At 40.0% G+C, this 144,179-nt stretch overlaps 2 protein-coding genes, 1 non-coding gene and 1 pseudogene across 10 annotated transcripts in view; 2 read left to right on the forward strand and 2 right to left on the reverse strand.

The window, feature by feature from the left end:
• Window positions 1-1,969, reverse strand: part of LOC103713350 (PITH domain-containing protein At3g04780) — a 19,648-nt gene extending 17,679 nt beyond the window's left edge. For 7 of the 8 annotated variants that reach the window (XR_005511780.1, XR_003386833.2, XR_005511781.1 and 4 more), the window contains exons 1-5: window positions 1,771-1,969; window positions 1,571-1,675; window positions 611-717; window positions 429-515; window positions 174-297 (exon numbers count right to left, since the gene is read on the reverse strand). Coding sequence is in view for 5 of the 8 variants with exons in the window: in XM_008800242.4 (XP_008798464.2) it covers window positions 174-297; window positions 429-515; window positions 611-649 (250 nt within the window). In the remaining 3 variants the exon portion in view is untranslated. Of the gene's footprint in view, window positions 1-173; window positions 298-428; window positions 516-610; window positions 718-1,570; window positions 1,715-1,770 lie in introns of those variants that run through there. The other variant, XM_026807060.2, reaches the window with a different exon arrangement.
• Window positions 1,970-13,501: 11,532 nt separating this feature from the next.
• LOC120110726 lies at window positions 13,502-13,599 on the forward strand (annotated as a pseudogene).
• Window positions 13,600-15,429: 1,830 nt separating this feature from the next.
• Window positions 15,430-98,229, forward strand: LOC120110688. The gene is made up of 18 exons (XM_039126279.1): window positions 15,430-15,499; window positions 20,583-21,082; window positions 21,275-21,401; window positions 21,579-22,055; window positions 22,512-22,766; window positions 23,337-23,394; window positions 23,773-24,343; window positions 29,470-29,541; window positions 30,016-30,231; window positions 30,331-30,963; window positions 31,003-31,252; window positions 31,430-31,906; window positions 32,363-32,617; window positions 33,188-33,245; window positions 33,624-34,194; window positions 97,410-97,529; window positions 97,653-97,982; window positions 98,092-98,229. The coding sequence occupies exons 1-18, from the start codon at window positions 15,430-15,432 to the stop codon at window positions 98,227-98,229; spliced, it is 5,178 nt and encodes a 1,725-aa protein (XP_038982207.1).
• LOC120110720 lies at window positions 19,817-19,923 on the reverse strand. Its single transcript, XR_005511856.1, has one exon. It is a non-coding gene; the product is annotated as a small nucleolar RNA R71 (small nucleolar RNA).
• Window positions 98,230-144,179: the final 45,950 nt, after the last annotated feature.

Below are 144,179 nucleotides of genomic sequence, written 5' to 3' on the forward strand. Positions count from 1 at the left end.
AGTAGCACAAATCTAAATTAAACAGACAAAGAAACCATGCAACAAAAACAACAACGACTGAAATCTCATCACAAGGGTCTTCTCTTCTCTTGCCCAAACATATATTTGGAATGTCTCAAACTTAAATAATATATTCCATTTTAAACCCTAAATTCACAAGAATCTAGCAGTACCTTCCTCTTCCGGCCCTTTAATAACAACTGAATGCAGCTTGATGACTTGCGTGAAAGGAATATAAATTAAAAGCTGCTCATCTGCATCGCTCTCCAGATGCAAACCAACATCATCCCTATAACCCTAAACCCAAAACAGGACAAATATTCGAAAGAAATAAGAAAAGATTCAACAAAGAGACCAAAAAAATTAATCAGAAGGGAATCAAGTTTAAAGCGACGGATGAAAGAGAGCTGCCGCCTCCGACCAATCACCTGTTTCAAGGCATTGGTGAGCGAGTGACTCGTGCTCTGATTGAGGCATTCGACTCCGCTCCAGTCAACGAAATCGACTAGATCCACCTAGAGGCAGGGAAAACATAAGCGAAATTTAGAAGAATCCGTGGAACCGCAAGCGTGGCAGGGGGAGAAGCGGCTAGGGTTTGATCGGGAGTCACCTGGCCTCGTGGGATCGCAGAAGCAGCTGCGGAGTCCATGGCGAGAGAGCGAGCGATCGATGCGAAAGAGAGGGGGGCGTTAAATCCCTCCAAGCTTGTTTTTAGCGCTTGGATTCACGAGGAAGTGCGCAGGTTTTTAAAGCGCCCGGTTCGAGGAATCCACCGCGCAGTTGGAAAAAGAAAAGAAAATAAATAAATAAATAAGAAAACGGTGGGGAAAGAGGGGAGCCTTGGTGATATGGAGTCGGACATTGAAGATGGGTAAAAAATAGGAATGAAATGGGTCGGATAATATCCAAATAATATCCATTCGGAATTATTTTTATATTTCAATTTATTTAGATATAAATTAAAATTTAATCATATATCTACGTTTATATTTATTAAAAAAATAGATATGAATACACATATACAAATTATTTGATCAATATTGGATTTCATTGCCATTTTATTTAATTTTACACTACACTTATGAATTTTTTTAAAAAATAAATAGTTATTAACTTGATTTATCATCCACTTAATAATATTTTTGATTACATGGTTATAAAGTTCAATTATCTGATTTATGTGACTACTAGGCCCGGGCCGCCAGATGGGCCGACTTGGACCAAGGTTGGCAGCCCATCTGGAGGCCACCACCTTCTACTTCGGAGAGAAGGAAGGGGGGACAGCTGCCAGGTAGAAGGAAGGCACAGCTACCCGGCCGCTAAAGTGGTTACCATCGCCCCCGAAATCTTCCTATTTCTAGATCTCTCACCGTTCTCTTTCCTCTTCCTTAGAGAGGATTCCCTAAACCAACAACAAAGACGTCAGAGCGGGGATCGTCACAGCTACTTCCAGGAGCAAGGTAAACCTTAACCCTTGTTTCCTTCTACCTCATGATAACGAAATAAAAGAAAAGAAAAGGAAAAGGAATAGGAAGAAGAAAAAAGAGGTGGTGGGGGGGAGACCATTCACCTTGGTTGATTCGTTGTGTCGCCGTCTTTGGCCGTGGTACGGAGGCCCCCTTTCCTCTCCCCTGCTCTCGGGGAGGGGGGGTGAACTCTCGCCCATTTTCCCTCTCTTGTTTCACGGGAAAGAAAAGAGGGGAGGGCGATGAAGAAAAGAAGAAAAGAAAGAAAGAAAGAAAGAAAGAATAAAGGGAAGAGGGGACACACCCGTGTGCAGCTGCGAGTGTCGCCGGTGTTGCGGGGAGTGGCCATGGATGCTGTGAGAGCCGCTGGCCTCGGCTCGGGTGCAAGTGCAGGCCGCAAGACCGACCGCGGGCGTCGGCTGCAGGCGCACGGCCTCGGCCGCGAGCGCCACCGACCGCAGCCCGAGCCCTCCTGAGCTCACCCTCCTCTCTTTGCAGCAGAAGAAAAGGGAAAGGAAAAGAGGAGTTGGGAGAAGGTTATAGAGAAAAGGAAGAAAAGAAGAAAAAAAAAGAAAAGAAAAAGAAAAGAATAAAATAAATAAAATAAATAAAAATAAAAAATAAATATAGATATTAAAATAGATGAATAAAATAATTAAGAGAGAGAAATCACTTTCAAGATATACCTCTTCTCTCTCTACATTATAAGTAGTTTCTAGCCAAATTGGCTGATCTGGACTTGAGGTTCATTCAAGCCCGTTTTGGAGTTTTAAATTAGAATTAGTTAAAGAGCAGTGGATAATTCATTTTTAATCATTTGATAGGTATAGAGCATTCGTTGGCTGAGATTAGGATTTCGAGAGCGAGTCGAGGTAAGTAACCCAGGCACAAATCTTATTGATTCCTAATCACTATTTAATTGTAAGTTTGAAATTATGAAATTATATTTGATATGATGTATTTTCTCAAAATTAGGATCAAGCATATGATTGCATGTAATTCATGAATTTGATTAAATAGCATTCTTTCATGAATATGTGATTGGTTGTGAATTATAATTATGATAGATTGCATGGAAATGATATTTGTGGTATGATTATGCATTTTTTTAAAACTATATGATGCCATTTATCATTTTCCGACCTATTTATAAAGGTATGATTTATGAAAAAGAATAATAATTTATAAACTCTTAGATAGCTATGCCCGCCTCTAAAAATAGAGGCCCGTTGACACTCTGGAGCTAGCATCCAACGAATACGACTCTCTGCCAATGGGTTAAAGTTGGCAATAAATATGAATGAGTTAGAAAACACTAGTCGACTACGAATACGGCCTGTTACGGAATTATAGTGACCATAGCAGCACATCCGTGTAAGAGTAGGATTTATAAAGCATGGATAGATGACATCATTTTTATATGAATTGCATTATCATGTTTATGAACTTTCATGATTGAGCATGCATTGCTTTATGAATAGTTTTGAGTATATCATCCGTAAAATGCTTTATTTTGCTATAACTGTTATATTCTTCAAATGAAGCATTGACATGAGATATATTATACTTAATCCGATAAGATAGTCCATGGTTACTTACTGGGCTACATAGCTCACATGTCTCCTGTTGTTTTTTTTTAGATATATAGGGTTGCTAGGAGCAGAGAGCCTGAAGATTTATGGGTTAGAAAATTCATTTTGTACTATTCCATTTTGGAAAAACACTCTATGAATGAAATGTTAGTTTTATATGAATTATTAATGAGGCTTCGTGTTACTATGAGCAGTAGCTTACAGTAGCACGGCCGTGTCATGGGTCTGACCCAGGGCGTGACATTCAGTGGTATCAGAGCAATAGGTTTGATCATGGGTAGAAGTTATGATTTTAGTAAGGAGAAAGTTAGATTTAGTTTAACTAGTTGTTTGATAAGAATATAAATAAATAATTAATTAAATTAATTAAATATATATATCTTAGTTATTGTCTTTGACTAAAATTGACATTTTAGGCAAAAAAATGAACTCCAAATAGCAGGAGACTTCAGCCAAGATAGCGGCTCAAAAGAGAAGGGCAAGTATAACAACTCAGGACCTCACCCAAAATGGCTAGCCGGAAGGTATTATTTGGGTTCCTTGATCTTGTATAAGTATCCAAGATCTATCCAGCAAATAACCGATGTGGGACTAAACACACGCCCGCACGAGTCCTCACATACTTTTCCCGTTCAAGCTCCGGCATCCTCGTCAGGCTAAGGGTTCAAATTCATTCAAATTTAATCATAAACACCACGATCGGCCCGTGGTCAGCTTCAATGGATCTGTGCTGCAGTGTCTCATAGTCCACATAGGTTATGGGCCAAGTCTGCTCTGATACTATTTGTAACAACTTAGGACCTCACCCAAAATAGCTAGCCGGAAGGTATTATTTGGGTTTCTTGATCTTGTATAAGTATCCAAGATCTATCCAGCAAATAATCGATGTGGGACTAAACACACGCCCGCACGGGTCCTCACAGCAAGAGCTACCGTGAAAGGTGCTACTAGCTAGCCGGTTGAGCAGGCTCCTAGCTCTACAACCACTCAAGCAGACATTACTGGTGTTTGCCAAGTGGTAGCTCAGTCTCTCCAGCAGCAGCAACAGATGTAGGCAGCTTTCCGACTTGCACCATCTACATACTCCTACTATGAGAGATTCCGGAGGTTGAATCCTCCTATGTTTGATGGTGGAGCTGATCATTTAACTACTTAGATCTGGATTCAGGAAATAGAAGAAATGTTCGATGCACTACAATTTTTCGAAGATGTCAAGGTCAGACCGGTGATTTCCATTCTTAGAGAAATGCCAAATTTTGGTGGACGGCCAGGAAAGCTGCAACTAAAGATGATGATGAATAGCTGCTGACTTGGGATGAATTCTGTTGGGAATTATATCCTAAATGTCAATCGTCAGCATATTGATGATTGAATTTTGTAAATGAATTGACAAATTAATAAAGTATTATTTGGCATTATTCATCATTTCATCTTCAAATGAACTCTTATATGATGAAGTCCTTAGGACTTATGTTATGATAAAGGAGGATTTATCTTTGAGTCCTTAAACTTGTTCGCGACCAAATGATATGTTGTTACTAGGACGACAACATTATCGAGATTAGGTCGTTGTGTGACATATACGTTGGTCGTCCTCTTAACCAAGGAGTGTGGAGACACTGGTATGCCATACAGGTGAAGTGTAGGAGTACATTTCACTGAACGTGACCAATTCCGGAACGATCTACTGTCGAGAGATGTTCCGAGTGGATATGGGTATAAGTTTGGCCCTCTGACCTGAGATCGCAACCTATAACTAGCAAGCAACTCACTGTACTTTGGTACCGGACTACCTGAATTTCTAATTCAGTGACGGAAAGTCACTGGGTGCAGTCAAGTACTTGCGTAGTCAGTTGTGAGTCGAGATGGAATTGACCCCTCCTGCAAACAGAAGATAATGTCTTGTGATTAATTTAGCAAAACCTTGGCCAGGGTAATCTCAGTGAGGAGTCACGGGATATCTAAAGTTAATCACATAATGGATGTACTAATTATAGGGTTGACAGTGAGCTCTAAATCATCCTGGCATTAGGAGTCAAAGGGATTGAATTATACAGTAACCATAGTCCAGGGTTCCAGAATATTTGCTTCGCATATATTCGGCCTATCCGGACGTCGGGAACCATTGCTAGATGGTCACATCGATTAGTATAGGAAGACATTCCTATACTACCGGCTTAGGTTCGAACCTATGAGGTCACACGCATAGAAGTTTCTAGGTTGATCAAATGGCTGATTGATGATTAAGAATTATTCAGGAGTAATTTGGTCAATTCGATTGACAAATTATCCTAAGCAAAAGTTGCATTAAAATAATTATTGAATTATTTGAGGATTAATTAGCAATTAGATTGCTAATGAACTCAATTTGATTGAGTAATTAAGCTTAGGTTGAGCCAAATTGAATAGGATTCAATTTGGGCTGCATCAGGGTTTGACCTAATTGGATTGGGTTCAACCCTAGTAGATTGAGCTTGATCCAATTGATGGAACTTGATCCAATTGAATTGGGCTTGATCCAAATCAATTAGAAGACCTTATTTGATGAGGATTATGAGTCCAAATAATCAGAATTGAATAAGGAGAAGAATCCCTAAATTTTAGGAACCCATCCTTATCTTCTTGGAGAAGAATGACACTTTAATTTATTCCCAATATTTTCTACGCCTATCCTCTTTATTTTTGGCCAAAAATTGGCGTGAGAAGAGAGGAGGCGTGGGGCTATAATTTCTATAAAAATGGCGCCTTAAATCTTTCTAGAAAGATTTAGATGAATTTCCTAATTTGTAGGGATTGCATGGTGCATGAAATAGGGTGGTCTGCGGCTGAATTTTGGACGCATGAATTCCTATTTTTTAGGGATCCAAAATGCACAAAATTTGGATATGTTTATCTCCTCTTAGCTGTCAAACCACCAGAATTTTTTGGGAATTTTATCAGCCAAATTAGTTGGCTAAATTAGGTTTGATACGTGGGGGGATCTTTTGGCTATAAAAGACCCCCATGCCTTGGGTTCAACATATACCATATTTAGAAGTTTCAAAAAATTCTGAAAAAATTTCCTGAGGGCCTCCATCCCTTCTTCTCCTTCTTCCTCACGTCCATCCTCCATCTCCTTGAAGAATAATCAAAGGTTGAGTGTTTAGAAGGAGAAAGCTTCAGCCATTGCTGCGTTCCTGCGCGAGCTAGCACTCCTGCGGAAGACGATCTACGTAGGGCTTCGCGTGTACTTCTCATAGAGGCCATTCGTGTGCGTGGATGCGAAGTCAAGGATCAGATCCATAAGTTTCTTCCATCATAAAAGGTATTTATCCCACATCAATATTTTATTTTGGAGTCAGGGTCTATGTCTGATTCTCCGAGGTTTTACCCTCCTTTGGGGCTCCTCACGGAGTTATCTCCAGAATCCATTCGATGGATATTCGGAGATTAATCGGAATAGAGTTCTTATGTTTCAGATCTGATAGTTAATCATGCATGAAAGTTTTAGCATAATTGTTTAAACGATTCCGGCATAATCCTATGTGTTCTTAAGGTGCTGATTTCTAGATTTGATCTTGTAAGCATGCATGAATTAAATTGTTTGATTCGATTTTTCCGCTGCATTTTAAAACTTAAAAAGAACTACGTATGGCTTGATCCCCCTTATGAAGGGGTACGTAGGCAACCCGATCAGGTTCAGCCATGGTTTTAAAAAAAAAAAAAAAACAGCATGCTTAACACCGAAGAACCTAGGATTCACTTTCAGTGGTATCAGAGCCAGGTTTATGTTTAAACTTTTATGTTTTAATTCTTGCAATTAAATCTGAAATCATTAACATGTTTAGATTAGATCTAAAGTGCTTTTTATGATTGATTTAATTGTTGATTATGCATGATTAAGTAGATCTGAAATTTTGGATGCATATGATGCATGTTTGTGTTAGGATTAGTAACATGAATAAATCTGAAATTATAATATTATTTAGATTAGATCTAAATAAAGTTTATGATTTATATGATCTCTGATTTTAATGAACAAATTAGATCTGAAAATAAAAGTGAAAAAATAAATACATAAGATGTATATTGTTTGAATTAATTCATGTTGTTGTGTATATGTGATGCATGAACATAAAACATAATGACTTAAACATGAATTAAATCTGATTACATGTGATTAATTACAAAAACTCAGATCTGAAAATATGTTTTAAGAACTGAAAGATTGTAATTAATATGTAATTAATCTTTCATAAGTCTAAACTTAATTGAGAATTAAGTGTTATGAAATAGAATTGTAACTCAATTAATTGACATTGCATAATTCTTTGGGCATATGGGTTAGCTTGAATCAAGTTCCTAGGATTGGGTTAGACCTAAGGTTAGAATCATAAATGGACAAATAGAATTAATTGATCAAATCTAATTAAGTAGTAACTAGATTAGGTCAAGAAAATTCTAGATCAATTTACAATAGTTGTAGATGGATCAAGTCCATATCTTTGATTAGACCAAGATGGAACTTGATTTAGGTTCAGAGGTGTAGCCCGAGTCATTTGAGTAATCAAATCGAAATTGATTAACCAGTCGGTGTCTAAGGTAAGTTTGACAGTTTTGACCGGTGGTTTTTAATTGGGAGCTACTCGCACTGATTCATCTTTGTCGAGTTAATGACATATCCCTTCCACCGATCTCACTTACCTGGCCGACATGGTCAATCACATTTTGATTGGATCACTTAATGATTCGAGTTAGCCCATGCCTATAAGAAAAATCAGTTTAACTGATTTAAGTGCCTCCTTAACCGGTTTGAGTCTAATCTGATTTGGTGAAGTCAGTGGGAGAAATTAGACTAACTGGATCTTCTTATCTATCCTAATTAAGAAATCCTCTAAAATTATTAGGTCCTTAAAATAAAATGGTTATGGGGATAACGAGGTCATAGCCTCCCATTAAGTTGGGTGATAATGGGTCCAATGCTTTGATAATTATTGGAGGCGCGACACGCCTGATACTTATCAAGTATTGGAATTATCATTCAATATATGATGAGTTAAGTGTACCTTCAATAGGCGGTCAGGTGAGCCGAGCCACACTCGGGCTTGGTCGTCTATTAGTTGATTAGACTTAACCCTATCATTTAATGGTTGGACCTGACTAGGATATTCGGTGGAGGCGCCACACGCCTGCCGAAGAACCTAGGGCAAAATTATCACTAGAAGTTGCTTGGTGAAGCAACTGGTTTAGAACCTACCAATAGGTGCATATGGGTTAGCCGAGCCACACTCGGGCCTATATGCGATCTATTGGGTTCTAGTGCCCACTAAAGAATTAGGAGTAATTTTTCGAATTGGAGGTAGAGGCTACCAATTTGTATAAAATAGTGGAAGTACCTTTATACTAAAGTTCAAGTCTAATGTGTTTAGTCAATTCATATACTAATAGCCAAATTTTTTTTTATGCAGAAATGGCCACTAATTTGTCACTTCGCTCATTGTTGGACAATGACAAGTTGACTGGTCCAAATTTTAATAATTGGCATAGGAAACTGAAAATAGTGCTAGAGCATGAAAGGATCCTTTATGTGATAACAGATCTAGCACCTGAGCAGCCCGCTGCTAATGCATCAAGATCGGCTAGAGACACTTATCAGAAGTGGCTTAGTGACCGGATAACTGTTCGATGCATCATGTTGGCAGCAGTGAGTGATGAGTTTAGTAGGTGTTTTGAGAATACGCAGCCAGAAGATATTATTCAAGTGTTGAATAAATCATTCAGTGTTCCTGACGACGTTGAGAGGCACAAAACTAGTTGTGCCATCTTCAGCGCCCGAATGAAAGATGGGACCTCGGTAACTGATCATGTACTGTACATGATTGAGTTGATCGAGCGTCTAAGCTCTCTTGGTTTTCTCCTTCATGATCAATTGGGGAAGGATGCCATACTAAACTCATTACCTGGATCATACCGTCCTTTTCTCACTCATTTTCGTATGACGAAACCTGTAGTGAATTATCACCAATTATTGGGGTTACTACAGACGTTTGAGAATGATCACCAACTTCTTAAGAAGACGGTGAACTTTGTGGGAGATTCATTCAAGGGTCGTCCCTTTAAGAAAGAGAAAAAGAAAAATAAAATCCAAAAGAAACAAGTGCACCATGCTCAGCCTAGTCAGAAAAAGAATAAAAGGCTGATCAGAGCAAGGCAGAGTGCTTCTTCTGCAAGAAGCAAGGACATTGGAAGAGGAACTGTCCTCTTTACATTGCATCTCTCGATCCGAACCGGCTTAAGAAAAGTGGGCAATCAGTTGCCAATCAAGGTACTTATATGATAACACCTTGCAATTTTTCTATTTGTGATAATTCGACCTGGGTATTGGATACCGGTAGTCCTTTTAATATTTGCAATTCGTTGCAGGGGCTACAAGTCAGTGAGAGGTTTGAAGAAGGAGAAAGGTTCCTGAATATTGGAGATGGAAGATTAGTTCCAGTTCTAGCTTTAGGAATTCTTAAACTTGAATTTAGCTCTCATGTAAATGTCCTTAGTGATTGTCACTATTGTCCAAGTTTTTTATTGAATGTCATTTCTGTAGGCCTTTTGGCCAAAAATGGTTATGAAATATCAATAAAAAATGATTATTGCAATATCATTTGGAATGGTGCTGCTGTAATGAATGGAACTCTGAGTAATGGCATTTACATTTTGTCACAACCTGTTCATGTAATGTACAAGTCCAATAAGCGCCCTAAAATAGATAATGTCACGGATGTCTACCTTTGGCATCATAGGCTAGGACATATTAACAAGAACAGGATGAACAGGTTAAGTAAAGAAGGAATCCTTGATGTTAATGATTGTGAATCATTGACAACCTGTGAATCATGTCTGGTGCAAAAATAAAATTGTTCTCCCAAGTGCAGGAGAATCGCACAAGTAGTAAAATCTCGGGAGTCCGAGGTCGAATCCTCAGGAAACGATCTATAGATTATTAGCGTAATTTTTAGATGTAATTTTCAGTTAAATAAATTTGTGGATTAAAACGATGTTTTGGTTTTCAGAAATTAAATGCAAAGAATAATAAACAAAATTCAATGAAATAAAGATGGTAGGGATCTGGAATCCCCCTTGATGATATTGCATCCAAGGAATAAACTCTATGGTTCTTGATTAAAGATTAAATGTAGGATAGATCTAATCATGGTATATGTTTCATGAACATATGAACTCAATTTCTAAGCATCCATCGTGCTTTCTACGTCTACGACGAATCAAATACTAAAGCAATCCATATATCAATAATCATAATCCATTAAAGATCTATCTATGAAATAACTACGCATGAATCAAGAACATATCAATAAATATAAATATTGAAAGCAAAAGTTTAGAGTTTACTTCAAAGAGCAATATATCAAAGGTTCCTCCATCTCCCTCCCTAAGAAATCAGCCACTCATTTCATGCATTAATCCCCCTTCCATTTTTCCCTCTTTCTTTTTTTTTTCTTTTTTCTTTTTTTTTCGGAAACAGGGGCTCCCCTGTTTCCCTAACAGGGGCCCCCCTGATTCCCTCTCTTCTTTTCTCTAATGACAGGGGGAGCTCCTCTGTTTTTTTTTTTCGAATGGAGGATGATACCCAAACCCCTCCCAGCCGAGAGGTATAGCAGCTAGCCTTCTCCCCCCTTCTCGCACGCGGTGGAGACGAGCTGAGAACGCGGAGCGGACGCGGAAGGAGCGGACGCTGATCGATGGTGCTTGGACGCGCATGGACGGCTGCGGATGCTCTCGAACGGCTGGATGAACGCATGGATCCGGAATGCGCTGGTGGGGAGAAAGATCCGGGAGCGCGTGAGAGCTGAAGATGAAGCTTGGACTGCTGGCGCTTGGGATTCGGATGATTGGATCGAAGGATGGGGCGCAGACAAGTGCTGGATCACACGCGGACGGGATCTGAGGAGGCTGGAACGTGGAAGCTTAGGAGATTTGATCGCAGAAGGCTGAGATCTAGATGAGATACGGATCCGGAAGCAGTGGATGCGGAAGAATCGCGGGAGAAGCGGAATCTGGGAGACTTGTGGATGCTGGGTGGACTGGATCGGAAGGAATGAGCGTGAGATGGAGCTAGGACGCACGGAATGCGGAGATGGAGCCAGCTCGCGGACGGTTGGTCGCAGGAGGATCGGACTGCTGGCGCTTGGATGGAGTTGCTCGCGAACGGCTATCTAGCAGACATCCAGATGCGCGAATCTGCGGAAGGCTGAAGATCGTGGGATCGACGCTCGGATGAGGCTGTGATTGCGGTAGAATCGGACGCGGAATCCTGATATCTGGGACTCGGATGATCACGAATCCTGGAGGCTGCTGGGATGTGCTGTGATCGTAGATGCTAGGGATCGGTTATGATGCGTGGGAGCTGAACCATGGATGGCCGGTGAGCTTTGAGATGCATGCGCGGACGGCTGAATCTGGGCTCTGTTCTGCAGTTAGGAAGATGCATTCTTTTAAGATGAATTTATATAAAATAATGATAAAAATTATAATAAGTGCTAAGAATAAAATATTTAATCATGCAAATGTTAACACCTATTATTTATCATTATTTTGCTAGCATTAGGCTAAGTTAATGGGTACTTAGATCGCACTTTTGTGCTCTCATCACACCCCCCAACTAGCTTATTGCTAGTCTCTAGCAATTCAGAGTAAACAATAACATGAGAGTACAAAAAGTGTTGGTTGATCCTTTGATGTTTTATTAGAACTAATTGCATAAAATTAAGATAAATACTCACTTTCGTAGGAATCACGATTGCACTTAGCAAGTGCAACAAGCCGTTAAACCCCTAGGTTACCCTAGTGGACGAGTGTTGTCTCGTGAGGGTTTTCAGGGATGCTACCCACAAACATCATGAATGATATGACATGAGATTCTAATAAAAATAAACCCTAAGCTAATACACATGTAATTAATGGACAAATATTTTCAAGTATGGCAATTGTCAAAGCAAGGAATATAAAAGTGTAGTGTGCATCAAATCATATGACTTTCTCAGAGTACTAATACCTCCACCACAACAGCGCACCGCCTGAGTTTTAGGTGCACTACTCAAGTCCACAAATGTTTTCTACACTTTATTAGAACCTAATCCATCAAATTTTCAGAATATCACTTGTTGTCTAAATTTGTCAAGAATGGTTCGCATATAAAGAAAGGCTATCAATCCCAACTAAACAACCCGGGTTCACAGAGGTCCAATACAATGGAGTCAAACCAGCCATTACCACATGTCACTAGGTTCAGTCCAACCAACCTTATTCATGCTTATTGTTATTTTTATTTTTAAAACACATATGAAGATTACAATAGTCCAACCCCATTAGGCTCTAGTAAGATCCATATAGCGAGCTTTCAGCCAATGACCCCCGATCCAGTTGGCTCAAGACATTAGGTGAAACACCCCTCGGGCTTAATTACTCGAATCAGACTACGCCACGAGGCCAGACTTGTCATCATAAGGAGTCTTTTTTTTTTTTTTGTTGTGCAAGAAAAGAGAAGATAGACTGAACCATATATATTTTTTTTTATTATATATGTGACTGCATCGTGACTATAGGTCAACCAAGGTCGGATCATAAGGCACCTAAGTAATCTAACTAGGATATTCAACCTCTATCTTTATGTGAAAACCAAATCCTGAACCTTATGGTACGAACAAGGATACTCATACTTCTTTTACGGATAAGGCTAACAAAAATGCAGTTAACAAATGAACTTCTGAGGCTTTCCTATTATCATTAAGTACACGTGTGGGGATCTAATAATAGGTCACTGATCAGTCATAGTATGCATGTGTTCCTTGCCTTAATAGTTGCACACACTCAATATGAAAATACATGTGCATTTGCTCAGAAAAGAAAATACTAGAATAAATCAAATGCAAAAACATTTTTTTTTTTTGATCAAAATATTTTCCTCCCCCCAACTTAAACATTGCATTGTCCTCAATGTAAAAGATGCAAGAAAACTATATATGAGAGACAATAGAGAAAATAATAGAGAGAAGAAGAATACCTTGAGTTGTTGATTTCCAGAAAAGAAGACCTACAAAATAAGAAGAAATCTAGAAATAAAAGAAAAAAATTTAATTCTAACTAATATACACATACCTTGGCCGTCATGCTCAGTCATAAAAAAGCTCCTCCAAGGGAAAGGAGTCCTCTTCATCTGCAAAATTCTCAAGAAAAGGTTTTAATCTGTGTCCAATGTTAGTAGGCTTAGGCAAAGGTTTATTCACTCTATCCCCTGTATCCCATAATTGTGCAGTCTCTGCGAGAGAGTCTAAATAGTCCCATGCCTCATCGGGTTGCTTTTCCAAAAATAGACCATTGCATATAGTCTCTATAAATTGTTTCAACTGTGGAGACAACCCTTCGTAAAAGAAACTAATGGTTCTCCATGTTTCAAACCCATGATGAGGACAAGAGAGAAGCAAATCTTTAAATCTCTTCCAGCATTCATAAAATGTTTCATGGTCTTTTTGTTGGAAATTACTAATGTGCCTTTTCAAAAAGTTAGTCCTTTGTGCGGGAAAGAATTTTTTCAAGAATTCTCTTTGCATATCGTGCCATGTTCCTAGCGATCTAGGTCTCAAGGAGTTCAGCCATGTTTTGGCTTTATCCTTTAAGGAAAAAGGAAACAAGGTCAATTTAAGGACATCTTCCGATACATTTGGCACTCTAAATGTGATGCTAATTTTCTCAAAATCCTTAAGGTGAAGATAAGGGTTCTCGGATTCCATCCCATGATACTTGGGCAGCAATTGAATTACTCCTTGTTTGATTTCAAAGTATCCTACATTTTCAGGAATAATCATGCATGAAGGTTGACTAGTCCTAGTGGGATGTAAGTATTGTCGAAGTGTCATAACTGGGGGTCTACCTTTATTACCATGGTGACTTCCTACATCATCATCAGCCATCTCACGAGATCTGAGATTTTGCGAAAAAGTTTCAATAATGTGATCTAAGGAATTGTCAAAAGGTTGTCGACTCAGACGTCCAGTGTTGTCCCTATTCCAACCTAGCATACAAAATTTCAGAGTTTATTTATTTGTTTGTTTTTTTATTGATTACCCTTGATCTTTTCTTAAAGTTCTTATCAATTTTCAATTAGCAACAAGGGTTAATGAGATATGATGATAATAAAATTCTGATTCTAAAAAAAAATTAAACACAGAAAATTCAAAGCAGACAGCAGCAAGGTTGTATATTACTTTAATGGTCATAAAAGTATCAGAATATCAATCAGACCGTTCAGATGAAAGAAACATGTGTCCTACAGTCGCTGACAAAATTTGAGTCCAATCAGACGGTGCATTACTCAGATATCAGATTTTGATGCAGACTATGCAGGGAATAAAAAAACAGCAGTAAAGATTTTTTTTTTTGAAAGAAAAAGACTAAATACTAAGATACTGATTAAATCTAAAATTATACTAATAAATCAGCCGTTCCCCGGCAACGGCGCCAAAAACTTGATGCAAAAATAAAATTGTTCTCCCAAGTGCAGGAGAATCGCACAAGTAGTAAATTCTCGGGAGTTCGAGGTCTAATCCTCAGGGAACGAAATGTATATGAGATTATTTAATATAAGTTTAGATTAATTAATTCAATAAATTTGTGGATTAAAATTTTGTTTTGATTTTCAGAAATTAAAATGCAGAGAATAATAAACACAATTCAATGAAATAAAAATGGTAGGGATCTGGAATCCCCCTTGATGATATTGCATCCAAGGAATAAACTCTATGGTTCTTGATTAAAGATTAAATGTAGGATAGATCTAATCATGGTATATGTTTCATGAACATATGAACTCAATTTCTAAGCATCCATCGTGCTTTCTACGTCTACGACGAATCAAATACTAAAGCAATCCATATATCAATAATCATAATCCATTAAAGATCTATCTATGAAATAACTACGCATGGATCAAGAACATATTAATAAATATAAACCATTGAAAGCAAAAGTTTAGAGTTTACTTCAAAGAGCAATACATCAAAGGTTCATCCATCTCCCTCTCTAAGAAATTAGCCGGCCATAAACATAAAAGGAACTCCCCTGTTCCTCTTCCTTTTTTTTTTCTTTTTTCTTTTTTTTTCGGAAACAGGGGCTCCCCTGTTTCCCTAACAGGGGCTCCCCTGTTTCCCTCTCTTCTTTTCTCTAATGACAGGGGGAGCTCCTCTGTTTTTTTTTTTCGAATGAAGGATGATACCCAAACCCCTCCCAGCCGAGAGGTATAGCAGCTAGCCTTCTCCCCCCTTCTCGCACGCGGTGGAGACGAGCTGAGAACGCGGAGCGGACGCGGAAGGAGCGGACGCTGATCGATGGTGCTTGGACGCGCATGGACGGCTGCGGATGCTCTCGAACGGCTGGATGAACGCGTGGATCCGGAAGGTGCGCTGGTGGGGAGAAAGATCCGGGAGCGCGTGAGAGCTGAAGATGAAGCTTGGACTGCTGGCGCTTGGGATTCGGATGATTGGATCAAAGGATGGGGCGCAGACGAGTGCTGGATCACACGCGGACGGGATCTGAGGAGGCTGGAACGTGGAAGCTTAGGAGATTTGATCGCAGAAGGCTGAGATCTAGATGAGATACGGATCCGGAAGCAGTGGATGCGGAAGAATCGCGGGAGAAGCGGAATCTGGGAGACTTGTGGATGCTGGGTGGACTGGATCGGAAGGAATGAGCGTGAGATGGAGCTGGGACGCACGGAATGCGGAGATGGAGCCGGCTCGCGGACGGTTGGTCGCAGGAGGATCGGACTGCTGGCGCTTGGATGGAGTTGCTCGCGAACGGCTATCTAGCAGACATCCAGATGCGCGAATCTGCGGAAGGCTGAAGATCGTGGGATCGACGCTCGGATGAGGCTGTGATTGTGGTAGAATCGGAAGCGGAATCCTGATATCTGGGACTCGGATGATCACGAATCCTGGAGGCTGCTGGGATGTGCTGTGATCGTAGATGCTAGGGATCGGTTATGATGCGTGGGAGCTGAACCATGGATGGCCGGTGAGCTTTGAGATGCATGCGCGGACGGCTGAATCTGGGCTCTGTTCTGCAGTTAGGAAGATGCATTCTTTTAAGATGAATTTATATAAAATAATGATAAAAATTATAATAAGTGCTAAGAATAAAATATTTAATCATGCAAATGTTAACACCTATTATTTATCATTATTTTGCTAGCATTAGGCTAAGTTAATGGGTACTTAGATCGCACTTTTGTGCTCTCATCACAAAAAAACTTGATGCAAAAATAAAATTGTTCTCCCAAGTGCAGGAGAATCGCATGATGAGAGTACAAAAGTGAAATTTTCATATTATCTTAATTAGTATTATAGCTAATCTTTATTAATAAAATTAATTAATTAATGCTTTATCTGTGTCTGAGTGCATGTAATTCAAAAGACCCTATAATGCTGGATTTTAGCCCAATGCCCGGTAGTTCGAGCTCAACAAATCCTTAGCGTCTCATCTGAGCCTCACGTCGCCCGTCATCCGCATGCAATCCATATCACTGTAACCACATGTTTCAGCTAGCACAAATGCCCGCATCGTGGAGCTTCCTAGCATCATCAAAACTGTCCATGTGGCTCTCCAAGCATCATGGTATCTCCTCCAAGGGACCTAAGCCAAACCGGCTCTTCAATTCAAGCCACATCTCATTCATGGTTTCGGATTTTCCTGTTTCAAGAACATTCAGCTGCATTCCATTCTTCCCATCATTCATCTATACTCAAACATCAAAACAAATTTCATGCATCCACGTCAACGGGTTGAAGCAAGATCAACATCCCATCTCCTTTATTTAGGAACAAACCCAACATAAAAGTCTTCCCAACTTTTCATCCCATCTACCCGTGAAGCACATCTTCAATGAACAGAGCATGCGTCGCCCCCGTGTATTCCATGATCTCCAAGCATTTGTGGGGGCATGCGCAACTCCCAAGCATATCAGCAACGATCGGAGCTTCCCAAACTTCTGCAACGTCCCCAGCATTCATTTCCCAACCGGATCATTCCACCCCGTGTCTCATCCATTCCCAAACTTCTACAACGCTCCCAGCTGAAGAGTCCCAAGCGATTCAACTTCATCCCGCATGTCAAGCAACCGGATCATCCCCAAACCTCCACGCGTCTCACCAGCCGCGCCTTCAACATGCTATAAAAAGGGGAGCCATCCGGTGGAGGAGAGGCAGCTGACGGAAGAAGAGGAGAAGCAGCCGACGGAAGAAGAGGAGAAGCAGCCGACGGATCTAAGGGGGAGCCATCCGGTGCATCTCCTCTTCCAATCTTACCAGCCGAGCTTGGGAGAAAAGAAAGCAGCCAAGGGATCGGGGAGGAGCAAGGAGGAGAGGCTACGAAGCCAACATCCACATCTTTCTCAGCCGAGCGAGAGAGGACAAGAGGCCACGGAGGAGAGAAGGACACGGAGCAAGAGGGAGAGGCGACCAGGAAGCCATCCATCTGCACCTCCTCTTCCGATCCATCTACTCAGCCGAGCGTGCGAAGGAGGAGGAGGCCAGCAGCCGTGACGGAAGAGGAAGGGAGCCAGCCGGGCGAGAGGAGGAGGAGACGCAAGAGAGAGAAGAGAAAACAGAGCACTCTGTTTTCTCAACCAAAGGAAACAAAAAAAAAAGAAAGAAAGAAAAAGAGATTTATGCTTATTTTATTTATTTTATGCTAATTCCTTTTATAAAAATGCTTGCATCTCATATAGATAACTAAATCTCTTTTAGCTAAGGCTAGGAAAAAGCCTAGCATTTTCTTCATGTATTTTCTTTAATCATCAATGGGATTTTAATGTTTTTGATTTGATTTATGGTGCAGTAGATTTATAAGAATTATTTCAAACTTATATATTTTTTTTGATTTGTTATTTTCCCCGGGTATAACAGATACTTAGAAATTCCTGTAGTTTAAAATAGAATTACTGTAATACTGCCCATAAAACTAAATCTATTTTATTATGATTAATAGATGATTTTAAGAAAAGCATGATTAAGTGCTAGGCTGAATCCTAATGCCTTAGTTATATTTTTATCAATCTTAATATTATTTAGCCTTTAGTTTTTGTTCACTGTCAAATCCCTGTGGATTCGATCTCGGACTCACCGAGAATATTACTTTGCTACACCCTATACTTGGGGTATTCTACATTTAATTTTCCTTTTAAAAAGAGCAAGATTAAAATTGTAGCAAGTTTTTGGCGCCGTTGCCGGGGATTTGCAACGTGCGAACGAGAACAAGGCTGAAAATTTCAACTCTTTATTTTTAGTTCTTCAATTTTTCTTTATTTTTAACACAGCTGAAATTTCAAATCTTTTCAGATTCAAGGGCGACACAAGCAGGACCAGTAACGAGGAAGATCAAGATCACATTTTTGGATTCCCTGAGTGAACGAACTCCGGCCGTGAGTATTTAAATTAATTTTCCTGTTTTGCTCATACTAGTCCTATTTTTCCTATATTAGAATTTTACTCTTGTTTAAAAAAAATTAAAAAAAAATTTATTAATTAAAATAATAAAATAATAAAAAAATAAATAAATAAAAAGAAAAAAAAATTTTTTTAGCTAGTTTGCTTGATCAACTATTCAAATGCAATTTAATGTCATGACATAAAATGTTAAAATTTTCTTGATTGTTGCATATAGTATAAAGCATTTGCATAAAATAATCTAAGGGCTGAACCCATTAACAAGATAAGGTCGGGATTTCATCACTCGTCCTTAGCCCAAAAATCATCCCAGTGCATAAATATCCTAAGCCTAATTAAAATCAACTAGACATTGGCCCTTAAGGATATTCGAGCTCAATAGGACGAAGACCACTGAAAGTTGCACCAATTTCGCTCTATGGCCCTGGTCGATGTCTAGGCAAGCTTTGTCCCTCTAAGTGATTGAAGGGAGACAGTTTCTGTTCGAGGAAAGTGGATTTTAAGTGGGACCTTTGCTACACGCATCGTGACCCCTCCACTTACTTGGGAGCTTACCTGGTCGACTAAGGTTAATAGACTGGATTGGAGGCTTAGGTGTCCTCTTCAACCTAGTTAGGAGCTGTCTAGAATTTTTAGGAAAACCTTAGAAATTGTTGAGTGATGCATGTTCTAATTAAACTTTTGTTTTACTGTATTAGAGTGTTTGTGTAAAAAAAAATAAAATAATAAAAATAAAAAAATAATAATAATAAAATAAAAAAAAACTTAGTATATGCTGTTGTGGGAGAGAGATAAAACGAATAGATTATTTCGAGTTGAATCAAAAGATAAAAATTTAATTGTTCAAAATTCAAATAATCAAATGGAAGATAATGGTAGTAATCAGGGAGATAATGAATTTCAAGATGACTTACCTATTAGAACGTTTCGTGATTATTTACAACCCACTAGGACCAGTACCCCATCCTGTATGGTTATTCCTACTGCTGCGGGAGTTTTTGACATGAAACCAGGAATAATCCAATTACTTCCAAAGTTTCACAGACTTGATTCTGAAAGTCCCTATTTGCATCTGAAAGAATTTGATGAAGTATGTTCAACACTTCATTTCAATGATGTCACTGAAGCGGTAGTTAAGCTTAAGTTATTTCCTTTTTCTTTAAAGGAAAAAGCTAGGTCATGGTTACACTCCTTAAGGCCTAGGACCATAGCTACTTGGCAAGAAATGACAAGAGAATTTTTAAAGAAATTCTTCCCAACACATAAAACAAACACACTTAGAAGAAATATCATGAACTTTGCACAAAAAGATGGAGAAACATTTTTTCATTGTTGGGAAAGATTCAAGGACCTTCTACTTGCTTGCCCACATCATGGATATAAAATTTGGAGGGTCATTAGTTTCTTTTATGATGGTTTGTCCTCCAATATGAGACAATTTGTAGAAATGATGTGTAATGGTGAATTCATGAGTAAGGAACCAAATGAAGCCTGGGATTATTTTGATCTTTTAGCAGAAAATGCACAAGCTTGGGATACAACAGATAAAAATAAAAAATCAAAAATAGCACCTAATGCAAAAGGAGGAATATATCTTATTAAAGATGATAATGATGTCAATGTAAAAATTGCTAATCTGACTAGGAAGGTTGAAGCCATGGAATTAAGCAAAGCCAATATAGGAAAAGCACAAACTATTGTTGAAAGTATATGTGGAATTTGCGAGAGTAATGCACATGTAACCAAGGATTGTCCTACAATCCCTGCTTTTCAAGAAGTGTTGCATGATCAAGCAAATTTCACCAATACTTATAAAAGACCATTTCCAGAAACATATAATCCTAGTTGGCGAAACCATCCTAATTTTAGCTGGAGACATGGACCCACTGCCAATGAATCTCAAGGGAATTCTGTTCCTACTCCTTATGTGCCACCACATAGGAAATCCCTTGAAGATACTTTGCAAACCTTCATGCAAGGGCAGACTCAAATAAATCAGAATACAATGCAATCACTCCAAGAACTTAAAAATTCTGTAGGTAGAATTGAGGCTCAACTTAATGTTAGGAAAAGAGGGACATTTCCAGCCCAACCTCAATCTAACCCAAAGGGTCAACATGAGGTCCATGAAGCAAGTTCATCCCAACCTAAATTTGAGCAAGTTAAGTCTGTCACAACCCTTCGGAGCGGAAAAATAATTAACAAAGAAATTCCAACGAAGGATGACAGACCTGAAAAATCCATTGAGAAAAGGGATGAAAATAATACTGAACAAGATGATCCAATACCTCATCATAAAATAGTTGCTCCATTCCCTCAGCGTTTGCTTGCAGCTAAAAAAGGAGTACCTGATCAAGAAATTTTGGATATCTTTAAACAAGTAAAGATTAACATTCCTCTATTAGATGCCATTAAGCAGATCCCATCTTATGCCAAATTTTTAAAAGATCTTTGTACCATAAAGCGAAAGCTTTATGTACAAAAGAAAGCTTTTCTAACTGAACAGGTGAGTGCTATTCTCAAACACAACACCCCACCAGTCTAGTGTGACCAAGACATGAACAAAGAACAATTCCTCCCTTGCTTCGAGCACCCAAACCTCGAGCACGAGGGGGACTGAAAGCAGCAAAGAACGAATCCACTAGCCGATCTGAGACTACCAGAGCAGCACTCCCTCATTCATACAAGTTCTGCACATTCTGCCTCCGCAGTTACGCTTGCTCCCCCTAAGTATAAAGATCCTGGTTGTCCTACCATATCTTGTATCATAGGAAACTTCAGGATACAACGAGCCCTTCTTGATTTAGGTGCAAGTGTTAACTTACTGCCCTATTCAGTTTATGAACAGTTAGGACTTGGTGAATTAAAACCCACCAAGGTTACTCTCCAACTTGCCGATCGATCTATAAAGATACCAAGAGGAATAGTCGAGGATGTACTTGTCCAAATTGATAAATTCTACTTTCCAGTCGACTTCATAGTATTAGATACCCAGCCTGTCATGAACTGTACCACTCCAATACCTGTCATCTTAGGCCGCCCATTTCTAGCTACTTCCAATGCTTTGATCAACTGTCGAAATGGAATAATGAAAATGTCATTCGGGAATATGACTATAGATTTTAATATATTTAACATTTGCAAACAACCCGATAATGATAACGAAAATGATGAAATTCATGGAGTTAATCTGATCGACTCCATTGTAGAGGATGCTCTTGTCCCATCTCTTTCTTCTGATCCTTTAGAAACATGCCTAACTCATTTCGGAAATACAGATATCAACCAAAACTTTAGAGAAATCAGTGCTATATTAGATTCAGCTCCTTTGTTGGATACAGATAGGTGGAAATCTCGTTTTGAAGAATTGCCCACACGCAACAATAGTCCTCTACCATCTAGTGTTCAAGCACCTAAACTTGAGCTAAAGCCTTTGCCATCTGAGCTCAAGTACGCATACCTTGGTCAAGAAGAGACTTTTCCTGTGATCATATCATCCCAACTCGAACAAAGTCAAGAACTAAAATTATTGGAAATTCTCAAAGAGCATAAGGGAGCAATAGGGTGGACAATTGCTGATATCAAGGGAATTAGTCCCTCAATTTGCACTCATAGAATCCACTTAGAAGCTGATGCCAAACCTTCTCGTCAACCTCAACGTCGATTAAACCCAAACATGAAGGATGTGGTTAGAGCAGAAGTTCTGAAACTTCTGGATGCGGGTATGATCTACCCAATTTCAGATAGTAAATGGGTAAGTCCAACCCAAGTGGTCCCGAAAAAATCTGGTGTTACTGTAGTCAAAAATGCTAACAATGAATTAGTTCCAACTAGAGTCCCCACTAGTTGGCGTGTATGCATTGACTATAGGAAACTTAATTCTGTCACTAGGAAGGATCATTTTCCTCTACCTTTTATTGATCAAATTTTAGAAAGGTTAGCAGGTCATAAATATTATTGCTTTCTAGATGGCTATTCAGGTTACAACCAAATTGCAATTGATCCTGAAGATCAGGAAAAGACCACTTTTACATGTCCTTTTGGCACATTTGCTTACAAGAGAATGCCTTTTGGATTATGTAATGCTCCTGCAACCTTCCAAAGATGCATGCTCAGTATTTTCTCCGACATGGTTGAGCGCTTTTTGGAAGTCTTCATGGATGATTTTTCAGTTTTTGGCTCATCTTTTGAAAATTGTGTGGACCATTTAAGACTAGTCTTAATTCGGTGTGAGGAGAAGAATCTAATCTTAAACTGGAAAAAGTGCCATTTCATGGTAACTAGGGAAATTGTTCTCGGGCATGTTATTTCATCTGAAGGAATTGAAGTAGACAAGGCTAAAATTGACTTAATTGCTAACTTACCCAACCCAAAAACTATCAAAGATATACGCTCATTTTTGGGTCATGCAGGATTTTATAGGAGATTCATTAAAGATTTTAGCTCAATATCTAAATCCTTATGTAATCTCCTTCAAAAGAAAACCCAATTTGTGTGGTCTGAAGAATGTCAAAAAGCTTTTGATAAACTTAAAAGCTTGCTGACCTCTGCTCCCATCATGCAACCACCTGACTGGTCGCTTCCTTTTGAAATTATGTGTGATGCTAGTGAATATGCAGTTGGGGTAGTTCTAGGGCAAAGAAAAGAAAGGAAGCCTTATGTTATCTACTATGCAAGTAAGACTTTAAATAGTGCACAAAAGAATTACACCACTACGGAAAAGGAACTACTTGCCGTAGTATTTGCACTAGACAAATTTAGGTCTTACTTGATTGGATCCAAAATCATTATCTACACTGACCACGCTGCCCTTAAGTACCTTCTTTCAAAAAAGGATGCTAAGGCGCGTTTGCTTAGGTGGATCCTTCTGCTCCAAGAATTTTTTCTAGAAATAAGAGATAAAAAGGGGGTAGAAAATGTAGTAGCTGATCACTTGTCCTGTCTGACTCTTTCAGATTCCTTAGACAATTCACCCATAAAAGACACTTTTCCTGATGAGCAACTGTTTGAGATCACATCTTCACCCTGGTTTGCAGACATTGCAAATATTTTAGTCACAGGTGAACTACCAAGTCATTGGAATAAACAAGACAAAAGAAAATTTTTGACTGAAATAAAAAATTTCTTCTGGGATGATCCTTATCTTTTCAAATACTGCCCAGATCAAATTATTAGGAGATGTGTACCTAATGACGAATTTATTAGTGTCATTTCCTTTTGTCATTCTGAAGCTTGCGGTGGTCATTTCTCTGCTAAGAAAACGGCTGCAAAAATTTTACAGTACGGTTTCTATTGGCCCACCTTGTTTAAAGATTCCCATAACTTTTGCAAAGCTTGCGAGCGTTGTCAAAAGTTAGGTGGGATAACTCGTAGGAATATGATGCCTCTCAATCCAATTTTAATTATCGAAATATTTGATTGTTGGGGAATAGATTTTATGGGCCCATTTCCTCCTTCATTCGGAAATTTGTACATCTTAGTAGCTGTAGATTATGTCTCCAAATGGATTGAGGCAATTTCTTGCAAGCAAAATGACCATAAAACTGTGTTAAAATTTTTAAAAGAAAACATTCTTTCTCGATTTGGAACGCCTCGAGCCATCATCAGTGATGGGGGTTCACACTTCTGTAATAAGCCTTTTGAGGCTTTAATGCGAAAGTATGGGATCACCCATAAAGTCGCCACCCCTTATCATCCACAAACAAGCGGACAAGTTGAAGTATCCAATCGATCAATTAAGAATATTCTGAAAAAAACGGTTAACCCAAATCGCAAAGACTGGTCTTTGCGTTTAACTGATGCACTTTGGGCTTATCGTACTGCTTTTAAAAGTCCGATTGGTATGTCTCCGTACCGTCTTATTTTTGGTAAACCGTGTCACTTGCCTGTGGAATTGGAGCATAGGGCATACTGGGCTATTAAGAGATTTAATTTTGATATGGATAAGGCTAGTTCACTACGCAAACTTCAACTTAATGAACTAGAGGAAATCAGGAATGAAGCATATGAGAATGCTCGAATTTATAAGAATAAAATGAAAGTCTTTCATGATAGAAATATTATGAGAAAAACATTTGAGCCTTTCCAGAAAGTTCTATTGTATAATTCAAGACTTCATTTATTTCCAGAAAAATTGAGATCTAGGTGGACTGGCCCATTTATAGTTAAAACTGTTTATCCGTATGGAACCGTTGAGATAGAGAATCCAAACACCGGTAATATTTTTAAAGTAAATGGCCAACGTTTGAAGTTATTTTTGGACAACTTTACCCCAGAAATTGAATCGACCAATCTGGGAGATCCTGTTTATCAGGATTGATCTCTATATCTGCTAGAGATCCTTTGTTTGTACATAATTTTTCTTTCTTTCATATGACAATTGGTGAGCAACAACAGTGTGCAATCATTCTATTAGGTAAATTCTAACCTTCAGCCTTATTATCCTTCATACTATCATATTTCATGCATTCATGTTGAAACATTGGGGACAATGTTGAATTTAAGTTGGGGGGAGAGATTACTGTATTTTTCTATATATCATACCAATTGTCATATCATTTCAAAAAAAAAAAACTATTACAAAAATAATAAAAAAAATAATAATATATAATAATAATAATAATAATAACAAACATATATTTTGTTGCATCTAATTACCACTATATTTTTTCAAAGAAATAAACATGTGCAGCTATTAAGGCAAGGAGCATATTATGACTTATCAGAGACCTATTATTAGATCCCCACACAAGTATTCAATGACAATAGGAAAGCCTCAGGAGTTCACTTGTGTTACCTATTTATTTGTTGACCTTATTCGCAAAAGAAGTATGAGTGTCCTTGTCTTAAAGTCCATGTTTTGGTTTTCACATAAAGATAGAGTTTGAAATTCCCGGCTAGATCACCTGGGTGCCTTATGTTCTGACCTTGGTTGACCTATAGTCACAATACAGTCACGTTACATATGTATATATATATATATATATATATATATATATATATATATATATATATATATATATAAGAGAGAGAAATAATACTGTTTGTCTTCACTGAGTAACCGGGCCTCTTGCCTACAAAGCAGCGAGTGTTCGCGTAAAAAGGTAAAAATGACTGAAATAAGAGACTAGTCTGGCCTCGTGGTGTAGTCTGGTTCGAGTAATTAAGTCCGAGGGGTGTTTCACCTAATGCCTTGAGCCAACTGGATCAAGAGTCATTGACCCAAAGCTCGTTACATGGACCCTACTAGAGCCTAATGGAGTCGGACTGTTGTAGTCACTATGCGAAAAAAAAAAGTGTGCGAAAAAAATTAAACATGAGTAAGTTAGTGAAACTTAAACCAAGTGACGTGTGGATGACTGGTTTGACTCCATTGTTTTAGAACTCTGTGTACCTGGGATGTCTAGTTGGGATTGATAGCTTCATTTTTATATGCGAACCATTCTGGATAAATAACATGTGATATTCAGAAAATTTAGTAGATCGGGAGCTAACAAATGGTAGTTAACACTTGTGAATTTGAGTAGTGCACCTAGAATTCAAAGGGTACCCAATTGTGGTGGAGGTATAGGTATTCTGAGACGTCACATTTACATTTGCCTTAAGAGTTGCTATGTTTTAAAGTATCTTCTAACTTAAAAACGATGTTTGTGGGTAATATCACTGCAAACCCTCACGAGACAACACTCGTCCACTAGGATAACCTAGGGGTTTAACGGCTTGTTGCACGTGCTAAGTGCAATCGTAATGCTCTACGAAAGTGAGTATTTATTTTAATTCATGCATATTGATATATATATATATTAATAAAATAAACAATACTTTTGCACCCTCATTTTATCATTTTCATACTAAATTGCTAGAGACTAGCAATAAGCTAGTTGGGGGGTGTGATGAGAGTACAAAAGTAAAATTTTCATATTATCTTAATTAGTATTATAGCTAATCTTTATTAATAAAATTAATTAATTAATGCTTTATCTGTGTCTGAGTGCATGTAATTCAAAAGACCCTATAATGCTGGATTTTAGCCCAATGCCCGGTAGTTCGAGCTCAACAAATCCTTAGCGTCTCATCTGAGCCTCACGTCGCCCGTCATCCGCATGCAATCCATATCACTGTAACCACATGTTTCAGCTAGCACAAATGCCCGCATCGTGGAGCTTCCTAGCATCATCAAAACTGTCCATGTGGCTCTCCAAGCATCATGGTATCTCCTCCAAGGGACCTAAGCCAAACCGGCTCTTCAATTCAAGCCACATCTCATTCATGGTTTCGGATTTTCCTGTTTCAAGAACATTCAGCTGCATTCCATTCTTCCCATCATTCATCTATACTCAAACATCAAAACAAATTTCATGCATCCACGTCAACGGGTTGAAGCAAGATCAACATCCCATCTCCTTTATTTAGGAACAAACCCAACATAAAAGTCTTCCCAGCTTTTCATCCCATCTACCCGTGAAGCACATCTTCAATGAACAGAGCATGCGTCACCCCGGGTATTCCATGATCTCCAAGCATTTGTGGGGACATGCGCAACTCCCAAGCATATCAGCAACGATCGGAGCTTCCCAAACTTCTGCAACGTCCCCAGCATTCATTTCCCAACCGGATCATTCCACCCCGTGTCTCATCCATTCCCAAACTTCTACAACGCTCCCAGCTGAAGAGTCCCAAGCGATTCAACTTCATCCCGCATGTCAAGCAACCGGATCATCCCCAAACCTCCACGCGTCTCACCAGCCGCGCCTTCAACATGCTATAAAAAGGGGAGCCATCCGGTGGAGGAGAGGCAGCCGACGGAAGAAGAGGAGAAGCAGCCGACGGAAGAAGAGGAGAAGCAGCCGACGGATCTAAGGGGGAGCCATCCGGTGCATCTCCTCTTCCAATCTTACCAGCCAAGCTTGGGAGAAAAGAAAGCAGCCAGGGGATCGGGGAGGAGCAAGGAGGAGAGGCTATGAAGCCAACATCCACATCTTTCTCAGCCGAGCGAGAGAGGACAAGAGGCCACGGAGGAGAGAAGGACACGGAGCAAGAGGGAGAGGCGACCAGGAAGCCATCCATCTGCACCTCCTCTTCCGATCCATCTACTCAGCCGAGCGTGCGAAGGAGGAGGAGGCCAGCAGCCGTGACGGAAGAGGAAGGGAGCCAGCCGGGCGAGAGGAGGAGGAGACGCAAGAGAGAGAAGAGAAAACAGAGCACTCTGTTTTCTCAACCAAAGGAAACAAAAAAAAAAAGAAAGAAAGAAAAAGGGATTTATGCTTATTTTATTTATTTTATGCTAATCCCTTTTATAAAAATGCTTGCATCTCATATAGATAACTAAATCTCTTTTAGCTAAGGCTAGGAAAAAGCCTAGCATTTTCTTCATGTATTTTCTTTAATCATCAATTGGATTTTAATGTTTTTGATTTGATTTATGGTGCAGTAGATTTATAAGAATTATTTCAAACTTATATATTTTTTTTGATTTGTTATTTCCCCCGGGTATAACAGATACTTAGAAATTCCTGTAGTTTAAAATAGAATTACTGTAATACTGCCCATAAAACTAAATCTATTTTATTATGATTAATAGATGATTTTAAGAAAAGCATGATTAAGTGCTAGGCTGAATCCTAATGCCTTAGTTATATTTTTATCAATCTGAATATTATTTAGCCTTTAGTTTTTGTTCACTGTCAAATCTCTATGGATTCGATCTCGGACTCACCGAGAATATTACTTTGCTACACCCTATACTTGGGGTATTCTACATTTAATTTTCCTTTTAAAAAGAGCAAGATTAAAATTGTAGCAAGTTTTTGGCGCCGTTGCCGGGGATTTCCAACGTGCGAACGAGAACAAGGCTGAAAATTTCAACTCTTTATTTTTAGTTCTTCAATTTTTCTTTATTTTTAACACAGCTGAAATTTCAAATCTTTTCAGATTCAAGGGCGACACAAGCAGGACCAGTAACGAGGAAGATCAAGATCACATTTTTGGATTCCCTGAGTGAACGAACTCCGGCCGTGAGTATTTAAATTAATTTTCCTGTTTTGCTCATACTAGTCCTATTTTTCCTACATTAGAATTTTACTCTTGTTTAAAAAAAATTAAAAAAAAATTTATTAATTAAAATAATAAAATAATAAAAAAATAAATAAATAAAAAGAAAAAAAATTTTTTTTTTTAGCTAGTTTGCTTGATCAACTATTCAAATGCAATTTAATGTCATGACATAAAATGTTAAAATTTTCTTGATTGTTGCATATAGTATAAAGCATTTGCATAAAATAATCTAAGGGCTGAACCCATTAACAAGATAAGGTCGGAATTTCATCACTCGTCCTTAGCCCAAAAATCATCCCAGTGCATAAATATCCTAAGCCTAATTAAAATCAACTAGACATTGGCCCTTAAGGATATTCGAGCTCAATAGGACGAAGACCACTGAAAGTTGCACCAATTTCGCTCTATGGCCCTGGTCGATGTCTAGGCAAGCTTTGTCCCTCTAAGTAATTGAAGGGAGACAGTTTCTGTTCGAGGAAAGTGGGTTTTAAGTGGGACCTTTGCTACACGCATCGTGACCCCTCCACTTACCTGGGAGCTTACCTAGTCGACTAAGGTTAATAGACCGGATTGGAGGCTTAGGTATCCTCTTCAACCCAGTTAGGAGCTGTCTAGAATTTTTAGGAAAACCTTAGAAATTGTTGAGTGATGCATGTTCTAATTAAACTTTTGTTTTACTGTATTAGAGTGTTTGTGTAAAAAAAATAAAATAATAAAAATAAAAAAATGATAATAATAAAATAAAAAAAAACTTAGTATATGCTGTTGTGGGAGAGAGATAAAACGAATAGATTATTTCGAGTTGAATCAAAAGATAAAAATTTAATTGTTCAAAATTCAAATAATCAAATGGAAGATAATGGTAGTAATCAGGGAGATAATGAATTTCAAGATGACTTACCTATTAGAACGTTTCGTGATTATTTCCAACCCACTAGGACCAGTACCCCATCCTGTATGGTTATTCCTACTGCTGCGGGAGCTTTTGACATGAAACTAGGAATAATCCAATTACTTCCAAAGTTTCACGGACTTGATTCTGAAAGTCCCTATTTGCATCTGAAAGAATTTGATGAAGTATGTTCAACACTTCATTTCAATGATGTCACTGAAGCGGCAGTTAAGCTTAAGTTATTTCCTTTTTCTTTAAAGAAAAAAGCTAAGTCATGGTTACACTCCTTAAGGCCTAGGACCATAGCTACTTGGCAAGAAATGACAAGAGAATTTTTAAAGAAATTCTTCCCAACACATAAAACAAACACACTTAGAAGAAATATCATGAACTTTGCACAAAAAGATGGAGAAACATTTTTTCATTGTTGGAAAAGATTCAAGGACCTTCTACTTGCTTGCCCATATCATGGATATGAAATTTGGAGGGTCATTAGTTTCTTTTATGATGGTTTGTCCTCCAATATGAGACAATTTGTAGAAATGATGTGTAATGGTGAATTCATGAGTAAGGAACCAAATGAAGCCTGGGATTATTTTGATCTTTTAGCAGAAAATGCACAAGCTTGGGATACAACAGATAAAAATGAAAAATCAAAAATAGCACCTAATGCAAAAGGAGGAATATATCTTATTAAAGATGATAATGATGTCAATGTAAAAATTGCTAATCTGACTAGGAAGGTTGAAGCCATGGAATTAAGCAAAGCCAATATAGGAAAAGCACAAACTATTGTTGAAAGTATATGTGGAATTTGCGAGAGTAATGCACATGTAACCAAGGATTGTCCTACAATCCCTGCTTTTCAAGAAGTGTTGCATGATCAAGCAAATTTCACCAATACTTATAAAAGACCATTTCCAGAAACATATAATCCTAGTTGGCGAAACCATCCTAATTTTAGCTGGAGACATGGACCCACTGCCAATGAATCTCAAGGGAATTCTGTTCCTACTCCTTATGTGCCACCACATAGGAAATCCCTTGAAGATACTTTGCAAACCTTCATGCAAGGGCAGACTCAAATAAATCAGAATACAATGCAATCACTCCAAGAACTTAAAAATTCTGTAGGTAGAATTGAGGCTCAACTTAATGTTAGGGAAAGAGGGACATTTCCAGCCCAACCTCAATCTAACCCAAAGGGTCAACATGAGGTCCATGAAGCAAGTTCATCCCAACCTAAATTTGAGCAAGTTAAGTCTGTCACAACCCTTCGGAGCGGAAAAATAATTAACAAAGAAATTCCAACGAAGGATGACAGACCTGAAAAATCCATTGAGAAAAGGGATGAAAATAATACTGAACAAGATGATCCAATACCTCATCATAAAATAGTTGCTCCATTCCCTCAGCGTTTGCTTGCAGCTAAAAAAGGAGTACCTGATCAAGAAATTTTGGATATCTTTAAACAAGTAAAGATTAACATTCCTCTATTAGATGCCATTAAGCAGATCCCATCTTATGCCAAATTTTTAAAAGATCTTTGTACCATAAAGCGAAAGCTTTATGTACAAAAGAAAGCTTTTCTAACTGAACAGGTGAGTGCTATTCTCAAACACAACACCCCACCTAAGTATAAAGATCCTGGTTGTCCTACCATATCTTGTATCATAGGAAACTTCAGGATACAACGAGCCCTTCTTGATTTAGGTGCAAGTGTTAACTTACTGCCCTATTCAGTTTATGAACAGTTAGGACTTGGTGAATTAAAACCCACCAAGGTTACTCTCCAACTTGCCGATCGATCTATAAAGATACCAAGAGGAATAGTCGAGGATGTACTTGTCCAAATTGATAAATTCTACTTTCCAGTCGACTTCATAGTATTAGATACCCAGCCTGTCATGAACTGTACCACTCCAATACCTGTCATCTTAGGCCGCCCATTTCTAGCTACTTCCAATGCTTTGATCAACTGTCGAAATGGAATAATGAAAATGTCATTCGGGAATATGACTATAGATTTTAATATATTTAACATTTGCAAACAACCCGATAATGATAACGAAAATGATGAAATTCATGGAGTTAATCTGATCGACTCCATTGTAGAGGATGCTCTTGTCCCATCTCTTTCTTCTGATCCTTTAGAAACATGCCTAACTCATTTCGGAAATACAGATATCAACCAAAACTTTAGAGAAATCAGTGCTATATTAGATTCAGCTCCTTTGTTGGATACAGATAGGTGGAAATCTCGTTTTGAAGAATTGCCCACACGCAACAATAGTCCTCTACCATCTAGTGTTCAAGCACCTAAACTTGAGCTAAAGCCTTTGCCATCTGAGCTCAAGTACGCATACCTTGGTCAAGAAGAGACTTTTCCTGTGATCATATCATCCCAACTCGAACAAAGTCAAGAACTAAAATTATTGGAAATTCTCAAAGAGCATAAGGGAGCAATAGGGTGGACAATTGCTGATATCAAGGGAATTAGTCCCTCAATTTGTACTCATAGAATCCACTTAGAAGCTGATGCCAAACCTTCTCGTCAACCTCAACGTCGATTGAACCCAAACATGAAGGATGTGGTTAGAGCAGAAGTTCTGAAACTTCTGGATGCGGGTATGATCTACCCAATTTCAGATAGTAAATGGGTAAGTCCAACCCAAGTGGTCCCGAAAAAATCTGGTGTTACTGTAGTCAAAAATGCTAACAATGAATTAGTTCCAACTAGGGTCCCCACTAGTTGGCGTGTATGCATTGACTATAGGAAACTTAATTCTGTCACTAGGAAGGATCATTTTCCTCTACCTTTTATTGATCAAATTTTAGAAAGGTTAGCAGGTCATAAATATTATTGCTTTCTAGATGGCTATTCAGGTTACAACCAAATTGCAATTGATCCTGAAGATCAGGAAAAGACCACTTTTACATGTCCTTTTGGCACATTTGCTTACAAGAGAATGCCTTTTGGATTATGTAATGCTCCTGCAACCTTCCAAAGATGCATGCTCAGTATTTTCTCCGACATGGTTGAGCGCTTTTTGGAAGTCTTCATGGATGATTTTTCAGTTTTTGGCTCATCTTTTGAAAATTGTGTGGACCATTTAAGACTAGTCTTAATTCGGTGTGAGGAGAAGAATCTAATCTTAAACTGGGAAAAGTGCCATTTCATGGTAACTAGGGAAATTGTTCTCGGGCATGTTATTTCATCTGAAGGAATTGAAGTAGACAAGGCTAAAATTGACTTAATTGCTAACTTACCCAACCCAAAAACTATCAAAGATATACGCTCATTTTTGGGTCATGCAGGATTTTATAGGAGATTCATTAAAGATTTTAGCTCAATATCTAAACCCTTATGTAATCTCCTTCAAAAGAAAACCCAATTTGTGTGGTCTGAAGAATGTCAAAAAGCTTTTGATAAACTTAAAAGCTTGCTGACCTCTGCTCCCATCATGCAACCACCTGACTGGTCGCTTCCTTTTGAAATTATGTGTGATGCTAGTGAATATGCAGTTGGGGTAGTTCTAGGGCAAAGAAAAGAAAGGAAGCCTTATGTTATCTACTATGCAAGTAAGACTTTAAATAGTGCACAAAAGAATTACACCACTACGGAAAAGGAACTACTTGCCGTAGTATTTGCACTAGACAAATTTAGGTCTTACTTGATTGGATCTAAAATCATTATCTACACTGACCACGCTGCCCTTAAGTACCTTCTTTCAAAAAAGGATGCTAAGGCGCGTTTGCTTAGATGGATCCTTCTGCTCCAAGAATTTTTTCTAGAAATAAGAGATAAAAAGGGGGTAGAAAATGTAGTAGCTGATCACTTGTCCCGTCTGACTCTTTCAGATTCCTTAGACAATTCACCCATAAAAGACACTTTCCCTGATGAGCAACTGTTTGAGATCACATCTTCACCCTGGTTTGCAGACATTGCAAATATTTTAGTCACAGGTGAACTACCAAGTCATTGGAATAAACAAGACAAAAGAAAATTTTTGACTGAAATAAAAAATTTCTTCTGGGATGATCCTTATCTTTTCAAATACTGCCCAGATCAAATTATTAGGAGATGTGTACCTAATGACGAATTTATTAGTGTCATTTCCTTTTGTCATTCTGAAGCTTGCGGTGGTCATTTCTCTGCTAAGAAAACGGCTGCAACAATTTTACAGTGCGGTTTCTATTGGCCCACCTTGTTTAAAGATTTCCATAACTTTTGCAAAGCTTGCGAGCGTTGTCAAAAGTTAGGTGGGATAACTCGTAGGAATATGATGCCTCTCAATCCAATTTTAATTATCGAAATATTTGATTGTTGGGGAATAGATTTTATGGGCCCATTTCCTCCTTCATTCGGAAATTTGTACATCTTAGTAGCTGTGGATTATGTCTCCAAATGGATTGAGGCAATTCCTTGCAAGCATAATGACCATAAAACTGTGTTAAAATTTTTAAAAGAAAACATTCTTTCTCGATTTGGAACGCCTCGAGCCATCATCAGTGATGGGGGTTCACACTTCTGTAATAAGCCTTTTGAGGCTTTAATGCGAAAGTATGGGATCACCCATAAAGTCGCCACTCCTTATCATCCACAAACAAGCGGACAAGTTGAAGTATCCAATCGATCAATTAAGAATATTCTGGAAAAAACGGTTAACCCAAATCGCAAAGACTGGTCTTTGCGTTTAACTGATGCACTTTGGGCTTATCGTACTGCTTTTAAAAGTCCGATTGGTATGTCTCCGTACCGTCTTATTTTTGGTAAACCGTGTCACTTGCCTGTGGAATTGGAGCATAGGGCATATTGGGCTATTAAGAGATTTAATTTTGATATGGATAAGGCTAGTTCACTACGCAAACTTCAACTTAATGAACTAGAGGAAATCAGGAATGAAGCATATGAGAATGCTCGAATTTATAAGAATAAAATGAAAGTCTTTCATGATAGAAATATTATGAGAAAAACATTTGAGCCTTTCCAGAAAGTTCTATTGTATAATTCAAGACTTCATTTATTTCCAGGAAAATTGAGATCTAGGTGGACTGGCCCATTTATAGTTAAAACTGTTTATCCGTATGGAACCATTGAGATAGAGAATCCAAACACCGGTAATATTTTTAAAGTAAATGGCCAACGTTTGAAGTTATTTTTGGACAACTTTACCCCAGAAATTGAATCGACCAATCTGGGAGATCCTGTTTATCAGGATTGATCTCTATATCTGCTAGAGATCCTTTGTTTGTACATAATTTTTCTTTCTTTCATATGACAATTGGTGAGCAACAACAGTGTGCAATCATTCTATCAGGTAAATTCTAACCTTCAGCCTTATTATCCTTCATACTATCATATTTCATGCATTCATGTTGAAACATTGGGGACAATATTGAATTTAAGTTGGGGGGAGAGATTACTGTATTTTTCTATATATCATACCAATTGTCATATCATTTCAAAAAAAAAAATATTACAAAAATAATAAAAAAATAATAATATATATAATAATAATAATAATAACAAACATATATTTTGTTGCATCTAATTACCACTATATTTTTTTCAAAGAAATAAACATGTGCAGCTATTAAGGCAAGGAGCATATTATGACTTATCAGAGACCTATTATTAGATCCCCACACAAGTATTCAATGACAATAGGAAAGCCTCAGGAGTTCACTTGTGTTACCTATTTATTTGTTGACCTTATTCGCAAAAGAAGTATGAGTGTCCTTGTCTTAAAGTCCATGTTTTGGTTTTCACATAAAGATAGAGTTTGAAATTCCCGGCTAGATCACCTGGGTGCCTTATGTTCTGACCTTGGTTGACCTATAGTCACAATACAGTCACGTTACATATGTATATATATATATATATATATATATATATATATATATATATATATAAAAGAGAGAGAAATAATACTATTTGTCTTCACTGAGTAACCGGGCCTCTTGCCTACAAAGCAGCGAGTGTTCGCGTAAAAAGGTGAAAATGACTGAAATAAGAGACTAGTCTGGCCTCGTGGTGTATGTTGCCCAGTAGATACAACCCAAGAGGGGGGGTGAATTGGGTCTTTTAAAACTTTTAAACTACTTCTAAGACTTTTTGATTAACTATGCTAAGTTATATAGATGCGCAGTGGAATTTAAACTTAGCAACAGTATGATTTATTAAATGGGACTTGATTAAGTAAATTGAGTATGCTTGCAACTAAGGGATGCGTAGATACGAGTTAAGCAAGCAATATATCTAAGTAAGCAAGTTAGACAATGACAAAAAGCATTACAAACACAACAAACATATAGTGGTTCGGTGCACCTCAGCACCTACATCCACTCCCCAAGACCTCTTGGGAATTCCACTATAATCCTATAGATTACAGCCGGTTGTTTTACAAGCTCACAACCCAACTTGTTGTTTTGCGAGATAACAACGAACTCGGTCGGTTTTCCCAGGCTCACCGACTAGAACCACCCCCGATTGTTTTCCCGGGATCACAATCGAACCCTTACACGTTGGTTTTACCCTCGGCTCACCAACAAACCTAAACCCCGTTGGTTTTTCCTTTGGCTCACCAACAAACCTTACACCGTTGGTTTTCCCTTTGGCTCACCAACAAACCTTTAACCCCTTGATTCAATCCCTTGATTGAATCAAGTTACAAGATATTAAAACAAAGAATAAAAACAAATCAAAGCTTCTTAAGCAAGCAAATATAACAATATAAACAAATAGAGTAAAGAGAAGCCCTCAAACGAGTTTTGAAGATGGAGGAGCTCGGCTTCTTCTTTACTTGACCCTCTTCTGATTTGGCACGAGGTAGAGGATCACTGAGGCAGCACACGGATGGAGAGGAAGCTTTGGGATTCTCTTGGATGCTCTTCTTCTCTCTATTTCGCTTTGGATGGCCCTTTTGTGCTTATGGGAGATTTCCTTTGTAATCTCTTTGAGATCTCTTTCCTAGATGATCTCTCCCACTTCCATAAGTTCTCCCCAAGCTCTCTTCTTGCTTTTTATAGCTTTAGATGGCGTGGAAACAAGAATATAGCCGTTAGAGACAAAAATAGAGCCGTTGGAACCAGTCTGCACCTCCTGACAATATGACCGTTGGGATCGGAGTCGACTCGCGCGATCAGGAGTCGACTCGCCTGTTGCAGGAGTCAGCTCGTGTTTTACCGGAGACGACTCGGCCACTGTTCCAAATTTGAATTAATGTGCTTGCCTCGACTGGGAGTCGACTCGTCTTAACCTGGAGTCGACTCGCCAACTTCTGGAGCTGACTTGGCAATTTCGGAGTCGGCTCATCCACTGAAGTCCGTGGATCCAATTTTGAATTTGATCCACTCGAGTCGACTCGACTGTCCTGGGAGTCGACTCGAATCTCAGAGCCCGAACTCCCGATCCTCTGTCTTTTGGCTCATCCAGTCTTGGAGTCGACTCGAATTTCCTCGGAGTCGACTCGACTCTCAGTTTCCGAAAGTTGGTCTTCTGCCTTTTGACGTGAAGCTTGTCTTGGAGTCGACTCGAGCTGTCTGGGAGTCGACTCGAATCTCAGAGGCAGTAACTTGGTTTTCTGTCTGTTGATGGTCGCGGAGTCTCGGAGTCGACTCGTGCAATGCGGGAGTCGACTCGAATCTCAGAGTCCATGAAATGCTCTCTGACTTTTTCTTTATGTACCGCTGAGAGTCGACTCTTGCTTTCTTTGGAGTCGACCTGCCAACCATCGGAGTCGACTCGCGTTCCACTGGAGTCGACTCGAATTTCAGACCCGAAAACTGCTCTCTGACTTTTCTGCCTGTGACTCCTAGGAGTCGACTCATACTTCCCCGGAGTCGACTCGGTAAACATTGGAGTCGACTCGAATTCCTCAGGAGTCGACTCGAAGACTATTCTTTCGAATTTTTCCTTTGATTTTACTCCTCCAATTTGAACCTTTTGAACTTTAAACTTGGGCCAATGAATTGTAGCTTTCTTCTAACTTTTCTTGAGAGCTTTTGGAGGCCTTCTTATGTTCTTCCAACTTGCTATGTTCCTTGCAAAATAAATATCTTTCTCCTTGCAACATAAACATTAGTATCTATACTTCAAGGTTTTGTGATCATCAAAATCAATCTATGAATCAATCTTTGGGTCATCAATCTCCCCCTTTTTGATGATGACAAAACTTGGAGTATATGCAATATAAAAGATATTGTTTTCTAGAAGTAATACATAGCAAAGTTGCATGAAGTAGAAAACATATATTTTTAAAACATACTTCATGATAATGCTTTAGATTTAATCAGCTTAACACAATCAACATATTTCAATTTAAAACATACTTCATGATAATGCTTTAGATTTAATCAGCTTAACACAATCAACATATTTCAATTTAAGCTGATTTGTATTCAATTCAAAGCATAAAGGCATTATGAGCATATACTTAGATATTTGCATATACTTAGATATTTCTCCCCCTTTTTGACAACATCAAAAAGATAGGGAAACATTAAGCACAAAGATAAGAACACTCAAATATTTCTTTCCCTTATTGTACTCTGATTTGAATGTTAAATTATTGCAAGGATATGAATCATATAACTTAAGGCAATAATATTGGAATCAGATTAGTGAGCACAGATCAGAGCCAATTAAGATAGTTTTCAAGAAGTTTTTCTAAGTTGATACCACAGATAGTTTTCTAATCAAGTGTAGGTGGGATCTTCCTTAGGTTAATTCAAGAAGTGGAAATCTAACCTCTCTTCAATAATAAGTGTGAAAGCTTGTTCATTTAAGATCTTGTGCCCAATCTATTAAGTATTTTATCAACATGAGAGCAATTTAACTAATTTTCTGAGTATAAGAACAATATATTAAGTATGATTGCAAAGTTCTTTTATGGTGTAAAAATATTGTGGCATAAATACCAAAATATGAATTCATGCAATTTATAATATATCTTAGAGTATACATAAAGTTCAAGGCTTTGAAGGTTCTTTTAAAGCTCTTTTAAAGACTTTATTCTTCTATTCCAAAAAAAAACAATTTGATACATAAAAATATGAATTGGCACACAATTTAAGTTCTAAAGATCAAGTCAATTAGGACTCATTAGTGAATATCAAAATAGGTTTTCTAAGAGATGCTCAAGAAAATTTTACACGTTATTCTCCCCCTTTTTCATTAAGTTAGAGGCTCTTTAAGCTCAACTTGCAATTTGGTTCATGATTTATGCATAAGATATACTAACCAAATAACACGCCTCAAGGTGTATCATAAAGATTTTCAGATTAAATTTCAGATAATACATATTGGAGAGTATTAGGATCATTTTTCATTTAGTATTCTTTCTCTCTCCTTTAGCTATAGATTTATGCAATTAAGTCCAATAAGACCTCTCCTTCTGAAATTTTCTTTCTCCCCCTCAATTGATCATTCCATTTAAGAGTTTAGAATCCTAAGATAATGTTCAATAAAATTGTCAATCTCAAAAATATATTTTCTATAAGTTTCAGCTTATTTTCATAAGACTCAAGGTTTGAGATAAGACAACCTTTATAGAACTCATCTCAAGGTAATTTAAAGCATGTCTTGCAATATAAGGAGGTTCATCAAAATCAATCCATAAAATTCAAGGTATGCATCAAATTAAAGTTTCTTTAGGATAAGATACTGAATATCTAAAGCTCCCCCTCAAAAGATGCATTCTTCTTTAATCATTCTTTTCTTTGGTTGAATTTCAGAATTTAATAATAAACGTGAATAAAACTGAAATTCTATGTTATCAAGAATGTAGAGTGATCTAGAATTATTCAAAATTTATAGTATTCACTCTATATATATATATTCTGATGGTAGTTTCTAAGAATGTAGGAGAGAAAAAAACATATAGATGATCATTGAGGTATGTGTATTTATAGAACTCAATTTGTTAATCACAGTTTTTCAGCAATGTATACATGAAGCTCAATAAATTTTTTAAATATTAAAATAAAGTCATATATTTAAAAATATTTACTTGCAATCAAGATCATCGTAAGACACATCATTTGAATCAAAATTAGTATACTTTGAAGGTAAGAAATGATATGTTTCGGATGCGTATCGGAGCAATCAAAATAAATTCTGTTTTTCTTACATTAACATTTTATTTAGTAATCATATGGAGTTTAAACTTTTATACAAAATCGGATTCTGAATTACATAGGATTTTCAATAGAAGCTTTCTAAGTCATAATATGAGATATGTATCTTTCACAATGTAGCTCATCTTAAATTGTTACGATTGAAAAATACATATTTCAATAACATTAAAGCACTTTCAGAATCTTTGTGTTTAATTTTGAGTTTTGATACAAAATAAAGGATATTTTAACAAGTATTAGGACATTATGTATCAAAGTTAGGCAAGTAGAAAGATAGATCAATATCAATTTATTTTCCCTAAATAGAGATGTTCTTCTCTTCTCCTTTCTACAATTTTATTTAGCTTTCAGATTTTAACAATGATTGTGAATGACAAATCTGAAATTTCTTTTCAATAAAACTAAACAAAAGATGTTATGTAGCAATTCAAACATTCAATCAAATTGTCCAAGTATGAAACATTACAAAATATTGAGAATCCATAAATCAAGACATCATACCATATGCAAAATATACCATGTGTTAAGTCATGCATTAAAATACTAAGAACAAGAATGTCAAGGATCAAAATCAATTCTTTTCAAATAAACTCCCCCTATTTAAATATAATCTTGCAATGATTTCATCCTTAAAGTGTGTTTTCAAGTGATTAAAAATTTGACTTAATTCTACTTTCATTTACTTTGTTTTTTATTTATAACTTTCTTATGCTCTATACTCTATTTGCTCCCTATCCGGTGGAGTTGGGAAGGGGCACGAGGTACTACCACTAGCCTTCCTCTTGTGCCGTCCCTAATATGCCCTACACCGAATAGTTGGGTCAAATAGTGCTGGGTACTACCACTAGCCTCCCCATTGGCACCATCCCTATGATGAGCAATATAGAAAGGTTAAAATGTTTACTTCAAAAACTCCCTGTTTAAGTGTAATTAATTATGGATTTTATTCCTTCCAAAAGAATGCTCACACAAGTCTCACAAATGTGTCGAATATATTAAGTTTGTTTTGCTTTTCCTTAAGGTTGAAGTGTTTGCCTCTACTTGGATTTTACTTCTCTTGAATAATATCCATTTTCTTTTCTTTATCTCTCTCTCTTTTTGTTATTCTCAAGTAATCTACATGAAAGAGCAGAATAAAGAAATAATGAAATGTATCGTATAGAGGTATATCATGCAAACACTATTTTCATTATGCCCAAGAATTCGTAGCTTCTCACAAGTCATTCTAAATCAGAGTTTTAATCATATACTTGTGTATTTCATGGTTATGATACAGCCATAGAAATATTTTAGATTGAGCAAACCATGAAACAATTTCTAAAAGTATAAGTCAGTCAATACACATATAGACATGATATCAAAAATTAATAATTAAAGAATTTAATCATGCCATAATAGGATTTAAGTTATTGACTTTGCTCAATTAATTTGTGAGAAAGGTATCTAAAATTACCTATTCATTATATGTTCTTCAAGCCAAATTAGATTTCTTATGTGTGAACTTTTGGCTGAAGAAGATCCTCTCTCTTGTTTGCATGTGAATGTTTAGTGTATCTTACATGAAGATATCCTTCAAGTTGAAATTTCTCATTTTTCTTTCTTGAAGGAAGGTCATTAGTTTCTTTAAGATACAAAGCATTCATCCAACATATATATATTTTTTAATTAGATGACTCAATATGAGATATGACAATAGTTGCATGTTGAGTCACTTTATTCAAGAGATTGCCTAAATATAAGCAAGCACATATCACTTGAACTAAAGAGATAGATTCATTAACCAAGATAGTTCAAGGACAAGCATGTGAGGCAATAGACAGATTTATCAAGGTCAAATCAATTTAGTTTAGATTCTATTTGCTTAAGATAATTATCAATAAGATGTGTTAACTAAGTTTTAATCAACTTATCTTAAACGTTTGTTTCTATCAAAATTCAGATTATGACGTATTTGTTATCAATAAAATATGATTAATTAAAGTTAGATTGAAGTCTTGCACAAGGTCACATAATGAGCATACAATCTGGTCTACTAGCTGTATGATAAAATAATTATTCTATCATGCTTCAATACAGCTTTAAACAATAGATCTACTTTGCTCATCCTTTACAATTTCTACAAGATGGGGTCATAGATATACCTTCTTCACGCCAATCTTCTATAAGAGTTTTCTTATGGACTAACGTTGGTCAATGAAGATCCCCTTTCTTGTTTGTCTTAATTTGGAGTTTGAGAGAAGATGTTAATTCATTCATCATATTTCAAACTCACTTTGCAATATAACTCTTCATTAGTAGAACCAAAAATGATGTCATCAATGTGTGCTATGAGCAAGCAAGATATCATAGATTCTTCTTTTTGATGCATAGATTTATCACTATTACTTTCTATCAACAAGGTTACCTAAGCTTTTATATATCAAGCTTTTGATGCTTGTTTTAAATCACATATTGCTTTATCATATATGTAATGTGTAATTTTTAAATATGGTGGTTATTTAACATAGATCTACTTTTTAATGAAATAACCACATAGGAGTGAATTCTACACATTCATTTGACAGAATATAAAGCTCATGAGTCAAGCAAATGATAGTGGTGATCTTTACTTTTAATCATGCAAGAATCAAGATCTATTTCATCTTTTCTTGATTCAGTCTTTTAGTAGTTATCAATTTTTCTTCATTAAGTGCATTTCTGAAAAACTCAATTTTGTTATAATTATTAACAAGTTTTCAGATTGTTATATGTAAAAGATTAACCATATATAATTTGATCTTAGTATCTTGACAGTAAATCATTAGTCTCATAGAGAATAAGACGACTTGATATTTTTGCAACTAAAATCTTTTCATTGAATATTCTATATACATTGCTTGATGAATGATATCCAAGGATAGACATATCTCTATCAGATTTGGCATTATTTTTCATAAGAACATATCAAGCATAACATGTACGACTGAAAAATATGAAAGATATGCAATGGTTCATTTTCCATTTTTCAGAAGATCAAAAGGAGTTTTCATCAAAAATAGATCTAATAGAAATCATATGTATGACAAGCAGTGATGATAGCTTTTTAAAAATCATTTAAGTAGATGACTATCATACACAGTTGTCTTTTTCATTTCTTCAAGAATTCTATTACCCCTATTTTACTTAAGATGTCCTTGGTGCTGAAATAGTTAATTTCTGCATAAACTTTATCAGGATTTTGGTTTTCAACACTGTGCCATGATACTCTTTATCTTCACAGTTAGGAAACCTTTATCATTTGAAACACTTTTACAAGATTCAGCAAATACAGAAAATATTTTCAAGTTTATTTTCCAAGAACAAATCCAATGTAAGCTTTTGAAAACTTAGAGATGGAAACAACATCTTTAGATTTAGAAATGATTTTTGGTTGTTTCCTTAGTTAGCATGCATAGCAAAACTTTGACCTTTAAGAAGATAATTTAAGTAAGCCAATGGCAAGGTCTTTTGAGATTAAGTATATACTAGCATGAGTTGATTTTGTATGCTAAAGATGGTTTCTTTAATCTTGGTATTCATAGTGCATATATTTAAAAACATACCAAGTACACATTATCATATCTATGATCAATAAACAATAATGCCATGGATAAAAACTCTCAATCAAGCATATAGAGAATTCATAGAATTATTCTTAATAAATTAATCATTTTGCAACTTATCCAATAGTGAGTAAAGTACACTATGAAGTGATTTGATCATATTTCCAAAAGTATTTTCTATATCACAAAATTGATCACTACTAGCAATTCATATCAAATACTAAGCAAAAATAATGATGAGATGCAAGGATTACTGATTTTTGTTAATAACTTTTCATAAGTATATTTTAAGTTTCTTTTGTTCCATGGGTATCTTGGTACACCTATGTGTACATCCTCATTTTCTCATTTTGGGTACCCAAGCTTGCTTGAGTCCTTGAGAGTTAGGACATATGGTTCCTTTTGGAACCCATATCTGTTTAATAGTAATAACTTTACCATTTGATTTAATTATACTAGAACGATAGGTAAAGTTGTTATTCCCATCCTTTTCATTTTTGAAATAACTTATCTTATTTAATGGTTTGCTTGATGAATTGATAACCTTTTTCTCTAGAGATTTATTGTTAAGTAAAGGAATCAAGCCAAGTTTTGATTTATCACAAGCAACATATTGGCTTTCAAACATCATTTTTAATCGTTCTGAACTTACGGTGAATTTGTTAATAAAAGATTTTAATTGATTAATTTCTTTACTTAAGTTTTGATTTTCTTTAATTAAGCTATGATTTTTCTGAATCAATTCTTCTGAAAATGACCTTAAACTTTTATTTTCAGAATTTAGTTTGTCTTGTATTTCAGTAATAGAATTTCTTTCTTTTGAAATTTCCAAATTTAGCTTTTTAAGATTTTTATTTTTCCTAGCTAATTTTCTACATTCACTATACAAATCATGAAAAGCATTTAAAAGTTCATCATAAGAATATTTTTCATGAAAGTCATTTGGTGTAAGATTAGATTCAGATTCTACTTTATCTTCTTGTACCATAAGACATAAGTTAGTTACCTCTTGTAGTTCATTGTTGCTCCTAACTTTCAATTCCTTGTCTGACTTTCTCTTGGTCAAGGCTTTCTTGCGCTTTACCTCTTTCTTCCTTTCTTCTTGCTTCCTCTTCTTCTTTGTCTTTAGGAAGCTGATTTGCCTCGGAGTCGACTCGGACCTTATTGGAGTCGACTCGACTAACTTGGGAGTCGACTCTGAGCTTCTTGGAGTCGACTCGACTGAGGGAGATTCATCACCCTTTTCTGCAGTCTCATTGTTAGTATATAATTGAAGCATATGAGAGCTAATCTGAGATTTATCATAAATATTTTCTAAAGTATCCCAGATCTCCTTAGCAGATAAGCATGCAGAAATTTCATTAAACTTTGTTTCTTGAATAGCACAATATAATATGTTCATAGCATTAGCATTTAATTGTGCTAAGTCCTTCTCATTAATATGAGAGAGTGTGTGAAGGTCATTTATTATGATTTTCCATAGATAATAGTTTTGTGATTGAATGAAAATGCGCATGCGTATTTTCCAATGTGGGTAGTTTATACCATTAAACAGTGGAGGTGTATCAATTGATTGTCCTTCTCCTAGAAAACTATCTATTTGAGTTGTCATGATCTTTGGCTCTAGTCGGTTAAGACTACAAATAATATTTGAGCACCTGCTCTGATACCACTTGTTGCCCAGTAGATACAACCCAAGAGGGGGGGTGAATTGGGTCTTTTAAAACTTTTAAACTACTTCTAAGACTTTTTGATTAACTATGCTAAGTTATATAGATGCACAGTGGAATTTAAACTTAGCAACAGTATGATTTATTAAATGGGACTTGATTAAGTAAATTGAGTATGCTTGCAACTAAGGGATGCGTAGATACGAGTTAAGCAAGCAATATATCTAAGTAAGCAAGTTAGACAATGACAAAAAGCATCACAAACACAATAAACATATAGTGGTTCGGTGCACCCCAGCACCTACATCCACTCCCCAAGACCTCTTGGGAATTCCACTATAATCCTACAGATTACAGCCGGTTGTTTTACAAGCTCACAACCCAACTTGTTGTTTTGCGAGATAACAACGAACTCGGTCGGTTTTTCCAGGCTCACCGACTAGAACCACCCCCGATTGTTTTCCCGGGATCACAATCGAACCCTTACACGTTGGTTTTACCCTCGGCTCACCAACAAACCTAAACCCCGTTGGTTTTCCCTTTGGCTCACCAACAAACCTTACACCGTTGGTTTTCCCTTTGGCTCACCAACAAACCTTTAACCCCTTGATTCAATCCCTTGATTGAATCAAGTTACAAGATATTAAAACAAAGAATAAAAACAAATCAAAGCTTCTTAAGCAAGCAAATATAACAATATAAACAAATAGAGTAAAGAGAAGCCCTCAAATGAGTTTTGAAGATGGAGGAGCTCGGCTTCTTCTTTACTTGACCCTCTTCTGATTTGGCACGAGGTAGAGGATCACTGAGGCAGCACACGGATGGAGAGGAAGCTTTGGGATTCTCTTGGATGCTCTTCTTCTCTCTATTTCGCTTTGGATGGCCCTTTTGTGCTTATGGGAGATTTTCTTTGTAATCTCTTTGAGATCTCTTTCCTAGATGATCTCTCCCACTTCCATAAGTTCTCCCCAAGCTCTCTTCTTGCTTTTTATAGCTTTAGATGGCGTGGAAACAAGAATATAGCCGTTAGAGACAAAAATAGAGCCGTTGGAACCAGTCTGCACCTCCTGACAATATGACCGTTGGGATCGGAGTCGACTCGCGCGATCAGGAGTCGACTCGCCTGTTGCAGGAGTCGGCTCGTGTTTTACCGGAGACGACTCGGCCACTGTTCCAAATTTGAATTAATGTGCTTGCCTCGACTGGGAGTCGACTCGTCTTAACCTGGAGTCGACTCGCCAACTTCTGGAGCTGACTTGGCAATTTCGGAGTCGGCTCATCCACTGAAGTCCGTGGATCCAATTTTGAATTTGATCCACTCGAGTCGACTCGACTGTCCTGGGAGTCGACTCGAATCTCAGAGCCCGAACTCCCGATCCTCTGTCTTTTGGCTCATCCAGTCTTGGAGTCGACTCGAATTTCCTCGGAGTCGACTCGACTCTCAGTTTCCGAAAGTTGGTCTTCTGCCTTTTGACGTAAAGCTTGTCTTGGAGTCGACTCGAGCTGTCTGGGAGTCGACTCGAATCTCAGAGGCAGTAACTTAGTTTTCTGTCTGTTGATGGTCGCGGAGTCTCGGAGTCGACTCGTGCAATGCGGGAGTCGACTCGAATCTCAGAGTCCATGAAATGCTCTCTGACTTTTTCTTTATGTACCGCTGAGAGTCGACTCTTGCTTTCTTTGGAGTCGACCTGCCAACCATCGGAGTCGACTCGCGTTCCACTGGAGTCGACTCGAATTTCAGACCCGAAAACTGCTCTCTGACTTTTCTGCCTGTGACTCCTAGGAGTCGACTCATACTTCCCCGGAGTCGACTCGGTAAACATTGGAGTCGACTCGAAGACTATTCTTTCGAATTTTTCCTTTGATTTTACTCCTCCAATTTGAACCTTTTGAACTTTAAACTTGGGCCAATGAATTGTAGCTTTCTTCTAACTTTTCTTGAGAGCTTTTGGAGGCCTTCTTATGTTCTTCCAACTTGCTATGTTCCTTGCAAAATAAATATCTTTCTCCTTGCAACATAAACATTAGTATCTATACTTCAAGGTTTTGTGATCATCAAAATCAATCTATGAATCAATCTTTGGGTCATCAGTGTAGTCTGGTTCGAGTAATTAAGTCCGAGGGGTGTTTCACCTAATGCCTTGAGCCAACTGGATCAAGAGTCATTGACCCAAAGCTCGTTACATGGACCTTACTAGAGCCTAATGGAGTCGGACTGTTGTAGTCACTATGCGAAAAAAAAAAAGTGTGCGAAAAAAATTAAACATGAGTAAGTTAGTGAAACTTAAACCAAGTGACGTGTGGATGATTGGTTTGACTCCATTGTTTTAGAACTCTGTGTACCTGGGATGTCTAGTTGGGATTGATAGCTTCATTTTTATATGCGAACCATTCTGGATAAATAACATGTGATATTCAGAAAATTTAGTAGATCGGGAGCTAACAAATGGTAGTTAACACTTGTGAATTTGAGTAGTGCACCTAGAATTCAAAGGGTACCCAATTGTGGTGGAGGTATAGGTATTCTGAGACGTCACATTTACATTTGCCTTAAGAGTTGCTATGTTTTAAAGTATCTTCTAACTTAAAAACGATGTTTGTGGGTAACATCACTGCAAACCCTCACGAGACAACACTCGTCCACTAGGATAACCTAGGGGTTTAACGGCTTGTTGCACGTGCTAAGTGCAATCGTAATGCTCTACGAAAGTGAGTATTTATTTTAATTCATGCATATTGATATATATATATATATTAATAAAATAAACAATACTTTTGCACCCTCATTTTATCATTTTCACACTAAATTGCTAGAGACTAGCAATAAGCTAGTTGGGGGGTGTGATGAGAGTACAAAAGTGAAATTTTCATATTATCTTAATTAGTATTATAACTAATCTTTATTAATAAAATTAATTAATTAATGCTTTATCTGTGTCTGAGTGCATGTAATTCAAAAGACCCTATAATGCTGGATTTTAGCCCAATGCCCGGTAGTTCGAGCTCAACAAATCCTTAGCGTCTCATCTGAGCCTCACGTCGCCCGTCATCCGCATGCAATCCATATCACTGTAAGCACATGTTTCAGCTAGCACAAATGCCCGCATCGTGGAGCTTCCTAGCATCATCAAAACTGTCCATGTGGCTCTCCAAGCATCATGGTATCTCCTCCAAGGGACCTAAGCCAAACCGGCTCTTCAATTCAAGCCACATCTCATTCATGGTTTCGGATTCCCCTGTTTCAAGAACATTCAGCTGCATTCCATTCTTCCCATCATTCATCTATACTCAAACATCAAAACAAATTTCATGCATCCACGTCAACGGGTTGAAGCAAGATCAACATCCCATCTCCTTTATTTAGGAACAAACCCAACATAAAAGTCTTCCCAGCTTTTCATCCCATCTACCCGTGAAGCACATCTTCAATGAACAGAGCATGCGTCGCCCCCGTGTATTCCATGATCTCCAAGCATTTGTGGGGACATGCGCAACTCCCAAGCATATCAGCAACGATCGGAGCTTCCCAAACTTCTGCAACGTCCCCAGCATTCATTTCCCAACCGGATCATTCCACCCCGTGTCTCATCCATTCCCAAACTTCTACAACGCTCCCAGCTGAAGAGTCCCAAGCGATTCAACTTCATCCCGCATGTCAAGCAACCGGATCATCCCAAAACCTCCACGCGTCTCACCAGCCGCGCCTTCAACATGCTATAAAAAGGGGAGCCATCCGGTGGAGGAGAGGCAGCCGATGGAAGAAGAGGAGAAGCAGCCGACGGAAGAAGAGGAGAAGCAGCCGACGGATCTAAGGGGGAGCCATCCGGTGCATCTCCTCTTCCAATCTCACCAGCCGAGCTTGGGAGAAAAGAAAGCAGCCAGGGGATCGGGGAGGAGCAAGGAGGAGAGGCTACGAAGCCAACATCCACATCTTTCTCAGCCGAGCGAGAGAGGACAAGAGGCCACGGAGGAGAGAAGGACACGGAGCAAGAGGGAGAGGCGACCAGGAAGCCATCCATCTGCACCTCCTCTTCCGATCCATCTACTCAGCCGAGCGTGCGAAGGAGGAGGAGGCCAGCAGCCGTGACGGAAGAGGAAGGGAGCCAGCCGGGCGAGAGGAGGAGGAGACGCAAGAGAGAGAAGAGAAAACAGAGCACTCTGTTTTCTCAACCAAAGGAAACAAAAAAAAAAGAAAGAAAGAAAAAGGGATTTATGCTTATTTTATTTATTTTATGCTAATCCCTTTTATAAAAATGCTTGCATCTCATATAGATAACTAAATCTCTTTTAGCTAAGGCTAGGGAAAAGCCTAGCATTTTCTTCATGTATTTTCTTTAATCATCAATGGGATTTTAATGTTTTTGATTTGATTTATGGTGCAGTAGATTTATAAGAATTATTTCAAACTTATATATTTTTTTTGATTTGTTATTTCCTCCGGGTATAACAGATACTTAGAAATCCCTGTAGTTTAAAATAGAATTACTGTAATACTGCCCATAAAACTAAATCTATTTTATTATGATTAATAGATGATTTTAAGAAAAGCATGATTAAGTGCTAGGCCGAATCCTAATGCCTTAGTTATATTTTTATCAATCTGAATATTATTTACCCTTTAGTTTTTGTTCACTGTCAAATCCCTGTGGATTTGATCTCGGACTCACCGAGAATATTACTTTGCTACACCCTATACTTGGGGTATTCTACATTTAATTTTCCTTTTAAAAAGAGCAAGATTAAAATTGTAGCAAGTTTTTGGCGCCGTTGCCGGGGATTTGCAACGTGCGAACGAGAACAAGGCTGAAAATTTCAACTCTTTATTTTTAGTTCTTCAATTTTTTTTTTTTTAACACAGCTGAAATTTCAAATCTTTTCAGATTCAAGGGCGACACAAGCAGGACCAGTAACGAGGAAGATCAAGATCACATTTTTGGATTCCCTGAGTGAACGAACTCCGGCCGTGAGTATTTAAATTAATTTTCCTATTTTGCTCATACTAGTCCTATTTTTCCTACATTAGAATTTTACTCTTGTTTAAAAAAAATTAAAAAAAAATTTATTAATTAAAATAATAAAATAATAAAAAAATAAATAAATAAAAAGAAAAAAAAATTTTTTTTAGCTAGTTTGCTTGATCAACTATTCAAATGCAATTTAATGTCATGACATAAAATGTTAAAATTTTCTTGATTGTTGCATATAGTATAAAGCATTTGCATAAAATAATCTAAGGGCTGAACCCATTAACAAGATAAGGTCGGGATTTCATCACTCGTCCTTAGCCCAAAAATCATCCCAGTGCATAAATATCCTAAGCCTAATTAAAATCAACTAGACATTGGCCCTTAAGGATATTCGAGCTCAATAGGACGAAGACCACTGAAAGTTGCACCAATTTCGCTCTATGGCCCTGGTCGATGTCTAGGCAAGCTTTGTCCCTCTAAGTGATTGAAGGGAGACAGTTTCTGTTCGAGAAAAGTGGGTTTTAAGTGGGACCTTTGCTACACGCATCGTGACCCCTCCACTTACCTGGGAGCTTACCTGGTCGACTAAGGTTAATAGACCGGATTGGAGGCTTAGGTGTCCTCTTCAACCCAGTTAGGAGCTGTCTAGAATTTTTAGGAAAACCTTAGAAATTGTTGAGTGATGCATGTTCTAATTAAACTACGCATGGATCAAGAACATGTCAAGAAATATAAATCATTGAAAGCAAAAGTTTAGAGTTTACTTCAAAGAGCAATACATCAAAGGTTCCTCCATCACCCTCCCTAGGACTTTAGCCTTCCATTTCCCACATTAATCCCCCTTTCATTTTCTTTCTTCTTTTTTTTTTCTCTTTTCTTTTCGGAAACAGGGCCTCCCCTGTTTCCTCTCTCTGTTTTTTTCTTTGAATGGGGACTTGTTTTCGAATGAGGGCTCTCCCCCTTCGTTTGCCAACCGAGAGCCCTTTATATCTCTCGATGGACCCCCTGATCACACGGGATGCTCCTCTCATGCTGGCTACCGAGTATCCCGGATGCGGAGAGGCTGAGAGGCGGAAGAAGCGGGCGGACACGGATGGATGAACTCGGATGATTGCGAATCCGGGAGGCTGCGAGGAAGACGGAAGCTGGATTTGTGCTGTGGATGCAGGATCTTCGCGGAAGATTTGCACGCGGACGGCTGGGAGGAAGAAGTGTGAACGCGGAGGTTGGAATCGGGAGATGCCGGGATCTTCGGACGCGGTGAAGCTTGGGACGCGTGGGAGGATGGACTCGGAAGCTTCACGGGATGCTGGGGTGCGTGGACTGCTGAGAACTGGGAGAACCTGGGACACGGAGACTGCTCACGGGATGTTGGGCTGCACGCGGATGAGCTTGAGATGGATTGGAACACGTAGGAGCTGATGTGGCTGGAACTCGGGTGCAAGATGGCTTCACAAGCGGAGAAGACGGACTGCTGGTGCTTGGGCTAAGATGCAGAAGAAGCTGGGTCGCACGAGATGCTGGGAAGGGAAAATGAAGCTGCGACGAAGTGGACCGCTGAACTTGACCTCCTTTTAGTGTGCAACTGGGGTCGTCCCATGCGGTTGGCTGGTCACCTATAGTGATGCATTTTTTTGAACCCAATGTGCATTTTAGCTTTGATTTCCGATTACCTGCACCCCACAAAAATATAATATTAATGCGGCAATTTTATCATTATTTGTTAGCAATAATACTAATTTAAGTGATGTATAGATCGCACTTTTGTGCTCTCATCACACCCTCCAACTAGCTTATTGCTAGTCTCTAGCAATTAATGAGCAGATAATAGAATGAGAGTGCAAAAGGTATGGTTTAACCTATGACTTTTTATTGAAGCTAAAGATATAAAACTAAGATATGTACTCACTTTCGTAGGAATCACGATTGCACTTAGCACGTGCAACAAGCCGTTAAACCCCTAGCTTACCCTAGTGGACGAGTGTTGTCTCGTGAGGGTTTTCAGGGACGTTACCCACAAACATCATGAATGGTATGACATGAGATTAAAAATATGAAATAAATCCTAAGCTAATACACATGTAATTAATTGATATATATTTTCAAGCATGGCAACTGTCAAAGCAAGGAAATATAAAAGTGTAGTGTGCATCAAATCGCATGACTTTCTCAGAGTACTAATACCTCCACCACAACAGGGCACCGCCTGAGTTTTAGGTGCACTACTCAAGTTCACAAGTGTTTTCTACAGTTTGTTAGTACCTGATCCATCAAATTTTCAGAATATCACATGTTGTCTAAATTTGTCAAGAATGGTTTGCAAGTAAAGAAAGAGCTATCAATCCCAACTAAACAACCCGGGTACACAGAGGTCCAATACAATGGAGTCAAACCAGCCATTACCACATGTTACTAGGTTCATCCTAGTCAACTCATTCATGCTTATTTTTATTTCATTTCATATATATATATATATATATATATATATATTTCTTAATACACATGACAACTACAGCTATCCAACCCCATTAGGCTCTAGTAAGGTTCATGTAGCGAGCTTTCAGTCAATGACCCCCGATCCAGTTGGCTCAAGACATTAGGTGAAACACCCCTCGGACTTAATTATTCGAACCAGACTACGCCACGAGGCCAGACTTGTCATCATAAGTTTTTTCTTTTTTTTTGAATAATAATTATGCAAGAAAAGAAATGGTAGACTGAACCATATAAATATTTTTATTATATATATGTGACTGCATCGTGACTATAGGTCAACCAAGGTCGGATCATAAGGCACCTAAGTAATCTAGTCGGGATATTCAACCTCTATCTTTATGTGAAAACCAAATTCTGAACCTTATGGTACGAACAAGGATACTCATACTTCTTTTATGGATAAGGCTAACAAAAATGCAGTTAACAAATATGAACTCCTGAGGCCTTCCTATTGTCATTAAGTACACGTGTGGGGATCTAATAATAGGTCTCTGATCAGTCATAGTATGCATGTGTTCCTTACCTTAATAGTTGCACACACTCAATATGAAAATACATGTGCATTTGCTCAGAAAAGAAAGTAATAGAATAAATCAAATGCAAAAACAAGTTTTTTTTTTTTTTTTTTCAAAATATTTCCCTTCCCCCAACTTAAACATTGCATTGTCCTCAATGTAAAAAAAATGCAAGAAAACTATATATGAGAGACAATAGAGAAAATAATAGAGAGAAGAAGAATACCTTGAGCTGTTGATTTCCAAAAAAAAAGACCTACAAAATAAGAAGAAATAAAAAATTTAATTCTAACTAATATACACATACCTTGGCCGTCATGCTCAGTCATAAGAAGGCTCCTTCAAGAGAAAGGAGTCCTTTTCATCTGCAAAATTCTCAAGAAAAGGTTTTAATCTTTGTTCATTTACTTTAAAAATTGTGCCATCCTGTGGATTTTCAATTTCAACTGCCCCTGGTTTGATTTCAAAGTGTCCAACATTTTCAGGAATAATCATGCATGAAGGTTGACTAGTCCTAGTGGGATGTAAATATTGTCGAAGTGTCATAACTGGGGGTCTACCTTCATCACCATGGTGACTTCCTACATCATCAGAAAAATTTGCCATCTCACAAGGTGTGAGATACTGCGAAGGAATTTCAAGGATGTGTCCTAAGGGATGATCTAAAGTTGTACGACTTAATCGACCGGTGTCGTCCCTATTCCACCCTAGCATACAAAGTTTCAGAGTTTATTTATTTATTTATTCTTTTAATGATCACCCTTGATCTTTTCTTAAAGTTCTTATCAATTTTCAACTAGCAACAAGGGTTAATGAGATATGATAATAATAAAATTCTGATTCTAAAAAAAAAAAAAAAAACTTATGATGACAAGTCTGGCCTCGTGACGTAGTCTGGTTCGAGTAATTAAGTCCGAGGGGTGTTTCACCTAATGTCTTGAGCCAACTGGATCGGGGGTCATTGACTGAAAGCTCGCTACATGAACCTTACTAGAGCCTAATGGGGTTGGATAGCTGTAGTTGTCATGTGTATTAAGAAATATATATATATATATATATATATATATATATATATATATGAAATGAAATAAAAATAAGCATGAATGAGTTGACTAGGCTGAACCTAGTGACATGTGGTAATGGCTGGTTTGACTCCATTGTATTGGACCTCTGTGTACCCGGGTTGTTTAGTTGGGATTGATAGCTCTTTCTTTACTTGCAAACCATTCTTGACAAATTTAGACAACATGTGATATTCTGAAAATTTGATGGATCAGGTACTAACAAACTGTAGAAAACACTTGTGAACTTGAGTAGTGCACCTAAAACTCAGGCGGTGCCCTGTTGTGGTGGAGGTATTAGTACTCTGAGAAAGTCATGCGATTTGATGCACACTACACTTTTATATTTCCTTGCTTTGACAGTTGCCATGCTTGAAAATATATATCAATTAATTACATGTGTATTAGCTTAGGATTTATTTCATATTTTTAATCTCATGTCATACCATTCATGATGTTTGTGGGTAACGTCCCTGAAAACCCTCACGAGACAACACTCGTCCACTAGGGTAACCTAGGGGTTTAACGGCTTGTTGCACGTGCTAAGTGCAATCGTGATTCCTACGAAAGTGAGTACATATCTTAGTTTTATATCTTTAGCTTCAATAAAAAGTCAAAGGTTAAACCATACCTTTTGCACTCTCATTCTATTATCTGCTCATTAATTGCTAGAGACTAGCAATAAGCTAGTTGGAGGGTGTGATGAGAGCACAAAAGTTTTAACCCCTAATTGCATAAAATTAAGATAAGCACTCACTTTCGTAGGAATCACGATTGCACTTAGCACGTGCAACAAGCCGTTAAACCCCTAGGTTACCCTAGTGGACGAGTGTTGTCTCGTGAGGGTTTTTAGGGATGTTACCCACAAACATCATAAATTATATGACATGAGATTCTAATAAAAATATGAAATAAATCTTAAGCTAATACACATGTAATTAATTGATATATATTTTCAAGCATGGCAACTGTCAAAGCAAGGAAATATAAAAGTGTAGTGTGCATCAAATCGTATGACTTTCTCAGAGTACTAATACCTCCACCACAATAGGGCACCTATAAGCTAGTATTTTTTTTTTCTTTTTATTTTCGAAAACAGGGGCTCCCCTGTTTCTCTCTTTCTCTGTTTTTTTTTCTTTGTTTTCAAATGAGAGCTCTCCCCCTTCGTTTGCCAATCGAGAGCCCTTTATATCTCTCAATGGACCCCCTGATCACACGAGATGCTCCTCTCATGCTGGCTACCGAGTATCCCGGACGCGGAGAGGCTGAGAGGCGGAAGAAGCGGGCGGACACGGATGGATGAACTCGGATGATTGCGAATCCGGGAGGCTGCGAGGAAGACGGAAGCTGGATTTGTGCTGTGGATGCGGGATCTTCGCGGAAGATTTGCACGCGGACGGCTGGGAGGAAGAAGTGTGGACGCGGACGTTGGAATCGGGAGATGCCGGGATCTTCAGACGCGGTGAAGCTTGGGACGCGTGGGAGGATGGACTCGGAAGCTTCACGGGATGCTGGGGTGCGTGGACTGCTGAGAACTGGGAGAACCTGGGACACGGAGACTGCTCACGGGATGTTGGGCTGCACCCGGATGAGCTTGAGATGGATTGGAACACGTAGGAGCTGATGTGGCTGGAACTCGGGTGCAAGATGGCTTCACAAGCGGAGAAGACGGACTGCTGGTGCTTGGGCTAAGATGCAGAAGAAGCTGGGTCGCACGAGATGCTGGGAAGGGAAAATGAAGCTGCGACGAAGTGGACCGCTGAACTTGACCTCCTTTTAGTGTGCAACTGGGGTCGTCCCATGCGGTTGGCTGGTCACCTATAGTGATGCATTTTTTTGAACCCAATGTGCATTTTAGCTTTGATTTCCGATCACCTGCACCCCACAAAAATATAATATTAATGCGGCAATTTTATCATTATTTGTTAGCAATAATACTAATTTAAGTGATGTATAGATCGCACTTTTGTGCTCTCATCAATGTCTTCTTGGTAAAATGACCAAATCACCTTTTACCGGAAAAGGTGAACGAGCCAGTGATTTATTGACCCTTGTACATTCTGATGTATGTGGGCCAATGAGCACAGATGCTAGAGGTGGATATTCATATTTCATTACGTTTACAGACGACCTTTCAAGGTATGGTTATGTCTATTTAATGAGACATAAATCTGAATCATTTGAAATGTTCAAATTATATCGTAATGAAGTAGAAAAACAAACTGGAAAGAGTATTAAAACTCTTCGATCAGATCGAGGAGGTGAATACCTCACCAGTGAGTTTTTGACATATCTAGGAGAAAATGGGATTCTCTCTCAATGGACTCCTCCTGGTACACCACAGTATAACGGTGTATCAGAAAGGAGAAATCGAACTCTGTTAGACATGGTTCGATCCATGATGGGGTTTGCTGATCTGCCCATATCCTTTTGGGGATATGCTCTTGAGTCAGCCTGCTACATTCTAAATAAGGTTCTAAGTAAGTCTGTAAATAAAACACCACATGAGATGTGGACTGGACGTAAGCCGATGCTCTCTCACCTTAGGGTTTGGGGGTGTCCAGCGTACGTCAAACGTTTGAAGACAGACAAACTTGAACCCAAGTCTGACAAATGTTTCTTTGTTGGTTATCCTAAAGAAACTAAAGGATATTACTTCTACTTTGCTAAAGAACAAAAGTTATTCGTAAGCAATAGAGCTGTTTTCTTAGAGAAAGAATTCCTTAGTGAAGGAACTAAAAGCTCTAATGTTGAGCTTAGGGAAGTTCAACATGTAGAAGATCCGACACCATCTACTGAACTAGTTGAGTCTGATTTGATTAGATCAGATCCAGAACCCATCTTAGATGCACCATTAAGGCGATCAGGTAGAGTACCACGTCAGCCGGACAGATACTACGGTTTCTTGGTCCAGGACGGGGATCTTGTCGAACTTGATGAAAACGATGAGGATCCGATCACCTATATGGATGCTATGCAGAGGCATGACTCTGATGCATGGCTTTGAGCCATGCAATCTGAAATGGAATCCATGAAGGTCAATGATGTATGGACATTAGTTGACCCACCCGAAGGGATTAAACCCATAGGGTGTAAGTGGATTTTCAAAAGAAAACGGGGTGCAGACGGAAAAGTAGAGAACTATAAAGCCCGTCTGGTTGCCAAGGGATATCGTCAACGTTATGGTATTGACTATAATGAGACGTTTTCTCCTGTGGCAATGCTCAAATTCATTCGGATTATGCTTGCGATAGCAGCACACTTAGATTATGAGAACTGGCAGATGGATGTTAAAACCGCTTTTCTAAATGGAGATTTAGAAGAGGAGGTGTATATGATGCAACCTAAAGGTTTTATATCTATAGATGAGTCTAAGGTGTGCAAGCTTCAAAAATCCATTTATGGATTAAAGCAAGCTTCACGGAGTTGGAACATACGATTTGATAAGGTAATCAAATCATATGGCTTCATTAAGAATGAAGAAGAACCTTGCATTTATAAATGGGCAAATGGTTCAGTTATTATATTTCTTGTTTTGTATGTGGATGACATTCTTTTAATCGGGAATGACATTCCTGCATTACAAGGAATAAAGGTTTTGCTATCATCTCAATTTGCCATGAAGGATTTGGGAGAAGCATCTTACATCCTAGGGATGAAGATCTATAGAGATAGATCTAGAAGATTGCTTCGATTATCCCAATCCACATACATTGATACTATACTGAAAAGGTTCAGTATGATTAATTCCAAGAAAGGCTATCTTCCAATGGGCCATGGAATTAACCTCTCTAAAAGGGATTGTCCGACAACCTCTCAAGAAAGAGAGAGTATGGATAGAATTCCATATGCTTCGGCAGTGGGATCTATAATGTATGCTATGACATGTACTAGACCAGACGTGGCATACTCACTAGGAGTAGTGAGTAGTACCAGTCTGATCCAGGTAGCAACCACTGGAAGGTTGTAAAAACCATCCTTAAGTATTTGAGAAATACTAAAGATCAGTGGCTTGTCTACGGTGATTCTGACTTAAAACTTGAGGGATATACCGATTCAAGTTTTCAGTCAGATCAAGATGATAGCAAGAGCGTGTCGAAATATATCTTCACTCTTAAGGGTGGGGCCATCTGCTGGAAGAGTTCCAAGCAGCATACAGTGGCAGATTCTACATGTGAAGCAGAATACATCGCAGCATCTGATGCAGCCAAGGAAGCCGTATGGTTGCGCAAGTTCATCATCGAGCTGGGAGTGGCACCTTCCATTGATGGTCCAGTTCCTATATTTTGTGATAACACTGGAGCCATAGCTCAGGCAAAGGAACCTAAAGCACATCAGCGGACCAAGCATATTCTGCGACGCTATCACCTGGTTCGAGAGATTACAGAACGAGGTGATATTGATCTTCAGAAGATTGACACAAAAGAAAATCTGGCTGACCCATTTACCAAAGTCCTCGGCATCAAAGAGTTCAACGAACACAAGTCGAAGATGGGTATTTGTTGCCCAGAGATGGTCACCCAAGAGAGGGGTGAATTGGGTGTTTTAAAACTTTTTGTCTAATAAAACACACAAATGTATGAGCTAAAGTAAAAATAAAGGTATGAAAACAGACAATCGCAAACACAAGCTTTTATAGTGGTTCGGAGCTTCCACTGCTCCTACATCCACTCCCCAAAGCACCTTTAGAAATTTCCACTATAATCCAAGATTACAGTACGGTAGTTTTGCGAGTGCACTACCCAACTCGTTGTTTTACACCGGGCTAACAACGAACCCTAAAACCCCCAATTTCACCTAGGCTTGGGACGCCTTTCCCTTGTTCCAAGTCCCTTGACTGGAACAAGCACAATATTGAAAAAGTTTTACAAAAGATTTGAAAGCTCTAAATAAGCAAATATAACAATGATAAACAATGAAACCCGGAAGAACCCTTTTAGCCGTTGGAAGCGTGGGAAATGGTGGTTCTTCCGATGTGGATCGCGTTGGCTTGAATGTGAGCTTTGAATGCCTAGCGGAAGAGAGTAGTTGAGCACGAAATCACTTGGGAAGCTTGAAGGCACTTGATTTCTTCACTTGAATGCATTAACTCCCTTGAACCTCTTTTTCTTTCTTCTCTCTTGAATGATCTTGTGTTGGGTTTTTTTTTGAGAAGTTGTTGGAAAGCACTTAAGAGCTCCCTTTTATAGCCCAAAAAGCAAATATAGCCGTTAGAGATAAAGTTAAAGAGATTTGAAATTCAAACCAAACCTGCAAAAGTTGTCAGTCGCGTTCCAGGCGCTCCGGAGACGTCTCCGCTTCATCGCGAGACGTCTCGGCTGTAAGATTTTACTTTTGACGATGTTTGGGGTCGACTCGGCGCTTTACGGGGGCGACTCCGATGATGAACGGTTTGAATCCTTGTTTTTCTGTTTTTCTGAGAGGGTCGCCTCGGCGCTTTACGGGGACGTCTCGGCTTGTTTGCGCTTTTTGCATGGGGACGACTCCGCTGCCTTGGGGACGACTCCGCTGTTATATCTCCGAAAAACATGTCTTCTGGAATTCTCTGAGAGAGTCGACTCCGCTCTTTCAGGGGACGTCTCCGCTGCCTTATCACTGAAAAAGACATCCTCTGGAATACCCTGAGAGAGCCGACTCCGCTACCTCGGGGACGACTCGGAAAGTCTGCTTTTTACTTGCGGGGACGACTCCTCGTCCTGTGGAGACGGCTCGCGCGCATCTCTTGAAATCAGCCTTTCTGCCGCCACTGAGAGAGTCGACTCCGCTACTGAGAGAGTCGACTCCGACCCTGCGAGACGCCTCGCCAGGTGCCGGGGACGTCTCCCGACGTGCCAGTTCTTCCTGTTTGTGCCAGAGACGTCTCTGGGACAAACCGGAGACGTCTCGGCTGTCCCTGATCTGTTTTCTTCAACTTAAAAAATTCTTCAATAAATTCATAAAAATTATGGGAACTTGCCTAGACATTTCTTAACAATATTCTTAATTAAACACCTAAAATTCTCAAGTAAATTGTTAAGATAAATGGAATTATACTCTAGTGTTTTGTATTCATCAAAATCCATTAGGGGGTCAACAATCTCCCCCTTTTTGATGATGACAAAACACTGAGTATATGCAAAATTCGAAATTTAAACATGTGGAGTGATCGATTAAAACCCCGTTTGATTTTGATGAGCTCAAAGCATTTGAGTATATCTTGTGATTACTAATGAATTCAATTGAGTGTTTCAGTGAAAATCCTGTCCAAGTGTCTCTAGACTTGGTTCATAGCATTTTGGATAAGTTAAGAAGTCTGCATGAACCAATGTCTGAGATACGAGTCGACTCCCGAGTTTCACGAGTCGACTCCAAGCGTATCAAGGTCACTGGCACGAGCTCGAGTCGACTCCTGATCAGTACGAGTCGACTCCGACTGAAAACAGACAGAAGGACAGAAGAGCAGTTTTTCAGGTCTGAGATTCGAGTCGACTCCAGTGGAACGCGAGTCGACTCCCAGCGGTACACACAGAAAAAGTCAGAGAGCGTTTTATGGACTCTGAGATTCGAGTCGACTCCAGTGGAACGCGAGTCGACTCCCAGCGGTACACAAAGAAAAAGTCAGAGAGCGTTTTATGGACTCTGAGATTCGAGTCGACTCCCGCAGTACGCGAGTCGACTCCGAGACTGTGCGACCATCGACAGACAGAAGACCATGTTACTGCCTCTGAGATTCGAGTCGACTCCCAGACAGCTCGAGTCGACTCCAAGAGAAGCTTCACGTCAAAAGGCAGAAGACCAACTTTCGGAAACTGAGAGCCGAGTCGACTCCAAGGAAGTTCGAGTCGACTCCAAGACTGGATGAGCCAAAAGACAGAGAATCGGGAGTTCGGGCTCTGAGATTCGAGTCGACTCCCAGGACAGTCGAGTCGACTCGAGTGGACAAAATTCAAATTTGGATCCACGGACTACAGAGGATGAGCCGACTCCAAAATTGCCAGGTCAGCGCCAGAAGTTGGCGAGTCGACTCCGGGTCAAGACGAGTCGACTCCCAGTCAAGACGGCAACTTTAATTCAAACTGGGAACAGTTGCCGAGTCGACTCCGGAAAAGCTCGAGTCGACTCCTGCTACAGCCGAGTCGACTCCTGATCGCGCGAGTCGACTCCAACCCACCAACGGTCACATTGTCAGGCTGCGCAGAGTGTGCAGAACGGCCAGAAAAAGCAGAGTAACGGCTAGTTTCCGTGGGGGTTGGCTTAAATAGCCACAGAAGACTGTAGCAAGGCAGAGAACACACATTCCACTCCTAGCATTCAAGTCTTCAAGCTCTCTAAGTGCTCTTCAACGAGAAAAAGGGAAGATCTGCATTTACTGCTCCACCAACATCTTCCCAGCATTCAAAGCTTCCTCCTCCTGCTTTCAAGTCGATCACTCTTTCAAGAGGAGACCGGAGTTCCAGAAGCCACACCTCTTCACCATCTTAAAAGCGTTTGAGGGCTTCTAACTCCTTTACGATTATATTGTTTTAAATCTGCTTTTTGAGAAGCTATTTTCTGTTTTCTTCTATCTCGTGTATTTACTTGATTCAATCGGGGGATTGAATCAAGGGGATTAAGGTTGGTTGGTGAGCCGGTTTAAAACCAACGAGTGTAAGGGTTTGATTGTGAGCCCGGGAAAACAATCGGGGTTGGTTCTAGTCGGTGAGCCTGGGAAAACCGACCGAGTTCGTTGTGAGCTCGTAAAACAACAAGTTCGGTTGTGAGCTTGCAAAACAACCGGCTGTAATCCAAGGGGGTTATAGTGAAATTCCCAAGTGAGACTTGGGGAGTGGACGTAGGAGCAAGGGTTAGCTCCGAACCACTATAAAACTTTGTATTTGTAGTGCATTGTCTCTCATCTTCTTCCCCACACATTACTCACAGCACTTAGCTTTAATTAAATAACTGGCTATAGTATTTAGTTAATCATCCACAAAGTTTTAATTAGCTAAGTTAATTTAAAAACCCAATTCACCCCCCCCCTCTTGGGTTGTCTATCTGGGCAACAAGTGGTATCAGAGCCAAAAACTCTTCCACTCAAGAGTTAAAAGATCAAAATGACAACCCCATTTGGATCTTCTCACATTGAGGGTCAGTCCACCCAAAGACCTCCTTTCTTCAATGGATCCGACTACTCATACTGGAAGGCTAGGATGAGAATATTCATCCAAGCCCAAGACTATGAGATGTGGACCATTGTAGTGAATGGCCCATACATCCCATCCACATATGTAGAGGGTGTTAAGGTACCCAAACTAGAAACGGATTGGGATGAACATGACATGAGGAAGGCACAACTAAACTCTAAAGCAATGAATGTGTTTTATTGTGCCTTAGACCGTAATGAATTCAATAGAGTTTCAACTTGTAATTCTGCAAAAGAAATTTGGGACAGACTTGAAGTGACCCATGAGGGCACGAATCAAGTCAAGAAATCCAAAATAAACATCTTGGTTCATAAATATGAACTATTTAAAATGGATTCAAATGAAACAATCACAAGCATGTTCACTAGGTTTACTGATATTGTCAATGGCCTAAAAAGCCTTGGCAAGAACTATACTAACAGTGAACTTGTCAGGAAAATCCTTCGGTGTCTACCAAGGTCGTGGGAAGCCAAGGTGACGGCGATCCAAGAAGCTAAAGACTTGAACAAGCTTCAACTTGAAGAGCTCCTTGGATCCCTGATGACGCATGAGCTTACCATGAAACAACACAACGAGGAAGAGTCCTCCCATAAGAAAAAGGTAATAGCTTTAAAATCTACTTCTTCTAACAAGGACCTGTCTTGCAGTAGCAGCAGTGAAGAGGAAGAAGATGAGGAAGATGGTGGTGAGGCACTTCTTGTGCGCAAGTTCAAGAAGTTTATCAACCACAAGAAGACGTATCATCAAAGGAGAGGTCCCTCAAATTCCTACCGCAGAGACAAAGGTAAGAAAAGGGAAAATGAGGGGATTGGGTGTTACGAGTGCAAGAAGCCGGGACACATAAGAGCAGAGTGCCCCTTACTGAAGAAGGAGAGTAAGTACAAGAAGAAGAAGGCACTTGTCACCACCCTATCGGACTCCGACGCATCATCTTCATCATCGGATGAAGAACAAGAAGAGAAGGCCAATTTCTGTTTCATGGCCAACGAAAATGAGGTAATTTCCGATACGCATTTTGATTTTACATTTGATGAACTTTATGATGCGTTCAATGAATTAATGATTGAGTATAAGAATATAAATGTTAAAAACAGAGAACTAAAAGTAACTAACCAAAGTTATATTCATAAGCATGATTCATTAATTAAGGATAAAGATAATCTCACCAAAGAAAATCTAGAACTTAAGACAAGCAACCAACTCCTAATTAAGAAGACTAACACCTTAACGAAAGATATTGAGAAACTAACAAAGGAATTTTCAGATCTCAAAAACCATAAACAAGTCTTAAACAAGGATCTAACTAAAGAGCTAAATGATCTAAAAACCGAAAATCAGACATTAACTAAAGAACTAAACAAATACAAACCCTTAGTTGAAAAATTCACATATAGTTCTGAAAAGTTAAACATGATACTTAATAATCAACGAGCCGTATTTAATAAAGCGGGTTTAGGGTATAAACCAAGGAATAAGCAAAAACTTCTTAGTAACTTCTTTGTTAAAGCTGGGGAAACTAAAATTAAGAAAATAACTTGCTTTTGTTGTGGAATAGTAGGACATAAAGCAAATGCATGTAATTTTAGGAAAAGTAAAACTAAAAGAAAAAATAAAAGGGTATGGGTTCCAAAAGGAACCAACTTGACTAACCATGAAGGACCCAAGAAAACTTGGGTACCTAAGATGACATGATTTGCTTGTGTAGGAGTGTCTTGCAGCCAAGATCAACAAAAACTGCTGGTATTTGGATAGTGGCTGTTCAAGGCACATGACGGGTGATAAAGATCAATTTTTCACCCTTGAAGCTAAGAAGGGAGGTGCTGTGACTTTTGGAGACAACAACCAAGGTCACATCATTGGTATTGGTAAAGTTCAAATCACCCCTTCTACCTTTATAGATAATGTTAGATATGTTGATGGTCTTAAGCATAACTTGTTAAGCATTAGTCAATTATGTGATAAAGGATATGATGTTATGTTTAAACCATCACTATGTATTATAACAAATCCTAATGATAATAGTTTAGTTTTTAAAGGGATGAGACGTGGAAATGTATATGTGGTAGATCTAGAAGACCTTACAAAACATAACCAATGTTTAGTTGTTAATGAAACTAAAGAAAATGATGCTAGTTGGTTATGGCACCGTAAGTTAGGTCATGCAAGCATGGACACAATAACTAAACTAGTTAAAAGAGACTCCGTGATAGGTTTGCCAAAATTAAAATTTGAAAAGAACAAAATATGTGAAGCATGTCAATTTGGCAAACAATCTAGAAACTCTTTTAAATCCATAAAATGTGTCTCTACTTCTAAGCCTCTAGAATTACTACACATGGACCTATTTGGTCCAACTAGAACAACAAGCCTAGGTGGAAATAAATATGGTCTAGTTATAGTAGATGATTACTCTAGGTACACATGGGTCATGTTTCTAGCGCATAAGGATCAAGCATTTTCTATGTTTAAGAAGTTCCATAAGGAAGTAACAAATGCTAGAGAGTCCTCAGTTATAGCTATTAGAAGTGACCATGGTACCGAATTCGAAAATCAATTATTTGATGAATTTTGTAGTAAAAAGGGGATAACCCATAATTTCTCAGCACCTAGGACACCACAACAAAATGGAGTTGTGGAAAGGAAAAATAGAACCCTAGAGGAAATGGCTAGAACGATGTTATGTGAAAGTAACCTCCCTAAGTACTTTTGGGGAGAAGCCATTAATACTTCTTGCCATGTATTAAATAGAGTTCTATTAAGACCCATCATAAAGAAAACACCATATGAACTGTGGAAAAATAGAAAACCAAAGGTTAACTATTTTCATGTTTTCGGATGTAGGTGTTTTGTACATAATAATGGGAAAGATAATCTAGGGAAATTTGATCCAAAATCTGATGAAGGAATATTCCTAGGTTATTCTACAACTAGTAAAGCCTATAGAATCTTTAATAAAAGAACCCTAGTTATAGAAGAATCTATACATGTTGTTTTTGATGACTCTAGTGACATCTCATCTAGTAAGAAGGTTAATTTTGATGATGATATTGAAATACTTGAAGAAAAGATCGATGAGATGGGATTACAAGATGATAATCAAAAGTTGATTGAAGGAGAATCATCAAACCAAGAGCCTATAGTGGATCATGGGCTAACTAAAGCTTGGAGGTATGCTCATGGGCATCCTAAGGAACTAATTCTAGATGATCCATCCCAACCCGTTAGGACTAGAGCATCCCTTAGAAATTTGAATAACCATCTAGCTTTTGTTTCACACTTTGAGCCCAAACATATAGAAGAAGCCGAAAATGATGTAAATTGGATAAATGCAATGCAAGAAGAACTAAACCAATTTACTAGAAACAAAGTGTGGGATCTAGTAGAGAGACCTTCTGAATATCCAATTATAGGTACAAAATGGATATATAAAAATAAGCTAGATGAAAATGGAATTGTTATAAGGAATAAGGCTAGACTAGTAGCAAAGGGTTATAATCAAGAAGAAGGTATAGACTTTGATGAAACCTTTGCTTCCGTAGCTAGACTTGAGGCTATTAGACTATTATTAGCATATGCATGCTCTAAGGACTTCAAGCTATATCAAATGGATGTAAAAAGTGCTTTTCTAAATGGGTTTATTAATGAGGAGGTATATGTGGAACAACCTCCTGGTTTTGAAAATCATCAATACCCCAATCATGTGTATAAACTGAACAAAGCACTTTATGGACTAAAACAAGCACCTAGAGCATGGTATGAGAGACTTAGTAAATTTCTATTAGAACATGAATTCTCTAGGGAAAATGTAGATACAACATTATTTCTGAAAAAGAAAAATAAGGATATGTTATTAGTACAGATTTATGTTGATGATATCATTTTCGGTGCTACTAACAATCGCCTCTGCGAGGAATTTGCTGATTTGATGCAGAGTGAGTTTGAGATGAGCATGATGGGAGAGCTGAACTACTTCCTCGGGCTTCAAATCAAACAATCTGAAGGAGGCATCTTCATCAATCAAGCCAAATATATCAAGGAGATGCTCAAGAAGTTTGATATGGAGGGAAACAAGTCAATCAACACCCCCATGAGCTCATCATGTAAGTTAGACCAAGATGAATCAGGTAAATCTGTAGATCAAAAACTTTATAGAGGTATGATAGGTTCTTTACTGTATCTTACTGCAAGTAGGCCTGATATTATGTTTAGTGTGTGCATGTGTGCTAGATATCAGGCTAATCCTAAAGAATCACACCTAGCTGCAGTTAAGAGAATCTTTAAATACTTAATAGGAACTAAGAACATAGGGCTGTGGTACTCTAAAGAATCTAGCCTAAACTTAATAGGGTACACAGATTCAGACTTCGCTGGATGTAAGCTTGATAGAAAAAGTACTAGCGGGTCTTGTCAATTTCTAGGAGAAAACCTAATCTCATGGTTTAGCAAGAAACAAAACTCGGTTGCATTATCCACTGCAGAAGCTGAATATGTTGCAGCCGGGAGTTGTTGTGCTCAAATCTTGTGGATTAAACAACAATTAGAAGATTATGGCATTAAACAAGATAAAATCCCCATTAATTGTGATAATACAAGTGCCATAAACCTAACTAAAAATCCAATTCAACACTCAAGAACTAAACACATTGAGATAAGACATCACTTCATAAGAGATCATGTATTGAATGGTGATGTGACTCTCCAATTTGTTTGTACTGATAATCAATTAGCAGATATTTTCACAAAACCCCTAAGTGAAGAGAGGTTCAGTGTACTTAGGAGGGGATTAGGAGTGATTGACCCATCCTAGTGGGAGTTTCCACTAGATTAATTGATTTTGATGATTAAAATGAGGTTAAAATAGAGTTTCTATTCAATGATCATCAAATCAGATCCCAACTAGGTGATTTTCCCTCATTTGGCACGGTTATAGCATGATTTTTAAGTGCGTGCCAAGGTTAGAGACGACTCGAGTAAGTTTCAGAGCCGGCTCCTAAGGGGGAGTCGACTCGCGCATTTGGGGGAGTCGACTCGCAAAGTTGGCAGCTGAGGGGGAGTCGACTCGCACATTGTCGGGAGTCGACTACAGGCGCATAAGGAGAGTCGACTCGCGCATTTTCTGGAGTCGACTCGAGGTCGAGTCGACTCGCGACTCAGGGGAGTCGACTCGCAGTCGGGATCCGACTTTTTAACCCTAGGTTTGTCGTTTCGCAAACACTTTTTCTCAAGCCGCCACTGTTCACAAAGCCCTAGAGCCGACTCCTAGGTCATCCTCGATCGTCTCCAAGCCCTTTTCCCGTCGATTCTTCGCCGGACATTGAGTTTCCGTCCGTTCCTAGGTCTTTTCAGGTCAGTCCCGAGCTTCCTCTATCGATCCTTCTTCGTTCTCTAGGTTTTCATCTCGTTTAGGTCAAGATGCCTCGCAAGGGAGTTGTTAGAAAGAGGTCCCGTCCCGTGGCCGGTCCCGAGCGGCGCTCCAAGGCGCGGCACGATCCCGCGAGGCAACCTCCTCCGGATCGTTCCCCGCCTAGGGTGGTTCATGTTAGGCCGTTGGCCGGGAAGGCCGTCACCTCCGGGAGGTATGTCACTTTCGACTATCTCTCCCGGGAAGGATTCACCATAGGCGATAGGCTTAGAGCCCAGGGTCTAGAGTACTTCCTCACCTTGGACCTTCCCACCTATCCTGGCCTAGTTCAAGAGTTCTACAGTACCGTCCATCGGGGAGATGGAGGTATTGAGGGCACGGTATTAGGTATCCCATTGCGTGTCACAGAGGACCTCATTGCCCATATCCTCCACCTTCCATTAGTAGGGGTGGCTCCTGCACATCCTGAGGATAGATTTGAGGCCCTTACGATCGTCTTAGGGCATCCACCTCAGTCTCCCCTAGATGAGGTATCTGCTAGCTCACTTCCTATTGAAGTGAGAATCCTTTTGAGCATTTTGTCCAGGTCCATCTTCCCTAAGACAGGGAGATTTGATTTTGTGAATGAGAGGGACCTAGCTATTATGTCTTACATTCTTCAGGACACCCCGGTCAACTTCCCCAAGCTCATTTATAGGTATATGTGTGAGCCCCTGGATAGACCTAGGCTCTCCCTCCCATACGGAATGATATTCACTCTTCTCTTTAGGCAGTACGAAATTTTCATTCCTGAGAAGGAACCCTCTCGTGCCTTGCGATGGACTGATCGCTTGGGTACGGGGACCATGCACAGGATGGGATTTCGGAAGAGAGAAGGGATCTGGGTTAGGAAGTCCACTCTCACCGCTCAGACCACCAGACCATCACCCAGTCCTGAGCCAGATTCTGACTACCCAGAGTTCCCAGACCATCCAGACCTTCCATCCACTCCTCCTGCTCCTACCACCTCTGCCGGACCTTCCTCCTCAGCTCCACCATCTATGGAGGTCCGTATTGATCCAGAGCAGCTCCGGGAGCTGCGGCAGGAGATCGTCCGAGATTTGAGGGACGAGCTGCTCCGGGAGCTCCGAGGTTCCGTGCCAGCTCCCACTCCTGCACCCACTCCATCCTCAGCATTGGTCCCATCCTTGACAGCCGTGACAGACATGACGGCTGAGGTGCGGCAGGAGATCTACAACATTAGGACCCTGGTGCAGGCCCAGTTCTACAGCATGAGCGAGGTCACGAGCACCACGAGGAGGATGCGGGATGACATCCGCCGTGACATGCACACCACCACCGAGGGGGCCGAGCGCTTGTCGAATGTGCTCATCGACAAGCTGGACGCACTTCAGACCTCGGTGACTGGGCTTCAGACGTCGGTGACTGAGCTCTCCACTACACATAGCAGAGCCACCACGTCTATTATCACGCAGCTGGGCCATGTTACAGAGGCAGTCGCCCTCCTCATGGAGCAGAGCCGATTGAGAGGAGGAGTCACATCCTCGAGAGGAGGAGCTACATCCTCCAGAGGAGGAGATGTATCCTCGAGAGGGGGAGCCACATCCTCCAGAGGAGGAGATGTATCCTCGAGAGGGGGAGCCACATCCTCGAGGAGGTCATAGATGATTTTGAGTTGTGTTTTGTCTTCTTTTGTATTGTTCTTGCTTTACCTATTGTATGCTCAAATGTATTCACCTTCATATCAATACAATGAGTAGACATCTTATCTTCATTTCTGTGCCATTTGATGATTGACTGTGCCATTTGTGCCATTGATTGTGTGTGATTACCTCCTTTTTGGTGTGATGACAAAAAGGGGGAGAAATGTGTAAGTATAAAATATGTAAAAGGGGAGAAATATTAAAAAATATGTAAAAGAAATCAATGGAAATAAATAAAAAATAAACTCTTAAAAACACACATAAATTTGTTCTAAGTGGATTCGGTACCTCGAGGCTCATTATCTCTCTTTTGGGGCTCCTAATGGAGTAATCTCCAGAATCTATTCAAGGGATATTCGGAGATTAGCTGAATCCTACTCAAGAACAAATTGACAGATTTTCCTCTAAAAACAAAAATTTTAGTTCAAAAATTTCAAAGCATTAAAAGGAAATTCAGAAAATCAAAACATAGTTGAATGCATATGTTGAGGGGGAGAATCTGAATTTTAATCAAGCTAAATCATTAATGTCATATAAGCCAAACAATTGATTGCAGAATATGAAGGCTTATATAATTCCAAATGAAAGGGGGAACTTTAACTCCGAAATTTAATGTTTCACTCCTTTCAAACTTGGATAAATTAAATTATCAGACATTTGAATTCATTTATGGAGTTTATTTCATTATTTACTGAGCAACTCATTTTACATATACTCAAAGTTTTGTCATCATCAAAAAGGGGGAGATTATGGAGTGATCGATTAAAACCCCGTTTGATTTTGATGAGCTCAATGCATTTGAGTATATCTTGTGATTACTAATGAATTCAATTGAGTGTTTCAGTGAAAATCCTGTCCAAGTGTCTCTAGACTTGGTTCATAGCATTTTGGATAAGTTAAGAAGTCTGCATGAACCAATGTCTGAGATACGAGTCGACTCCCGAGTTTCACGAGTCGACTCCAAGCGTATCAAGGTCACTGGCACGAGCTCGAGTCGACTCCTGATCAGTACGAGTCGACTCCGACTGAAAACAGATAGAAGGACAGAAGAGCAGTTTTTCAGGTCTGAGATTCGAGTCGACTCCAGTGGAACGCGAGTCGACTCCCAGCGGTACACACAGAAAAAGTCAGAGAGCGTTTTATGGACTCTGAGATTCGAGTCGACTCCAGTGGAACGCGAGTCGACTCCCAGCGGTACACAAAGAAAAAGTCAGAGAGCGTTTTATGGACTCTGAGATTCGAGTCGACTCCCGCAGTACGCGAGTCGACTCCGAGACTGTGCGACCATCGACAGACAGAAGACCATGTTACTGCCTCTGAGATTCGAGTCGACTCCCAGACAGCTCGAGTCGACTCCAAGACAAGCTTCACGTCAAAAAGGCAGAAGACCAACTTTCGGAAACTGAGAGCCGAGTCGACTCCAAGGAAGTTCGAGTCGACTCCAAGACTGGATGAGCCAAAAGACAGAGAATCGGGAGTTCGGGCTCTGAGATTCGAGTCGACTCCCAGGACAGTCGAGTCGACTCGAGTGGACAAAATTCAAATTTGGATCCACGAACTACAGAGGATGAGCCGACTCCAAAATTGCCAGGTCAGCGCCAGAAGTTGGCGAGTCGTCTCCGGGTTAAGACGAGTCGACTCCCAGTCAAGACGGCAACTTTAATTCAAACTGGGAACAGTTGCCGAGTCGACTCCGGAAAAGCTCGAGTCGACTCCTGCTACAGCCGAGTCGACTCCTGATCGCGCGAGTCGACTCCAACCCACCAACGGTCACATTGTCAGGCTGCGCAGAGTGTGCAGAACGGCCAGAAAAAGCAGAGTAACGGCTAGTTTCCGTGGGGGTTGGCTTAAATAGCCACAGAAGACTGTAGCAAGGCAGAGAACACACATTCCACTCCTAGCATTCAAGTCTTCAAGCTCTCTAAGTGCTCTTCAACGAGAAAAAGGGAAGATCTGCAATTACTGCTCCACCAACATCTTCCCAGCATTCAAAGCTTCCTCCTCCTGCTTTCAAGTCGATCACTCTTTCAAGAGGAGACCGGAGTTCCAGAAGCCACACCTCTTCACCATCTTAAAAGCGTTTGAGGGCTTCTAACTCCTTTACGATTATATTGTTTTAAATCTGCTTTTTGAGAAGCTATTTTCTGTTTTCTTCTATCTCGTGTATTTACTTGATTCAATCGGGGGATTGAATCAAGGGGATTAAGGTTGGTTGGTGAGCCAGTTTAAAACCAACGAGTGTAAGGGTTTGATTGTGAGCCCGGAAAAACAATCGGGGTTGGTTCTAGTCGGTGAGCCTGGGAAAACCGACCGAGTTCGTTGTGAGCTCGTAAAACAACAAGTTCGGTTGTGAGCTTGCAAAACAACCGGCTGTAATCCAAGGGGGTTAAAGTGAAATTCCCAAGTGAGACTTGGGGAGTGGACGTAGGAGCAAGGGTTAGCTCCGAACCACTATAAAACTTTGTGTTTGTAGTGCATTGTCTCTCATCTTCTTCCCCACACATTACTCACAGCACTTAGCTTTAATTAAATAACTGGCTATAGTATTTAGTTAATCATCCACAAAGTTTTAATTAGCTAAGTTAATTTAAAAACCCAATTCACCCCCCCCCCTCTTGGGTTGTCTATCTGGGCAACAAAACATATACACAGTATTTGATCAGATGTACAAGTCTAATGTTTTGATTAGAGCTAGATACAATGTGCATAATTCAAAATAGTCAATTTTCAGTTCTATCCTTATGCATAAAATTGATCTTAATAGCTCTTAGGCAATTTTAGCATATCTACTGAATTTCAATCAAGTTAAAATGTAGATGGATGCTAAAGACAATTGAGAGCTAAGTTCCTTTTTGACTCCCCCTTTCTTTTCCAGAAGGGCAATTATCTTAAAGCCAATATTCTTCAATTTTAACTCTTCTAATTCAACTTTCGAGTATGATTGTAAATTTTGTATTTTGCATTTTATATATTGGTTCTACAAATGTGTTTTTCTACTCCCCCTTTTTGTCATCAACAATGAAGGGGACAAATTATCCTTAGGTGCTTAAAGCATACTTTCTAGTAAAATTCAGCATAGTACCATGAACCACTCAAGGGTATTCAAGTTATTGCTCCTCCTGTCCAAGTTATTTTTATTAATGAATTCAGTCATTCATACCACTCCCCCTTTGTTCTGGAATTCATTTCAGACTCCTCTTTTTGTTTAAAATAGTTACCACAAGATGTGCTCCCCCTGTTTTGTATGCATTCATAAATTGTGTCAAATTTGAGCACTTAAGGTATGTTATGAGATCTTTAAGGCACATCATAGAATCACATACACAGAGTCATAAATGTACACAAGGTTTCAAAAGAAATTGTATGTCATTCATATATCATTGTAAACCTTTGAAGTCATTACAAAGTTGAAAGAGGAGATCATTACAAGTATTCATTTCTAATACAAAAAGTGTTTCAAAATGAGCCTAGGGTTTACAAAAGAAGAACCCTAGATGTCTACAAAATGTCCCTTATCGGCGACGTTGCTCATAAGCCCTACAAGCTGCATCTATAAATGCATTGATGGAATCTAGTAATGTTTTGAAACTGCTCTCCCTGGGACTGATGAAAGGCTGCCACTAGTGCTTCAAATTCAATGCTTGCCCTTTCAATTCTTCCTCGAAGTTGGGCAACCACAGTGCCCACATTACCTCCAGGGCTTGTCAGTTCTTGAAGGCTATTTGAAATGGTCCTCAAGCTGTCTTGTAGCTCAATGATCTGAAGGCTTGGGTGGCATTCACACTAACTAGTTCTTGCGCTGTAGCTTCTATCTGAGCTCTAATTTCCTTCAGCTCTTGTAGAATCCCTTCATGTGAGGCTCTGATGGGGGCCAACTCAGTAGAGATCATCGATCTCATCTCCTCCCTCATCTGCTAGCAAATAACAGATGCTAAAGTGCGCATCTGGTCTTCTGATAGGGAGTAGGGCCCACTGACTGGAGGAGGTGGTGGCATCTATGTGGAAGGTCCAGCTGAGCTGGAGGGTACATCAGGAAAGTCCATGTGGCTATGTGGAGGAGAGTGGTGATCAGGCTCCTGAAGTGGGATCTCAGGCTCTAGGGTTTGAGCTTTTCTCTTTGGTACCTTGACCCATGACCCATCTACCTTGTGAAACTCCATTCTTCGCATTGTGCTCTCATTATAATAGTCGGTGTTTCTCAAGGGTTTTGCAGGCTCATTTTCTGGAATGGGTACTTTGAAATGTTTGAAGAGTAGGGTAAGAATCATCCCATAAGGTATGCTAAACCTAGAATACCTATGACATGTAGCAATGTAGTTCAACATAAGTCTAGGGAGGTTTAGGGGAATCCCTAGTAGGATGTGGTGCATGATAACTAGGTCTCGCTCCGAAACAAAATCAAAGCGGCCGGTTTTAGGAAATAAGACTCGGTTGACAATACTCAAAAGGAGTCTCATCTCGGCATTCAGGTCTTGGGAGTTAACCACATCGAGAGGGCCGCAGTCCTCTCGTCCTAAAAGCAAGTTTAGGGCTATTTTCCTTTGGGGATGTGAGGTCGGAGCCTCACCGTCTTTAGAAATTTGCAAGACACTAGATAGGACGTCCTCATTAATTTCTACCAATGTCCCCCGGACATATGCAGTGTACCCTAAGTCCCCTAAGGCCATATTGCTAAATAGTTCTCTAACCAGGCCGGGGTAGGTCGATGTATTGAGTGTACAAAGGTGTTCCCAACCTTGGGCACGGAGTCTCTCTCCAATAGAGAACCCCTCACTATCTAGAAAATGAAAATCTATGTACCTTCCAGTGGTTACTGTGCGATTCGCACAGAAAATGGTCGCGGTTGGCGGAGCAACCGGAGGAGACGGCGCGGAAGGCTCTTCCCTCCGTTCCTCACCGTCGGTCGCTGCCCTAGGACGCCTCCCACCAGTCCTCCTAGCTCTTTTAGGTGCCATTGAATGGAAAACCTAGGGAAATGAGGAGAAAGAGGCTAGGGTTTGTGTTGGAGAGAAAATGGAGGCTAGGTTTTTGTTTTTTGTCGGGGATGAAGGGGATAGCTCGGGTCGGCTCGAGCTGTTTCGACCTATTTTAAAAACCCTCGTTCGGTCCTCGAGACGTCTCTGCGACTAAGGCGAAACGTCTCGCCGGGGGGACGTCTCTGCGATTTGCCAGAGACGTCTCCGGCACTGAAAAATTTCAGACTGATTTTTATCTTTTCCTAATTTGTTTCATTTAATCACACTAATCAATATGATTTCTTTTGGTGAATACAGAATGAGTTTGTTTGTGATCCTCCCCCTTAATAATACATCCTATAGAGGTTTGATAATGATTTTTGAATTATTAATGTTGAAATGAGGAATGTTTGACCAAATTTCGAATACCTATGAAATAGGCTCTGAAAATATCTCTATGAAGAGTCCAAGGGAGGGTAACCATCCTCCGGAAAGTCAAACAGTTCGTCATTTAGCTTAGATGGATTCATGCTTTCACTTATGTTGACCTTGAGGTGGATTACTAGCTTGAGTAGCAAAGCATTGCAATACAAGTTGAATTTATTTGCTAGGATTATACAAGCTCAAAGCATTCCTTAAGAAGTTGAACCTATCTTTACAAAGGGGCTTTGTAAAGATATCGGCCAATTGATTTTCAGTACATACATATTCAATCATCACATCATTTTTCAGCACATGATCCCTAATAAAGTGATGCCTAATTTCTATATGCTTTGATTTAGAGTGTTGGACAGGATTTTTTGTTAAATTGATTGCACTTGTATTATCACATTTAATTGGTATGTTGTGCATTTTGATACCGAAGTCTTCAAGTTGTTGCTTAATCCAAAGAACTTGGGCACAACAGCTTCCAGCTGCAATGTACTCAGCCTCAGCTGTGGACAAGGCGACTGAATTCTGTTTCTTGCTAAACCAAGAAACCAAATTAGCACCCAAGAATTGACATGTGCCACTTGTGCTTTTTCTGTCGAGTTTGCACCCGGCAAAATCAGCATCGGAATAAGCAATTAAATTTATGTCAGATTGTTTAGAATACCATAAGCCTACATTAGATGTCCCTACTAGATATCTAAAAATTCTTTTAACAGCTTGCAAGTGTGATTCCTTAGGACATGCTTGGTATCTAGCACACATGCAAACACTGAATAATATATCTGGCCTACTAGCAGTAAGGTAAAGTAAAGAGCCTATCATACCTCTGTATAATTTGCAGTCTATACTTTTACCTTTTTCATCTTTGTCAAGCTTGCAACTTGAGCCCATGGGTGTGCTAATTTCCTTTGCATCCTTCATCTTGAATTTTTCCAACATTTCCTTGATATATTTGGATTGACTGATGAAGATGCCTTCCTCTAATTGTTTTATTTGTAGCCCAAGGAAGAAGTTGAGCTCACCCATCATGCTCATTTCAAATTCTCCCTGCATAAGCTTGGCAAACTCTTGACAAAGACTATCATTAGTAGCACCAAAAATTATATCATCCACATAAATTTGCACAAGCAATAAGTCATTTCCTTTTCTTTTAATGAAGAGGGTTTTGTCTACATTTCCTCTCTTAAATTTATTTTCAATTAGAAAATTACTTAATCTTTCATACCATGCCCTAGGAGCTTGCTTAAGCCCATACAATGCTTTATGCAATTTATAAACGTAATCTGGATGTAAGTGGTTTTCAAAGCCTGGAGGTTGTCCTACATAAACTTCCTTCATTATATAACCATTTAGAAATGCACTTTTTACATCCATTTGATAGAGTTTAAAGTCCATGAAGCATGCATATGCCAAAAGTAGTCTAATAGCCTCTAACCTAGCAACAGGAGCAAAAGTTTCATCAAAATCTATTCCTTCCTCCTGATTATAGCCTTTGGCCACTAGCCTAGCTTTGTTTTCTTATTACTACTCCATCTTCATCTAGTTTATTTCTATATACCCATTTGGTGCCTATAATTGAAACATTAGGGGGTCTTTTCATTAAAGTCCAAACTTGATTTCTTTCAAATTGATTTAATTCCTCTTGCATAGCATTCATCCAATTATCATCTTTTTCGGCTTCTTCTAGTGATTTAGGCTCTATTTGTGAAACGAAAGCAAGATAATTACTAGTATTTCTTAGAGAGGATCTTGTTCTTACCCCTTGCGAGGGATCACCAAAGATTAGATCCCTTGGATGACCATGTGCATACCTCCATTCCCTCGGAAGATCTTGATTTGTTGCTTGGGGTTGATCTTCTTCATCTTGCTGAATTGTATCTTCCTTGACTTCATCCTCAAGTTGTTTGTCTTGTATGGAGAACTCCTTCATTCTGTCTTCAAGTATACCTGCATCATTATCTTCTTCTTTTCTAGAAGAATCTCCATTAGCTTCATCAAAGACAACATGTATGGATTCTTCAACAACGAGAGTTCTCTTGTTGAAGACCCTGTATGCTCTACTAGATGAGGAATAACCTAAGAAGATCCCCTCATCTGATTTGGCACTAAATTTACTTAGATTGTCCTTTCCATTGTTTAAAATAAAACACCTACAACCGAACACATGAAAGTAGCTTATATTGGGCTTCTTATTTTTCATTAACTCATAGGGTGTTTTCTTTAAAATAGATCTAACTAATGCACGGTTTAAAATGTGACATGCAGTATTTATTGCTTCAGCCCAAAAGTATTTGGTAGATCCGATTCGCACAACATGGTACGAGCCATATCTGCTAGTGTGCGATTCTTCCTTTCTACCACCCCATTTGTTGGGGTGTCCTAGGGGCCGAGAAATTGTGATTGATACCATTTTCGTCACAAAACTTTTCAAAGTGCTGATTTTCAAAACTCGGTACCATGATCACTCCTAATTGCTTTTAGTTTAAGATTGAGTTCATTCGAAATTCTATTATGAAACTTGATAAAAGCGGAAAAGGACTCATCTTTATGTGCAAGAAATGAAACCCATGTAAAACGTGAAAAATCATCAACAATTACAAGACCAAATTCTTACTGTTGCCCCAGAGATTGGTCACCCAAGAGGGGGTGAATTGGGTGTTTTAAAACTTTTCAACTAATTAAAAAATAAAACACGTAAATGTATGAACTAAAGTAAAGATAAAGGGATGAGAAGAGACAATCACAAACACACGGTTTTATAGTGGTTCGGAGCTTCCACCGCTCCTACATCCACTCCCCAAAGCGCCTTTGGGAATTTCCACTATAATCCAAGATTACAGTACGGTAGTTTTGCGAGTTCACTACCCAACTCGTTGTTTACACCGGGCTCACAACAAACCCTAAAATCCGGTAGTTTTTCGAGTGAACTACCCAACTCGTTGTTTTACCTCGGGCTAACAACGAACCCTAAAACCCCCAATTTCTCTTAGGCTTGGGACGCCTTTCCCTTGTTCCAAGTCCCTTGACTGGAACAAGCACCACAATGAAAGAGTTTACAAAAGAAAAGAGAAGCTCTAAAAAGCAAATATATCAACTATGAACAATAGAACCCGGAAGAATCCTTTTGCCGTTGGAAGCGTGGGAAATGTTGATTCTTCCGATGTGGAACGCGTAGGATCGAGTGTGAGCTTTGAATCCCGAGCGCACGAGAAGTGGTTGAGCTTGAAATCACTTGGGAAGCTTGAAAGCACTTGATTTCTTCACTTGAATGCTCTCACTCCCTTGAACTTTTCTCTCTTGAATGATTTTGCTTTTGGGTTGGTAAAAAGTTGTTGAGAAGCACTTAAGAGCTCCCTTTTATAGCCCAAAAAGCAAATATAGCTGTTAGAGATAAAGTAGAGAAGATTTGAAATTCAAATCAAACCTGAAAAGTTGTCAGTCGCGTTCCAGACGCTCCGGGGACGTCTCCGCTACAACGAGAGACGTCTCGGCTACTGGATTTTACTTTTTCCGTTGTTTGGGGTCGACTCGCACTTTACGGGGACGTCTCGGCTTGTCTGCACTTTTTGAGTGGGGACGACTCCGCTGCCTTGGGGACGACTCCCCTTCTTTGTCTCCGAAAAACTTGTCCTCTGGAATTTCCTGAGAGAGTCGACTCCGCTCTTTCAGGGGACGTCTCGGCTTGTCTGCACTTTATGCATGGGGACGACTCCGCTGTCTCAGGGTCGACTCTGCTTCTTTATCTCCCTAAAAACCATTCTCTGGAAAACCCTGAGAGAGCCGTCTCGGCTATCTTGGGGACGACTCGGGAACTCTCCTTTTTACCTGCGGGGACGACTCGGCGTACAGTGGGGACGTCTCGCGCATATCTCTTGAAAACTGCCTTTCTGCCGCCACTGAGAGAGTCGACTCCGCTACTGAGAGAGTCGACTCCGCTAACGCGGGGACGACTCGGCAGGTGCCGGGGACGTCTCCAAGTGTGCCAGTTCTTCCTGTTTGTTCCAGAGACGTCTCTGAAACTATCAGGAGACGTCTCGGCTGTCCCTGAACTTTTTCATTAACTCAAAATGTTCTTCAATGAATTCATAAAATTATGGGAACTTGCCTAGACATTTCTCAACAATATTCTAGATAAAACACATGAATTCCTTAATTAAATTGTTAAGATATAATGGAATTATGCTCTAGTGTTTTGTATTCATCAAAATCCATTAGGGGGTCAACAATCTCCCCCTTTTTGATGATGACAAAACACTGAGTATATGCAAAATTTGAAATTTAAACATATACACAGTATTTGATCGGATGTACAAGTATAATGTTTTGATTAGAACTAGATACAACGTGCATCACTCAAAATATTCAATTTTCAGTTCTTTCCTTGTGCATAAGATTGATCTTTATAGTTCTTAAATGATTTTGGCATATGAACTGAATTTGAATCAAGTTAAAATGAAATATTGATGCTGAAGATAATTGAAAGCTAGATTCTTTTTTGACTCCCCCTTTCTTTTCCAGAAGGGCAATTATCTTAAAATCAACTTTGGAGTATGATTAAAAATTTTGCATTCCATATACATATCTACTCCCCCTTTTTGTCATCAACATGAAGGGGACAAATTATCCTTAAAGCTCGATTTATAGTGGAATTCAGCATTCATTTTACTCAAGGATATTCAAGTTGTGCTCCCCCTGTCCAGGTCATTTCTATTAGTGTATTCATATCACTCTCCCTTTGTTTTGGAATCATTTCAGACTCATCTTTTGTTTAATATAGTTATCACAAGATGTTGCTCCCCCTGTTTTATGTGCAGTGTTTCTTTGTATCAAATTTGAACACTCAAGGTATGTGGTAAGATTTTTATGGCATATCACACAATCACATACACTATCACAGCAACACATACACAGAATTGGCAATGTTACACAAAGTTTTCAAAGAGATTGTATATATTCATATGTCATTGTTAAACCTTTGAAGTCAGTACATAGTCAAAAGAAGAAATCATTACAAGTATTGATTTCTAATACAAAAAGTTTTTCAAAATAGCCTAGGATTTACAAAAAGAAGATCCTACAAGATATCCATCATCGGCGACGTTGCTCATGAGCCCTACCAGCTGTATTTTGTTCATAAGCCTTACAAGCTGCATCTATGAATGCATTGATGGAATCCACGAGGGTCTTAAATTGATCTCCCTGTGACTTGTAGAAACCCTGCCACAAGTGCCTCAAACTCTATGGTTGCCATTTCGATTCTTCCTCTGAGTTGGGCAACCAAAGTGCCCACATTGCCTCCTGGCTTTGTCAACTCTTTGAGGTTCTTGGAAATGGCCTTCAAGCTGTCCTTGAGCTCTATTGATCTGATGGTTTGGGTGGCACCCACCCCAACTATTTGTTGCTCTTGGGCTTCAATTTGAGCTTTAATTTCTTGCAGCTCTTGTCTGATGGGGGCCAGCTCCGCAGAGATCATGGATCTCATCTCTTCCCTCATCTGCTGACAAATGACAGATGCTAAGGTGTGCATCTGCTCCTCTGATAGGAAGGAGGGCCCACTGACTGGAGGAGGTGGTGGCATGGATGTGGAAGGTCCAGCTGAGCTGGAGGGAATATCAGGGATATCCATGTGACTAGGTGGAGGAGAGTGATGGTCAGACTCATGATGTGGGATCTCAGGCTCTATGGTTTGTGCTTTTCTTTTTGGAACCTTGACCCAAGATCCATCTATCTTTTGAAACTCCATTCTTCTCATTGTTCCCTCATTATAATAGTCGGTGTTTCTCAAGGGCTTTGCAGGTTCATTTGTTGGAATGGGAACCTTAAAGTGTTTGAAAACTAAGGTAAAGATCATGCCATAGGGTATACTAAACCTAGAATACCTATGACATTGGGCAATGTAATTTAGCATGAGTCTAGGGAGGTTTAGAGGGATCCCTAGTAGGATATGGTGCATTATAACTAAGTCTCGCTCCGAAACAAAATCGAAGCGACCGGTTTTAGGAAATAGGACCCGATTGACAATGCTTAAAAGAAGTCTCATTTCTGCATTTAGGTCCTGGGAGTAGACAACATCAAGAGGGCCGCAGTCCTCTCTTCCTAAAATTAAGTTTAGGGCTATTTCCTTTTGGGGATGTGAGGTTGGAGCCTCGCCGTCCCTAGGGATTTGCAAAACAGTGGATAAGATGTCCTCATTAATTTCTACTAATGTCCCACGGACATATGCGGTGTACCCTAAGTCCCCTAAAGCCATATTACTAAACATTTCTCTAACAAGGCCGGGGTAGGTCGAGGTATTGAGGGTGCAAAGGTGCTCCCACCCTTGGGCTCGGAGTCTCTCTCCAATAGAGAACCCCTCATTATCTAAAAATGCAAAATCTATGTACCTCCCAGTCGTGACTGTGCGATTTGCACAGGAAATCGTCGTGGTCGGCGGAGCAACCGGAGGAGAAGGCGCGGAGGGTTCTTCCCGCCGTTCCTCACCGTCGGCCGCTACTCTAGGTCGCCTCCCACGGGTTGTCCTAGCTTTCTTTGGTGCCATGGATGCTAGGGTTTGTGATTTAGAGCAAACGGAGGCTAGGATTTGAGGTGGAGAGCAAATGGAGGCTAGGGTTTTCCGTTTTGGTCGGGAATGAGGGAGAAAGCTCGAGTCGGCTCGAGCAATTTCGACCTATTTAAAAAGCCCTCATTCGGTCCCCGAGATGTCTCCGAGACTAAGGCGAGACGTCTCGCCTGGGGGGACGTCTCTGCGATTTGCCAGAGACGTCTCCGGCACTGAAAAAATTTTAGACTGCATTCTATCTTTTCCCAATTTTTGTTTAATCACCCTAATCAATCATGATTTCTTTTGATAAACATAGAGTGAATTTGTTTGTGATCCTCCCCCTTAATAATACATCCTATAATAATTTGATAATGATTTTGAATTATTAATATTGAAATGAGGAATGTTTGACCAAATTTCGAATACCTATGATATAGGCTCTGAAAATATCTCTATGAAGAGTCCAAGGGAGGGTAACCATCCTCCGGAAAGTCAAACAGTTCGTCATTTAGCTTAGATGAATTCTTGTTTTCACTTATGTTTACCTTGAGGTTGATGACTAGTTTGAGTAGCAAAGCAATGCAATACAAATTCAACTCATTTGCTAGGATCATACAAGCTCAATGCATTCCTTAAGAAATTGAATCTATCTTTACAAAGGGGCTTTGTAAAGATATCAGCTAATTGATTTTCAGTACATACATATTCAATCATCACATCATTTTCAGCACATGATCCCTAATAAAATGATGCCTAATCTCTATATGCTTTGACTTAGAGTGTTGGACAGGATTTTTTGTTAAATTAATTGCGCTTGTATTATCACACTTAATTGTATATTGTCCATTTTAATACCGAAGTCTTCAAGTTGTTGCTTAATCCAAAGAACTTGGGCACAACAGCTTCCAGCTGCAATGTACTCAGCTTCAGCTGTGGACAAGGCAACTGAATTTTGTTTCTTGCTAAACCAAGAAACCAAATTGGCAACCCAAGAATTGACATGTGCCACTTGTGCTTTTCTGTCGAGCTTGCACTCGGCAAAATCAGAATCGGAATAAGCAATTAAATCTATGTCAGATTGTTTAGAATACCATAAGCCTACATTAGATGTCCCTACTAGATATCTAAAAATTCTTTTAACAGCTTGCAAGTGTGATTCCTTAGGACATGCTTGGTATCTAGCACACATACAAACACTGAATAATATATCTGGTCTACTAGCAGTAAGGTAAAGTAAAGAGCCTATCATACCTCTGTACAATTGCAGTCTATACTTTTACCTTTTCATCTTTGTCAAGCTTGCAACTTGAGCCCATGGGTGTGCTGATTTCCTTTGCATCCTTCATCTTGAATTTTTCCAACATTTCCTTGATGTATTTGGACTGACTGATGAAGATGCCTTCCTCTGATTGTTTTATTTGTAGCCCAAGGAAGAAGTTGAGCTCACCCATCATGCTCATTTCAAATTCTCCCTGCATAAGCTTGGCAAGCTCTTGACAAAGACTATCATTAGTAGCACCAAAAATTATATCATCCACATAAATTTGTACAAGCAATAAGTCATTTCCTTTTCTTTTAATAAAGAGGGTTTTGTCTACATTTTCTCTCTTAAATTTGTTCTCAATTAGGAAATTACTTAATCTTTCATACCATGCCCTAGGGGCTTGCTTAAGTCCATACAATGCTTTATGCAATTTATACACATAATCTGGATGTAAGTGATTTTCAAAACCTGGAGGTTGTCCTACATAAACTTCCTCCATTATATAGCCATTTAAGAATGCACTTTTTACATCCATTTGATAGAGTTTAAAATCCATGAAGCATGCATATGCTAAAAACAGTCTAATAGCCTCTAACCTAGCAACAGGAGCAAAAGTTTCATCAAAATCTATTCCTTCCTCCTGATTATATCCTTTGGCCACTAGCCTAGCTTTGTTTCTTATTACAATTCCATCTTCATCTAGTTTATTTCTATACACCCACTTGGTGCCTATAATTGAAACATTAGGGGGTCTTTTCATTAGAGTCCAAACTTCATTTCTTTCAAATTGGTTTAATTCCTCTTGCATAGCATTCATCCAATTATCATCTTTTTCGGCTTCTTCTAGTGATTTAGGCTCTATTTGTGAAACGAAAGCAAGATAATTACTAGTATTTCTTAGAGAGGATCTAGTTCTTATACCTTGTGAAGGATCACCAAGGATTAGATCCTTTGGATGACCATGTGCATACCTCCATTCCTTAGGAAGATCTTGATTTCTTGATTGAGGTTGATCTTCTTCACCTTGCTGATTTGCATCTTCTTTGGTCTCATCCTCATGTTGTTTGTCTTGTATGGAGAATTTCTTCATTCGGTCTTCAAGTATACCTGCATCACCATCTTCTTCTTTTCTAGAAGAATCTCCATTAGCTTCATCAAAAACAACATGAATGGATTCTTCAACAACGAGAGTTCTCTTGTTGAAGACCCTGTATGCTCTACTAGATGAGGAATAACCTAAGAAGATCCCCTCATCTGATTTAGCACTAAATTTACTTAGATTGTCCTTTCCATTGTTTAAAATAAAGCATCGACAACCGAAAACATGAAAATAACTTATATTTGGTTTCTTACTTTTTATCAACTCATAAGGTGTTTTCTTTAAGATGGATCTAACTAAAGCACGATTTAAGATATAACATGAGGTATTTATTGCTTCAGCCCAAAAATACTTTGGTAGATCCGATTCGCACAACATGGTACGAGCCATATCTGCTAGTGTGCGATTCTTCCTTTCTACCATCCCGTTTTGTTGAGGTGTCCTAGGTGCCGAGAAGTTGTGATTGATACCATTTTCTTCACAAAATTTTTCAAAATACTGATTTTCAAACTCGGTACCATGATCACTCCTAATTGCTTTTAGTTTAAGATTGAGTTCATTCGAAACTCTATTATGAAACTTAATAAAAGCGGAAAAGGACTCATCTTTATGTGCAAGAAATGAAACCCATGTAAAACGTGAAAAATCATCAATAATTACAAGACCAAATTTCTTACCCCCTAGACTAGCAGTTCTAGTGGGTCCAAACAAATCCATGTGAATTAGTTCTAAGGGTTTTGATGTTGAAACTATGTTCTTAGACTTAAAGGAACTTCTTGTTTGTTTTCCTAATTGACATGCAGCACAAATTTTATTCTTTTCAAAGTCTATTTTTGGTAGCCCTTTGACTAGATCCTTTGTAATTAATTTAGAGATTAAATCCATGCTAGCATGCCCTAACCTACGATGCCATAACCAACTAGTCTCATTGACTTTGGGATTCATGGCTACAAGACATTGGCCATCCTTCATGGTGAGATCATCAAGATCTACCATGTAAACATTTCCATGCCTATGTCCTGTGAGTATGATCTCATTATCAATTGGACTACTAATTATGCATAGTGATGATTCAAATGACACTTTAAAGCCCTTGTCACAAAATTGACTTATACTTAATAAATTATGTTTTAGTCCATTAACTAACAATACATTATCAATAAATGAGGAGGGTGATATGGAGATTTTACCAACACCAATGATTCGGCCTTTAGCATTGTCTCCAAATGTGACTACTCCTCCTTCTTTTGATTCCAAGGTGACGAAGAGACTCTTGTCACCGGTCATATGCCTTGAGCAACCGCTATCAAGATACCACATTCTCTTTTTATTTTCGGCTGCAAGGCATACCTGCAAAATGATCATGTGAAGCTCTTAGGTACCCAAGTTTTCTTGGGTCCTTCGTGGTTAGTGTGGTTGGTTCCCTTAGGCACCCATACTTTAGTTATGTTTTTGGCTTTCACAAATGTACTCTTGTTAGTTTGGATTTTTCTTTGAATACAAGAGTAGGCTTTATGTCCATTCTTTCCACAATGAAAGCATGTAGGTTTTTCAGTTTTTACATCTTTTGCTTTTACAAAGAAATTCTTTAGATACTTTTGTTGTTTATTAGTTTTATATCCTAATCCGGCTTTATTGAAAACAGCTCTTTGATTTGAAAGAATGAGATTTAATTTTTCAGAGCTTTGTGTGAATTTTTCAACGATTGGTTTGTACTTATGTACCTCATTCTTAAGATTCAAATTTTCTTTAACTAGTTCTTCCTTATCTTTTCTAAGAGATTCAACGTTTTGTGCAAGTGAGGTATTATTATCGAGTAGGAATTTTACTTTTAGATTTAATTCCTTAATTAGTGTTTTTGCCTTTTCATTTTCAATGCTAAGTTTTGAATTTTGATTTCTAGGTTAGTAGTGTTAATATTTTTAACGCTCTCCTTTTCAATTAATAGGTTTTCAATATTTTCCTTCAGTTTTTGATTGGAGGCTTTTAATTCTTTATTCTTTGCTCCTAACATACTACAATCACCCATAAGTTCTTGAAAAGCTTCATATAATTCTTCTAAAGTAAAATTTATGGTTGGGTTTTGACATACCTCGTCATCTTCGAACGCCATGAAGCATAGATTGGCGGTCTCTTCCTTCTCTTCTTCGGAGGATGATGTGTCACTATCATCCCATGTTGCCTTCAATGCCTTCTTCTTCTTCTTTCCAAAATACTTCTTTTGTTGAGGGCATTCGGAACGAATATGTCCCGGTCTCTTGCAATCATAGCATACGATTGGGTCTCTTTCTTTTTCCTTTTCTTTTTCCCAATCATTTCTCCCTCCAAATTTCTTTCTTGGGAAGGGTTTCTTTCTTCTCATGAATTTTTTAAACTTTCTTACTATCAAACCCAAGTCCTCATCTTGACTTTCTTCTTCACTCTCACTGCTCTCTTCTTCACATACACGTGAGGTAGCCTTGAGTGCGATTGTCTTTTTCTTTGGCAACTCTTCTTCATGCTGCTTCATCGTGAGCTCATGCGTCATCAATGAGCCCAAGAGTTGTTCTAGCCCCAAGGTGTTGAGGTCTTTGGCTTCTACAATCGCCGTGACCTTTGCTTCCCATGCTTTTGGCAATGACCTGAGAATTTTCCTCACAAGTTCGGGGTTAGTGTAAGATTTGCCCAAGCTTTTTAGGCCATTAATAATTTCGGTAAAACGTGTGAACATGCATGTGATGGTTTCATTAGGTTCCATCTTAAACAATTCATATTTGTGAACTAGAATGTTCACTTTGGACTCTTTGACTTGATTTGTACCCTCGTGGGTAACTTCAAGCCTATCCCATATTTCCTTAGCGGAACTACATGTAGAGACTCTATTGAACTCATTTACATCTAAAGAACAAAATAGTGAGTTCATGGCTCTAGAATTGAGTTGAGCCATCCTATCATCATTCTCATCCCAATCCTCCTCAGGTTTGGGAACTCGAATGCCATTAACCACATGTGATGGTTCTTGTGGTCCCTTGACTATAACCCTCCACAAGGCATAGTCTTGTGCTTGAATGAAGATTTTCATTCTAGTCTTCCAATAGGTATAATTTGTCCCATTGAAGAGTGGAGGTCTATTGGTTACTTGCCCCTCGGCAGGAACATTGTTAAAGGGTGTTCCCATCTAGATCTTTGGCTAAGACGGTTAGGTCTTTCAAGAAATACACAGAGCACCTGCTCTGATACCACTTGTTGCCCAGAGATGGTCACCCAAGAGGGGGGTGAATTGGGTGTTTTAAAACTTTTCAACTAATTAAAAAATAAAACACGTAAATGTATGAACTAAAGTAAAGATAAAGGGATGAGAAGAGACAATCACAAACACACGGTTTTATAGTGGTTCGGAGCTTCCACCGCTCCTACATCCACTCCCCAAAGCGCCTTTGGGAATTTCCACTATAATCCAAGATTACAGTACGGTAGTTTTGCGAGTTCACTACCCAACTCGTTGTTTTACACCGGGCTCACAACAAACCCTAAAATCCGGTAGTTTTTCGAGTGAACTACCCAACTCGTTGTTTTACCTCGGGCTAACAACGAACCCTAAAACCCCCAATTTCTCTTAGGCTTGGGACGCCTTTCCCTTGTTCCAAGTCCCTTGACTGGAACAAGCACCACAATGAAAGAGTTTACAAAAGAAAAGAGAAGCTCTAAAAAGCAAATATATCAACTATGAACAATAGAACCCGGAAGAATCCTTTTGCCGTTGGAAGCGTGGGAAATGTTGATTCTTCCGATGTGGAACGCGTAGGATCGAGTGTGAGCTTTGAATCCCGAGCGCACGAGAGTGGTTGAGCTTGAAATCACTTGGGAAGCTTGAAAGCACTTGATTTCTTCACTTGAATGCTCTCACTCCCTTGAACTTTTCTCTCTTGAATGATTTTGCTTTTGGGTTGGTAAAAAGTTGTTGAGAAGCACTTAAGAGCTCCCTTTTATAGCCCAAAAAGCAAATATAGCCGTTAGAGATAAAGTAGAGAAGATTTGAAATTCAAATCAAACCTGAAAAGTTGTCAGTCGCGTTCCAGACGCTCCGGGGACGTCTCCGCTACAACGAGAGACGTCTCGGCTACTGGATTTTACTTTTTCCGTTGTTTGGGGTCGACTCGGCACTTTACGGGGACGTCTCGGCTTGTCTGCACTTTTTGAGTGGGGACGACTCCGCTGCCTTGGGGACGACTCCCCTTCTTTGTCTCCGAAAAACTTGTCCTCTGGAATTTCCTGAGAGAGTCGACTCCGCTCTTTCAGGGGACGTCTCGGCTTGTCTGCACTTTATGCATGGGGACGACTCCGCTGTCTCAGGGTCGACTCTGCTTCTTTATCTCCCTAAAAACCATTCTCTGAAAAACCCTGAGAGAGCCGTCTCGGCTATCTTGGGGACGACTCGGGAACTCTCCTTTTTACCTGCGGGGACGACTCGGCGTACAGTGGGGACGTCTCGCGCATATCTCTTGAAAACTGCCTTTCTGCCGCCACTGAGAGAGTCGACTCCGCTACTGAGAGAGTCGACTCCGCTAACGCGGGGACGACTCGGCAGGTGCCGGGGACGTCTCCAAGTGTGCCAGTTCTTCCTGTTTGTTCCAGAGACGTCTCTGAAACTATCAGGAGACGTCTCGGCTGTCCCTGAACTTTTTCATTAACTCAAAATGTTCTTCAATGAATTCATAAAAATTATGGGAACTTGCCTAGACATTTCTCAACAATATTCTAGATAAAACACATGAATTCCTTAATTAAATTGTTAAGATATAATGGAATTATGCTCTAGTGATTTGTATTCATCAAAATCCATTAGGGGGTCAACACTTACCCCCTAGACTAGCAGTTCTAGTGGGTCCAAACAAATCCATGTGAATTAGTTCTAGGAGTTTTGATGTTGAGACTATGTTCTTAGACTTGAAAGAACTTCTTGTTTGTTTCTCTAATTGGCATGCAGCACAAATTTTGTTCTTTTCAAAGTCTATTTTTGGTAGTCCTTTGACTAGATCTTTTGTAATCAATTTAGAAATTAAATCCATGCTAGCATGCCCTAACCTACGATGCCATAACCAACTAGTCTCATTAACTTTGGGATCCATGGCTACAAGACATTGGCCATCCTTCATGATGAGATCATCAAGATCTACCATGTAAACATTTCCATGCCTATGTCCCGTAAGTATGATCTCATTGTCAACTGGACTACTAATTATGCATAGTGAAGATTCAAATGACACTTTAAAACCCTTGTCACAAAATTGACTTATACTTAATAAATTATGTTTTAGTCCATTAACTAACAATACATTGTCAATAAATGAGGAGGGTGATATGGAGATTTTACCAACACCAATGATTTGACCTTTTGCATTGTCTCCAAATGTGACTACTCCTCCTTCTTTTGATTTCAAGGTGACGAAGAGACTCTTGTCACCGGTCATATGCCTTGAGCAACCACTATCAAGATACCACATTCTCTTTTTATTCTCGGCTGCAAGGCATACCTGCAAAATGATCATGTGAAGCTCTTAGGTACCCAAGTTTTCTTGGGTCCTTCGTGGTTAGTGTAGTTGGTTCCCTTAGGCACCCATACTTTAGTTATGTTTTTAGCTTTTACAAATGTACTCTTGTTTGTTTGGATCTTTCTTTGAATACAAGAGTAAGCTTTATGTCCACTTTTTCCACAATGAAAGCATGTAGGTTTTTCAGTTTTGACATCTTTTGCTTTCACAAAGAAATTCTTTAGATACTTTTGTTGCTTGTTAGTTTTATATCCTAATCCGGCTTTATTAAAAACAGCTCTTTGATTTGAAAGAATAAGACTTAATTTTTCAAAGCTTTGTGTAAATTTTTCAACAATTGGTTTGTACTTATGTACCTCATTCTTAAGATTCAAATTTTCTTTAACTAGTTCTTCCTTATCCTTTTTAAGGGATTCAACATGTTGTGCAAGTGAGGTATTATTATCGAGTAGGAATTTTACTTTTAGATTTAATTTCTTAATTAGTGTTTTTGCCGTTTCATTTTCAATGCTAAGTTTTGAATTTTTATTTTCTAGATCAATGGTGTTAACATTTTCAACGCTCTCTTTCTCAATCAATAGATTTTTAATATTATCCTTTAGTTTTAGATTGGAGGCTTTTAATTCTTTATTCTTTGCTCCTAACATACTACAATCACTCATAAGTTCTTGAAAAGCTTCATACAATTCTTCTAAAGTAAAATTTATAGTTGAGTTTTGACATACGTCGTCATCTTCGAATGCCATGAAGCACAAGTTGGCGGTTTCTTCCTTCTCTTCCTCGGAGGAGGATGTGTCACTATCATCCCACGTTGCTTTCAATGCCTTCTTCTTCTTCTTTCCAAAGTGCTTCTTTTGTTGAGGGCATTCGGAACGAATGTGTCCCGGTCTCTTGCAATCATAGCATATGATTGGGTCTCTTTCTTTTTCTTTTTCCTTTTTCCAATCATTTCTCCCTCCAAACTTCTTTCTTGGGAAGGGTTTCTTTCTTCTCATGAATTTCTTAAATTTTCTTACTATTAAACCCAAGTCCTCATCTTCGCTTTCTTCTTCACTCTCACTACTTTCTTCTTCACACACACTCGAAGTAGCCTTGAGTGCGATTGTCTTCTTCTTTGGCGCATCTTCTTCATGTTGCTTCATTGTCAGCTCATGCGTCATCAATGAGCCCAATAGCTGTTCGAGTGCCAATGTGTTGAGGTCTTTGGCTTCTACAATCACCGTGACCTTCGCTTCCCAAGCTTTCGGCAAAGACCTGAGAATTTTGCTCACAAGTTCTTGATTAGTATAAGATTTACCCAAACTCTTTAAACCATTTATTATGTCGGTGAAACGTGTGAACATGCATGTGATGGTTTCATTGGGTTCCATCTTAAATAGCTCATATTTGTGAACTAGAATGTTCACTTTAGATTCTTTGACTTGATTTGTACCCTCGTGGGTAACTTCAAGTCTATCCCATATTTTCTTGGCAGAAGTACAGGTTGAAACTCTATTGAACTCATTCACATCTAGAGCACAAAATAATGAGTTCATGGCTCTAGAGTTGAGTTGAACCATCCTATTATCATTCTCATTCCAATCCTCCTCAGGTTTGGGAACTTGAATACCATTAACCATGTGAGATGGTTCTTGTAGTCCCTTAACTATAACCCTCCACAAGGCATAATCTTGTGCTTGAATAAAGATCCTCATTCTAGTCTTCCAATAGGTATAATTTGTCCCATTGAAGAGTCGAGGTCTATTGGTTGCCTGCCCCTCAGTAGGAACATTGTTGAAGGGTGTTGCCATCTAGATCTTTAGCTAAGACGGTTAGGTCTTCAAGAAATATACAGAGCACCCGCTCTGATACCACTTGTTGCCCAGAGATGGTCACCCAAGAGGGGGGTGAATTGGGTGTTTTAAAACTTTTTGTCTAATAAAACACACAAATGTATGAGCTAAAGTAAAAATAAAGGTATGAAAACAGACAATCGCAAACACAAGCTTTTATAGTGGTTCGGAGCTTCCACTGCTCCTACATCCACTCCCCAAAGCACCTTTGGGAATTTTCACTATAATCCAAGATTACAGTACGGTAGTTTTGCGAGTGCACTACCCAACTCGTTGTTTTACACCGGGCTAACAACGAACCCTAAAATCCCCAATTTCACCTAGGCTTGGGACGCCTTTTTCTTGTTCCAAGTCCCTTGACTGGAACAAGCACAATATTGAAAAAGTTTTACAAAAGATTTGAAAGCTCTAAATAAGCAAATATAACAATGATAAACAATGAAACCCGGAAGAACCCTTTTAGCCGTTGGAAGCGTGGGAAATAGTGGTTCTTCCGATGTGGATCGCGTTGGCTTGAATGTGAGCTTTGAATGCCTAGCGGAAGAGAGTAGTTGAGCACGAAATCACTTGGGAAGCTTGAAGGCACTTGATTTCTTCACTTGAATGCACTAACTCCCTTGAACCTCTTTTTCTTTCTTCTCTCTTGAATGATCTTGTGTTGGGTTTTTTTTTGAGAAGTTGTTGGAAAGCACTTAAGAGCTCCCTTTTATAGCCCAAAAAGCAAATATAGCCGTTAGAGATAAAGTTAAAGAGATTTGAAATTCAAACCAAACCTGCAAAAGTTGTCAGTCGCGTCCCAGGCGCTCCGGAGACGTCTCCGCTTCATCGCGAGACGTCTCGGCTGTAAGATTTTACTTTTGACGATGTTTGGGGTCGACTCGGCGCTTTACGGGGGCGACTCCGATGATGAACGGTTTGAATTCTTGTTTTTCTGTTTTTCTGAGAGGGTCGCCTCGGCGCTTTACGGGGACGTCTCGGCTTCTTTGCGCTTTTTGCATGGGGACGACTCCGCTGCCTTGGGGACGACTCCGCCGTTATATCTCCGAAAAACATGTCTTCTGGAATTCTCTGAGAGAGTCGACTCCGCTCTTTCAGGGGACGTCTCCGCTGCCTTATCACTGAAAAAGACATCCTCTGGAATACCCTGAGAGAGCCGACTCCGCTACCTCGGGGACGACTCGGAAAGTCTGCTTTTTACTTGCGGGGACGACTCCTCGTCCTGTGGAGACGGCTCGCGCGCATCTCTTGAAATCAGCCTTTCTGCCGCCACTGAGAGAGTCGACTCCGCTACTGAGAGAGTCGACTCCGACCCTGCGAGACGCCTCGCCAGGTGCCAGGGACGTCTCCCGACGTGCCAGTTCTTCCTGTTTGTGCCAGAGACGTCTCTGGGACAAATCGGAGACGTCTCGGCTGTCCCTGATCTGTTTTCTTCAACTTAAAAAATTCTTCAATAAATTCATAAAAATTATGAGAACTTGCCTAGACATTTCTTAACAATATTCTTAATTAAACACCTAAAATTCTCAAGTAAATTGTTAAGATAAATGGAATTATACTCTAGTGTTTTGTATTCATCAAAATCCATTAGGGGGTCAACAGTATTAGATACTGTGCCGATTGGCTCTAGGCTAAGTGGGAGTTGTTGAGAATTGTATCCTAAATGTCAATCGTCAGCATATTGATGATTGAATTTTGTAAATGAATTGACAAATTAATAAAGTATTATTTGGCATTATTCATCATTTCATCTTCAAATGAACTCTTATATGATGAAGTCCTTAGGACTTATGTTATGATAAAGGAGGATTTATCTTTGAGTCCTTAAACTTGTTCGCGACCAAATGATATGTTGTTACTAAGACGACAACATTATCGAGATTAGGCCGTTGTGTGACATATACGTTGGTTGTCCTCTTAACTAAGGAGTGTGGAGACACTGGTATGCCATACAGGTGAAGTGTAGGAGTACATTTCACTGAACGTGACCAATTCCGGAACGATCTACTGTCGAGAGATGTTCCGAGTGGATATGGGTATAAGTTTGGCCCTCTGACCTGAGATCGCAACCTGTGACTAGCAAGCAACTCACTGTACTTTGGTACCGGACTACCTGAATTTCTAATTCAGTGACGGAAGGTCACTGGGTGCAGTCAAGTACTTGCGTAGTCGGTTGTGAGTCGAGATGGAATTGACCCCTCCTGCAAACAGGAGATAATGTCTTGTGATTAATTTAGCAAAACCTTGGCCAGGGTAATCTCAGTGAGGAGTCACGGGATATCTAAAGTTAATCACATAATGGATGTACTAATTATAGGGTTGACTGTGAGCTCTAAATCATCCTGGCATTAGGAGTCAAAGGGATTGAATTATACAGTAACCATAGTCCAGGGTTCCAGAATATTTGCTTCGCATATATTCGGCCTATCCGGACGTCGGGTACCATTGCTAGATGGTCACATCGATTAGTATAGGAAGACGTTCCTATACTACTGGCTTAGGTTCGAACCTATGAGGTCACACGCATAGAAGTTTCTAGGTTGATCAAATGGCTGATTGATGATTAAGAATCATTCAGGGGTAATTTGGTCAATTCGATTGACAAATTATCCTAAGCAAAAGTTGCATTAAAATAATTATTGAATTATTTGAGGATTAATTAGCAATTAGATTGCTAATGAACTCAATTTGATTGAGTAATTAAGCTTAGGTTGAGCCAAATTGAATAAGATTCAATTTGGGTTGCATCAGGGTTTGACCTAATTGGATTGGGTTCGACCCTAGTAGATTGAGCTTGACCCAATTGATGGAACTTGACCCAATTGGATTGGGCTTGATCCAAATCAATTAGAAGACCTTATTTGATGAGGATTATGAGTCCAAATAATCAGAATTGGATAAGGAGAAGAATCCCTAAATTTTAGGAACCCATCCTTATCTTCTTGGAGAAGAATGATACCTTAATTTATTCCCAATATTTTCTACGCCTATCCTCTTTATTTTTGGCCAAAAATTGGCGTGAGAAGAGAGGAGGCGTGGGGCTATAATTTCTATAAAAATGGCACCTTAAATCTTTCTAGAAAGATTTAGATGAATTTCCTAATTTGTAGGGATTGCATGGTGCATGAAATAGGGTGGTCTGCGGCTGAATTTTGGACGCATGAATTCCTATCTTTTAGGGATCCAAAATGAACAAAATTTGGATATGTTTATCTCCTCTTAGCTTTCAAACCACCAGAATTTTTTGGGAATTTTATCAGCCAAATTAGTTGGCTAAATTAGGTGTGATACGTGGGGGGATCTTTTGGCTATAAAAGACCCCCATGCCTTGGGTTCAACATATCCATATTTAGAGGTTTCAAAAAATTCTGAAAAAATTTCTTGAGGGCCTCCATCCCTTCTTCTCCTTCTTCCTCACGTCCATCCTCCATCTCCTTGAAGAACAATCAAAGTTGAGTGTTTAGAAGGAGAAAGCTTTAGCCATTGCTGCGTTCCTGCGCGAGCTAGCACTCCTGCGGAAGACGATCTACCTAGGGCTTCGCGTGTACTTCTCATAGAGGCCATTCGTGTGCGTGGCTGCGAAGTCAAGGATCAGATCCATAAGTTTCTTTCATCATAAAAGGTATTTATCCCACATCAATATTTTATTTTGGAGTCAGGGTCTAGGTCTGATTCCCCGAGGTTTTATCCTCCTTTGGGGCTCCTCACGGAATTATCTCCAGAATCCATTCGATGGATATTCGGAGATTAATCGGAATAGAGTTCTTAAGTTTCATATCTGATAGTTAATCATGCATGAAAGTTTTAGCATAATTGTTTAAACGATTCCGGCATTATCCTATGTGTTCTTAAGGTGCTGATTTCTAGATTTGATCTTGTAAGCATGCATGAATTAAATTGTTTGATTCGATTTTTCCGCTGCATTTTAAAACTTAAAAAGAACTATGTATGGCTTGATCCCCCTTATGAAGGGGTATGTAGGCAACCCGATCAGGTTCAGCCATGATTTTTTTAAAAAAAAAAACAGCATGCTTAACACCGAAGAACCTAGGATTCACTTTCAAATTCAAGGACGTATTCTATGATTAGTACTTTCTTGAGTTAGTGAGGTTATTAAGGGAGAATGAGTTCTTGTCTTTGAGGCAATTGGATAACATGACAGTGCTGGAGTATGCCAACAAGTTTAATGAATTAGGCCGATTCTGTCCTCAACGTATGGAGGTCAATAAGAGCAAGGCCAACAGATTTGAGCAGGGCTTGAGATATAAGATTCGATCCTAGTTGTTAGCTCAAATTTTCACCAGTTACAAGGATGTACTAGGAAGAGCTCTGAAGGTTGAAGTTGAACTAATTAGATCAGAAAAAGAAATGGGTGACCAGAAGAGGCCCAGGATATCAGGGAATCAGATTAACCGGCCAAGGAACTTTGGAGGCCCTCCAAATAAGAAGAAAAAATTTGAAGCTTATCACTACTGTGGTAAGTTTCATACTAGACCTTTGTTGCCCAAGGTGACAACCCAAGAGGGGGGGTGAATTGGGTTTTCTAAAAATTATGTTCCCTAATTTTTACTTTGAATAGAATGCAGCGGAATAATAGGATGTTATTTACTTAAGCTCTAGGCAATTACAAGTAAAGCAGTGGAAGATTAAGCTAGAGCAATTATACTATGGCTTTAGGGTGCAATTGATCTAAAATTAACTTATAGTTGTATGATCAATCTTAATCTATGTGTATGGTAAGAATGGAGTGGAAGCTAAGCAAATCACTTATAACTCTATAGAAAACAAAGCTAGAGATATTACACAATCAAGCATGAATGGAAGGCATGAAATACAAGAGATAAGGCATCACAAACACAAAGATGTATAGTGGTTCGGTGCACCCCAGCACCTACATCCACTCCCCAAGACCTCTTGAGAATTTCACTATAATCCTTTAGATTACAGTCGGTTGTTTTACAAGCTCACAACCCAACTTGTTGTTTTGCGAGATCACAACGAACTCGGTCGGTTTTCACAGGCTCACCGACTAGAACCAACCGATTGTTTTCACGGGCTCACAATCCAACCCAGTTGGTTTTCCCAAAGGCTCACCAACCACAACCTTACAATGATTGTTTTCCGGGTTCACAATCAACCCAGTTGGTTTTTCCCAAAGGCTCACCAACCACAACCTTACAATGTTGGTTTTTCCCTTTGGCTCACCAACAAACCTTAACCCCTTGATTCAATCCCTTGATTGAATCAAGTTACAAGATATTAGAACAAGAGTTTAAATCAAATACAAGCTTCTCAAATAAGCAAATATAGCAAATGTAAATAAGTAAAGAAAAGAGAAGAAGCCCTCAAACTAATTTCTAGATGGAGGAACTTGGCTTCTTCTTCACTTGCCCCTCTTCTGATTTTGCACGAAGTAGAGGATCTCCGAGGCAGCACACGGATGGAGAGGAAGCTTTGGGATTCACTTGGATGCTCTTCTTCTCTCTATTTTACTTTGAATGGCCCTTTTGTGCTTATGGGAGATTTTCCTTGTAATCTCTTTGAAATCTCTTTCCTAAATGTTTTTTCCCACTTTCATACCCTCTTTCCTAGCTCTCCTCTTGATTTTATAGCTTTAGAGGGAGTGGAAACAAAAATCTAGCCGTTAGAGACAAAAATAGAGCCGTTGGAATCAACAAAAAACTAGCCGTTATGCCTCCCAGCGTGCTGGAGTCGACTCGGCTGAAGTAGGAGTCGACTCGGCTGAAACAGAAGTCACTTGTGAATAGTAGTATGTCGGCACTGTAGCTGGGAGTCGACTCCGCACTGTAGCACTGAAGTTGGAGTCGACTCGAGATCACTGTAGCGCTGAAAATCAACTTTCTGTTTTTTGTTTGTTCTCAGTCGGAGTCGACTCGTAGAGTCCCGGAGTCGACTCGAGCACTGTTTTTTGAAACTCTAGAGTGCCAGAGTCGACTCTAAACTTCCCGGAGTCGACTCGAGGACTATTCTTTTGAATCTTTCTTTGAATTTGCTCCTCCAACTTAAATCCTTTGAACTTGAAACTTGGGCCAATAAATTGTAGCTTTCTTCTAACTTTTCTTGAGAACTTTTGAGGCCTTCTTGTATTTTTCCAACTTGCTATGTTCTTTGCAAAATAAATTATCTTTCTTCTTGCAACACAAACATTAGCAATTATACTTCAAGGTTTTGTGATCATCAAAATTTATCTTTAAATCAATTTTTGGGTCATCAACCTTGTCTGAAGAGAATAAGAGTTTGCTTCACTTGTGGACAATCGGTGCATTTGGCACAGGACTGTTTGAACAGAAGGAAGAATGACACTGCACCATCTTGGCCAACTGACCAGAGGTAGAGAGAAGGTGCACGGGTCTTTGCACTGACACAACAGAATGCTAGTGCCAGTGACAGAGTAGTAGTAGGTACGATCTCTATTAATGTTGTAGATGCTTTTGCTCTGTTTGATTCTAGCTCTACTCATTCATTTATATTCTCAAAGTTCTCTACATCTTTGAATCATATGTCTGATAAGTTAGATGAGCCACTGCATGTTGCTACTCCTCTCAAGAAAACAGTAGTGGTCGATTCTGTTTTTAAGAATTGCATAATTTAGATAGGAGACAAAGAGTTGATAGCAGACCTGATACAATTAGATATGCATAACTTTGATGTTATTCTTGCGATGAATTGGTTGTTCGAGTATCATGCTCATATTGGCTGCTATGGCAAAAAGGTAGTGTTCTAAATACCTAATGAACTGGAATTCTTCTACCAAGGTGATGCACCCACCATGAAGCCCTCGTTGCACATTATTTCTGCTATGAGTGCAAGAAAGGCGTAAAAAAAGGGGTGTCAGGCTTATCAGCCTATGTGGTTTGACAGTCAAAAAGAAATAAGGCCAAATGATATTGCTATTGTGAGGGAATATCCAGATGTTTTTCTAGAGGACCTACCTGATCGAGAGATTGATTTCAAAATTGATCTCATACCGGGTGTTGGACCAATCTCCAAAGCTCCTTACCAGATGGCCTCTACAGAGATGAGAGAATTGAAAGTTCAGCTACAGGAACTTCTAGAAAAGAAATTCATCCGCTCAAGTGTTTCTCCATGGGGAGCTCCTGTTTTGTTTGTAAAGAAGAAAGATGGAAGCATGCAGACATGCATTGATTATAGGGAGCTAAACAAGGTAACCATAAAGAATAAATATCCCTTGCCTCGAATTGATGATCTGTTTGACCAATTTCAAGGTGTCCAAGTTTTTTTCTAAAATAGATTTGCGGTCTAGTTATCATCAGTTGAAAATTCAATCTGAGGATGTGCCCAAGATAGCATTTCAGACCAAGTATGGGCATTATGAATTTTTGGTTATGCCATTCAGACTAACCAATGCACCAACTGCCTTTATGGATCTAATGAACAGGGTCTTTAGATAGTTCTTAGATCATTTCGTCATTATTTTTATAGATGACATACTGATCTATTTTAAGAGCAAAGAATAACATAAAGATCACTTAAGGATGGTGCTGCAGACTCTACAGAAGTAGAGAATATATGCTAAGCTGAGAAAATGTGAGTTCTAATTGGACAGCATCACATTCCTCGGGCATGTGATTTTCAAGGAAGGGGTATTAGTGGATCCCAAGAAAATAGAAGCAGTAGTGGAATGGCCTCGTCCTACAAATATGACTGAGATCAAAAGCTTTTTGGATTTGGCTGGGTACTATAGAAGGTTTGTGGAAGGATTTTTTCGAATAGCTACTCCTTTAATTTATTTAACCTAGAAACGAGTAAAATTTGAATGGGGTGAGGATTGTGACCAATGTTTGCTATCAGAAGTTAAAGCGAAGATTAGTATTTGCTCCTATTCTCACTTTGTCATTTAGTACTGGGGGTTTCACCATCTATAGTGATGCCTCCAAGAAAGAGTTGGGCTGTGTACTGATGCAAAATGATAAAGTGGTGGCTTATGCCTCTAGATAGCTGAAGCCCTATGAACAAAACTATCTGTTACATGATTTGAAATTGGCAATGGTAGTCTTTGTTTTAAAGATTTAGCGACACTACCTGCATGGGGAGCCATATGAGGTATTCACTGATCACAAAAGCCTGAAGTATATATTTACTCAGCAGGAGCTAAACATGAGGTAGAGATGACTTGAACTGTTGAAAGATTATGATTTAAGTATTAAATATCATTTAGGAAAGGCTAATGTAGTGGCAGATGCTCTCAGTAGGAAGTCAGCAGTGGGCACAATAGCTTTGCTCACCACTCGAAAGCAAATTTTGAAAGAGCTCCACATGATGCTGATTGAGGTGACTACCAAGAATACTGAGAGTATGCTGACTAATTTGATGGTATAACCCACCTTGATAGAGAAAATAAAGACTGCCTAATAGACAGATGCACAAATGTATCAGCTCAAAAAAGATGCAGAAAGAGGTTTGCAACTTGAACTTAGGATTTACCCAGATTGTACTCTATGATTTGGCAGTAGATTGTGGGTACCAAAAGATGTTGATTTGAAGAAAGAGATTTTGGAGGAAGCTCACCAGTCCCGATTCTTTATTCATCCTGGTAGCACTAAGATGTATAGAGATTTAAGGGAGCATTTTTGGTGAAATGACATGAAAAATGAGATAGTCAGATTTGTAGCTCAGTGCTTGGTATATCAGTAGGTAAAAGCCGAACATTAGAGGCCTGCCGATTTGTTGGAGCCACTAGAGATATCAGAATGAAAATGGGAGTATATTACTATAGATTTTGTTACTAGGCTTCCAAGGACAACAAAGAAAAATGATGCAGTGTGGGTGATTATTGAATACCTCACAAAGTCAGCTCACTTTTTACCCTTTAGGGATGGCACTTTACTTGATAGGCTGGCATAGAGGTATATTGATGAGATCATGCACCTACATGGGGTATCGGTGAGCATTGTATCTATCGAGACCCACGGTTTGTATCTAAATTTTGGAGAAGTTTTCAGAATGTTATGGGCACTGAATTGAGACTCAGCACTGTTTATCACCCTCATACTGATAGTCAGTCAGAGAGGATGATCTAGACTCTGGAGGATATGCTGAGGACATGTACAATTGACCTTGGAGGTTGGTAGGATGATCATATAGCTCTGTTGGATTTTGCTTATAATAATAGTTATCACTCTAGCATTCAGAGAGTATCTTTTGAAGCCCTGTATGGAAGAAAATGCCTGTCTCCTCTACATTGGGATGTTGTTGGAGAGAAGAAATTATTGGATTCTGAGTTGGTTCAAAGTGCGAGAAAGAAAATTTTACTAATCAGAGAAAGGCTAAGGCAGCTCAGAATAGATAGAAAAGTTGGGCAAACAAGAAAAGAAGAGAAATGGAATTTCAAGAGGGTGACTTTGTATTCTTTAAAAGTTTCGCCCTCGAAAGGTGTCATGAGATTTGGGAGACATTGTAAGCTAAGTCTTCGCTACATTGGCCCCTTTAAGATTCTAACCATGGTAGGAGAGGCTGCTTACACATTGGCCTTGCCACCAGAGTTTTCCAGTGTATACAACGTCTTCCATGTTTCTCTTCTGCGGAAATACATATCAGATTCCAGTCATGTGGTGCAATATGAGCCACCCAGTCATGTGGTGCAGTCACATAGATAGAGATTTGACTTATGAAAAGTTTTCTCTACACATCATTCATCGTAAGAAACAAGTTTTGAGGCGTCGCACCATTTTCTATGTAAAAGTGCAGTGGAGCAACCACTTAGAGAGAGAGGCCACATATGAACTTGAAGAGGAAATACGTGCAACGCATCCACAACTTTTTAAAAACTCAGGTATGTAAATTTTGAGGATGATTTTTTTTTTAAGAAGAAAATAATGTGACTACTAGGCCAAGGCCACCAGATGGGCCGACCTGGACCAAGGTCGGCAGTCCATCTAGAGGCCACCACCTCCTGCTTCGGAGAGAACGAAGGGGGGGACAGCTGCCGGGCAGAAGGAAGGCACAGCTGCCCGGCCGCTAAAGTAGTTACCACTGCCTCTGAAATCTTCCTATTTCTAGATCTCTCACCGTTCTCCTTCCTCTTCCTCAAAGAGGATTCTCTGAACCAGAACTGAGGCGCCGGAGCAGGGGTCATCGCAGCTACTTCCCATAGCAAGGTAAACATTAATCCGTGTTTCCTTCTACAATATGATAACGAAATAAAAGAAAAGAAAAGGAAGAGGAAGAAGAAGAAAGAGGAGGGGGGGGGAAGACCACTCACCTTGGTCAATCCTCCGCGCCGCTGTCTTTGGCCACGGTACGGAGGCCCCCTTTCCTCTCCCCTACTCTTAAGGGGGGCGAACTCTCGCCCTTTTTTTCCTCTCTTGTTTTACGGAAAAGAAAGGAGGGGGGGAGATGAAGAAAAGAAGAAAATAAAGAAAAAGAGGGGACTCGCCCGTGTGTGGCCGCGAGTGTTGCCAGTGTTGCAGGGGGCGACCATGGATGTCGCGGGATCCGCCAACCTTGGCTCGGCCGCAGGCGCAGGTCGCAGGCCCAGTCGCAGGCATTAGCCGCGGCCCAGCCCCTTCCGAGCTTGCCCTCCTCCCTTCGCAAGAGAAGAAGGGGGGAAGGAAAAGAGGAGTCAAGAAAAGGTTCAGGAGAGAAGGAAGAAGAGAAGAAAAAGGAAAAGAAAAAATATAAAAAAATAAAAAAATAATATAGATATTAAAATAGATGAATAAAATAAAAAAATAATATAGATATTAAAATAGATGAACAAAATAATTAAGAGAGAGAGAAGTCACTTTTAGGGTGTACCTCTTCTCTCTCTACATGATAAGTAGTTTCTAGCCAAATTGGCCGACCTGGACTTGAGGTTCATTCAAACCCATTTCGGAGTTTTAAGTTAGAATTAGTTAAAAAATAGTGGATAATTTATTTTTAATCATTTGATAGGTACAGAGCATTCGTTGGTTGAGATTAGGATTCTGCAAGCGATCTGAGGTAAGTAACCCTGGCACAAATCTTATTAATTTCTAATCACTATTTAATTATAAATATGAATTTATGAAATTGTATTTGATATGATATATTTTCTCAAAATTAGATCAAGCATATGATTGCATGTGATTCATAAATTTGATTAAATAGCATTCCTTCATGAATCTGGGATTGGATATGAATCATGATTATGATAGATTGAATGGAAATGATATTTGTGGCATGATTATACCTTTTTTTAAATTATATGATGTCATTTATTATTTTCCAACCTATTTATGAATGTATGATTTATGAACTCTCAGATAGCTATGTCCGTTTCTAGAAATAGAGGCCAGTCGATACTCTGGACCTAGCATCCAACGAATACGGCCCTCTGCCAACGGGTTAAAGTTGGTAATGAATATGAATGAGTTATAAAACTCGTCGACTACGAATACGGCTTTGTCACGGGATTATAGTGACCATAGCAGCACATCCATCTAAGAGTAGGATTTATAAAGCATGGATAGATGGCAACATTTTTATATGAATTGCATTATCATATTTATGCACTTGCATGATTGAGCATGCATTGCTTTATGACTGGTTTTGAGTATATCGTCTATGAAATACTTTATTTTGCTATAATTGTTATATTCTTTAAATGAAGCATTGGCGTGAGATATATTATCCTTGATCCAATAAGATAGTTCATGGTTACTTACTAAGCCACATAGCTCATATGTCTCTTGTTGTTTTTTTCATATATATAGGGTTGCTAGTTGTAGAGAGCCTGAAGATTTTTAAGTTGGGAAATTCATTTTGAATGACTTTAGAGCTCTGTACTGTTCCATTTTGGAAAAACACTCTATGCATGAAATGTCACTTTTATATGAATTATTAATGAGGCTTCATGTTACTGCAAGCAATAGCTTGCAGTAGCACGACCGTGTCACGGGCCTGACTTGGGGCGTGACAATTTATATCTACATTTATATCCATATTTTTTTGTATCCGATTTATGTTTGTATCTGTTTAAAATAAATATGAATATGAATTTTTGCATCCGACTAACATCTGTATCTGTATTCGTCAAACAAAATAAATATAGATACGAATATGGTAGTATCCGATCCGATTTCAGCCCTAGTGAAAAGATTCCTAGCAAAAAATATTGATGAGAAGATCATGAAAAAATAAAATAAAATTATAAAATAGTTCATGCACTATAGTTTAGTTTTAAGCAGGAATATTGTTATAGAAAAACAAGGTTATAAACATTGTTAAATAGAAGAAAAATCAATTAAATTAGTATTTTGTTCCACAAAGGAATATTATAATAGAAAAACAAGGTTATAAACATTATTAAATAGGAAAAAATTAATTAAATTAGTATTTTGTTCCACAATAGACATTACATCATTAAAAATCAAATGTTTCCATGTTATTTCAGAAGAAACAAGGATTCTTTTGAAATCATTGCAAAAAAAAACATATTAAATTCTCTCTTTGAATAAAAAAAGAAAAAATAAAAAAATCTTATTGCTTCTTTTTTTCCAACAAATTGCTGGTTTACATTAAAATTTAGAAAATAAAATATTAAATTTAAAAAGAAAATGACTGTGTGGGGTTTTTAGGTTTTTTCACAATCTGGTGGGAAGGTGATTCTCGAAGGCTATATCCCTCCTTGTCTCTAAAGATGGCAACTAATTGCTCATTGGGTGCTTTGTGTAGGCCATACTGAACATATAGTTTTCTACCTAGTCGATAGCCGTGGGTAATTTTTACACAAGGAGATTATACAATATTTTTCATATATTTATAGTAATGTGTGGTAAATTTCCATTAAGATTTAGATTGAGGGAAAAGAAATAAAGGAAAACGTCTAGGTGTTGATAAAACAACGTTGAAGAAATACAAGAAACGGGGTAGCAGATTGGATAACTTCTTATGTTGCTAGCAATTCTGGAGAGACTCTGTGGCTGTGGGAGAGGGACTACCCAGTACTTTTTGGAATTTGTTATCTTTTGATTTCTTTGGATGTATTCATACCCGTTATGTATGATATATCTATTTCAGCCAAAAAAAAAATGGTGGGATGTTAGATAAAGCAAAGTAGAAGGATAAAAAGTCCTTTGACCATGTCCTTGTCCCCAACAAATAAAAAAAATAAAATGAGAGTCTCTCTTGTAAAAAGAGTAGTAACTGACTATCAGTTTTTCCCTCTCTTTTTTTTCTCTCTCTCTCTCTTCTTTTTTTCTTTTTTTTTTGCTAATACGAGTGGATCATACCTGACGGGTACGGATACACTCAATAAAGTCAAAAAATAGGATAACTCGAAGTGCCAAAGGTAGCTCCCCATCTCCAGTCCACAAGGTGCCTCCAGAATGATGAGCTACATATGCAGCCACCCAATCCGCAGCACCATTGGCTTCACAATAAATATGCTTGGCATGAAAGGTCCGTCCATCTCACACCATGGCCCAGATGTTCCGGAGCAAGGGATGGTCGCAACCGTCACCCCTAGGACCCCCTCGGATCCCCTCGGATCCAACTGATAACGGTAGCTGAATCACCCTTTAAGATGATAGACCTGGCCTGTAACACACACCGGGCGTGGCGAAGGCCCGCCCAGGCAGCTTTCAGCTCCGCACTCGGAACCGAAGTGTCAAATAACTGACTACCCCCAGCTGCCACAACCCTAGCAGACGGGTCCCGAATAACGAAACCCGTGCCTCCCCTCGTGCCACCATCCAGGATTGACCCATCAAATTTGACCTTGAGAAAGCTTGGAGGTGAGGGCTCCCAGGTGAAAAATACCGTACGGGATACTGCCAAAGCAGAGTGGGAGCTCCAGATGTCCCGAGCTATCAAGGTCCCTCCAGCGGGGGTGGTGTGGCACAGCTCTGCCGCCTGACTGCGGGCACTCTCGACCACAAATCTCGGCGACATACGTTGTTCGTCGAATATGCGAGCGTTCCTAGCCAACCAGATCTGGTAGGTGGTACAGCTCGCACGAACCACCTCCTGACAAAGCGCCGGGGACTCCAAGCCCTGGCGCATGGCCTGTAAGAACTGGTCCCTACAGCTCCACACCAGCTGTGGGACCCCTGCTAGATGCCCCCCATGTGCACCGAAATAGGACATGGTCCACCGTCTCGACCACAGCGCATACCCCACACTCCAATGGGATCCTCACTCCTCGACCTCCAAGTACAGCTCTCGTAGGAAGACGGTCCCAAACCATCTTCCGAAGGAACAATGCGACCTTCGGGAGGAGGCCCAATCGCCAAATCCAGGCACAATCAGGACCAGGCTCGTACTCCTATTTGAGAATGCAGGAAATATCACCCATCCTAACTCTAGGAACGGTTGAGGAACTCCACACTCGTACATCTGGTCCACCACTCTGTGGTACGAAAAAGGAGCGGACCCTCTCCGCCAGATGCTCCCCGAAGAAACGGGCCAATCGAATCTCATCCCAGCCGGCCTCCCCGGGGGTCATAAGATCACAGACATGTAGACCCACCCCAGCCTCGACACTAACTGTAGTCGGCCAAAGGTACAGGGGGAGGCCATCTACCCATGGGTCCCCGGTCACATCGATGCTGCACCTATCGCCTATCAGCCATCGGGTATGATCCGACACCAAAGGCACATACCTCGCTATCTCACGCCATAGAAAGAAACTACTCCGCCCTCCGGGCCTACCCCCCCATAGCGGGCAGTCATGATCGGCTCCAAAATTCCTGCGGCTCCAGGATGAAGCGGGAAGCATACCGGGCGAGGAGCAGCTCTCGTCTCTCCAAGAGAGACAACGCCCCTAGACCACCCTCCCTGAGAGGGAGGCAGATACTCTCCCATGCCACCAGGTGCACCCTATGGCCCCCACCAAGCGAGCCTCATAAGAAGCCCCGAAGAAGTCGCTCGATCTTCAGTAGGACTGATCTTGGCACCACTGTGTTTGCCATGAGATAGATGGGCATGGAGCCTAGTACAGATCTAATCAGCATTATTCTACCCATCATAGATAGAGACGCTGCCTGCCAACCCTCTAGCCTACTCTGGACTCATTGCACCATCCCGGTGCACTCGGATACTCGCAGTCTCCTACTTGTGATCGGAACACCCAAATAGGTCCAGGTCCCATCCTGCTCGGGCATCTCCAGAATCCTCCGAATCCCCCGTCGAACCCCGGGTGGCGTACTCGGGCTAAAGGAGATGGCGGATTTCTGGGCATTCACTCTCTGACCGGATGCATAGCAATAGGCGGCCAAAACCCGCCTAATAGCCTGAGCATCTGCTATGCGAGCATGCATCAGAAGGAGGCAGTCGTCGGCAAAGAGTAAATGTGATATCGGTTGGGCCCCTGGAGCTGGGATGTAAGCCTCCAGCTCTCTGGCGGCGCACGCAGCCCACAATGATCGAGACAAGACATCAAAAGATGATGAACAGGTATGGGGATAACGGGCATCCCTGCCGAAGCCCCATAGTAGATCTAAAGAATGGGGACGGTGAGCCGTTGACCAAGATAGAAAATCTCGGACCCCGGGCACACCCCATAACCCAACCAATCTAGATCTCATGGAAACCCAGACTCTCCAAAGCTAGCCTAAGAAAACTCCACCTGATTCTATCGTAAGCTTGTTCCATATCCAGCTTGATAGCCATCAGGCTTCGTCGCTTCGAGGCCCTTCGAAGATCCCACATCATCTCTTGGGCCACCATGACGTTATCGGAAATACTCCAACCTCCCACAAAAGCACCTTGCTCTTGACAGATAATGCTAGAGAGAAAGGGCTTCATACGATCCATCAGTATTCTTGCCACAACTTTGTATAAAGTTGTGCACAAACTGATCGGTCTATAGTGACTCGGCTCAGATGCGTCCTGACACTTTGGTATCAGTGTGAAAAATGTGGCCTTCCAGTCGTCTGGCATCCCTGCCCGACTAAAGAAACATAGGACCGCTTCCACCACTGCAATCCAGACAATCCCCTAGTATCTTCGGAAAAAGAAAGGAGGGAAGCCATCTGGACCCGGAGCCCTATCCTCCCCCAAAGCCCAAATCGCCTCTCGCACCTCCCCCTCCGTCACTGGTCGAACCAACAGTGCATTCTCGGCCGCACCGATTTGGGAATCATCTCTCGGGAGCTGGCCGGCGGCGTTAGACCCACTATCCTCTGTCCAGCGAGAGCGAAAGAAATCGAGTAGGATATAGCTGATTGTCGGATCATCCTCCACCCTGTGGCCCTGCTCATCCCGCAAGGAACGAATCATATTCCTCTGCCTTCTGTTAACCATAGATCGGTGAAAGAAACTAGTGTTCCGGTTGCCCTCTCTGACCCACCGAATTCTTGATTTTTGTCTTCAGAATATCTCATGTTGACACAGGATTGAGTGGTGGGTGGCGAGAAGTTCCCGGAGGCTCACCATGTCGGCCTAGGGGAGCGTGCCCACCTGATCTTCTCTTCTTTAGAGGTCAACAATCGCAGCCTCCACATCTTTCAGCTTTCTAAAAATGTCGCCCACTACCTCACGGTTCCAACGACGTAGCCGTCGCTTAGTCAACTCCAATTTGCGTGAAACCCTCTGATGAGAGCATAAAAGTGCGACCTACATGTCACCTAAATTAGTATTATTGCTAACCGATAATGATAAATTCACTTGATTAATATTATATTTGGGTTTGGCACAGATTTTTATAAATTAGAGATAAAATGCACATTGAGTACAAATTTGACTAAAGAAGGATCCCTTTCCAGATCCAACCCGATTGAAGATCGGGTCGGGTTCGGGTCCGAATCGGGTCTAATTTCTTTATGCTTTTAGGAAAGAATTTTGGGCAAATCTAATTTGAGCATATCATAACTATGAGGTGCTGGGTGACCCATGACTTGAAAAACTTGCAATTGACCTCCAGTCAGAACAGATGACCCTTGATGAACTGAGTCCGTCCGTCTACAAGCCAAATTTTTTATCACACTATTTTTTTTTATCTATATGACTGATTGGACGGAACTTGGTGTCTCCCAGCTCCCATCCCGTTTCCTCCCAGCATCTCGTCCATCCACGGCAATCTCGTGCGAGCGCCCCATTCCTATTCAGCTGTGAAGCATCTTCCATGATCAACGCCCGAATCATCCCGTGGCCTCGCATCCAACCCATGCCAGCTCCCGTCGGATCCCCAGCATCATGCATCCATTTTCCTCTTCCGCTTCATCATCAGCTCTTCCGTGCCTGCCACCGTGCCAGCAAGCATCCCGTGATGCAAGCCGAGATCCCGTGCCAGCAACACCCACGTTCTTCACGCGCTGCCAGCATCCCAACCGCATCCCAGCAAGGAAAATCCCAGCTCCCGATTCATCTTTCGTGATCCAAGCAGCCGCTCCAGCCGTCCGCAGTGCATCACCGCCTTCTCCTTCCTCCCGAGATCCAGGCTCTCCCTAATTCGTGATTCACCCTCAAATCCCAGCTCTTCCGTGAGCAGCTCCTCCCCGTCGATCCCGCTTCCAATCTGGCACCCAAAGAAGGGAAGAGCACCCCAGCATCCTTCCTCTTCCGCGTGCGATCCCGGACGATTCGCCTCCCAGCAAAAATCCCGCAGTGCCCCAGCCACGGATCACCATCCAGATCAGCTCCCTCCGCCTCATCCGCGTGCGATCGCCTCCTCCCAGCGTCCGGAGCCGCGTCCGAGCTCCGTGATCAACGTTTCCAACTGTCTCCTGGAATCCCAGCAACCGCATTCTTCACACGGCGAAAATCCCAGCGCTCCGCAATTACCGTCGCTGCCAGCTTGTCCCCAACGCGTCTCCAAGAGCTATAAGAAGGAGGGAAGAAGAAGAAGGAGGGGTGTGCTCGGTTGGGGTCGGTTCCAAAGAACAGAGGAGGGAGGAGCTCGGCTTGGTGCGGGATTAGGGCCAAGAAACAGAGGTTGGGGAGAAGAAGGGGGGCGGACCAGCAGTGCTCTGTTTTCAATCTGAAAACAGAGCATTACGTTTCTTGTGTTTTCTTTTTAGTTTTTTTCTTTAAGAGGTTATGTTTTTAATTGGTGTTTAGTGGTTCTGTTTTGAGTATCATGTTGTTCTTATTTCTTTATTTTTATTTTGATTGAGAGCAATGTTTTTAGTAAGAGTTTTATTTTGACAGCATGTTGTCTTGGAATTTTTTTAGTTTAATAGAGAGATCTATTTATGCTAAAGTTTTTAATTTCTATTGTTTTTAATTTCCGTTCTCCAAATTCTGTAATCTTTCTTCTTTGTTATGCAATACAATTAAATCTTCCTTCATGCAATCGATGTTCTAGTCTTCAATATTCCTAGCACTGTTTTCATCCATTTTATGCCAGAGTTTTCTTTTTCATTAAATATATAAATGATCCTCGAATTTAAGTACCTGTCTTTCAGTTAATTTCAATTAGAAAATATTCTCCGGTAGACCAGAGAATCATTCAAACATCCCCGACGTAATGTTTTTCTTTTATCATTCAAAAATCGATTTCAAATCCGAGTGAACGTTCTAATTTTTTTGCAACTCCAATCGCCTCTCTGTGGATCGACCTCTTACAACCACTATTCTTCGAGTAGAACAGGTAAGAGTTAAATTAATTTAAACTTTGTTTGTCAGTTCTAACAACGATCTGTTTAGCGTATTTTTAAGTAAACAGGAACCGCACAACAGAATTTTGGTGCTGTTGCCGGAGAGGCAAATCGAGAAGCAAGAACGATCACGAAGATCAAATCGGATTTTGGATGCCCGGAGTGAACGCACTCCGGTAGTAAGTTTTTTTTTATTTTTATTAATTTTTCTTATTTTGATAATTTTTAGTTAATAATTTCGTAGTTATTAAATTCTAAAATTTGAAATTCAAAATTTTAAATTCAAAAAAATTTAAATTCAAAATTTGAATTCTGTGATTCGAAATTTGAAATTCAAATTTAAATTTAAAAAAAAAGTTTAAAAAATTAATTAAATCAAAAAAAATTATTTTTGCTAGTAATTGATAGGGTGCAATCCCCCGAGGTGATCATACCTCTATTGGGGCTCCTCACGGAGTAATCTCCAGAGCTTATTCAACGGGCATTCGGAGATTGACTGACGCATAAGGATTGTGTTTAGTTTATATTCAAGTTATTGCTAAAAAAAATTTTTTTTTAAATTTTTTTTTTAAAAAAAGTAAAAGTAAAAAAAAATTGCTTGCTCATTTAATCAATACAACCTAATGACATTGCATAAACTTTAAAAAATATTGATTAATTGCTACATTTAGTATTAAGCATTTGCATTAAGTAATTAAGGGCAAAACCCATTAAAAAGATAAGGTCGGGAAGTCGTTACCTGTCCTTAGCCCAAAAATCACCACCTTGCATACTTTTCCTAAGCCAAATTAAATTAAAATCAAATTAGACATTGGCCTTAGGATTTTCGAGCTCAATTAGGCTCTTGGAAAGAAGCGGCTGAAAGCCACTCCAGTGAGGATTTAATAATTGGTGATGCCTAGGAAAGTTTTACAACAGTGAGAACTGTTACGGGTATTGTGGTATCGGTGTATCCCTTCTGGCACCACCGCACACCCCGGGACTTTTCTGGTCACTAGTTACTGGATCACTTAACTGGTAAGCTCAAGCTTAATCTGAAAGGGAGATTAGGAGCTATCTAATCTAGAGAGAATTTCAGGAACTTTTTTAACCTGATAAGTCTCTGTGCAACTAGATTTAAGAAGCTACTAAACCTCACTTAGCTCTAAGACTAATAGGGTCAAATTGTTGTGTGGTGTTGATTGTGGTCATCTTGGTCTAGCCCTTCTTCTTATCTTTTAGGATTTCGTTTAAAAAATTGAGTCTAATTAAGTTGCGGAAAATGTATGCATGGTAGAAGGTCATTAAGGGATAAGTTAACCCCATTTGATCCTGAGATTGACAGAACTTTTCATCATAACCTGCGAACTGTAAACCAACCGTCGATCTCTACAATGGGTGAACATATTAGAACCCTGAATGAATTATTCGCTCCTGCATCCGCTAGTCCACCTACATGTATAGTATTGCCAATAAATAATGCAGCCCAATTTGAAATTCGGGCTGCAACAATAAACATGTTACCCAAGTTTCATAGGTTCGAGAGTAAACAACCCTATATTCATCTAAACAAATTTTTGACAATCTGTCAAACGTTTAGAAATCAAAACTTAGATGAAGAGGGTATTAAATTAAGGTTGTTTTCCATGACTTTAGAGGATCGTGCTGCTGCATGGCTGTATTCCCTTGCTTCAAATTCCATCACATCATGGGAACAACTATCTAGGAAGTTCATGGCTAAGTTCTATCCCATGGTAAAAACTGAAAAAATTAAGGATGCCATTAGAACTTTTAGAGGAAAATCTGAGGAGGAATTTTTCCAACTTTGGGAAAGATTCCATGATCTTTTGGTCAAGTGCCCGCACCATGGGCTTGACAAGGCTGATCTAGTACATTTCTTTTATAAAGGACTACCTCCGGCACATAGAAACATGATCGAGTCCATGCACAAAAGTAGGTTCATGAACCAAACCCCGGATCAAGCCTATGAATTTCTCGTTGACTTAGCCGAGAACGCCCAAAATTGGAGTAGCTATGGTGAGGAAGTAAATAGAGATGAGTTCGGGTCTAGAAAACTAGGCAATTATGAAATGAAAGCAGACCCAAAACTAAAAAATGTCATGTCCAATCTGGTGACTGGAATGAACAACTTAAGCAAAAAGTTTGATGCTTTCACTGTTTCCACTAGCTCAAGTTCATATAAAGAGTTAAATCCCGTCATAAAAGTGGATCACGAGTCACAAAGTTTATGTATCCTGTGTAACAGTTCTGAGCATCTAGTGGAGTGTTGTCCTAGTTTACCCAACATTAAGGCTGAGCAGGCAAATGCTCTAAACTCATATAGTGCCTTCAAGAAGCCCACTCCCAATTCATTCAGCCCAGTCTACCACCCTGATAATAGGTTCCACCCAAATTTCTCATACAAGCAAAATGAACCTATTCAACATCAAGGTGGTCCACCAGGTTTTCAGAAGAATTTTTCCAGGATAGGTCCCTCACAAATAAACCAATCATTGGCTCCACCTATTCCTACTTATAGTGCCCCTATCCCTCAGCAAACTACATCATTGGAAGCCATGATGGCTAACATGATGAAGCAGCAACAAGACTTCATCCAACAGTACAACAGACCAACATGGCTCAAACCCAGACTAACCAATTCCATGCGTAAGCGATTGCAAAACTTGAGGTTAGTCTAAGTCAAATAGCAAACTCTCTAGGGGATAGAAAAAAGGTGAACTACCTAGTCAACCAGTGCCTAACCCTAGTAGGCAACAGAATCAAGGGCCGAGAGGCCAGTTTCAGATTGATTCTAATGGAAACCCTACCCATGAAGTCCAGGCAATTACCACTTTATGGTCTGGCAAGCAAGTGGACAACAAAGTCCAACTTCCTATGCAAGAAAAAGAAGAAAAACATGAACCAAACCCCACCCAGAAAAAGGCATAAGAACAGGGAACACAAGGAATAGAGGAGAAACCAATAGAAACTTACACACTTAAGGCTCCCTTTCCTAGTAGACTACAAGACTCAAAGAAAAAATCTCAGTACGATGAAATCATGGAAGTCTTTAAAAATGTTCAAATAAATTTACCCTTCCTAGATGCCATCAGACAGATCCCCTCCTATACAAAATTCTTAAAAGATCTAACCACAGTGAAAAGAAAAACCAGTATCCTAGGCAAGCTGTGATGGCGGCACAAGCCTTATCTCTTGTTCAACAACAGATTGCCCCAAAATACAAGGACCCTGGTTGCCCCACTGTTGAAATTAAAATAGGAGAAACCATCATTCGGAGAGCCCTATTAGACTTAGGAGCAAGTGTAAACCTATTACCCCATTCTGTCTACACCGAACTAGGTTTGGGGGAATTAAAGCCCACAAACATTACCTTGTCATTAGCAGATAGGACTGTGAAGTATCCCAAAGGAATTGTGGAGGATGTGATTGTAAAAGTTAATGAATTCTACTATCCTGTGGATTTTGTAGTCCTTGAAACTGAACCAGTAAAAAATCCAGAAAGTCACATCCTGGTCATCCTAGGTAGACCATTTTTGGCCACTTCAAATGCTGTGATTAGTTGCCGAAATGGAATAATGACTCTAGCCTTTGGGAACATGACTGTCCAGCTCAATGTTTTTCATAGTAGTAGTCAGTCAACTGAGATGGACGATTTGGAAGAAATTCACATGATTGAGAATATAATTAGCAGTTCTTTTGAAGAGTCGAGTTATTCCGACCCATTAGAAAGATGTTTGGCTAATTTTGGTCAAGATTGTGAGTCAAGTCAAGAGGTTAATGCATTGTTAGATTTCATTCCAGTGATGGATACTAGCAGATGGGCCACCAAGTTTGAATCATTGCCTATTTCGGAATCTCAGCTAGTGTCATCCAATGTCAAACCTCCACAACTAGAACTTAAAGACCTTCCCGAAAACTTGAAGTATGCATTTCTTGGAGAAAACAAGACCTTACCTGTTATAATTGCATCGAATCTAACTAAAGAACAGGAAGAGAAGCTATTAAGTATCCTTCGGAAGAATCAGGAAGCTATCAGTTGGTCTATAGCTAATATTAAAGGGATTAGTCTTTCTGTGGTCCAACATAAAATTTATCTAGAAGAAGATGCAAAAATTTCTAGAGAACCACAAAGGCGACTTAATCCAATCATGAAGGACGTAGTTCGAGCCGAGGTCATCAAGCTTTTAGATGCAGGGATTATATATCCTATTTCTGATAGTCAGTGGGTAAGCCCAGTTCAAGTCGTACCTAAAAAGTCTGGCATCACTGTGGTGAAAAATGATCACAATGAGTTAGTCCCTACTCGAGTCCAAACGGGATGGCGAGTATGCATCGACTATAGGAAGCTTAATGCCATGACTAGGAAAGACCACTTTCCTCTACCCTTCATCGATCAAATGCTAGAACGGCTAGCTGACCACTCCCATTACTGTTTTCTCGATGGTTATTCTGGATATAACCAAGTCCCTATCGCACGTGAGGATCAAGAGAAAACCACATTCACCTGTCCTTATGGCACTTTTGCCTATCGTCGCATGCATTTTTGTTGGGAATTGTATCCTAAATGTCAATCGTCAGCATATTGATGATTGAATTTTGTAAATAAATTGACAAATTAATAAAGTATTATTTGGCATTATTCATCATTTCATCTTCAAATGAACTCTTATATGATGAAGTCCTTAGGACTTATGTTATGATAAAGGAGGATTTATCTTTGAGTCTTTAAACTTGTTCGCGACCAAATGATATGTTGTTACTAGGACGACAACATTATCGAGATTAGGTCGTTGTGTGACATATACGTTGGTTGTCCTCTTAACCAAGGAGTGTGGAGACACTGGTATGCCATACAGGTGAAGTGTAGGAGTATATTTCACTGAACGTGACCAATTCCGGAACGCTCTACTATCGAGAGATGTTCCGAGTGGATATGGGTATAAGTTTGGCCCTCTGACCTGAGATCGCTACCTGTGACTAGCAAGCAACTCACTGTACATTGGTACCGGACTACCTGAATTTCTAATTCAGTGACGGAAGGTCACTGGGTGCAGTCAAGTATTTGCGTAGTCAGTTGTGAGTCGAGATGGAATTGACCCCTCCTGCAAACAGGAGATAATGTCTTGTGATTAATTTAGCAAAACCTTGGCCAGGGTAATCTCAGTGAGGAGTCACAGGATATCTAAAGTTAATCACATAATGGATGTACTAATTATAGGGTTGACAGTGAGCTCTAAGTCATCCTGGTATTAGGAGTCAAAGGGATTGAATTATACAGTAACCATAGTCCAGGGTTCCAGAATATTTGCTTCGCATATATTCGGCCTATCCGGACGTCGGGTACCATTGCTAGATGGTCACATCGATTAGTATAGGAAGACGTTCCTATACTACCGGCTTAGGTTCAAACCTATGAGGTCACACGCATAGAAGTTTCTAGGTGATCAAATGGCTGATTGATGATTAAGAATCATTCAGGGGTAATTTGGTCAATTCGATTGGCAAATTATCCTAAGCAAAAGTTGCATTAAAAATATTATTGAATTATTTAAGGATTAATGAGCAATTAGATTGCTAATGAACTCAATTTGATTGAGTAATTAAGCTTAGGTTGAGCCAAATTGAATAGGATTCAATTTGGGCTGCATCAGGGTTTGACCCAATTGGATTGAGTTCAACCCTAGTAGATTGAGCTTGACCCAATTGATGGGACTTGATCCAATTGGATTGGGCTTGATCCAAATCAATTAGAAGACCTTATTTGATGAGGATTATGAGTCCAAATAATCAGAATTGGATAAGGAGAAGAATCCCTAAATTTTAGGAACTCATCCTTATCTTCTTGGAGAAGAATGACATCTTAATTTATTCCCAATATTTTCTAACCCTATCCTTTTTATTTTTGGCCAAAAATTGGCGTGAGAAGAGAGGAGGCGTGGGGCTATAATTCCTATAAAAATGGCGCCTTAAATCTTTCTAGAAAGATTTAGATGAATTTTCTAATTTGTAGGGATTGCATGGTGCATGAAATAGGGTGGTCTGCGGCTGAACTTTGGATGCATGAATTCCTATCTTTTAGGGATCCAAAATGTACAAAATTTGGATATGTTTATCTCCTCTTAGCTGTCAAACCACCAGAATTTTTTGGGAATTTTATCAGTCAAATTAGTTGGCTAAATTAGGTGTGATACGTGGGGGGATCTTTTGGCTATAAAAGACCCCATGCCTTGGGTTCAATATATACCATATTTAGAGGTTTCAAAAAATTCTGAAAAAATTCCCTGAGGGCCTCCATCCCTTCTTCTCCTTCTTCCTCACGTCCATCCTCCATCTCCTTGAAAAACAATCAAAGGTTGAGTGTTTAGAAGGAGAAAGCTTCAGCCATTGCTGCGTTCCTGTGCGAGCTAGCACTCCCGCGGAAGACGATCTACCTAGGGCTTCGCGTGTACTTCTCATAGAGGCCATTCGTGTGCGTGGGTGCGAAGTCAAGGATCAGATCTATAAATTTTTTCCATCATAAAAGGTATTAATCCCACATCAATATTTTATTTTGGAGTCAGGGTCTAGGTCTGATTCCTCGAGGTTTTACCCTCCTTTGGGGCTTCTCACGGAGTTATCTCCAGAATCCATTCGATGGATATTCGGAGATTAATCGAAATAGAGTTCTTAAGTTTCAGATCTGATAGTTAATCATGCATGAAAGTTTTAGCATAATTGTTTAAACGATTCCGGCATAATCCTATGTGTTCTTAAGGTGCTGATTTCTAGATTTGATCTTGTAAGCATGCATGAAATAAATTGTTTAATTCGATTTTTCCGCTGCATTTTAAAACTTAAAAAGAACTATGTATGGCTTGATCCCCCTTATGAAGGGGTACGTAGGCAACCCGATCAGGTTCAGCCATGGTTTTTAAAAAAAAAAAAATCAGCATGCTTAACACCGAAGAACATAGGATTCACTTACAGTTTTGGGCTATGCAATGCACCACCAGCTACATTCCAACGGTGTATGATGAGTATTTTCTCCGACATGGTGGAAAAATTTTTAGAAGTTTTCATGGATGATTTTTCTGTATTTGGATCTAATTTCGATGAATGTCTGCACCACTTGACACTTGTTGTAGAATGCTGTAAAGAGAAAAACTTAGTTCTTAACTGGGAGAAGTGTCATTTCATGGTAGAATCAGGAATTGTTTTAGGACACATTGTGTCACAAAGGAGAATTGAGGTGGATATGGCCAAAGTAGAATTAATTGCTAAATTGCCACCTCCTAAGACTATTAGGGAAATTCGATCATTTTTAGGGCATGCGGGTTTTTACCGTCGTTTTATCAAGGATTTTAGCAAAATATAAAAACCCTTATGTGATTTGTTGGCCAAAAATACTGTTTTTAATTTTTCACCAACTTGTGTAACTGCTTTCGAAAGACTGAAGTCTGAATTGACTTCAGCACCCATCATAAGGTGTCCTGATTGGAGTCGTCCTTTTGAAATCATGTGTGATGCATCCGATTATGCCATAGGTGCTGTCTTAGGTCAGCGAGTAGAAAAGTGTTGCCCAGATAGACAACCCAAGAGGGGGGGGTGAATTGGGTTTTTAAATTAACTTAGCTAATTAAAACTTTGTGGATGATTAACTAAATACTATAGCCAGTTATTTAATTAAAGCTAAGTGCCGTGAGTAATGTGTGGGGAAGAAGATGAGAGACAATGCACTACAAACACAAAGTTTTATAGTGGTTCGGAGCTAACCCTTGCTCCTACGTCCACTCCCCAAGTCTCACTTGGGAATTTCACTATAACCCCCTTGGATTACAGCCGGTTGTTTTGCAAGCTCACAACCGAACTTGTTGTTTTACGAGCTCACAACGAACTCGGTCGGTTTTCCCAGACTCACCGACTAGAACCACTCCGATTGTTTTCCCGGGATCACAATCAAACCCTTACACTCGTTGGTTTTAAACCGGCTCACCAACCAACCTTAATCCCCTTGATTCAATCCCCCGATTGAATCAAGTAAATACACGAGATAGAAGAAAATAGAAAATAGCTTCTCAAAAAGCAGATTTAAAACAATATAATCGTAAAGGAGTTAGAAGCCCTCAAACGCTTTTAAGATGGTGAAGAGGTGTGGCTTCTGGAACTCCGGTCTCCTCTTGAAAGAGTGATCGACTTGAAAGCAGGAGGAGGAAGCTTTGAATGCTGGGAAGATGTTGGTGGAGCAGTAAATGCAGATCTTCCCTTTTTCTCGTTGAAGAGCACTTAGAGAGCTTGAAGACTTGAATGCTAGGAGTGGAATGTGTGTTCTCTGCCTTGCTACAGTCTTCTGTGGCTATTTAAGCCAACCCCCACGGAAACTAGCCGTTACTCTGCTTTTTCTGGCCGTTCTACACACTCTGCGCAGCCTGACAATGTGACCGTTGGTGGGTTGGAGTCGACTCGCGCGATCAGGAGTCGACTCGGCTGTAGCAGGAGTCGACTCGAGCTTTTCCGGAGTCGACTCGGCAACTGTTCCCAGTTTGAATTAAAGTTGCCGTCTTGACTGGGAGTCGACTCGTCTTGACCCGGAGTCGACTCGCCAACTTCTGGCGCTGACCTGGCAATTTTGGAGTCGGCTCATCCTCTGTAGTCCGTGGATCCAAATTTGAATTTTGTCCACTCGAGTCGACTCGACTGTCCTGGGAGTCGACTCGAATCTCAGAGCCCGAACTCCCGATTCTCTGTTTTTTGGCTCATCCAGTCTTGGAGTCGACTCGAACTTCCTTGGAGTCGACTCGGCTCTCAGTTTTCGAAAGTTGGTCTTCTGCCTTTTGACGTGAAGCTTGTCTTGGAGTCGACTCGAGCTGTCTGGGAGTCGACTCGAATCTCAGAGGCAGTAACATGGTCTTCTGTCTGTCGATGGTCGCACAGTCTCGGAGTCGACTCGCGTACTGCGGGAGTCGACTCGCGTACTGCGGGAGTCGACTCGAATCTCAGAGTCCATAAAACGCTCTCTGACTTTTTCTTTATGTACCGCTGGGAGTCGACTCGCGTTCCACTGGAGTCGACTCGAATCTCAGAGTCCATAAAACGCTCTCTGACTTTTTCTGTGTGTACCGCTGGGAGTCGACTCGCGTTCCACTGGAGTCGACTCGAATCTCAGACCTGAAAAACTGCTCTTCTGTCCTTCTGTCTGTTTTCAGTCGGAGTCGACTCGTACTGATCAGGAGTCGACTCGAGCTCGTGCCAGTGACCTTGATACGCTTGGAGTCGACTCGTGAAACTCGGGAGTCGACTCGTATCTCAGACACTGGTTCATGCAGACTTCTTAACTTATCCAAAATGCTATGAACCAAGTCTAGAGACACTTGGACAGGATTTTCACTGAAACACTCAATTGAATTCATTAGTAATCACAAGATATACTCAAATGCTTTGAGCTCATCAAAATCAAACGGGGTTTTAATCGATCACTCCACAATCTCCCCCTTTTTGATGATGACAAAACTTTGAGTATATGTAAAATGAGTTGCTCAGTAAATAATGAAATAAACTCCATAAATGAATTCAAATGTCTGATAATTTAATTTATCCAAGTTTGAAAGGAGTGAAACATTAAATTTCGGAGTTAAAGTTCCCCCTTTCATATGGAATTATATAAGCCTTCATATTCTGCAATCAATTGTTTGGCTTATATGACATTAATGATTTAGCTTGATTAAAATTCAGATTCTCCCCCTCAACATATGCATTCAACTATGTTTTGATTTTCTGAATTTCCTTTTAATGCTTTGAAATTTTTGAACTAAAATTTTTGTTTTTAGAGAAAAAATCTGTCAATTTGTTCTTGAGTAGGATTCAGCTAATCTCCGAATATCCCTTGAATAGATTCTGGAGATTACTCCATTAGGAGCCCCAAAAGAGAGATAATGAGCCTCGAGGTACCGAATCCACTTAGAACAAATTTATGTGTGTTTTTAAGAGTTTATCGTTTTATTTATTTCCATTGATTTCTTTTACATATTTTTTAATATTTCTCCCCTTTTACATATTTTATACTTACACATTTCTCCCCCTTTTTGTCATCATACCAAAAAGGAGGTAATCACACACAATCAATGGCACAAATGGCACAGTCAATCATCAAATGGCACAGAAATGAAGATAAGATGTCTACTCATTGTATTGATATGAAGGTGAATACATTTGAGCATACAATAGGTAAAGCAAGAACAATACAAAAGAAGACAAAACACAACTCAAAATCATCTATGACCTCCTCGAGGATGTGGCTCCCCCTCTCGAGGATACATCTCCTCCTCTGGAGGATGTGGCTCCCCCTCTCGAGGATACATCTCCTCCTCTGGAGGATGTAGCTCCTCCTCTCGAGGATGTGACTCCTCCTCTCAATCGGCTCTGCTCCATGAGGAGGGCGACTGCCTCTGTAACATGGCCCAGCTGCGTGATAATAGACGTGGTGGCTCTGCTATGTGTAGTGGAGAGCTCAGTCACCGACGTCTGAAGCCCAGTCACCGAGGTCTGAAGTGCGTCCAGCTTGTCGATGAGCACATTCGACAAGCGCTCGGCCCCCTCGGTGGTGGTGTGCATGTCACGGCGGATGTCATCCCGCATCCTCCTCGTGGTGCTCGTGACCTCGCTCATGCTGTAGAACTGGGCCTGCACCAGGGTCCTAATGTTGTAGATCTCCTGCCGCACCTCAGCCGTCATGTCTGTCACGGCTGTCAAGGATGGGACCAATGCTGAGGATGGAGTGGGTGCAGGAGTGGGAGCTGGCACGGAACCTCGGAGCTCCCGGAGCAGCTCGTCCCTCAAATCTCGGACGATCTCCTGCCGCAGCTCCCGGAGCTGCTCTGGATCAATACGGACCTCCATAGATGGTGGAGCTGAGGAGGAAGGTCCGGCAGAGGTGGTAGGAGCAGGAGGAGTGGATGGAAGGTCTGGATGGTCTGGGAACTCTGGGTAGTCAGAATCTGGCTCAGGACTGGGTGATGGTCTGGTGGTCTGAGCGGTGAGAGTGGACTTCCTAACCCAGATCCCTTCTCTCTTCCGAAATCCCATCCTGTGCATGGTCCCCGTACCCAAGCGATCAGTCCATCGCAAGGCACGAGAGGGTTCCTTCTCAGGAATGAAAATTTCGTACTGCCTAAAGAGAAGAGTGAATATCATTCCGTATGGGAGGGAGAGCCTAGGTCTATCCAGGGGCTCACACATATACCTATAAATGAGCTTGGGGAAGTTGACCGGGGTGTCCTGAAGAATGTAAGACATAATAGCTAGGTCCCTCTCATTCACAAAATCAAATCTCCCTGTCTTAGGGAAGATGGACCTGGACAAAATGCTCAAAAGGATTCTCACTTCAATAGGAAGTGAGCTAGCAGATACCTCATCTAGGGGAGACTGAGGTGGATGCCCTAAGACGATCGTAAGGGCCTCAAATCTATCCTCAGGATGTGCAGGAGCCACCCCTACTAATGGAAGGTGGAGGATATGGGCAATGAGGTCCTCTGTGACACGCAATGGGACACCTAATACCGTGCCCTCAATACCTCCATCTCCCCGATGGACGGTACTGTAGAACTCTTGAACTAGGCCAGGATAGGTGGGAAGGTCCAAGGTGAGGAAGTACTCTAGACCCTGGGCTCTAAGCCTATCGCCTATGGTGAATCCTTCCCGGGAGAGATAGTCGAAAGTGACATACCTCCCGGAGGTGACGGCCTTCCCGGCCAACGGCCTAACATGAACCACCCTAGGCGGGGAACGATCCGGAGGAGGTTGCCTCGTGGGATCGTGCCGCGCCTTGGAGCGCCGCTCGGGACCGGCCACGGGACGGGACCTCTTTCTAACAACTCCCTTGCGAGGCATCTTGACCTAAACGAGATGAAAACCTAGAGAACGAAGAAGGATCGATAGAGGAAGCTCGGGACTGACCTGAAAAGACCTAGGAACGGACGGAAACTCAATGTCCGGCGAAGAATCGACGGAAAAAGGGCTTGGAGACGATCGAGGATGACCTAGGAGTCGGCTCTAGAGCTTTGTGAACAGTGGCGGCTTGAGAAAAAGTGTTTGCGAAACGACAAACCTAGGGTTAAAAAGTCGGATCCCGACTGCGAGTCGACTCCCCTGAGTCGCGAGTCGACTCGACCTCGAGTCGACTCCAGAAAATGCGCGAGTCGACTCTCCTTATGCGCCTGTAGACTTCGAGTCGACTCCCGACAATGTGCGAGTCGACTCCCCCTCAGCTGCCAACTTTGCGAGTCGACTCCCCCTTAGGAGCCGGCTCTGAAACTTACTCGAGTCGTCTCTAACCTTGGCACGCACTTGAAAATCATGCTATAACCGTGCCAAATGAGGGAAAATCACCTAGTTGGGATCTGATTTGATGATCATTGAATAGAAACTCTATTTTAACCTCATTTTAATCATCAAAATCAATTAATCTAGTGGAAACTCCCATTAGGATGGGTCAATCACTCCTAATCCCCTCCTAAGTACACTGAACCTCTCTTCACTTAGGGGTTTTGTGAAAATATCTGCTAATTGATTATCAGTACAAACAAATTGGAGAGTCACATCACCATTCAATACATGATCTCTTATGAAGTGATGTCTTATCTCAATGTGTTTAGTTCTTGAGTGTTGAATTGGATTTTTAGTTAGGTTTATGGCACTTGTATTATCACAATTAATGGGGATTTTATCTTGTTTAATGCCATAATCTTCTAATTGTTGTTTAATCCACAAGATTTGAGCACAACAACTCCCGGCTGCAACATATTCAGCTTCTGCAGTGGATAATGCAACCGAGTTTTGTTTCTTGCTAAACCATGAGATTAGGTTTTCTCCTAGAAATTGACAAGACCCGCTGGTACTTTTTCTATCAAGCTTACATCCAGCGAAGTCTGAATCTGTGTACCCTATTAAGTTTAGGCTAGATTCTTTAGAGTACCACAGCCCTATGTTCTTAGTTCCTATTAAGTATTTAAAGATTCTCTTAACTGCAGCTAGGTGTGATTCTTTAGGATTAGCCTGATATCTAGCACACATGCACACACTAAACATAATATCAGGCCTACTTGCAGTAAGATACAGTAAAGAACCTATCATACCTCTATAAAGTTTTTGATCTACAGATTTACCTGATTCATCTTGGTCTAACTTACATGATGAGCTCATAGGGGTGCTGATTGACTTGTTTCCCTCCATATCGAACTTCTTGAGCATCTCCTTGATATATTTGGCTTGATTGATGAAGATGCCTCCTTCAGATTGTTTGATTTGAAGCCCGAGGAAGTAGTTCAGCTCTCCCATCATGCTCATCTCAAACTCACTCTGCATCAAATCAGCAAATTCCTCGCAGAGGCGATTGTTAGTAGCACCGAAAATGATATCATCAACATAAATTTGTACTAATAGCATATCCTTATTTTTCTTTTTCAGAAATAATGTTGTATCTACATTTCTCCTAGAGAATTCATGTTCTAATAGAAATTTACTAAGTCTCTCATACCATGCTCTAGGTGCTTGTTTTAGACCATAAAGTGCTTTGTTCAGTTTATACACATGATTGGGGTATTGATGATTTTCAAAACCAGGAGGTTGTTCCACATATACCTCCTCATTAATAAACCCATTTAGAAAAGCACTTTTTACATCCATTTGATATAGCTTGAAGTCCTTAGAGCATGCATATGCTAATAATAGTCTAATAGCCTCAAGTCTAGCTACGGGAGCAAAGGTTTCATCAAAGTCTATACCTTCTTCTTGATTATAACCCTTTGCTACTAGTCTAGCCTTATTCCTTATAACAATTCCATTTTCATCTAGCTTATTTTTATATATCCATTTTGTACCTATAATTGGATATTCAGAAGGTCTCTCTACTAGATCCCACACTTTGTTTCTAGTAAATTGGTTTAGTTCTTCTTGCATTGCATTTATCCAATTTACATCATTTTCGGCTTCTTCTATATGTTTGGGCTCAAAGTGTGAAACAAAAGCTAGATGGTTATTCAAATTTCTAAGGGATGCTCTAGTCCTAACGGGTTGGGATGGATCATCTAGAATTAGTTCCTTAGGATGCCCATGAGCATACCTCCAAGCTTTAGTTAGCCCATGATCCACTATAGGCTCTTGGTTTGATGATTCTCCTTCAATCAACTTTTGATTATCATCTTGTAATCCCATCTCATCTATCTTTTCTTCAAGTATTTCAATATCATCATCAAAATTAACCTTCTTACTAGATGAGATGTCACTAGAGTCATCAAAAACAACATGTATAGATTCTTCTATAACTAGGGTTCTTTTATTAAAGATTCTATAGGCTTTACTAGTTGTAGAATAACCTAGGAATATTCCTTCATCAGATTTTGGATCAAATTTCCCTAGATTATCTTTCCCATTATTATGTACAAAACACCTACATCCGAAAACATGAAAATAGTTAACCTTTGGTTTTCTGTTTTTCCACAGTTCATATGGTGTTTTCTTTATGATGGGTCTTAATAGAACTCTATTTAATACATGGCAAGAAGTATTAATGGCTTCTCCCCAAAAGTACTTAGGGAGGTTACTTTCACATAACATCGTTCTAGCCATTTCCTCTAGGGTTCTATTTTTCCTTTCCACAACTCCATTTTGTTGTGGTGTCCTAGGTGCTGAGAAATTATGGGTTATCCCCTTTTTACTACAAAATTCATCAAATAATTGATTTTCGAATTCGGTACCATGGTCACTTCTAATAGCTATAACTGAGGACTCTCTAGCATTTGTTACTTCCTTATGGAACTTCTTAAACATAGAAAATGCTTGATCCTTATGCGCTAGAAACATGACCCATGTGTACCTAGAGTAATCATCTACTATAACTAGACCATATTTATTTCCACCTAGGCTTGTTGTTCTAGTTGGACCAAATAGGTCCATGTGTAGTAATTCTAGAGGCCTAGAAGTAGAGACACATTTTATGGATTTAAAAGAGTTTCTAGATTGTTTGCCAAATTGACATGCTTCACATATTTTGTTCTTTTCAAATTTTAATTTTGGCAAACCTATCACGGAGTCTCTTTTAACTAGTTTAGTTATTGTGTCCATGCTTGCATGACCTAACTTACGGTGCCATAACCAACTAGCATCATTTTCTTTAGTTTCATTAACAACTAAACATTGGTTATGTTTTGTAAGGTCTTCTAGATCTACCACATATACATTTCCACGTCTCATCCCTTTAAAAACTAAACTATTATCATTAGGATTTGTTATAATACATAGTGATAGTTTAAACATAACATCATATCCTTTATCACATAATTGAGTAATGCTTAACAAGTTATGCTTAAGACCATCAACATATCTAACATTATCTATAAAGGTAGACGGGGTGATTTGAACTTTACCAATACCAATGATGTGACCTTGGTTGTTGTCTCCAAAAGTCACAGCACCTCCCTTCTTAGCTTCAAGGATGAAAAATTGATCTTTATCACCCGTCATGTGCCTTGAACAGCCACTATCCAAATACCAGCAGTTTTTGTTGACCTTGGCTGCAAGACACTCCTACACAAGCAAATCATGTCATCTTAGGTACCCAAGTTTTCTTGGGTCCTTCATGGTTAGTCAAGTTGGTTCCTTTTGGAACCCATACCCTTTTATTTTTTCTTTTAGTTTTACTTTTCCTAAAATTACATGCATTTGCTTTATGTCCTACTATTCCACAACAAAAACAAGTTATTTTCTTAATTTTAGTTTCCCCAGCTTTAACAAAGAAGTTACTAAGAAGTTTTTGCTTATTCCTTGGTTCATACCCTAAACCCGCTTTATTAAATACGGCTCGTTGATTATTAAGTATCATGTTTAACTTTTCAGAACTATATGTGAATTTTTCAACTAAGGGTTTGTATTTGTTTAGTTCTTTAGTTAATGTCTGATTTTCGGCTTTTAGATCATTTAGCTCTTTAGTTAGATCCTTGTTTAAGACTTGTTTATGGTTTTTGAGATCTGAAAATTCCTTTGTTAGTTTCTCAATATCTTTCGTTAAGGTGTTAGTCTTCTTAATTAGGAGTTGGTTGCTTGTCTTAAGTTCTAGATTTTCTTTGGTGAGATTATCTTTATCCTTAATTAATGAATCATGCTTATGAATATAACTTTGGTTAGTTACTTTTAGTTCTCTGTTTTTAACATTTATATTCTTATACTCAATCATTAATTCATTGAACGCATCATAAAGTTCATCAAATGTAAAATCAAAATGCGTATCGGAAATTACCTCATTTTCGTTGGCCATGAAACAGAAATTGGCCTTCTCTTCTTGTTCTTCATCCGATGATGAAGATGATGCGTCGGAGTCCGATAGGGTGGTGACAAGTGCCTTCTTCTTCTTGTACTTACTCCCCTTCTTCAGTAAGGGGCACTCTGCTCTTATGTGTCCCGGCTTCTTGCACTCGTAACACCCAATCCCCTCATTTTCCCTTTCCTTACCTTTGTCTCTGCGGTAGGAATTTGAGGGACCTCTCCTTTGATGATACGTCTTCTTGTGGTTGATAAACTTCTTGAACTTGCGCACAAGAAGTGCCTCACCACCATCTTCCTCATCTTCTTCCTCTTCACTGCTGCTGCTGCAAGACAGGTCCTTGTTAGAAGAAGTAGATTTTAAAGCTATTACCTTTTTCTTATGGGAGGACTCTTCCTCGTTGTGTTGTTTCATGGTAAGCTCATGCGTCATCAGGGATCCAAGGAGCTCTTCAAGTTGAAGCTTGTTCAAGTCTTTAGCTTCTTGGATCGCCGTCACCTTGGCTTCCCACGACCTTGGTAGACACCGAAGGATTTTCCTGACAAGTTCACTGTTAGTATAGTTCTTGCCAAGGCTTTTTAGGCCATTGACAATATCAGTAAACCTAGTGAACATGCTTGTGATTGTTTCATTTGAATCCATTTTAAATAGTTCATATTTATGAACCAAGATGTTTATTTTGGATTCCTTGACTTGATTCGTGCCCTCATGGGTCACTTCAAGTCTGTCCCAAATTTCTTTTGCAGAATTACAAGTTGAAACTCTATTGAATTCATTACGGTCTAAGGCACAATAAAACACATTCATTGCTTTAGAGTTTAGTTGTGCCTTCCTCATGTCATGTTCATCCCAATCCGTTTCTAGTTTGGGTACCTTAACACCCTCTACATATGTGGATGGGATGTATGGGCCATTCACTACAATGGTCCACATCTCATAGTCTTGGGCTTGGATGAATATTCTCATCCTAGCCTTCCAGTATGAGTAGTCGGATCCATTGAAGAAAGGAGGTCTTTGGGTGGACTGACCCTCAATGTGAGAAGATCCAAATGGGGTTGTCATTTTGATCTTTTAACTCTTGAGTGGAAGAGTTTTTGGCTCTGATACCACTTGTTGCCCAGATAGACAACCCAAGAGGGGGGGGTGAATTGGGTTTTTAAATTAACTTAGCTAATTAAAATTTTGTGGATGATTAACTAAATACTATAGCCAGTTATTTAATTAAAGCTAAGTGCTGTGAGTAATGTGTGGGGAAGAAGATGAGAGACAATGCACTACAAACACAAAGTTTTATAGTGGTTCGGAGCTAACCCTTGCTCCTACGTCCACTCCCCAAGTCTCACTTGGGAATTTCACTATAACCCCCTTGGATTACAGCCGGTTGTTTTGCAAGCTCACAACCGAACTTGTTGTTTTACGAGCTCACAACGAACTCGGTCGGTTTTCCCAGGCTCACCGACTAGAACCACTCCGATTGTTTTTCCGGAATCACAATCAAACCCTTACACTCGTTGGTTTTAAACCGGCTCACCAACCAACCTTAATCCCCTTGATTCAATCCCCCGATTGAATCAAGTAAATATACGAGATAGAAGAAAACAGAAAATAGCTTCTCAAAAAGCAGATTTAAAACAATATAATCGTAAAGGAGTTAGAAGCCCTCAAACGCTTTTAAGATGGTGAAGAGGTGTGGCTTCTGGAACTCCGGTCTCCTCTTGAAAGAGTGATCGACTTGAAAGCAGGAGGAGGAAGCTTTGAATGCTGGGAAGATGTTGGTGGAGCAGTAAATGCAGATCTTCCCTTTTTCTCGTTGAAGAGCACTTAGAGAGCTTGAAGACTTGAATGCTAGGAGTGGAATGTGTGTTCTCTGCCTTGCTACAGTCTTCTGTGGCTATTTAAGCCAACCCCCACGGAAACTAGCCGTTACTCTGCTTTTTCTGGCCGTTCTGCACACTCTGCGCAGCCTGACAATGTGACCGTTGGTGGGTTGGAGTCGACTCGCGCGATCAGGAGTCGACTCGGCTGTAGCAGGAGTCGACTCGAGCTTTTCCGGAGTCGACTCGGCAACTGTTCCCAGTTTGAATTAAAGTTGCCGTCTTGACTGGGAGTCGACTCGTCTTGACCCGGAGTCGACTCGCCAACTTCTGGCGCTGACCTGGCAATTTTGGAGTCGGCTCATCCTCTGTAGTCCGTGAATCCAAATTTGAATTTTGTCCACTCGAGTCGACTCGACTGTCCTGGGAGTCGACTCGAATCTCAGAGCCCGAACTCCCGATTCTCTGTCTTTTGGCTCATCCAGTCTTGGAGTCGACTCGAACTTCCTTGGAGTCGACTCGGCTCTCAGTTTCCGAAAGTTGGTCTTCTGCCTTTTGACGTGAAGCTTGTCTTGGAGTCGACTCGAGCTGTCTGGGAGTCGACTCGAATCTCAGAGGCAGTAACATGGTCTTCTGTCTGTCGATGGTCGCACAGTCTCGGAGTCGACTCGCGTACTGCGGGAGTCGACTCGAATCTCAGAGTCCATAAAACGCTCTCTGACTTTTTCTTTGTGTACCGCTGGGAGTCGACTCGCGTTCCACTGGAGTCAACTCGAATCTCAGAGTCCATAAAATGCTCTCTGACTTTTTCTGTGTGTACCGCTGGGAGTCGACTCGCGTTCCACTGGAGTCGACTCGAATCTCAGACCTGAAAAACTGCTCTTCTGTCCTTCTGTCTGTTTTCAGTCGGAGTCGACTCGTACTGATCAGGAGTCGACTCGAGCTCGTGCCAGTGACCTTGATACGCTTGGAGTCGACTCGTGAAACTCGGGAGTCGACTCGTATCTCAGACACTGGTTCATGCAGACTTCTTAACTTATCCAAAATGCTATGAACCAAGTCTAGAGACACTTGGACAGGATTTTCACTGAAACACTCAATTGAATTCATTAGTAATCACAAGATATACTCAAATGCTTTGAGCTCATCAAAATCAAACGGGGTTTTAATCGATCACTCCACAAAAAGCTTCCCCATGTTATTCATTATTCGAGCAAAACTCTGAATGACGCCCAACTCAACTATTCCACCACTGAAAAAGAATTGTTGGCAGTTGTTTTTGCCCTAGATAAATTTCGTCCCTACCTGATTGGATCTAAAGTCCTTGTTTATTCTGATCATGCCGCTCTTAAGTACCTTCTCACAAAGAAGGATGCTAAGGCAAGGCTCATTCGTTGGATCCTATTGCTCCAGGAATTTGATCTCGAAATTCGAGATGAAAAGGGATCTGAAAATGTAGTAGCTGACCACTTGTCCAGATTGATTGTTGAGTCATCTGCAGAATCCTTACCTGTATCCGAAACTTTTCCGGATGAACAACTAATGATGATTTTCCATACCAATGTTCCATGGTATGTTGACATAGTCAACTACCTCGTTACTGAACAAATACCCAGCTCTTGGGCCAAACAAGAGCAATTTCGCTTCCTAGCTCGTGTGAAGTGGTATTTCTGGGATGAACCATACCTATTTAAATATTGCCCTGATCAGATCATCCGGCGGTGTATCCCTGAATACGAACAAAGGAAAGTCCTTTCCTTTTGTCATGACCATGCTTGTGGTGGTCATTTCAGTAGTAAAAAGACGGCTGCAAAGGTTTTGCAGTGCGGATTCTATTGGCCCACACTATTTCATGACTCACACGAGTATTATAAAGCATGTGACCGATGTCAAAGACTAGGAAAAATTTTAAGAAAAAATGAGATGCCCCTGAACCCGATCTTAATTGTAGAAATCTTTGATGTTTGGGGTATTGATTTTATGGGTCCTTTTCCTATGTCATTTGGGCACCAGTACATACTCCTAGCTGTTGACTATGTATCCAAGTGGATTGAGGCTATCGCGTGTAAGACCAATGATCACAAAGTAGTGATCAAGTTTCTTAAGGAGTCTGTCTTCGCTCGCTTTGGCACCCCTCGTGCTATCATTAGTGAGGGGGGGAAACATTTTTGCAATAGAATTTTTAAAGCCCTTGCTAGGAAGTACAACATCACCCACGAGGTCGGTACACCATATCATCCACAAACGAGTGGACAAGTTGAGATGTCCAATAGAGAAATCAAGACCATCCTTGAAAAAACTGTCAACCCATCTCGAAAGGACTGGTCTCTTAGGTTAACAGATGCACTGTGGGCATATCGGACGGCTTACAAAACACCAATTGGAATGTCTCCATATAGAACTGTCTATGGCAAGGCCTGCCATTTACCTGTCGAGTTAGAGCACAAGGCCTATTGGGCGATTAAAAATTTAAATATCGATCTTGACAAAGCGGGAGAACATAGGAAGCTTCAACTCGATGAGCTTGAAGAAATTAGAAACGATGCTTATGAGTGTGCCAAGAAGTACAAAGATTGTATGAAGATTATGCATGATAAAATTATCATTCGTAAAGAGTTTTTACCAAGGACAAAAAGTTCTCTTATATGATTCTCGATTACATCTATTTTCTGGGAAACTTAAATCTTGCTGGACTGGCCCATACACAGTAGAGAAAGTGCACCCGCATGGTGCAGTAGTAATATGCAACACCAAGGATGGTAGGACCTTTCAAGTCAATGGACATCGTTTAAAACCATACCTTGAGTATCTGAGTCCAGAAGTTGATGAGACACTTCTGACCGACCCTGTCTATCATGAATGAATTAGAATTGTCTGGCTGAAGACATAAAACTTAGCGCTCTTGGGAGGCAACCCAACATGTAAATATCTTCTATCAAAAAAAAAATTCAATAAATTACTAACATGCAGGTTTGGGGGATTTTGCCCCAACTTTCAATTTACCCACCCATATCAGGTACTTCTCCTCTGTCCTCTTACTGCTTTAAATTTTCTTTAACATTGAGGACAATGTTAGATTTAGGTTTGGTGGTACTTTTACGCATTTGAAATTTTATAAAAAAAAGTTTTTAGTTAAATTTTTTGAAAAAAAAAATACAACACACAAGGTATATAAAATCTAAGAGCCCAATGACTAGTTGGAAGTAGTGCAAAGTGAGTTCTTTTTATTAAATTCCTTTTAGTGAGTTGTAAGCTAATTAGTGCTTTGAATTTCACAACACATCTGGCCTGTATTTTCTAAGGTATAGGTTCGACATTGTGTTGAGAATATGGTAGCAACCTCAAATCCTGATGAACCATCTTTTTCGGATCCAAAAAAAAAAAACTATTTGGTGGATTTAGTCAGGTACATCGAAAAGGGCTACCTATTGTCAAAAGGTCAGCGAGTTTGTGATGAGGAACCCGAGCATAGGTCCGTAGGGAAGTCTTAATGCCCGACACCTCATGCCAACTGGTGTGAGAATTGTCGACTAATTGCTCGCTACATGGAGGAATCATCACAGGAGTAAAAGTGCACAACATATACATTATCATTTCTCTTTAATGCAAAAAAAAACAAAAAAAAACAAAAAAAAATGAAAAAAAATGTATATTGACCTTAAGAAAGACAATAGTGTGAAAGCCGTCGTTGTAAAAATTTGAGTAAACTGGAATATTACAGATAAAGCCCATGAGGTATTAAAGTAAACATCCACAGCTCTCGAAATCCTGCAGATAAGATGATTTTGAATCAGCAAATAGGTCTTGTCCGACCAAGTCTTGGAAACTACTAATATTAGCGATATTTTGGAGATCCGAAACCTTAGCTGGTGCATAGTCTAGACTTCACTAAGCACTCAAGTATAAATAAGTATTACAACTCCCTAACGGAAAACTTAATGACTTCAACTTAAATTGCATACTAACCTAGAAACTGGGCTACTTAGTAATTAAAACCTTGTGTGCTTTTGAAATTCTTATCAGTTATGTACTTGAAATTAGACTTTCATTTCACAAACCAAATTTTATTTTGGGATTGAAGTTTGTGGGTAACTTCACTGCAAATCCTCACAAGACAACACTCATCCACTAGGGTAACCTAGGGGTTTAAAGGCTTGTTGCACGTGCTAAGTGCAATCGTAATGCTCTATGAAAATGAGTATTTATCTTAGTATATTTATATAATAAATTACACTTTTGCACTTTTATTTTATCATTTTCGCACTAAATTGCTAGAGACTAGCAATAAGCTAGTTGGGGGGTGTGATGAGAGCATAAAAGTGCAACCTACATGTCACCTAAATTAGTATTATTGCTAACCGATAATGATAAATTCACTGGATTAATATTATATTTGGGTTTGGCACAGATTTTCATAAATTAGAGATAAAATGCACATTGAGTACAAATTTGACTAAAGAAGGATCCCTTCCTAGATCCGACCCGGTTGAAGATCGGGTCGGGTCCGAGTCGGGTTCGGGTCCGAATCGGGTCCAATTTCTTTATGCTTTTAGGAAAGAATTTTGGAAAAATCTAATTTGACCATATCATAACTATGAGGTGCTGGGTGACCCATGACTTGAAAAACTTGCAATTGACCTCCAGTCAGAATAGATGACCCGTGACGAACTGAGTCCGTCCGTCTACAAGCCAAATTTCATATCACACTATTTTTTTTTATCTATATGATTGATTGGATGGAACTTGGTGTCTCCCAGCTCCCATCCCGTTTCCTCCGAGCATCTCGTCCATCCACGGCAATCTCGTGCGAGCGCCCCATTCCTATTCAGCCGTGAAGCATCTTCCATGATCAACGCCCGAATCATCCCGTGGCCTCGCATCCAACCCGTGCCAGCTTCCGTCGGATCCCCAGCATCACGCATCCATTTTCCTCTTCCGCTTCATCATCAGCTCTTCCGTGCCAGCCACCTGTTAGCATCCCTCATATGCCATGAAAATTTTGAAATAACTTTCAGATTGCAGCGGAAAAACATATGCGGGATCCGTTCATCGCATAAACGTATTTTAAAACCTTTCGTTTGTAGATAGATTAGAATTAAATTATTTTAAACCATTTTAAAATCATTAAGAAGATCAGATCTTCACCTTGTGCGGGTAGATGGTCTCCGCAAATCTGATTTACGTGAATTTGTAGAAGGTTCAATGGAAGCCGCACACGTGTCCGGCCTCTACGGGTATCCACACGAAGTATTGAACCGGTCGAAGCCTTCGTATCTCCCCGGGATGCTAGCTCCCTTGCAGATATGACTTTTGATGGCTGAAGTCCTCCCTTTCAATCAACTCTTGAATGCCTAGGGAAGAGGAGGAAGAAGGATGGATCAAAAGGAACAAGAAAAAAGAAACCCTTGCAGCCTTTTCCTTTCTCTTTATTTTGGAATCAAGAGGAAGAAGGAGGAGAGCCACCAAGAATTTTCTTCCTCTTCTCTTGCTTGCAGATGAAAGGAGGAGAAGGAGGATGACTTGCTGCCGTGAACATCAAAAGAAAAGGATGAGAAGAGGGGCCGAACCCCTCCTCCTTTTATTTCTCCATGAGATAAGGATGAGCTCCTAATTTTTAGGAGCTCACCCTTATCTCCTTAATTCGGCAGCAAGGAGGGGCTTACGCCCCTCCTTTTTCTTCCACGCACTTCCCAAGGGGAGGGGCGTGGGCCCCTCCCTCATATCCCATTTTATTAGCCATTTAATCAAATGAAGTGGCAAGATGGTTTGGGTTCATTTTATGAGTCCAATCCTATTCAAAATAGGATTTTTATGAACCCATTTCAATTTCCTCCTTATCCTAATCTAATTAGGATTTAATTGAACCATGACTCTATTAAACTCTTCAATCCTAATCCAATTAGGAGTCATAAAATTAATTAGATTAAATTTAAAATTAATTAGGACTTAAAATAATCCTAATCTAATTAGGACTTATTAAATTTCAGCCCTAAGAAAATTAGGACTTTAGAAATCCTATTCCAAGTAGGATTCTAATTTAATTTGAAATCCTAATCCAATTAGGACTTCATGAATCCCACTCCAAGTAGGACTTCATGAATCCCACTCCAAGTAGGACTCATGATCAAGTCCAATTAATAAATCTAATTAATTAAATTAAATTGCAATCCGATTGCAATTAATCCTTCTTCTAACCACTAACTCTTAGCGGGTTTTCATTTATCAATCTAATTGATTATTTGTGATTCCTAATCACATCCAACCATCGGATCGGTCATTACCTCTAATGTGTGTGACCCCATAGGTTCCATTCTGACTGGTAGTGAGATATATTGTGATCTCTATCATAATATCATTGAAAACTCCTTGCAATGGATTGAAACAATTTCAACTCAACTCATCAGGGTTTATCGACCATCTCGATGATCCCTGTGAGTCTCACCATCCACCAGTGACACCTAGCAGTATGTAGTGGCCACCTAGCAGAATAGAATGATGAACCTCTAGGTGCAGTTATCGTATGATACAGTCCTTCTATCGTGGATCCCTACAGACCGGAGATCATGGATAACTCGTCAAACCCCGTCGTCTGTCATATGTCTAGATTTATTCGACTTGAGTTCGATAGTGAAAAACTCTTTCTCCACTATATATTATTGCCCTGGCCAAGGTCTTAGAACTCTGTCTAATAAATCACATAGGATCACTCCTCTTCTATCAAGGTCGATAGATTCCATGTAAGTGCATACCCTACTCCTACAGTGAACCTACTGCAGCCAATCTACACAACAAGGACCCATATGACTAGAGACCATGTATATGTGCAGTCAAACTACAATAACCTCACTGTGAGTAGCCGAAGCACCGCAGGTCAAAGGACCAGTCATACTACTGCAACATCAAGTAAGTCACTGACGAGTGGATAGACATCCAAGTGACTTCTTGTCTTGGTCACGCTCAGTACCCTTGTTCTCTAACAAGCACCTGCACTTTCACTTCAGTGTCCCTACACTGTGGACTCGAGTCTCATCCATCCATAAGGAAAGCGATCTGTGCACTGATCGGATCGATCACCGTCCTTGTGATGATCCATTGATCATGAGCATTTAGAAATTAATCACCAATGATACATGGCTCAAATTTTCAACTCTTGAGAATATGTATCATCATCTTATTAATTTCTTGGACAATTCATAGACACATAAACAATATGAATGAAAAGATGCCTATTTATTATTCAATAATAATAAAGTCAAGTACAAATTTATGTTCCAGAGAAAATAATGTGTCTGCCAGATTGGCTTCTAGGGCATACATCTAACAATCTCCCACTTGCACTAAAGCCAATCAGCCATATATCTAAGTCCCATCTTCTCAAGGTGGGCTTCAGTCTTCTGCTGACTTAGCTGTTTAGTGAGCGGGTCTGCCACGTTGTCCACGGAGTCTACTCTCTGTACCTCGACATATTTCTTCTCGAGATAGTCGCGTATGAGGTGGAAATGCCGCTCTATGTGCTTGGACTTCTGATGAGACCTTGACTCCTTAGCGAGAGCTATGGCGCCATTATTATCGCAGTAGAGTGTGATGGCATCTGATGGCATTACATCTAGCTCTGCAATAAATTTCTTGAACCAGAAGGCTTCCTTTGCAGCTTCAGATGCGGCGATATACTCAGCTTCCATGGTAGAATCAGCAATGATCGGTTGTTTGGAACTCTTCCAATTTACCGTACCACCATTGCACAAGAACACATATCCAGATGTAGACTTTCTATCATCAATATCAGTCGTAAAGTCTGAATCTGTGTATCCTTCTACCTTTAACTCCGATGCTCCTCCAAAGACCAAGAACAAATCTTTAGTTCTTCTTAAGTACTTAAGAATGTTCTTCACAGCTGTCCAGTGCTCTTCGCCTGGATTCGACTGATATCTGCTAGTGACACTCACAGCAAGGGCTATATCAGGTCGTGTACATAGCATGGCATACATGAGGCTCCCTATTGCAGAAGCATAAGGAATCCTGCTCATGCGTTGAATCTCTTCAGATGTGTTGGGGCACATCTTTTTGGAGAGATGAATCCCATGCCTAAGGGGTAATAGACCCCTCATGGAGTTTTTCATACTGAACCTCTTCAGTACCTCCTCTATGTACATCTTCTGTGATAGGCCAAGCAACCTCTTAGATCTATCTCTATAGATCTTAATCCCCAAAATGTAGGATGCTTCCCCAAGATCTTTCATGGAGAACTCTTTTGACAACCAAACCTTGACCGAGGTTAGCATGGGAACATCATTCCCAATTAAGAGGATGTCATCCACGTACAGTACGAGGAACACGACAGCACTCCCACTAACCTTCTTGTAAACACACGGTTCCTCTTCGTTCTTGATGAAATCAAACGATTTGATTGCATCATTGAAACGAGTATTCCAGCTCCGAGATGCTTGCTTTAGTCCATAGATGGACCTTTGCAACTTGCAGAACTTGTGATCTCCATTACTGGAAGTGAAACCCAAAGGCTGCTCCATATAGATATCTTTATCAAGATATCCATTCAGAAAAGCAGTTTTCACATCTATCTGCCATATTTCATAATTATGAAACGCTGCGATGGCAAGCAATGTTCGAATGGATTTTAGCATAGCTACAGGTGAAAAAGTCTCCTGATAGTCAATGCCTTCGCGCTGACTATACCCTTTCGCCACTAGCCTTGCCTTATAGGTCTCTACCTTTCCATCCGAACCTATCTTCCTTTTATAGATCCATTTGCATCCAATAGGTACTATACCTTCTGGTGGATCTACTAAGGTCCAGACTTGGTTGGAATACATGGAGTCTATCTCTGACTTCATGGCTTCCAGCCATTTCTCAGAATCGATATCTGATATCGCCTCGTTGTAGGTATTGGGATCCTGTACATGTTCCCTATCTCCCATGAGAAACATTTCCTCGGTGTCCTCTACTAGTATACCTAAGTATCTATCGGGAAGATGGGGGACCCTACTAGATCTACGAGGTGGAGGAGGTACTATGTGTACTGGCTCTATGTGAATAGGTTCTATAGGATCCATTACTCGTTGCTTTTCAGAGACTTTCTCTTCAAGCTCAATTTTGCTCCCACTGCCTCTATCATGGATAAACTATTTTTCCAGGAAGACGGCATGTCGGCTCACAAACACATTGTGATCCTCTGAGATGTAAAAATTGTATCCTAATGACTCTTTAGGATATCCAATGAAATGAGCACTTATGGTCCTAGGCTCTAACTTGTCCGCCTGTAGTTGCTTGACGTGGGCCGGACATCCCCAAATCTTGAGATGACCAAGACTCGGCTTCTTACCATGCCATATCTCATACGGTGTGGTAGGAACGGATTTAGAGGGAACTCTATTCAATAAATAAATCATGGATAATAAGGCATCTTCCCAAAGAAACATAGGTAGATCAGTGAAGCTCATCATGGATCGGACCATATCCAAAAGAGTCTGATTCCTCCTCTCTGACACCCCGTTGAGTTGAGGTGTACCCGAAGGCGTCCAATATGAGACTATGCCATTCTCCTTGAGATAGTTCCGGAATTCCCCACTAAGGTATTCTCCTCCTCGATCTGATCGAAGAACCTTAAGGGTTTTTCTAGTCTGTTTTTCTACTTCATTTCTGAACTCTTTGAACTTTTCAAAAAACTCAGATTTGTATCTCATAAGATATACATACCCATATCGTGAATAGTCATCGGTAAAGGTAATGAAGTATGAATAACGACCCCTGGCTAGCACATCGAATGGGCCACACACATCAGTGTGTACCAGGGTAAGTATTTCAGTGGTCCTCTCCCCATGTCCTACAAAGGGTAATCTAGCCATTTTTCCTTGAAGACAGGACTCACAAACTGGATATGACTCGGAAGTCAATGGGCCAAGAAGCCCATCTTTCTCCATTTTGTTCATTCTGTCCTCTCCAATATGGCCAAGCCTGAGGTGCCACAAATACTTCTGATTTATCTCATCTCTGGATCTTTTAGATCCTATGGCATTCACTACTTTCTCAGACACATTCACAGACACATCAATATGCAAGTGATAGAGACTGTCAATCATGAAACCACGTGCAACTAATTTATTTCTGAAATAAATAGAACAGCAGTCTTTGTCAAAGGTCAAAACATGACCATCCTGTGCTAAACACGAAACAGAAATCAAATTTCTGCTAGCAGTAGGGACATAATAACAGTCTCTAAGCAATAAACTAAATTCAGACGGTAATCGCAGAGGGTAGGTGCCCACAGCTACAGCAGCAACTCTTGCCCCGTTGCCAACCCGAAGGGTCACTGCACCTTCCGCCAGCCTCCTACTTCCTTTAGACCCTGCATAGTAGTGCACAAATGAGCACTAGAACCAGAATCTATAACCCAACTAGAAGTAGAAGAAACCGTAAGGTTAGTTTCAATTACGGGCAAGTCTAACATACCTTCAGAAGGTGTGTCCTTTTTGTTCTTCAGGCTCTCGAGGTATAAAGGGCAGTTCCTTTTTCAGTGGCCGTTGACGTTGCAGTGGAAACATTTTCCTTTGTCATTAGCCTTTTTCTTATGAACTTCCTTCTTAGGCTTTTTGTCTTTCTTGTGCTTCTTTGCAGACTTCTTTTTCTTCCAAGTAGACTTTCTCTTTGAACCAGAAGTCAGCTCAGCAGCCAGAACAGAGCCCCTTGAACCTTTCAAGGCCCCTTCAGCAGTTACCAACATGTTCAACAACTCGGTCTTCGTGCATTCAATTTTATTCATATAGTAGTTTACTATAAACTGACCAAATGAATCAGGAAGAGATTGCAGGATCAGATCTATCTGCAATTCCTTATGCATGGACATACTGAGCTTCTCAAGCTCCTCGAGGTCCTTGATCATAGTCAGACAATGATCATGGACAGACTGCCCCTCACGCATTTTTGCCTTGAAGAGCCTCTTGGACACTTCAAAGCGTGCAGTGCGGCTCTGCTCACCATACAACTCTTGCAGGTGAGCCAGTATTTCCCTAGCAGTCTTTATGTTCTCATGCTGGCATTGAAGTTCGTTAGTCATGGATGCCATGATATAGCACTTGACCCTAATGTCGTCATCAGTCCACTTCTGATGCGTCTCACGCTGATCATCAGTAGGACGTGCTGGTAGCCTAGGGATATCATTCTCGAGCACAAACCCCATTTTCTCAAATTCAGAACAATTTTCAGGTTCCTAAGCCAGTCTTTATAGTTGGTTCTGGTCAGTCTGTTGGTCTCAAGGATTCGGGTCAAAGGGTTTGAAGCTGACATTGTGATCTGTAGAGAGTAAAGATTCTAGTTAGACTTTGTACTTGAACTTAATTTGTTCTAGAAACTTTTAAAACAAATATGCTCCCACTATTTTCTCGAATCCCTTATACTCCCCTGATGGAGAAACGAAAATCCTACGCGACTAGGATTTTTAGTGGGTACTGCGGTCTCACCGATTTACATGCCGCCTCACCTAACAGTTATTGGTGACATATAAATGGATGAGTGTACAACTCTTGTACAATGCTTCTCAAGCATATTGCAGTGGTACTTGGTCTCTAAGTGATGAAGACCTCACCTAACAGTTATTGGTCCCATTACTTAGTTAAGTCAGACCCACCGTATAACCGCGGAAATAAAGTCGTCATTGGGTCCTCACCTAACAGTTATTGGTGCCCAACCCCACCTTTACCCCACAACATCTCATGTCTAATAGAGAGGTCCAGTCCCTCGATGCAACTTGCCCACTGTGTCCAGCCTAGACAAATCAACACCGAAAAGACCTTAGCAGCTCTACTACGGTGGAAGACCTATGGACTTAATATTGCATAATCAAGTCTTAGTGTTTGTAACTTGAGTTCTTCATAAGAGGTAATCGAACAATTGGCCAGGTAAGCAGGTGAGAGGCTCCCCTTACTCAGAGAGTAAGGTCCTAATTAAGTAACTACCTTATAGGCTTGCCTAGACACCAGTTAGATCAATTAATCTAATATGACTAACTTATGTTGGTTCACCCTCGACTGATTAGGGAGGTTTCGATTTAGGTCTCACTCGATCGCGTATTCACATCTCATGCAAATATAAATCTACCCGCATAAACATAAGCATTAAACATCTAGGCATTTATCAAAAATAAAATTAAATGGTGATGATCATGGATCCATGATGGGGTCATTTTACAAGCACATGCACGTCAATTGATTTGATTGTCTTCAACTCTTGACTCGATCTTGATCCTCTAGGTCCAATTGTGATCAACTCCTTGATCCATCTTCAATCAACCCTTGATCTCGATCCGCGCATGTTGAGCTTGTTGATGTACATATCGATCAACCATCGACGTGCAACACACATCACAGATTACATCTCAGATTGCTTTAAAAATTAAATAAAAATAAAAATAAAATTACAACCCTTTTCATGAGACACGCAGGTCTCTAATACATGAATTTAAGATGCACGCAGGCATCTGAAAATTAAAATTACATGCATCATAGAACATCGCAGAATATTTCAGCACATTCAAAGGGTCCATCCATGATCATCACCATACGCATCACATGCATAAAAATTATTTTTCAGATCTGATATTTAACTGATTATTTCATCTCATGACTTGCTGATCATGCTAGATTTGACTCTAAATATTTGTAATCACATTATCAAAGCTTTAGAATCATTAATCTAAGCATCTAAAAATTAGTATGCAGAAAAATCAGCAAGCTGAAAATTCTGCATACATAAATTTCAACAAGCATAATCCCTTAAATTTCAGATCTAAAATGCCTTGAAAAATTTAATTCTAATCTTAATCTACATAACCATGGCTCTGATACCACTGTTAGCATCCCTCATATGCCATGAAAATTTTGAAATAATTTTCAGATTGCAGCGGAAAAACATATGCGGGATCCGTTCATCGCATGAACGTATTTTAAAACCTTTCGTTTGTAGATAGATTAGAATTAAATTATTTTAAACCATTTTAAAATCATTAAGAAGATCAGATCTTCACCTTGTGCGGGTAGATGGTCTCTACAAATCTGATTTACGTGGATTTGTAGAAGGTTCAATGGAAGCCGCACACGTGTCCGGCCTCTACGGGTATCCACACGAAGTATTGAACCAGTCGAAGCCTTCGTATCTCTCCAGGGTGCTAGCTCCCTTGCAGAGATGGCTTTTGATGGCTGAAGTCCTCCCTTTCAATCAACTCTTGAATGCCTAGGGAGGAGGAGGAAGAAGGATGGATCAAAAGGAACAAGAGAAAAGAAACCCTTGCAGCCTTTTCCTTTCTCTTTGTTTTGGAATCAAGAGGAAGAAGGAGGAGAGCCACCAAGAATTTTCTTCCTCTTCTCTTGCTTGCAGATGAAAGGAGGAGAAGGAGGATGACTTGCTGCCGTGAACATCAAAAGAAAAGGATGAGAAGAGGGGCCGAACCCCTCCTCCTTTTATTTCTCCATGAGATAAGGATGAGCTCCTAATTTTTAGGAGCTCACCCTTATCTCCTTAATTCGGCAGCAAGGAGGGGCTTACGCCCCTCCTTTTTCTTCCACGCACTTCCCAAGGGGAGGGGCGTGGGCCCCTCCCTCATATCCCATTTTATTAGCCATTTAATCAAATTAAGTGGCAAGATGGTTTGGGTTCATTTTATGAGTCCAATCCTATTCAAAATAGGATTTTTATGAACCCATTTCAATTTCCTCCTTATCCTAATCTAATTAGGATTTAATTGAACCATGACTCTATTGAACTCTTCAATCCTAATCCAATTAGGAGTCATAAAATTAATTAGATTAAATTTAAAATTAATTAGGACTTAAAATAATCCTAATCTAATTAGGACTTATTAAATTTCAGCCCTAAGAAAATTAGGACTTTAGAAATCCTATTCCAAGTAGGATTCTAATTTAATTTGAAATCCTAATCCAATTAGAACTTCATGAATCCCACTCCAAGTAGGACTCATGATCAAGTCCAATTAATAAATCTAATTAATTAAATTAAATTGCAATCCGATTGCAATTAATCCTTCTTCTAACCACTAACTCTTAGTGGGTTTTCATTTATCAATCTAATTGATTATTTGTGATTCCTAATCACATCCAACCATCGGATCGGTCATTACCTCTAATGTGTGTGACCCCATAGGTTCCATTCTGACTGGTAGTGAGATATATTGTGATCTCTATCACAATATCATTGAAAACTCCTTTCAATGGGTTGAAACAATTTCAACTCAACTCATCAGGGTTTATCGACCATCTCGATGATCCCTGTGAGTCTCACCATCCACCAGTGACACCTAGCAGTATGTAGTGGCCAGCCAGCAGAATAGAATGATGAACCTCTAGGTGCAGTTATCGTATGATACAGTCCTTCTATCGTGGATCCCTACAGACCGGAGGTCATGGATAACTTGTCAAACCCCGTCGTCTGTCATATGTCTAGATTTATTCGACTTGAGTTCGATAGTGGAAGAACTCTTTCTCCACTATATATTATTGCCCTGGCCAAGGTCTCATATGACTAGAGACCATGTATATGTGTAGGCAAACTACAATAACCTCACTGTGAGTAGCCGAAGCACCGCAAATCAAAGGACCAGTCACACTACTGCAATATCAAGTAAGTCACTGACGAGTGGATAGACATCCAAGTGACTTCTTGTCTTGGTCACGCTCAGTACCCTTGTTCTCTAACAAGCACCTGCACTCTCACTTCAGTGTCCCTACACTGTGGACTCGAGTCTCGTCCATCCATAAGGAAAGCGATCTGTGCACTGATCGGATCGATCACCGTCCTCGTGATGATCCATTGATCATGAGCATTTAGAAATTAATCACCAATGATACATGGCTCAAATTCTCAACTCTTGAGAATATGTATCATCATCTTATTAATTTCTTGGACGATTCATAGACACATAAACAATATGAATGAAAAGATGCCCATTTATTATTCAATAATAATAAAGTCAAGTACAAATTTATGTCCCAGAGAAAATAATGTGTCTGCCAGATTGACTTCTAGGGCATACATCTAACACCACCGTGCCAGCAAGCATCCCGTGATGCAAGCCGAGATCCCGTGCCAGCAACGCCCGCGTTCTTCACGCGCTGCCAGCATCCCAACTGCATCCCAGCAAGGAAAATCCCAGCTCCCGATTCATCTTCCGTGATCCAAGCAGCCGCTCCAGCCGTCCGCAGTGCATCACCGCCTTCTCCTTCCTCCCGAGATCCAGGCTCTCCCTAATTCGTGATTCACCCTCAAATCCCAGCTCTTCCGTGAACAGCTCCTCCCCATCGATCCCGCTTCCAATCCGGCACCCAAAGAAGGGATGAGCACCCCAGCATCCTTCCTCTTCCGCGTGCGATCCTGGACGATTCGCCTCCCAGCAAAAATCCCCCAGTGCCCCAGCCACGGATCACCATCCAGATCAGCTCCCTCCACCTCATCCGCGTGCGATCGCCTCCTCCCAGCGTCCGGAGCCGCGTCCGAGCTCCGTGATCAACGTTCCCAGCTGTCTCCCGGAATCCCAGCGACCGCATTCTTCACACGGAGAAAATCCCAGCGCTCCGCAATCACCGTCGCTGCCAGCTTGTCCCCAACGCGTCTCCAAGAGCTATAAGAAGGAGGGAAGAAGAAGAAGGAGGGGTGTGCTCGGTTGGGGTCGGTTCCAAAGAACAGAGGAGGGAGGAGCTCGGCTTGGTGCGGGATTGGGGCCAAGAAACAGAGGTTGGGGAGAAGAAGGGGGGCGGACCAGCAGTGCTCTGTTTTCAATCTGAAAATAGAGCATTACATTTCTTGTGTTTTCTTTTTAGTTTTTTTTCTTTAAGAGGTTATGTTTTTAATTGGTGTTTAGTCGTTCTGTTTTGAGTATCATGTTGTTCTTATTTCTTTATTTTTATTTTGATTGAGAGCAATGTTTTTAGTAAGAGTTTTATTTTGAGAGCATGTTGTCTTGGGATTTTTAGTTTTAGTTTAATAGAGAGATCTATTTATGCTAAAGTTTTTAATTTCTATTGTTTTTAATTTCCGTTCTCCAAATTCTGTTATCTTTCTTCTTTGTTATGCAATACAATTAAATCTTCCTTCATGCAATCGATGTTCTAGTCTTCAATATTCTTAGCACTGTTTTCATCCATTTTATGCCAGAGTTTTCTTTTTCATTAAATATATAAATGATCCTTGAATTTAAGTACCTGTCTTTCAGTTAATTTCAATTAGAAAACATTCTCCGGTAGACCAGAGAATCATTCAAACATCCCCGACGTAATGTTTTTCTTTTATCATTCAAAAATCGATTTCAAATCCGAGTGAACGTTCTAATTTTTTTGCAACTCCAATCGCCTCTCTGTGGATCGACCTCTTACAACCACTATTCTTCGAGTAGAACAGGTAAGAGTTAAATTAATTTAAACTTTGTTTGTCGGTTCTAACAACGATCTGTTTAGCGTATTTTTAAGTAAACAGAAACCGCACAACACCCTCTGTATGGCATCACCGCGAATCGGCAAACCCCAAGCTCCCCGGACAATGTCCCAGGATTGAGGGAAAGACAGCCAAACCTTCTCGAAGCGGAATGGGCTCTAGTGACTTGAACCCGAAACCGTCGAGATCAACAAAGGACAATGATCCGAAGCAATTCGGGGTAGGTGACTAACCCTGTAGGAGGAAAATCTGATGAGCCAGTCAGTGGAAGCAACAGCCCTATCTAG

The sequence above is a fragment of the Phoenix dactylifera genome, chromosome 4, assembly GCF_009389715.1.
Source record: "Phoenix dactylifera cultivar Barhee BC4 chromosome 4, palm_55x_up_171113_PBpolish2nd_filt_p, whole genome shotgun sequence".
NCBI lineage: Eukaryota > Viridiplantae > Streptophyta > Magnoliopsida > Arecales > Arecaceae > Phoenix > Phoenix dactylifera.

Excerpts from the sequence above, each read along its gene's own strand:
- LOC120110688 (XM_039126279.1), top strand. The coding sequence starts at position 15,430 with ATGGTGCTTGGACGCGCATGGACGGCTGCGGATGCTCTCGAACGGCTG. Across the intron at positions 30,964-31,002 it reads TTTTGGATATCTTTAAACAA|ATCCCATCTTATGCCAAATT; the intron begins GTAAAGATTAAC and ends GCCATTAAGCAG. Across the intron at positions 97,983-98,091 it reads ATTATAGGGAGCTAAACAAG|TTGAAAATTCAATCTGAGGA; the intron begins GTAACCATAAAG and ends AGTTATCATCAG.